The sequence below is a fragment of the Cibotium barometz genome, chromosome 42 (assembly GCF_041138505.1).
Source record: "Cibotium barometz isolate CiBa-2024 chromosome 42, ASM4113850v1, whole genome shotgun sequence".
Classification (NCBI taxonomy): domain Eukaryota; kingdom Viridiplantae; phylum Streptophyta; class Polypodiopsida; order Cyatheales; family Cibotiaceae; genus Cibotium; species Cibotium barometz.
Genome location: NC_141087.1, coordinates 46429569 through 46573747, shown reverse-complemented (window position 1 = coordinate 46573747; position 144179 = coordinate 46429569). Strand labels below are relative to the sequence as shown.

General features: G+C 42.1%; 1 protein-coding gene across 4 annotated transcripts; it reads right to left on the bottom strand.

Moving 5' to 3' along the window:
* Positions 1 to 48586: 48586 nt before the first annotated feature.
* LOC147614546 (extra-large guanine nucleotide-binding protein 3-like) lies at positions 48587 to 111192 on the bottom strand. Of its 4 annotated transcripts, none has more exons than XM_086781093.1 (8): positions 109760 to 111192; positions 109413 to 109550; positions 109181 to 109285; positions 75978 to 76163; positions 69628 to 69913; positions 64355 to 64605; positions 49381 to 49553; positions 48587 to 49229 (listed from the first exon to the last, which is right to left on the bottom strand). In XM_086781093.1, exons 1-8 carry the CDS (start codon positions 110978 to 110980, stop codon positions 48656 to 48658), a joined length of 2934 nt encoding a protein of 977 aa, XP_086637219.1. In that variant the 5' UTR covers positions 110981 to 111192; the 3' UTR covers positions 48587 to 48655. The 4 variants fall into 4 exon arrangements, with proteins under 4 accessions (XP_086637219.1, XP_086637220.1, XP_086637222.1 ...); XM_086781094.1 differs by having other exon boundaries at positions 109181 to 109278; positions 109502 to 109550; positions 109760 to 111170; XM_086781096.1 differs by lacking the exon at positions 75978 to 76163 and having other exon boundaries at positions 109760 to 111170.
* Between the last annotated feature and the right edge of the window lie 32987 nt (positions 111193 to 144179).

Genomic DNA, 144179 nt, shown 5'->3' with positions numbered 1-144179 from the left:
TAAAAATTAAGAGATATTTAGAGAAAATGATGCAATTTGACACCTCAGTGTGGGGATCTCCCCTCATGAAGGAGGCACCTATTTCACATGTGTGGAGGAGTTTTAAACTAAAAAATAAATAAGATATTTTCATCTCTCCTCTCTCCTATTTCAACTAGATCCAAAAAGTAAGCTAAACTGATCTGGAAAACACTAGAATTAGTTTGCTTGGTTAGAGGCTCACTTTTTCCTATAAATAGAAGCCTCCCCTTTTTGTAAAAGCTTAATGGTGTTTATGCACTGTTACTCTGCTCCCGTCTTGAGCCATTTACAGTGAATTTTTTTAATAATTCAATTATTTTTGGCCTAATCCTCTCCAAAGTGAATTGCTCGCCACTCTTGCTTCAAACAAGAGTAGAACCCTCAATCCCTCAAGCCAAAGGAAAGCTTACAACTCCATGTAAGCTAAATTTTCTTACTTTTTAATTTTAAATCTATGGTTCTCTTGATTTTCTTGTTTTACAATTGCTTGAATTATATTCAAATGCTATGCCTTTGAGGAAAAGGCCACCCCCTTCTCTTCTTTACAATTCAGCCTTTCTTAATCCTAGAAAGATTAGTTAAATGATTAATTAAACTTTTCTTATTGTTTACTCTCTTGAATTCTAAAAATTGAGTAGATTAGAGTCCTATACATCTAGATTGGGTTAATTTAAGTTGAAATTAGAATGATAAAAATGAGAAATGGTCAGCCATACAAAGGAGGTTATGGCGAAATTTTCTAAAATTTTATGGAAAAGAAAGTTTGTTTTTATGTTATTCCAAAAGAGTAATTCCCACCGTTTGTGCATTCTAAAAGAAATATTCTAATTACTCCATATACGTATTCACTTATGAATATGCATGGATATCACTGATATTAATTATTAAAATTGATTTCTATGTATAGAAAGATGCATAAGTGTTATTTTCATTAAATTTGATTTCTATGCATAGAAAGATGCATAATGGAAATTTTTTTATTATAAAAGTGTTATTTTCATTCAAATTGATTTTATGCATAAAAAGATACATAAAGGATTTATTTCTATTTCAAAAGTGTTATTCTCATTAAAATTGATTTTATGCATAGAAAGATGCATAAAGGATTTACTTTTATTTCAAGAGTGTTATTCTCATTAAAATTGATTTTATGCATAGAAAGATGCATAAAGGATTTACTTTTATTTCAAGAGTGTTATTCTCATTAAAATTGATTTTTTGCATAGAAAGATGCATAAAGGATTTACTTTTATTTCAAGAGTGTTATTCTCATTAAAATTGATTTTTATGCGCATAGAAAGATGCATAAAGGAATTATTTTTATTTCAAAAGTGTTATTCTCATTAAAGTTGATTTTTATGCATAAATAGATGCATAAAAGGATTTTTATAAAAGTGTTATTCCCACTGAAGTTGATTTTTATGCATAAATAATCTTTATATCAAAATTAGAATTCTCTGAATAGATGTAATGAGAATCAGATAGGTGTGAATGAATGAATGGATGGATGTGATGTGAATAGAGGTGATGAGATGTGATGTGAATAGAGGTGATGAGATGTGATGAGAATCAAATAGGTGTGAATGAATGGATGGATGGATGTGATGTGAATAGAGGTGATGAGATGTGAGGTGAATAGAGGTGATGAGATGTGAGGTGAATAGATGTGATGTGAATCAGATAGATGTGAATGAATGTGATGAGATGTGATGTGAATCAGATAGATATGAATGAATGGATGAGATGTAATGTCATGTGAATCAGGATGTAAATGAATGATATGGGATATGAGTGGATGATATGTGATGAAAATGGATGAGAATGTATAAGTGAAGAATGGATGTGAATGTATATGTGAAGAATGGATGCGAATGTGGATGTGAAAGAATGGATGTGAATGTATATGTGAAAGAATGGATGTGGTTATGTATGTGTAAAGAATGGATGTGGATGTATGTGAAAGAATGGTTGTGGATATGTATGTGAAAGAATGTATGTGGATATATGTGAAAGAATGGATGTGGATACGTATGTGAAAGAATGGATGTGGATGTGTATGTGAAAGATTGTGATGTGATGTAAACAGATATAATGTGACATGAATATATGTGGATGTGAAGTGATAGATATGAATGTATGAATAGATGTGGGTAGTCGTACATGTGAACGATTGGATGGATGTGTATGAATGAGATATGATGTGGATAGATGTGATGTGATGTTATGTATGTGATGGGATGGTGATGTTATGTATGTGATGGGATGGTGATGAGAATCAATGCGATGGATATAAGTGAATGTGATGTGAATTGGGATGTGAATGGATGAGTGAATGTATGTGATGGGATGGTGATGAGAATCAATGTGATGTATATAAGTGAATGTGATGTGAATTGGGATATGAATGGATGAGATGTGAAGTGAAATGGATGTGATGTGAATCAGGATAGATGTGAATGGATGTGATGTGATGAAATGTGGATCGAGGTAGTTATAAGTGAATGTGATGTGAAGTGAAATGGATGTGATGTGAATCCAGATAGATGTGAATGAATGTGATGTGAGGTGAAATGGATGTGATGTGATGTGATGTGATGTGGATCGGGGTAGTTATGAATGGATGAGATGTGAATGAATGTGATATGATGAGATGTGGAGATAGGTAGATACAAGTGGATGAGATTTGATGAGGATAAATGAGGAAAGATGTGATGAGATGAAAATGATGTGATTAGATGAGATGAAAATAATGTGATTAGATGAGAATGGGAATACATATGAAATGGATGTGATTTAAATAATGTGGATTGATGTGGAACAAAGTGGAAAGACGAGAGTTCGTTATAGAAACTATATTTATGACATGTTTTTAAATGACTATTTTATGTCAAGAATGCTGGGGAAGCATTTTGACCGTCTTGTGAATGAGGTCGTGAGGACCTAATCAGATAAAGTTACAACAGCTGACGGAGAGTCAATGGAGGATGTCTCGCGTAGCAAGGTCGGCCGAGGTCTTGACCAGCCTCGGTGACCTGCAAAGGATTCTAGAGGGTGCTGACCATACGGTGAGCTTCCAGTACGGTGGATGAGGGACCAAGGAAGCGGCCTATGAGTGAAGCGCTAGGTGACCTGCAAAGGATTCTAGAGGGTGCTGACCATACGGTGCTCGTGCTGCTCTGGGTCGTCGATACCCACACGTGCATCGAGAAAGATATTGGAGCAACGAGTAAGAGTTGTTTTCTGAATTCGGGCATGGATCTGGTTGATTGACCTTGCTGGTCCTCAACGGATCAGTCCATGGCTCTTTTATATGGATCTGTTGGTTGATCTTGCCGATCTTCAACGGAGATTCCATTTTGATTTTTATAAGCAAAAATATTGCTGGTTACTATGAGCTAGGAACTATTGAAAAGGCCCCTGAGTGGACAAATGGTGAGCGTTCTAGTTTCCAATGATGCCATAGATACACCGATGAAGGAAAAATTAGAAATTAGGATTCAACCGGATATTTTGGGAGATTATCATCAGTGATACTATGGTTTCATTAAATGATTATTTTAAAGACAATTGATTCTGTGAAAAAGGCAATTTCATATTGGGTGTGTAAGTGGTGTGACTAGTTTTAAGTTTGCATGAATATCTGACTAGGGGACCTGGGAACTCTTTTCCCTGGTACCCGGGACAAAACCTAACCAAATTCTTAAATGGATCCCATCACTAAAGTGGTTGGGCGGTTGGCTAACCCATGGGATTGGATGGGGTTAGGCTGGACTGATGGATCCCTAAATTGAGACTCAATTCTGTTTTGGTACGATAGATGAAGTAAATCCCGGATAATTGATCTATGGAAAAGAATCAATGGCTATGCCTCTCAATGAGGAAAAAAGCGTTGGTCTCTATGATCCAAGTGCAATCTTTTCCTTGATCTGGCTATGGGACTTACGGGTTCGGTCAGATCAGTTCAGTTAGTTAAGGCTTTTGACTACGTTAGAGTAAAATTATCCTGGAGGAATCGCCCGTGCTTTTCTGGTCAAGGGAAGTTTTTTAGGTTCGATTTTGAAAGAACCGATGGATTAGTCTCTTGTTCGGATATCCGTTTGGGCGAAGCCCTGAGTGAGGGACCCTGCCCCATGCAAGAAGTGCTACTTTCGCTGCTAGCACCCCCTGAATTCGTTGTGCGGTGGGGACAGAGATCTTTCACTCATGAAGGGTCTGCCCAAGATAATGTCATATGAATCTGGCTGGCATAGAAAGTCCATTACAATAAATGTATGAAACGAAAAGACCTTAAGCCAAACGTTTTTCAATAGCCCCATAGGTCTTGAAGATGTTCCATCCACCATCTTGACGATTAGATCCGCCCTTTCTAATTCCAATTTTCCCTAATTTTCCCAACATCTCTTGGTGAGATGATGCTCACACTCGCACCTCCATCCAAGATAGCAAGTTCTTGGTACTCGTTATGGTGGATTGGGATTGTGGAATTCGTGTCATCACTCTCATAATATCGGCCCAATTGGTTGACAGGTATTTTGATGAATCTCGGTGCTCCCCCTTCCTCAGGCACTAGGTTCTTTTCTGCTAGAGGTGATTGGTTTTCTTATGTATTGGACATTGGTTTCATTCTTCCTTCAACCCAGTCCTTGACATTTGCCCACAATGCCGGCATGTTGCGTAGCAATGGTCCAAGCGGCATTTTGACAGTTGTGGATAGTATTGCAACGAGATTGCCTATGTCTCTAGGTTCTCTAGCAAGTGAGGGCTTCTTCCACATGTTTTCAACCCTAGGGAATGAATGGATTGACAAATCTTGATCTGCCTCCTCAAACATTCTTGCCATGAGGTCACTATGAGTCCCTTCCTCGGACTCTTCTAGAATTCGAGTAGGCACATCCAACTTCCTTTCTTTTAACCACTCATTTGGTGGATACACTATATCGTTACCCTCAATTTGGCTTCATAGCTGCGTTGACATTCCTCAACAAGGCCCTTAGCTTCCTCAAGATTCCTTATTTCTTCTTGAGCATTTGGATATTCTCCAACACCTTTAGTAGGGGTTGGTGGTCTCTCTTTTGGCTGTTCATCTGGTTTTGGCACTTGGCCGTCTCCTTACTTTGATTGGGTGGATCCGGTGTCAATGGTATCTTCCTCGGGGATCCATCTTGAATTATGACCATGGTATCACCCTTGCCCACCTTTTTCACTCTTCTCCTTCTTCCTGTCTTAGAGGTTGTAACACCTCCTGGTATTTTCCCTTTGTCTACTTGTTTCGCTTGTGTGCGTGTTAGGACATTCAATGGCATGATGTTTCTAGGTTGCACATTTATAGTCCTGATGGTGGCATTACAAATAGAAGCAGAGACATTGAAGCGATATGGGAAGTCATTGATCAAATGATCAACACCACACTTAACACAAGAAAGTGTTGGCATGTAGTTGTGGTTTGCGGTACGATCGGCTGGGTTTGGCCAGCATTGGCCACGTTCTTTAGAGGACACTCCGCTACTCGATGAGGTCCATTACAATGAAAACACTGTATGGATCCCCTTCTCATAGTTGAGTTTATGTATTTTCCCTTCCACTCTATCGTGGTTTGAAACACTGGTACTCGCATTGGCCACATTCTTTAGAGGACACTCCGTTGAGGTCCATTACAATGAAAACACTGTATGGGTCCCCTTCTCATAGTTGAGTTTATGTATTTTCCCTTCCACTCTATCGTGGTTTGAAACACTGGTACTCGCGTGCTGTTTCGTAAGACATAGTACTCCGGTGTGATCTTTGTGGGTTCCTTGTAGTAGTCATTATTGACTTCTACCTCAAGCATGACTTCTTCTTCCAAGGGCTCTTCAATCAACACCTAGTTTATCTTGGCCTGTGGAGGTTGCGGTGGTAGGATAGGCGGCAAAAATGGTGACATGTCCTACCTTGGTAAGTAGGGCATATTTTCCTGCCCTGCAGAGCCACATTCATTTGCATCGGTGGTGCTGGTAAGGCTAGAGGCACTCTGGGTGTGCTGAAAATTGTGCTAGAGGTTAGATCCTTGCATATCTACACATGGTAGTATCGTGGTTCCCTAATCTCTGATAGTGAGCACAATAAAGTAATTGCCTTGGTCTTAGGTGAGGGCACTTAATGCTTGTGTGATTTTGTCTACATATAGAGCACCAAATCAACTCTCTCCAGGGTATAGATGGGCATAGCCTGATGTTTCTCTTCCATCCCTGACCTTTAACTTCTCCAAGATGGAATTACTAAGTTCCTGGACTGCCATGTGGCCAACTTGCTTGTTTTTGGATCCCGCGTCCTGATGACTAGATACTCATGATGCTGCTACTATCGAAGCTGCCTTGGTGTCTTCTGGTTGCGGTAACTCAAGCATGCTATCCTCATATTCAATCCCCAACTTACAACACATATCTAGAGTCGTTGGTCGACGAGCTAACACCAGATAATCATGCATCTTATGATTTCAAACTTCTCTCTGGGTGGAAGCAAGGCAATAACTGATCCATCAGTTAGCCTTTCCCTCACTTTCCATCTCGAGTTCAAGTGTTTGAGCTGAGAAACGTAATCTTGCATGGACTCATTGTCTTTTTGCTTGATGCTGTGGAGATTTGCCACATGACTCCACCTATCACCACTTCAAGCAAAGCTTGGTATGAACACATTCTTAAACCGAGTGAAATTGACTTTATCCTCAGGCTTTAGGGTTAGATACCATTGGTGGGCTTTCCCTTCTAGGGTCAAAGAAAAAGCATGTATCATGGTTACATCACTCACCGGCCCACATGTTTCATAGGTTGACTCAAAGATCTCTATGTGTTGGATCGGGTCCCCATCACCTAAGAATTTTGCACTGGCTTTGAAATGATGTGTGGCTTCATCTGAGATGGTGGTATGGATTCAAGGGCAGTGCCTAGTTACCTAATCATGCCTCTGCCCATTTCTATAGCCATATTCAACAAATCCGCCCTTGTGACTGCATTTAGATCTATGTTAGGGTCCACAATTGGTCTTAGAGGAGCTACCCCCCTACCTAGACCATGCCCTCTTCCTACATTGGTTCTTCTATTCAATTCGGGTCTATGGCTGGGTCTGAGTAAATCCTCATTGCCTTGCTCACCATGGCTGCCTCATTCCACCTTTGTTGGATTAAAAGTTCCATGCTCTGCAAGAATGTGGGATCATTGATTATTTCTTGTATATCCTCACTTGTGTAGAGCCGATCCTCTCCTCCAGTAGATACCCTAGGTATATTGTCTACCTCTTCTTATGTTTCAAGGTTTTCATCAGCCTTTGGTTCCTCATTGATGGGTTCTAAGACTGGTATCCTCCCTCCTTCTGTCATCCCCATCCACATGTGGTTAGTGGCATCTTTAGATGTTTCTATATCCTTACCACGTGGTTGAAATAGATTCAAATTCTCCATTTCCCTTTGTTCTGCCCTCATTCTTGCCTTTTTAAGCTTAGTAGCTGCAATTGTCACTCTGCTTTAGCCATCTTCAAGATCATTTCCACTTCCTCAGATGTGGGGAAGAAGATTTGACTTGTCTTGGTAGCACTTTCCTTGTCTCTCCTAAACCTAGGAGTCATTCCACTAAACCTCACTGTGTTAGCATTCTTGGGGCCAGAAGGTTGGGTTGGTAAATCCGGTCTTAGACCGTGTCCTGTGCTTGTTGACGGGCCCGTGCCCTTAGATTGCACTTCATCTTTCATGCCGTACTAGAGACCAAAAATCCCCTAGCCATATCAAAGATTCTACTAGATCTCGCAGGAGAAGAAGGTTTTTCTTCCTCTCCAAGGCCAGAGAATCTTAGCCCTTCTTCCATGGATTCTTCACTACTTGTTTCTATGGTGGTCAAATTTCTCCAAGAAGCTACAACACTCAATTGAGTGCTCGCTGAGCGACTTGAACCAACACTTCTTTAGTAGGAAGAACTCAAGTGATTTGATACACTATCGTCAGGGAGTAAGGTCGTCTCCAATGAGTTTCCCTGACCTCAAGTGCATGAGAATGTGTTTTGACAAGCTAAATCACTACTCTAATCCCTACGATTGGTTTTCTGTTAGGTTGACTCTTATTTTCGTGAAATAATAGATCTTCGTGATATAACAGACTATAGCTTACGTCGTAAAGTAGCAGATTGCAGTTCATGTAGTGAAATGTGTTTCACGCTATGGACAACTTATGTTTCACGCTTCGAAATTTCAACTTAGAACTATTGTAATTCGAGTTGGGGCGACTCCTATAGTGTACTTATGAGCTTATCTCACCACCACTGGTCTGATAATTCTTACTCCGTGAACAAGACTTTTCTTGTCGTGAAGTAGCAGGTCTCCATGAAGTAGCAGCGTGTAGTTTACATCATGAACTTGAATGTGTTTCACATCGTGAACTATTTTGTTGCACTTTTACGAGATTAGATTTTTGTCAGGAGGATAAGGCACCCTTACTTTAGTAATGCAATCTTGAAATTTTTGACGATTGCGGAGAATGTTTCACGTCATGAAGTAGCAGGCTACGTTCATTTAGGAGAAAAGGGAACTCGTTTTGGGGCCTTTAGCCAAAGCCAAAAATAACTCCGTACCAATCACAAGAAGGCCAACGTAACGTTGGGTAAATTTTCAAAATAGAAAAAAAATCCACAAAAGAGAAAAAAGAAATAATATTGTATTCAAATCTGATTGTAGATAATAAATGTAACAATCTTTTTTGGATTTTTTTGAGATCTCGACTGGAATATTTTATTCTAAAACTGACAATCTCCTCTTTCAAAAAAGATCAAGGACTCAAGTATGCTTTCCCTCCTAAAGTGTGCTTTTCCTCCTAAACTAGTTTTCCCACTTTCATTTCAAATATTTGCATTTTCTCGATTCACTTTCAATTCTCTTTCAGTTCTCTTTCACGAATCATCCATGGTGGTGGTGACAGGCAATCAAGTGTGCATCAATGCAAAACGATGTGTAGTTGCTAATGCAGAAGACCTTGACATAGAGGTGAGGGATATTTCTCATCGTCCTTCAGAGCCTGCATATCACCTATAGAGCTTGCGAATAGGGTGAATGCAGATGGTTATTGGCAAAAGATGGTTTCCTTGAAAGGTAGCTGGGTGCTGATGCAGCCAACAAGGAGGAAAAAACCACAGTGAAATAATACATTTTTAGCCTCTTGGGAAGGGCAGAGTGAAAGATTTTCGAACAATAGATGGGAAGAAATGTGTAAAGGAAATCTTGATCCAGCATGTATATATGCACAAAAAACTTGTGCTACGGGATTATCCAGACTATCTTCCACAGCATAGGCCCAACTATAAGTTTCTCTTTTCATCTTTGAAATCTTTAGTTTGGAACATTTGTGTTTACTATCTAAACTAAAATGTGTTTTTTGTTTTCATATCTATATCCATCATCATATGAAGAATGGCAGCCTCTGGAGTGCATTTTGGGCTTTTTAGACGTGTTGCATGGAGCAATCGGAGAACTACAGTATCAAGGCCCAGGATGTGCAACTGCATTAGCTCAGACATGTATATTCTTTTACGACCATTTTATGAGTTGATGGACAAAGGACATACTCATGGTGTGTTGAAAAAGCAAGATCTTCCTGTTAGAAGTAATCTCTTATCTATTTTTATACACCAGGGCCTCTGTTGTAGGTGTGCCCGCCTTGTATAGGTGTTTTATCATTTTTCCTCACTCCCCGTATTTTTTCCCCATTTTTCCATGGTGTGGATGGATGCCAAATGATTGGCAGGAGCCCATGGTGGCTGGCCGACTGCCTATTCTACAGTCATGGAGGTGCTAATGTTGGCCGACCTGTTTTACACAATTGTGGAGATATTCTATGCTGGCCGACCTGTTTTACTCAGTCATGGAGACATCTGCTTCTGCTGGTCGACTGCTTTATGCAATTGTGGAGAGCCTCATGCGTTGGCCGACTGCATCCATGGGGCATATAAATAGGCCCCATGCTCCTCACCATTTTATCATTCAGTTTTGTGCGGGATCTTGTGTATAGAGAAGAGTTTACACGCCTATTTCTCTGTGTCTCTTGTGTTGTCTATTTTCTGCACTCTACTTGCCCTTGTGGACCCAAGTTTGGTCATCATTTCCGCTTCATATTTTGACATGGTATCAGAGCCCTAGGCTCATGATAGATCTTGGGAGTTTTCTGAGCAAGAGGGGGATAGTTAGGTTGGACTGTTTTGGACTGTTCGGGAAGAGAAGTTGCAAGAGGAAGGCGGCGGGCTAAGGTGCTGGACAGCCACTTGCAGGTTTTAGAGTTTTTTTTCCCACCTACCCACTTTTTTCAGTTTCATCCCCGCGATGGCAGATTTACTAGAGATGGCTGAGAAGCACGTGAAGATCCCAACTCACCCCATGTTCCGAGTGGACCGTCAGTTGGACGAGAATAATTACGGCATCTGGAAGGTTATGATGGAGTCTAGGCTAGAGTCATATGACCTTGCTGATTTCATCATCATCGGGGTTCCACGGCCGAAAGTAGAGGAAGGGGAGTTATTGTCGATGAAGAAGGACTGAGAGGCACAGGAACACATGTGGGATCATGTCAACGGTAGGGTCCGGTCATTTATTTTCCTCAACTGCATACCACAAGTGATCAATCATGTAAAGCACATGACGCTGGCCAGAGGCATGTGGGAGCACTTGGCTTCTCTTTGTATAACAGGGTATCACCCATGAAGAGGATCTCCTTGGAAGTGCAGATGCGGGTTGTGAACCCTGCAAAGTCCTCGACGATGCGGGAACACATTAACAAGCTGCAGGCCCTTCAGCATGAAGTCCTCCAGGCTGGGAAGGAGATATCATCTGAAGACATGACCATCACTTTGCTGTCCCACTTACCTACTCAGTATTCTGCTTTCTACTCCTCATTGATTACGAGTGGCAGGCTCAGCACCATTACCTGGGAGGAGCTTGTGCCAATGGTCTTGGACCAGGAGGAACGTTTCACGAACCCTCCTCACAGCAGTGGTTCGGAGGCCTTAACTGGCCAACGGTTGAAAGGCCGGAATAACAACAAGGGCAAAGGGAAGGCTTCACCGAAGAAGTCTTCTGAGAAGAAGACGAGAGAAGCTGAAGGCCGAAAGATCCTGCAATGATTGTGGTGACGAGAAAGGCCACTATGGGAGGAAGTGTCCTAAGCGGACAGGGAAGAGTGCTAATTCCTCAGTTGCAAAGACTCCTGCATTTGTGCACTTAGAGATGATGGACTCCGACGCTTCATCGTCTTCGAGTGAGGAGGCAGTTGGCTTCACCGCGAAGGATACCCGGGAATGGATTCTTGACAGTGGTGCTTCCAGGCATATGACTCCGTCCCGTGACTTCTTTTTGGATCTGAAACAGCAGTCAGTTTGTATCTTTATTGGCGCAACTCCACTATTCCAATACATAGTGAGGGCCGAATGGAGATTATTCCCGACGACAAGGGAGGCAAGCATGCTTCCCGTGTTCTTTATGTCCCTGGTCTGGGTTTTCATCTTCTGTCAGTGCATGAAGTATGCAAGACTGGCTTTCGAGTGGAATTTGAGGAGCATTCAGTTGCTCTATGGGACCGTGATATTGGCTAGGTTGTTTGGGAAGGCGGTGTGGAGAATGGTATCTACAAACTCTCTGCACTCTCCTCTTTAACAGGTTCTCAGGTCAGAGATTTGTGGCACTTTCGTTTTGGCCACTTAAATGTGGATGCATTGAGGCGAGCTTTCCGAGACCAAATGGTGGTTGGCTTGCCAGATGTTGGTAGTAGGCAAGGGCGTTGCAGTTCTTGCATACGTGGTAAGCAGAACAGGGAATCCTTTCCGGAAGCAGGCTTCCAGGTGGGCTTCGAAACCATTGGAGTTGATTCACACTGACTTGTGTGGACCTCAGCAGAAACCATCTTTGGGAGGATCCCTCTACTTTATGCTGCTGATGATTGTACCAGATTCACGTGGGTCTACTTTCTTTCCCAGAAGGACCAAGATTTTGCGCGGTTCAAAGATTGGCACGTGATGGTGGAGAAAGAGTCTGGATTTCAGGTAAAGACTCTCAGGGCTGACAAAGGAGGTGAATTCTCCTCGACTGTATTTCTCAGATTTTGTGCAGAGATCATGGCATCAAAAGGGAACTGGCCAATACAGGATCGCCTTCGGAGAATGGAGTTGTCGAATGCAAGAACAGGACTGTGGTGGAGATGGCGAGGACCATGCTGGAGCATCGTGATCTTCCTCATCCACTTTGGGGAGAGGCTGTGGCAACGGCTGTCCATACCCTTAACCGATCTCGGACGACTTCAGTACCTCATATGACTCCATTTGAGGCATATTTTGGCAGGAAACCTAATGTCTCGCACTTCCGTGTTTTTGGGAGTGATACGTATGTACATATTCCAAAGAAGCAGAGGGGGAAGCTTGACTCCAAGTCCCACAAGCTTGTATTTGTGGGGTATAATTCTCTTTCCAAGGGATACAGATTGTATGATCCAGATAGGAATGAGATTGTTGTCAGTCGGGATGTGGTCTTTAACGAGCATGTTCCAGTTTCCATGTCGAGGAGCCGCCACTTCTTGGAGATCTAGAGGAGTCTGATGATTATTCCCATACCATTATTCCAGTTGATCAACCTCAGTCAATATAGGAGGTTGATCCTGCAGCTAGAGTAGAGCCCCCGCAACCACAGGAGGCTCCACGATGTGTTCGAGTACCTAGGTGGTTGTTAGACACCCTTCGGGAGTCAGGTGTCACGGATCTACCCTCCGAGTGGACCACAAAGGACGGCCCTCGAAGATCACATAGAGTCCGAGATAAAAGCAATACAGCGGAGCTTCTTCAGGTAAACTATGCTCTGATGTCTCGTATTATGCAAGACAAGGAGCCCACTTCTGTCAAGGAAGCCCTCTCACAGGATACTTGGAGGAAAGCCATGTAGGTGGAACTTGATGCCATCAAGAAGGACAACACATGGGAGTTGGTACGGAGGCCGTCGAAACGGTCAGTCATTGGTGTCAAATGGGTCTTTAAGACCAAATATGTGTCTGATAGGTCGATGGACAAATACAAAGCTAGGCTTGTGTGGCTAAAGGTTATGCTCACCAGCCAGGCATCGACTACGAGGATACCTTTGCACCAATGGCATGGATGTCCAAGATTTGGACCGTTCTTGCCCCCCTTGCTTCTTCTCATAGGTGGCCCGTGTATCAAATGGATGTAAAATCTGCGTTCCTTAATCAGTGACCTGCAGGAGGAGGTGTATGTTGAGCAGCCTCCAGGCTTTATTGTTCCAGGATCAGAAGGGATGGTTTACAAATTACGTAAGGCCTTGTATGGTCTTAAGCAGGCTCCTAGGGCTTGGAATCAGAAGATTGATTCCTTCTTTGTTTGGACTGGATTTCAGAGATCGGTTGCAGATCCTAACTTGTATCTCTTTTGGGAACGCGGCATGGTCACGATTATCATCCTTTATGTGGATGATCTCATTCTCATCGGCGGTCATGTAGAGCACATTGGTGTGACGAAGGCTGCCTTGTCAAAGGAGTTTGAGATGACCGACTTAGGCTTACTCCACTTCTTTTTGGGATTGGAGATCTGGCAGAACCAGAGGGGGTTTTTCGTCTCTCAGTAGCGGTATGTTCATGAGTTGCTTGAAGCCTTTGGGATGGAGAACTGTAAGCCTATTACCTCGCCGATGGACCCAAATACAAAGTTAACCATTATTGATCCTTGTGAGCTAGTTGATGCCTCGCAGTACCAGAAGTTGGTTGGTTCATTGATCTGGAACACCAGATTGGACTTGAGCTTCTCCGTGGGGTTGTTGAGCTCTTTTATGCAGACACCATTGAAGTCTCATTGGGATGTAGGATTGCGGATCTTGTGGTATCTACAGAAAGAGTACGAAGGATCAAGGACTCTTTTACACAGGAGGGGATGTACTCAGACTCCAAGGTTGGAGTGACTCTGATTGGGGAGGAGATCCAGACACGAGGAGATCTACTTCAGGATACAGTTTTACCCTTGGCTCAGGAGAGCAGTTTCTTGGAGCAGCAAGAGGCAGCCAACTATTGCCCTCTCTTCGACAGAGGCAGAGTATCGGGCTGCTTGAAAGCCTGTGTGGCTGCGGAGGCTGCTAGGCGAGATTGGGTTTCCACACAGAAGGAGCCCACAGTCATCCAGTGCGATAACCAGAGTTGTATAGCTATTGCTCGAAACCCGATCTTCCATGCCCAGACCAAGCACATAGAGATACAGTATCACTTTGTACGTGAGATCTTGGCTGGTGACATCTTGCTACTTTATTGTTCGACGGAGGACAATGCAGCGGACCTCTTCACGAAATCTCTACCTCAGGCTACGCTCAGGCGGCACTCCAGCTCCCCTGGGTTGATTTCATAGCCAGGAGCTGAGAGGGGGTGTTAGAAATCATCTCCTATCTATTTTTATACATCAAGGCCGCCCTGTATAGGTGTTTTATCATTTTTCCTCACTCCTCGTATTTTTTTCCCATTTTTCCATGGTGTGGATGGATGCCAGATGATTGTTGGCAGGAGCCCATGGTGGCTGGCCGACTGCCTGTTCTGCAGTCATGGAGGTGCTGATGTTGGCCGACGTATTTTACACAATCGTGGAGATATTCTATGCTAGCCGACCTGTTTTACTCAGTCGTGGAGACATCTGCTGCTAGCCGATTGCTTTATGCAGTCGTGGAGAGCCTCATGCACTGGCCGACTGCATCCATGGGGCATATAAATAGGCCCCATGCTCCTCACCATTGTATCATTCAATTTTTTAAGATCCCTGTCCCCACCGCGCGACGGATTCAGGTTGCTAGTAGCGAAAGTAGCACATCTTGTGCGGGGCAGGGTCCCACACTTGTTGGGGCCTCGCCCATGGATATCCGGATAGGTGACAAATTCCTCGGTTCTTCCAAAATCGAACTCGGAAAAACTTCCCTTGCTCGGAAATCACAGGCGATTCCTCCAGGATAAAATTTTTCACTAACGTAGTCAAGGTCATTAACTGACCAAACTGATCCGATCGAACCTAAAGTCACTTGGTCAGATCAAGGAAGAAATTTGCACTTGGATCATAGAGATCAACGCTTTTTTCCTCATTGAGAGGCACAGCCGTTGATTCTTTTCCATAGAATAATTTTTGACCGAGATTTACTTTATCTAACGTACCATAACAGAATTGAGTCTCAGATTTAGGGATCCATCAGTGCAGCCTAACCCCATCCAGTCCCATGGGTTAGCCAACCGCCCAACCACTGTAGTGATGGGATCCAATTTAGAATTTGGTTAGGTTTTGTCCCGAGTACCAGGGAAAAGAGTTCACAGGCCCCTTAGCCATTCATGCAAATTTAACATTAGTCATGCCACTTACACACCCAATATGAAATTGCCTTTTTCACAGATTCAGCCATCTTTAAAACAATCATTTAATGAAACCATAGTATCATTTAGTGAAATTGCCTTTTTCATAGATTCAGCCATCTTTAAAACAATCATTTAATGAAACCATAGTATCATTTAATGAAATTGCCTTTTTCACAGATTCAGCCATCTTTAAAACAATCATTTAATGAAACCATAGTATCACTGATCACACTCCTCCAAAATATCCAGTTGAATCTTAATTTCCAATCATACCTTCATTCGAGTATCTATGACATCATTGGCAACCAGAACGCTCACCACCTGCCCACTCAGGGGCCTTTTCAATAGTTCCTAGCTCATAGTACCCGTCAATATAATCACTTATAAAAATCAAGATAGAATCTCCGTTGAAGATCAGCAAGATCAACCACAACAGATCCATATAAAAGAGCCATGGACTCATCCGTTGAGGACCAGTGAGGTCAATCAACTAGATCCATGCCCGGTTTCAGAAAGTAACTCTTACTCCTTGTTTCAATATCTTCCACGACGCACGTGTGGGTATCTTCGGTGACCCAGAGCCCGAGCACCGTATGGTCAGGACCCTCTAGGATCCTTTGCAAGTCACCTAGCGCTTCACTCATTGGCTGCTTCCTTGGTCCCTCATCCACCATACCAGAAGCTCACCATTTAAATCGAACCAAGGCTGGTCAAGTCCTCGGTCGATCATGCTATGCGAGACGTCCTCCGTTGACTCTCCGTCATCTGTTGCAACTTTATCAGTTAGGTCTCCACGAACTTAATCACAAGACGGTCAAAATGCTTTCCCAGCATTCTTGACATAAAACAGTCATTTGCAAACAGGTCACAAATACAGTTTCTATAATGAACTCTCGTCTTTCCACATTATCCCTCATCAGTCCACATTACTTATTCCACATTCCATTCATATGTTTACTCATTCTCATCCAATCACATCATTTTCCATCTCATCACATCAGATTCATTCACATCACATATCATTTATTCACATTCCAATTCACATGTCATCACATCTCATCCATTCACTCATATCGATGTCACATCATTTCACATACACATTCGCATTCATTATTCCACATACTCATCCACATTCGTACATCCACATCCATACATCCACTTCCACATCCGCATTCATACATACACATCCAATTCATACATCCACATCCACATCCACATCCATACGTCCACATTCCCATTTACATTCATACATCCACATCCACATTTACATTCATACATCCATTTTCACATCCACATCCACATCCATACATCCATCTACATCAATCCACATCACTCACACATCGAACCACATCATCCATTCATCCATCTACATCAATCCACATCATTCACACATCAAACCACATCATCCATATATCAATCTACATTAATCTACATCATTCACACATCAAACCTCATCATCCACACCTTTTTAATAAAATATTTTTAGTATGCATTTTTCTATACCTAGGATAAAAAATAACACCTTAAAAATGCATATACGATGGGAATTACTCTTTTTGAATAAAAAAAGTAAAACTTATTTTACACAATTTTAGAAAGTTTTGCCATAACCTCCTTTGTATGGCTGATCATTTTTCAAATTTTAACTTAGAATTTCACCAAGAATATTAAAATCATTCTTATGTAAACATTTTCTACTCATTTAATAGAAACATTATGAAAAGCTTGATTTTATCCATTAATCATTCATCTAGGATAAAGAATGTTGGATTTACTAAAGAAGAGAGGGAAATGCCTTTTTTCAATGAGACAACATCATATTCATTTTAGAGAAGACAAAAATCATAAAAACCATAAAATGAACAGAAAAAAGAGAGAATTTCTAACTTACGAAGGTATTTGGGAGCTTTCCTTTGGCTTGATGGTTTGAGGGATCTACTCTTGTTTGAAACAAGAGTGGCCACCAATCTTTAGAAGAGGGAAGGTCAAAAACTAATGAATTATGAGTAAATTCATAGTTTTTGAACCATCTGATGTGAGTATTTACTCATTTTTGGGAGGATTTTCTTTATTTCTTCCATTTATCTCCTCCACACATTTGGATGAATCTGATTAGCCCCTCAAAACCTTAATTTAAAATTTTCAAAAAATCTGGACCTCCACGATAAGGCCTTTTGAATAGATTATAATTTATTTCGAGTGCACCTTTTGAAAATCTTTTTGAACTTCTATTTCGGGAAAACTTATTTAAATATGAAGAGATATTTCTCCATCCAAAAATATCCAAAATCTGAATAACCTCTCTCTATAATATTTTCTCTCTCTAGGCCAAAATAGGTAAAAACAAGATCTTTTATATTTCTAAAGAGGGATTTGACTACAGGGGAAGATACTGGACATCCCGAGAGGCTAGGGAGAAATCTTACATTCTACCCCACTTAAAAAATGCGAGATGTCCTCATCTCGCAGGTGGAGTATGATCTCTTTCATCTTCTTGTTCTTCATCAATCACTTCCAGCGTTACTGCCTTGGAAGTGGACGGCCGATTTGGGAACAACTCTCTTTGACTTCCCCTATTCTAAGGTGGAGGTCTTGCATTAGTCATGCCACTTACACCCAATATGAAATTGCCTTTTTCACAGATTCAGCCATCTTTAAAACAATCATTTAATGAAACCATAGTATCACTGATCACAATCCTCCAAAATATCCGATTGAATCTTAATTTCCAATCATACCTTCATCAGAGTATCTATGGCATCATTGGCAACCAAAACGCTCACCACCTGTCCACTCAGGGGCCTTTTCAATAGTTCCTAGCTCATAGTATCCGATAATATAATCACTTATAAAAATCAAGATGGAATCTCCGTTGAAGATCAGCAAGATCAACCAACAGATCCATATAAAAGAGCCATGGACTCATCCGTTGAGGACCAGCAAGGTCAATCAACTAGATCCATGCCCGGTTTCAGAAAACAACTCTTACTCCTTGTTTCAATATCTTCCACGATGCACATGTGGGTATCTTTGGCGTCCCAAAGCCCGAACACCGTATGGTCAGCACCCTCTAGGATCCTTCGCAAGTCACCTAGTGCTTCACTCATAGGCCGCTTCCTTGGTCCCTCATCCACCGTACCGGAAGCTCACCATTTAAATCGAACCGAGGTTGGTCAAGACCTCGGCCGATCATGCTACGCGAGATGTCCTCCGTTGACTCTTCATTAGCTGTTGCAACTTTATCAGTTTGGTCTCCACGACCTTAATCACAAGACGGTCAAAATGCTTCCCCAGCATTCTTGACATAAAACATTCATTTGCCAAACAGGTCACAAATACAGTTTCTATAATGAACTCTCGTCTTTCCACATTATCCCTCATCAGTCCACATTACTTATTCCACATTCCATTCATATGTGTACTCATTCTCATCCAATCACATCATTTTCCATCTCATCACATCAGATTCATTCACATCACATATCATTTATTCACATCCCAATAATTAACATGTCATCACATCTCATCCATTCACTCATATCGACGTCACATCATTTCACATACACATTCGCATTCATTATTCCACATTCGTACATCCACATCCATACATCCACTTTCACATCTGCATTCACACATACACATCCACATCCACATCCATACGTCCACATCTCCATTCACATTCATACATCTACATCCACATTCACATTCATACATCCACATCCACATCTACATTCATACATCCATTTTCACATCCACATCCAAATCCATATATCTATTTACATCAACCCACATCATTCACACATCAAATCACATCATCCATACATCAATCTACATTAATCTACATCATTCACACATCAAACCACATCATCCATTCATCCATCTACATCAATTCACATCATTCACACATCAAATCACATCATCCATACATCAATCTACATTAATCTACATCATTCACACATCAAACCTCATCATCCATTCATCCATCTACATCAATCCACATCATTCACACATCAAACCACATCATCCATATATCCATCCACAATAATCTACATCATTCACACATCAAACCACATCATCCATTCATCCATCTACATCAATCCACATCATTCACACATCAAACATATATCCATCCACAATAATCTACATCATTCACACATCAAACCACATCATCCATTCACATCCGATTCACATGCCGTCATTTATTCACATCCCTTATCATACATTCATATATCACGATTCACATGCCATCTCATTCCTTCACATCCTATACCATTCATTAACATCCTAATTCACATGACATCACATCCATTCATCCATTTTCATTTATCTGATTCATATCACTTCCATCCATCCATTTTCATTTATCTGATTTATATCACATCCATTCATCCATTTTCATTTATCTGATTCATATCACTTCCATCCATTTACATCTATCTGATTCCTATCACATCTCATCATATCGATTTATAGAATGTAAGAGAATTCTAATTTTTTGATATAAAGATTCTTTACGCATCTAATTAGGCATAAAGACAACTTTAGTAGAAATAACACTTTTATAAAAATCCTTTTTTGTATCTATTTAGGCATAAACTCAATTTTAAGGAAAATAACACTTTCGAATTAAAAATAAACCTTTTATGCATTTTACTATGCATAAATCCCATTTTAATGAGAATAACACTTTCAAAATAAAAATAAATCTTTTATGCATAATTTTAATTTCAATGAAAATAATACTTTTGAAATAAAAATAAATCTTTTATGCATCTTTCTATGTATAAAATCAAAATTGATAAGAATAACTCTTTTAGATTAAAAGTAAAATTCTTTATGCATCTATCTATGCATAAAATCAAAATTGATGAAAATAACTCTTTTGAATTAAAAATAGATTTCTTTATGCATCTTTCTATGCATAAAATCAAAATTGATGAGAATAACACTTTTGGATTAAAAATAAATTCTTTATGCATCTTTCCATGCATAAATTCAATTTAGTAGGAATTACACTTTTAGAATAAAAGAATTTCTCTTATGCATTCCCATGCATAAAAACTAAATCCAATGAAAAATAACTCTTTTAAAATAAAAACTTTCATTTATGCATCTATTTATTTATAAATTCAATTCTGATGAAAGTCACACTTTTATAATAAAATAATTTCTTTTATGCATCTACTTTATGCATAAAATTCATTTATGATGAAAGTCACACTTTTAATATATAAAAAAATCTTTTATGCATATGTTTATGCATACAAATCATTCATGATGAAAATCACTCTTTTAATATAAAAGAATTTCTTTTATGCATTTAACATATGCAATGCTCTTTCATATGTGCAATACAAGAATCAAACACTCGTACATGGTGCTCATTAAAAAAAAAATATGCTAGAGTATGCTTACCTCAAATGCACCTGACCCCACCAAATGTGCTTTTCTGATTACACACTGAACTGTTTTGAGCTAGAGTCTATAATTGATGGATCAAGTGCTCTATTCATTAGGGTGATAGTCACTTGCTCTATCTTCTTTTCCTTGATAATTTCGCATTCATCCAGCTTTATAACAAATTTAAGAAGTCCTTGACTCTCTTTAAGTGCCATACCATAATATTTAACCATTCTCTTCTGTATTTCTTTAAAGATCAACAAAAATATTATTCAAAGGATTGTAGATATTGCTTCCTTTTCCACTTTCATACAACCCTTCAATATGGAAACACTATCCAATATAATCGTCTACCTTGCTGATTGAGAAATCCTCTTAGTTTCCACACTTCTATAGGATTCGCTAAGAGCACACGTTTTATCCTCTAGTCTTTCAAAGTTGATGATACAGCTTTAAAAATAGAACTATACGCTTTTCTGCTCACTCCACTATCATCAAGTGCTCCTTGAATTACATTCAGATCCACTTTATTGTTATCCATAAACTGTTGAACAACACTGCGTTTGACAATTTTAAATTTCTTCTCTTCCAACATACTTTTGGCAATTGTACTTGATAGTAATCCCTTCATTTGTTTTGTTAGAATGGCATTAGGATCAATGTTTTCCTTTCGAGGCTCTAAAATTTTCAGCTAATAAGCACAATCATAAGATAATTTCTATGCTCAATTGCTATTATCATCTAATGCATGGAATCACTATAGTAAATAACATTATAAATAGTAAAAGCATATGAGAACAAACCTTGCTTCTTGAACTCTTCGCTTGCACCCTCCACTTCTTCTTGCCTTCAATTCTACAAGGTTGCAAAATTTTCTGTTTTTGAGTCTATCACCTAATGGAGTGGCTTTTGTTCTAGCTCGTCATAACTTCTCCTTCATCGTTGCGTGTTCCTCAATTTCTTTCTCTAATTTCTCTTTCAATCTAGAGATCCCTGCTATCTGATGCATTTTAATCTCCATCTCTTGTACGTACAAACACTTGTACATTGAGCCATGATGTATCCATGCAAACCATTATTTCCATCACCCACACAAACTTCAGCAGCGTTGTTGGATTAGAGAATGGTGGAGTAGAGTTTTTTCGGATAAATGCCTCCATCGCACCACAAATCGATATTCTGAAATTCTTCCTTTCTCATGTTCTCTCTCATCATGGCACCTACATGCTGATCCCTTCGTCGTTTTTGCACAAGCGTATATTGTTGTTCCAAATCAATATGCAGATGGTAGACTCGCTTCTTGCTAGATTGTTCTTCGATTGGCAGGATCAAAATCTGCTATTTTTCTAGCAATGTTGTAAGATTGCTTCTCATTCTCATCACTTTTTTATAAAACAAAGTATTGAGGATGGTAGTAAGCATTTAAAAATTCAAAAAGATAAGGATTTATTGAGATTAGTTATGGACTTCTGACAAAGGAGCTAAAGGCGGTGTCAAGAAGATTGTGAAATCTAGAGTGAAAAGAAGATCCTATATAAAGATTTAATGCAAGATCTTGTGAGGATGTTTTGAATGTGAAAGAATATCTTTATTCCTCTCTAAACTGACAATTCAACAGTTGTACTTATTTTATCATCTTTATGTATTTTGTGAAAAAAGAGAAAGAGAGGAAATTGTGAATTTCTTCCAGGGCCCCAAAATGAGTTCCCTTTTCTCCTAATGTCACGTCGTGAACTACTTTTTACACATTCACGTGTTAATAGCCGCGTCAACAAAATGTTTAGAGTGCGATTTCCCTATTCAAAAGATCCAAAAAGGTTGTGCCAAGCAATTGGAATGCAATGCAAGTCACCAACACAACCAATGGCTTTCGAAAAAAACAGAACAAAGCGTGTCATCACCAACTGCTAGTAGCTAGTGACACGCTACGCTTTAGAAATTAGTGACAAACACAACAAAATTGAAAGTAAAACCAAGTGTAGCTTTCCTCTATAGGTACTACCAAGTACTCACCCACACTTCCAATTACACGATTTTTCACAACTCCTCTAACTTCTTCTCTATCACACAAACCTCATCTACACAGTTTTTTTCACAATGCACCTTCAAAATGCAAAGGCAATAGTGCATATTGCATAATGGGAGCTAGAGCTCTAAGAGGATGGAAGAAACAATGGTGTTTCCCTGGCAAAACGGTGCCAACAATGTTATTGGTTACTGCACCTCCCAAGAGAGAACTCTACCCATTCACAATCAGAAGAAGCAATAGACGATAACTATCGTTGGTACCAATGCTTTGAGCTCACGTCCCTCGAGGCACTCCAAGCTTGCTTTTGGAAGCTCCACTCCTTCAATCTACACCTCCACGCTGTCACCGTGGAGTTGCTCACACCACAATGCAAGGTAATCTTCTTCTCACTCTCCCACACGCATGCATAAGTGAGGCACATGCACTAGAGTGCACTCTCTCTCTCTCTCATAAGATAAAGCAAGAGCTCTCATAGCAAAAAGGGGGATTGTGTGTTTCCATTATGAGAAATTTCTTTATATACAATTGGCCCTTATTCATACTTGGGCACCCAAAACTTACTAAGGCCTTGGGTGGCCAGTATCTCATAATGTACAATCTTTATAGTGCCTTTACATAACACTTATTAATGTTCTCAAATGGAGGAGCATCTTTGTTAATCCAAAATGGTATTAAGCATGCATGTTTGAACTGTCACATGAAGATAATGGGGTCACTCTATGAGAGGTGCTCCGAATGGAGTGGAAGACCAAAGTGCATGAAATTATTTAGCAGTTGCAATGTCATTGAGCAATCCACAGTGTTATTATCCACACACCAAAATCTCATATAATTGCTCTAACATCACGTGAGAGATAAGAAGAGGTCACGGACATCACTCGACTAGCTACTCTAAATCACTAAACCTCTCTGCATCATACTGAAGCTGGTGATGCCATAAAGCATGCTTTACACATGCATCAGGACAATTATGCTCCCCCTTCCCATGGCTAGTTTAAAAAAACTCCAAATAACCTATGTTGCTAGTCTCCAAGTGCCATTTGAAAAGAGTGTGCAAATCACACGAGCTAGTAGACCTCCCATTGTTCCTACTAACGGATCAGAACATGTCATAGTAGAGCAAAAACTCCACATGGTATTGATAACAAAATGTGTCGCGTTGATGGGAGTAACGCACAAACCATGGCTTAGGTTGCTTTAAAGATTTTTGGCTAATTCTAAGGTAAGGGTATGCCTCCACAAACTATGTAACTCAATTTGACTCACCTCAAGAAAGCAAGCCCGATGTTTGATGAACACATCAATTGGGACTCTTTTTTGCAATGCTTTCTTGAACACTTATTAGGCTCTACAATGGTTCTCCCAAAATTGCTCTAGTAGTGCCTTGTTGCTATCGTTGATCCGTATCTAAACGTTATCTCCTCTAGGAACCACCTCTAAGAGTGCATGATATTATGCAAAGAATGCGACATGTAACTCTAATCTTGCCTGTAACCATGTGGGGTCTACATATGGCCACTACAATAGCACGACGATCGACCCATGCATCTAAAGTATTCCTCTTCTTGATCATGCATATAGGCTAAAAAACACTATTAAGGACCTCGATACCTACTCTCCTCTCTCGATGTTTGTACTAATCTCAATAAGAACCCTACACTTATGTAGGTCAATATGGTCAATAAGAAATGTGAAAACAATAGATTGAGACAAGGATGTGAGATCTTGAAAAAAATTACAAATAATCTTGGACACATGACAACGGCTAGCTTGCCTATGGTACTTCTTGCATCCACACTCTCACTAGAAGGAGGAGGAGGAGGAGGAGAAGGAGGAGGAGGAGGAGAAGGAGGCACACATATCTCATCCAAACCATAGTAGGAAGAGATGAAGAAGGCTCAGGTGAAGGAGGTGGGGTGGTGTTGCCTATGTGTTGTCCATTGGCATGGACTCCACTTTGTTTTTTGCTTGCAAGCTATATGCTTTCTCTTAGCTTCTTAAGCCTCATGGACGAGGGATTTCCTATTCTTATCAAATTTATTTCTTCTACGACTTTGTGAGCCTATTCTTTAAAATGCTATGAAGACTACTGATTAAATGAAATGAGCATAAAAGTGTATATATTTTGAGAAAGAACACTCTTATATCTTGCATTGTATTGGATATTCTAATTTATAAGATAAGATTTTGCTTACTCAATTGGATGATTATAGATTGATAAATAAGATTTTTTTTAAAAAATACATGTTATCTTTCGTTAGATTTTTAAAATAGAGAAGAAATTTAAAATATAAGATATTTAAAAAATTATATATTTAAAAAAATATTTTAATAAAATTAATAATACTTTTAATAATTATAATATATTATTTAATTTACATATTTAATTTATTAAAAAACTAAAAATATTATTTTAAAAATAGTTATAAGATAAAATATATACCTTTAAATTATATATATATATTACATTAAGTAACAAATAGTTATTTTTTTATAATGTTATTTGTTAAAAAATATAAAATTTTATATAGATATAATAACATATTATTTAACTTTTGTATATTTTATTTTAAAAAATTCTCATATTATAAGAGTATTTTTATACATATGCATGGATTATCCATAAATATATTTTATATGTATGTGCAACTATGGATGCATCCATACATGGGGTAATGGTGACATGATAACTGAGTTGATACAACATGATGGTGGATTGATCATATTGCATACACATGTGTGTCATGTAGCACCAACTTGAAGATGATATGGTGTGTTACATGGTGGATGTTTTGATGACATGGATTAATGATGTGGTAATTAGAGTGAGGTGACTAATGTTGAAATCCCATCTTTTCCCACACCCTTGGGTAGAGACGAATATAATAAAGAGATCTATCAAAGAAGGGGAAGGGAAAGAGGGAGAGGAAATATACATTTCAGTGAACCAGCCTATGCACCAGTTTTGGTCTTAACTATAAATACCCCGGGTGATTTGTTAAGAATGGAAACTAAAATAGGTAGGGATCATGTAATCCCTTAAAGCCATATCACAAGCTAAACTAATGCAAAGTTTCTACGGAAATGGGGATCCCATCCAACATTTAGTAATCTTTGAGTCCATTTGTGAAACATGTCAACAAATCGATGAGCTCACCAAAATCCATTCTTTTTCCTTATGTTAGGTGGGAAGACACATCAATGGTATAGGATGCTTAAGCTAGAGGATAAAGTCAATTTCACTTAGCTTAAGAATGTCTTTGTGCAGCCAAGCTTTGCTTAAAGCGGTGACAAATGGAGCCCAGTTGCATAGCTCTATAACATCAAGCAACAAGAGCATGAGTCGATGAGGTATTATGTCTCTCATCTCTTAAACACTTGAACTCTCCATGCAAGCCGTGGTAGAGGATCACCTGATGAACAGATATCGTCGTGCTTTCGTAAGTGTGCTTTATTAAGGGGGTACGAGAACTTAGAATACATGACTATCTACTCTTGTTAAAACTTGCCACATTGGATGTGTGCTACAAATTGGCCATAGAATTTGAGGATAACATGTTAGAATTACCTCAGCTTGAGAAAAATAGGATTCCATCTTTGGCTTCACCGTCCGGAGTGTCTAGTCGTCTCATGACTCGGACACTAGGGACATGCATGTAAAAAATATGATGGTTGATGAACTAACACTGGCAACTTTTGAAAAGGTCAAGCTAAAAGAGATAAGGATACACATAGGGACCGACATGCTCTTACCACCTGTCCTACCACCACGACCACCTCCACCAACTCCAAAGATTACCTTGATCAATCAAGTTTTGGTTGAAGAACCGCTGGAAGAAAGTATATCCGTGTGTGTCTTAACTTAATCACTACTATTATGAGGCGCTACAAGATATTGTGCCCAATTTCTACATTATGCAAGGAGCAATGCCAATTCTCGTGTTTCAAAGCTCTTTCCAATGGAAGGGGAGAGACATGAACGTAACACCTCGGAGGCCTCCAATACAATGTTTTCATTGTCAAGAACTTCATAGGGTACATAAATTGGATGCTCCTACTCAATAAAGCAAGCTCCACAACAAGCAATAATAACTCTAGTGTTTATGTGTACGAAGTGTGGAGTGGACCACCTAATCAAGGCCTGTCCATACAAAGGAAGTAGGGAAGCAACAACTTCCACCAATCTTTTAATAAGCCTCTTCTTGATTAACGTACAATCAAGAAATATTGTAGCACCATTAAATGTGCTAACACATGCCCAAACCCACTAGATGAATGGATGTTCACGAGTTATTGATTTATATCTCTAAAAAAGGTAGGAGGAGACGACCAAAAAGAGTAGAAAAGGGTTGGTTAATGGTCCTAATCCAAGATGGTATTGATGAAGGGACAATAGAAACAAGGTCAATAGCATCATGTTAAGAGAGCATCCCTATACAAACAATAGTCCCTCAGCAAAATGACCCTCGAGAAAGGCTAACAACCCCAAAGGACATGGGAGAATATCCTAATGCAAAAAAAGGAATTACAATGCTCAAAAAACAACCAAGGGGTTGATTAGAGAAGCCCAAGGAAAAAATGAGCGAAAGCTAAAAAGAAATAAAACCCTTAAGAAGTATATCCCAGAGAAGATTTGAGATGGGAAAGAGAATTGGACATTCCAGAAACAATTCTAGAACAAGGGAATGGGCAAGAGCTTAGCTCCATGAAATGAGTCGAAGAATGACCTCTTAAATGGAATGTTTGAAATGATAGAAGAAATGTATATTTCTAGATCCAAAAATGGAATCAAACGTTTGGTAAGGGATATCAAGGTAGCATACAGACCACGGGATGTAGCTAGCCTAACTGCATTCTTGTCATCAAAGATTAAAAAATGTCAATTGGATCCTTGCTTTGTAGCAATGCTACCATCTAGAGAGATGTAAAAGAATGGGTTGAAGGAACTTTAGAACCACCAGGACATGAACCAATACCCAAAACCTCACAGCATTTGATGGAAGACCAATTGGAGCATCACTACAAAAAGGATAACATGATGAATACATCCATTCCTATGTACTACAACAGGTACCAGTAGGTAGCTGCAATCCTAGATGGTGGAGCAAGAGTAAGTATTATTACCAAGAAATGTGAAAAAAATGGAGAAAAATAGCTCTAGAATGAACTGTTCTTATTAAAAAAAGGCCGATGAAACATCTGTTAAGACCCATGGGAGTTTTGCAACAAACCAAATTAAAAACCTTTTCGTTTTGCTATCATCACACATTTGTAGCGATAAACTTCTTACGCCAACCAGATTCCTACGATGTCATACTTGGCATACCTTTTATGAGGGAGGCCAAATTGGTGCATGATTGGTCTTTGGATCAAATCTATTTACGCAAAGATATCCAAGTTCTAAAAGTGGATTTATAATCTTGGAGGATAACCTCTTTACTCAATCACCATTGATCACACTACATCAGTGCAAGTGTACAAAGCAAAACAATTTGGAGGACTTAATGTATACATTGCTCCCACCTCTAGATTTTAGCAAAAATTGGATGCATGTATTGTCAACAACCGACGTTATATTCTCTAGTCAAGGGAATCAAGTATCTGGATTTGGACGCAACGATGCACAGACCTTTGACTTCTGTCATGATGAAAGTTGGGACTAATGTTGCTGAAATGAGAGAAACCAAGTTGACTACCTAACAACAAGGCATCGCCAAGAGGGAAGCACACGTAAGAAGATGGTTAAGGTGAAAGCACTACCATGCTAGACATAATAACATGTCACGGAGCTAGTGGACATATATGCAATGGCTAAGATATATCCAAGATATAGAAGTGCAACAAGAATTGTTTTAAAACTGGGCCGAAGGGCTTAAAAAAATTACTATCTTTGGTAAGACATGTGAGGAACCCCTGACCCTAGAAAAGATTTAAAATAAGTTGAACTATGACTTTCTAAATTAGAAAGGTATAAGAGAAACAAAGCCTTTGTAGAGGTAGAGCGAGAAGTCAAGAGGATATTAGCCCAAAAGGAGGTCGAGGATGATGTACTAAACTTACGCCTTGCCCTTGATAGGTATAAAACATATATAGGTATTTGGAGCTCAACTCACTAGGGAGAGAGTAGAAGGAAACTCATATGACAGACCCCATTGAAGTCAAAGAGGTGGACTTAGTTGAACCTAGTGGGGGGAGGAGGAGCCCAAACTAGTGTTCATTGCTAAGGATCTAACTCTTGAAGAAGAAAGGGAATTGGTTGAATTATTAAAAGAATTCAAGCATTGCTTTGCCTAGGACTACATAGATATGAAGTGGTACCGCTAGAAGCTGCTAAAAGAATTCAAGGATTGCTTTCCCTAGAAGTATACAGATATAAAGGGAGTACCGCTAGAAGTAGTACATCACACTACGCTTATCATTGAGGGATCAAGACAAGCTAGGCAAAGGCCTTATCAGATGAACCCCAAGTATTTTGCTATTATGCAAGAACTTATTGTTGCAGGATCCATCTACTATGAAATCAGGCACACTAACTAGGTATCACCCATTGTCATTGTGTCAAAGAAAAATGGAAAGCTATGAGTGTGTGAAGACTTGAAAAACATCAATGTGGCCATGCGAGAAGATCACTACCCATTGTTACTGAACATGTGTTAGAAAGAGCAATTGGGTGAAGAAGCTTATAGCTACTTATATGGCTTCTCTAGCTATAATCAAGTGTTTATTGCACTTGAGGATCAATACAAGACTGTATTTACGACAATGGGAGGTACATTTACTTATTGAGTTATGCCCTTTGGACTAACCAATGCCCCTACAATGTTGTAAAGTGGCTAATGTGTATAGCTTTCAAAGATTATCTACAAAAGTCGTTGGAAGTTTTCATTGACAATTTGTGTGCTCACTCCAAGTGGAAAGACCACCTAGCCTTCTTAAGAAAGTTATTCATAAGGTGTCAATTGTATTGAATATCCTTGAACCCATTGAAATGCTAATTTTGGGTCAAGCATGGTGTTATACTAGGACACATTTGGTCGAAAAATAATATCTCCACGGATGAAAGAAAAGTTAGGTTGATTTTGGAACTACCTCCACTCATAAATTTTAAGGGAGTACAAAGGTTTATGGGTGTGAGATCCCACTGCCCCCTCCGCACACCGGATTCCCGGTAATCGGCAGAGCGGAAGCAGCTCCCTCATGCACGGAGCAAGGTTTCCCACTCGGGGCCTCACCCTCGAATGTCTGGGCGCACGAGACTAAGCTGGTGATCATTCCGAAAACCGAAACCGAAAAAATTTTCCATGCTCGAAAAACGGGAACCATTCCACCATTTTTATTTTCTTAACGAATTTTTCTAACAAAGTCAAGATATTGAACTAACCTTCATCTGAATAAACCAGATAGAAGAAAAATTATTACAGACTTAACTTGAAGGGATCAACGCTTTTTTCCTAATTGAATCAGGCACAGTCATTGATCTATTCATTAGAGAGTCTTCAGGCTTTTATTTAACTACTCGAGTTCTAAACGTATTCCCATTAATCAATTTTATTATTAAAACTCTGTTGATTCCAACCTAACCCCATCCAGCCCATGGGCTAGCCAACCACTATAATTGGTAGAACCAGACAAGTACTCACCCACCCATAATTGAATGCCTTTCTTAACTTTTACTTTAGAATACAGATATGCATATACTCCTCTTTAAACTTCAACTTATAAACAATCCATTGACAAACAATTATTAGTTACAAATGTCATAACTCAAAATTTTCATTCAATCCTTGTTTCTCCACAAAAAAAGCAGTATCACTCTGAACTCTCCCCCCGTTGAGACCAACTGGTCAGCAACGAGATCCAGTAACAGATTACAATAAACATTAATCTATCATATAATATATATCTTCCACGACATATGCATGGGTGTCCTAAGCAGCACGAGCCCATGCATCGCCTGGTCAGAACCCTCCAGGATCCTCCTTAGGTATCCTAGCACTTTACTCAGGGACCGCTTCGTCGGCCCTCGCCCATCGTACCAAAAACATACCATTTTTTACCATAACAAGATTGGTCAAGACCTGGATAGGTTTTTGCCATGTGAGCCGTCCTTTGAACACTCCCCGCGAGCTCTGTTGCAACCGAACTTCCCTTAGAAAAATACATATACCAAATGCTCCCTCCAGCATTCTGGCGTAAGACAGTCCTTTAAGAAAACAGGGTTTATATGCAAGTTTTTATTTTTTATTTTCTTTTGAATATAATGAGTATATCTTAAATCCATATCCCAATACTTCTAGATCGCAGGTCTGAATTCCAATAGAATTTCATGAATTCTGTAACCCTAATCCTCAGATCCGAATCAAAGGGTCTTAACTTAATTTCAGATTCGGTGTGGGTGATTTGAGTGAATTTTCTTGAACTGGTGTCACATCGTCTTTTCTTGAAAAAACTGACGAAGGAGTTATGTCTTGGTCATAGTCTGATTCAAGGGTTGAGTCTGGAAAGGTTCACCCTGAACTATCTTTCTCAAAGGGTAATATTTCAATTACTACTTTACTGAATTTTATTAATTGAGTATTTGCTTAACTGAATTCAAAACTAATCACGAATTCCTATGAGGAATAAATTAATCATCTATCTAAAATTTCGACTTCGATAGTTTTTCTGAGTTTACTCATTACCATCCTAGAGAATATGAAACAGTAGAATTTTCTCTTACAGAGTATTTACTTATTCATTTACTAATATTCATGGGATTTAAACATAAGATTAAAGAGAACTCTTATTTTGATATAAAAATTTTGTATGCATCTATTTATGCATAAAATCCAACTTCTATGAAAATAACACTTTTATATAAAAGAAAATCTTTTTATGCATCTATTTATGCATAAAAATCAATTTTGATGAAAGTAATACTTTTATAATAAAAAAAATTCTTTTATGCATCTATTTATGTATAAAAATTAATTTTAATGAAAGTAACAATTTTATAATAATAAAAAATTCTTCTATGCATCTATTTATGCATAAAAATCAATTTTGATGAAAGTAACACTTTTATAATGATAATAAAAATTCTTCTATGCATCTATTTATGCATAAAAATCAATTTTGATGAAAGTAACACTTTTATAATTAAAAAAAATTCTTTTATGCATCTATTTATGCATAAAAATATATTTTGATGAAAGTAACACTTTTATAATAAAAAATTCTTTTATGCATATATTTATACATAAAAATTAACTTTGATGAAAGTAACACTTTTATAATAATAAGAAAAATTTATGTATCTATTTATGCATAAAAATCAATTTTGATGAAATTTCTTTTATACATCTATTTATGCATAAAATTTAATTTTGATGAAAGTAACACTTTTATAATAAAAAAAATTTCTTTTATGCATCTATTTATGCATAAAAATTAATTTTTATGAAAGTAACACTTTTAGAAAAAAAAAATCTCCAATATACATCTTTCTATGCATAGAAATCAATTCTAATAGAAATAACACTTTTATAATAAAAATATTTCTAATATGCATTTTTCTATGCCTAGAATGAAAATAACACTTTTAGAATACACAAACGATGGGGATTACTCTTTTTGAATAATAAAAGAAAACTTATTTCACAAAATTTAAGAAAATTTTACTATAATCTCCTTTGTATGGCTGACCATTTTTTATTTTTTTCATTCTGAAGTTACTTAGAAATTATCCCAAATGGTTTAAAGCATTCTAAACTAATCAAATTTCACTTTTTAAAGAAACAATATAAAAAGTTTAATTCTAAGAATTTGATTACATATCTAAGATAAAGAAAGGGTGAATTCAAGAATAAAAAGAGGGAGAAAACCTTTCCAACAAGGCATAACATCATTTTTTATTTTAAAGAAAATAAAAATTATTAAATTATTAAATAAAATAAAAAAAGTAAGATTTCTAGCTTATATGAATTTTTGTGAGCTTTCCTTTGGCTTCATGGTTTGAGGGAACTCTTGTTTGCAACAAGAGTGGCTACCAATTCTTTTGAAGAGGAAATGGTCAAAAACTAATGAATTATCAATAAATTCACTGTTTTTGGCTCTGGGGAGGAGGAGAGTAACAGTGCATAAAACACTATTAAGCTTTTACAAAGGGAGAGGCTTCTATTTATAGAAAAAAGTGAGCTTCTAACCAAGCAAACTGATTCTAAAATTTTCCAGATCAGTTTGGTCAAATTTTTTGACCATTTTTGGGTCAGTTTAGTTCACTTTTTGGATCCAGTTTTGAATTAGGAGAGAGGAGAGATGAAATATCTAATTTTATTGATTTAAAATTCAAAAGCCATGATGGAAAAAAGATACCTACTTCATGAGAGAGAATCCCCACTCTGAGGTGTCTTTTTTTTAGTATTTCCTTTGGTCCTTAGTCCACTCTTCATCCTATGTGAGTATTTACTCAATTTTGGGAGGATTTTCTTTATTTCTTCAATTTACCTCCTCCCTACATTTGGATTAATCTTATTGGTCCATAGGAACCTTAATTTAAAATTTTCAAAAAATTTGGACCCTTAGAATAAGGCCTTTTGAACAGATTATAATTTATTTCTAATGCACCTTCTGAAATCCTTTTTGAACTTCTGTTTCGAGGAAATTTATTTTAATAAGATGAGATATTTTTCCAAACTGAATCACCTCTCTCTAGAAGATTTTCTCTCTAGATCAAAACAGGAAGAAACAAGATCTTTTATATTTCTGAAGAGGGATTTGATTACAAGGGAAGATATTAGACTTCTTGAGTGGCTGGGGAGGAATCTTACATTCTCTCCTACTTGAAAAACGCGAGATGTCCTCATCTCGCAAAGTGGGGGTAATCCTGCACAACAATTCGGCTTCTTTCTCCCAGGTGGCATCTTCAAAAGGATAGAACTTCCATTTAACCAATAATTCTCTCAGAATTCTATTCCTTAGAACCTTCTCTCGAACATCAAGGATTTCTTCAGGTTGGAGTTCCATCTGTCCTTGGGTTCAAGAAGTTAAGATTTCATCATCAACAAGCACATGATTTGGGCTTGGTACATACTTTTTAAGTAAGTTGACATGAAATACATTATGTACTTTGAGATGAGGAGGCAGAAGAAGTTCGTAGGCTAAGTCACCTACTTTCTTTGTAATCAGATATATGGCCCACAATATCTAGGACATAACTTCTTGTACTTCCCAAGAGATAGAGAACTTCTTTTGGGACGTACTCGAATGAAGACCATATCTGCTTCTTCGAATTTTTTGTCTGTCCTCTTCTTATCTGCATACAGTTTCTGTCTATCTTTCAATTTTCTGACTGTCCTCTTCTTATCTGCATCATACAGTTTCTGTCTATCTTGGGTAGCTTTTATATCTTTGCGAATTGACTACATCTGCTGCTCCATGTCGTCAAGCATCTGTCTGGACATCTCGACCCTATTCAATGGGTCGGTCCAAGTTAATGGAGTTAAGCAATCTTGTCCATACAGAGCTTTGAAAGGACTCATCCCAATACTTTGGTGATAAGAAGCATTGTAGGCAAACTCGACTAGGTGCAGATAACTTAGCCACTTCTTGGGTTCCCTGCCACAGCATGACCGAAGTATATCTTCGATTACTTGGTTTACCCTTTCTGTTTGACTGTCGGTCTCGGGGTGGTAAGCTGTGCTGAGATCCAAGAAATTTCCTACTGCTTCGAAAAATGCAGTCTAGAATCTTGACGTGAATTTGGGATCTCGATCACTTACTATTCTTCTAGGTAGGCCATGCAATCTGAAGATTTCCTTGAGGAACACTCTGGCCACATCCACCACTACAATGTAGGTTTCTTTTACTAGAATCGGATGGGCAACGACTGAAGGTAATCCAGTAATAAAATCCATACTGATACATTCCCACTTCATCTAGGGGATGAAATGGATGTAACTTCCCAGGCATTTTTACTCTTTCGGCTTTGACTTTTTGACATGTAAAACATTGACGTACATGATTAAGTACATTCTTTTTTAGTCCAGGCCAAAAGAAGCTTTTCTTCACAGACATGTAGGTTTTGATGAAACCTGGATGTCCTGCAATAAGGCTGTCATGGGCTTCATTCAGAATTTAACCCTTGGTTCCCTCATCATTGTTGGGAATGCATAGCCTGCGATTATAATACATAATTCCATCATCCAGGCTGTACCCTTGAACTCAGTTCAACTCCCTTGGAGTTTTGCTTTCCTGCATAAGTAGGGTAGCAATAGGGCCAAAGAATCTATCCTGCATGATCTTCTCTCTTGCTTCAATAATCAAAGGATTTGACACTACAGTAATTGCAAGCAAGGAGGCTTTTCTGCTGAGGACATCTGCTACCACATTTTCTTTGCCTGGGCGGTACTTGATTTCAAAATCAAATTCCTGCAGGGTCTGCATCCACCTTCTTTGGCGCATGTTGAGATCCTTCTGAGTGAAGATCCACTTTAAGCTCTGATGATCTGTCATCAAAGTGAATCTTTGATCCAATAGGTAATGTCTCCACAACTTCAAGGCATATACTACTGAAAGTAGTTCCATGTCGTTGTCAACCTCTCATGCGTTCTGAGTTTTCGGGATTCATAGGCCACTGCATGACCTTCCTGCATGAGTGCACCTCCCACGGCAAAACCACTGGCATCAGTTACTACCTCAAAGGGTAGAGAGAAATCTGGCAACTTCAGATCGAGATTGGCTACCAAGGCGGTCTTCAGCTTATCAAAAGCACTCTGGCACCTGGCAGACCATTCAAACGGGGTATTCTTCTTGAGAAGATTAGTCAGGAGGGAAGCTATGAGAGCATACTTTGGTATAAAAATTCTATACCAGCCAGTCAATCCCAAGAATCCCCTGACTTTTTTCACTGTTTTTGGTTCAGGCCAATCTATGACTGCTTGGACTTTTGCGGAATCTAAAGAAATTCCATCTTTGGATACCAAAAAGCCCAAGTATTCAACATGGTCACAGCAGAGAAAGTGCATTTGCTCTTTTTTGCAAAGAGTTGGTGTTTCCTTAGAATCTCAAGAACTTTTCTGACATGAGCTTCATGGTCAGCTGCATTCTTTGAGTAAATCAAAATATCATCAAAGAAAACAAGACAAAATCATCCAAGTATTCTCTGAGAATGTCCTGCATTAGGTGATTGAATGTAGCTGGGACATTTGTCAATGCAAACGGAATGACAGTGAATTCATAATGCCCATACCAAGTATTGATGGCTGTCTTCGGGATATCTTTCTCATTAATCTTGATCTGATAATATCCTGATTTGAGATCTATCTTTGTGAAGATCTGGGCTCCACTTAGCCTGTCCAGAAGCTCATCAATTCTGGGGATAGGATACTTATTCTTAACTGTCAGCTGATTGAGACCTCTATAGTCCACACAGAGTCTTAGCGTTCCATCTTTCTTTTTCTGAAAGAGAACTGGCACACCCCAAGGTAAAACACTGGGTCTTACAAACCCTTGTTCTAATACCTGTCTAAGCTGTTCCTTGAGTTTGATGGCTTCAGGAACTGGCATTTTGTACATACACAGAGCTACTAGCTGAGCTCCGGGGTCAATTCTATCTCATGATCTACTTCCCGAATCGGAGGCATCTCAGTTAATTCTGTTGGGAATAAATCATCATAATCACTTAACCATTCAGGTTCTTTAGCTTTTAACTTTGAGTCTACTGGATTCATTTTGACAACATAAATGAGCTGCTTCTTTCTAAGTCCTTTTAGTAACTTAGAAGCTTTTACTAATTGCAGACTTGGGGATCCTGAAATTCTAGTTCCTTAAACCTCGCTTCCGTGAAGGTCACGGAAGGAAATGGTTCCATTATGACAGTGAATGTCAGCTTGATTTTTGTGGAGCCAATCCATTCCAAGGATCCCGTCGAAAACTCCCAAAGGTAGGACTCTGAACTGACAGTCAGTTAAATTCCCATCTAGATTGAACTGAATACGATCTGTCTCAAGGTGAGTGAAAAGAATCTTCCCACTGGCCAATTCAACTTGCATAGGTTTCCCTGATTTCTGTTCTAAGACTAGCTTACGCAAGCATCCTGGGAAAATGAAAGAATGAGTACTGCCTGAATCAATCAAAAGCTTAAAAGGCTTACCCTGATACTCAGATGGAGTATGGATGACTGAGAAATTGACGATTTGGCTCTTGGTTTTCAATTATAGCATAAATCTGTCCTCTTTTTTCTTCCACTACCTCAGCTATTGTGACTGCTCTGGCTGCTGTAGTCTGAGACGGAACTCTTTCTCTTTGGTTGCCCCAGTTCTAGGAAGGAGTTCGGAGGCTACTCCTGGACAGAGGCAGATGACTGAGCTGGAGTTCTCTTGGGATTTCCCTGATTTGGGCGAGACGGACCCTGATTTGATTGATACGAAGGGATTGGTCTGTGCACTTTGGGTCCTTGACTTCCCTCTCCCCTTGACATGGCAGCAGTCGAGCAGTCTTTCAGCTGGTGACCAAAACCTTGGCATCCAAAACACCAGTTCTCACTTCTAAGCTCGTCCCTCTTAATCCTTGAAAGAGGTGGGGCTCCTAAGAAAGTGTTCTGGGTGGGGGAAGGATCTTCCTTCACTTCTGAATCTTCCCGCATCTTCCTTGCTGCCTCTTTGGGGGTGAAAAGTTTGAAGTACTTCCCGGGGTTTTGAATCTTTTAAAAATTGGAGGGTGCAGGCTTCGGCGAGACCTTAACTACAAAGGCTTTGGCAAAGTCCTTTGCCATTCTTACTGCTTCGGTCCATTGAGACAAGTTTGGCATTCCTTACTAAGGTGTCCAATGGCTCGTTCATTCCTCGAATGAACCTGGCCATCAGCTGCTCTTCATCCAATTGTGGAGAATATTTGAAGAGAAGGACAAAAGCTTTATAGTACTCTTCAATTGTCCAGCTATCCTGCTTAAGTTCCAAGAACTCATTCATTTTAGTTTCAAGGAAGCCCGGGGGACAAAACCTCTTTCTGAGGTAAGCTTTAACATCGGTCTAGGTCTGGGTATTCTAGTCGAGACGGTTAGTCTTGCAATGATTCCTCTAAGCGACCCTGGCCGTTTCCATAATATTTAACTTGGCAAGAGCCATCTTGCTTCTCTCATTGTAGCCAGTTACATCAAAGTATTCTTCCATAGCCTCAATCCACTTTTTCACTACTTCACCTAACTATCCTCCTTCACCCTTGAAGGGACCAAGTTGGGATCTATGCAGTGCTTTTCGAACATCCGGATCTAACTCTTCGTCATCGGTTAGAGGATCTAGTTGCCTTTTGCACGGGTCGCGCGGCTCATGACTCTGACAAAACGAGTTTTTTGCCAGCTTAACTTTGATAATAGATTTATGATTATTTAATTTTTGAGATTTATCTTTAAACAAATAATTATTTCATCATACTTCTTGAACAAGATTAACCATATTCACAATCATGAAAGCAATTTGGATTATTTTTTTATTTTTTTGTAAAACCTCATTTATTATCAAAAGTTTGAGATATATACATAGAGCATCACGGCCCCGAAGTTAGTACCTCAATCGCGTACGCATAAAGAAGCGAAACTGCGAAGGAGACATGCCATAGTACACACGATTCATTACAGAAAGAGGTGCTGTAATTCTACTTCTAGGAATAAAGTGGCTAAGAAGCCTAAAAACTCAGCATAAAATTCTGAAGTTCCTGGGTGAATGATTAAAGAGTTTTACATGCTGAACAAACCCTAGCCTTATCAAAATCATGGCTAAAGAAATATTTTGCCTTAGCCTTTGACGCTGATTGATACTAATATTAATACATCGTCCTCCAAAGAACCACATATACTGACGTCGCTCTACAGGATCAAGAAAGTAAAGACTCTCAACCCATGTGTATGTCGTGGAAGATATATATTATATGATGGACCAATGTTTATTGTAATCTATTACTGGATCTCGTTGTTGACCAGTTGGTCTCAACGGAGAGTCGAGAGTGATATTGTTTTTTTTGTGAGAAACAAGGATTGAATGAAAATTTTAAGTTATGACATCTATAACCAATAATTGTTTGTCAATGGATTATTTTATAAGTTAAAGTCTAAAGAGGAGTGTGTGCATATCTGTATTCTAAAGCAAAAGTTAAGAAAGGCATTCAATTATGAATGGATGAGTACTTGTCTGATTCTACCAATTCTAGTGGTTGGCGGGATGGGATTAGGCTAGAATCAGTAGAGTTTTAATAATAAAATTGATTAATAAGAATACGTTTAAAACTCGAGTAGTTAAATAAAAGCCTGAAGACTTCTCTAATGAATAGATCAACGTTTGTGCCTGATTCAATTAGGAAAAAAGCGTTGATCCCTTCAAGTTAAGTCTGTAATAGTTTCTCTTCTATCTAGTTTATTCAGATGAAGGTTAGTCCAGTATCTTGACTTCGTTAGAAAAATTTGTTAAGAAAATAAAAATGATGGAATCGTCTCCGTTTTTCGGACATGGAAAATTTTTTCGATTTCGGTTTTCGGAATGACCACCAGCTTAGTCTCATGTCCAGACATTCGAGGGCGAGGCCTCGAGTGGGAAACCCTGTCCCGCGCATGAGAGAGCTGCTTCCGCTTCCAGCTACCGAGAATCCGGAGTGCGGAGGGGACAGTGAGATCTCATAGTTGGTATTAGAGCTCTGTTGTAAATTTACGTAACAGCAACAGAAATTGCTTAAAATTTTAAAGTAAATCTGAAAAATAATGTTTTCGCTTATTAATATTATGTTAAATGAACTTCAAAAATTAAAAACTCATAAATTAAATTAAAAATTTATAGATAGATATCCCGAATCTATATGACATTCCTGAACTCTCCCAGAGTCGGAGAATAATAAAAGATAAAACTTATTTCACAAAATTTAAGAAAATTTTGCTATAACCTCTTTCGTATGGCTGACCATTTTTCAATTTTTTTTTATTCTCAAGTTACTTAGAAATTATCCCAAATAGTTTAAAGCATTCTAAACTAATCAAATTCCACTTTTTAAAGAGAAACAATATGAAAAGTTTAATTCTAAGAATTTGATTACATATCTAAGATAAAGAAAGGCTGAATTCAAGAATGAAGAGAAGGGGAAAGCCTTTCCAACAAGACATACATTTTTTATTTTAAAGAAAACAAAAATTAAAAAACCATTAAATGGAATAAAGAAAAAGTAAGATTTCTAGCTTACATGAATTTTTGTAAGCTTTCCTTTGGCTTGATGGTTTGAGAAATCTACTCTTGTTTGCAACAAGAGTGGCCACCAATTCTTTTGAAGAGAAAATGGTCAAAAACTAATGAATTATCAATAAATTCACTGTTTTTGGCTCTGGGGAGGAGTAGAGTAACAGTGTATAAAACACTATTAAGCTTCTAGAAAGAGGGAGGCTTCTATTTATAGGAAAAAGTGAGCTTCTAACTGATTCTAGAATTTTTCAAATCACTTTGGTCAATTTTTGACCATTTTTTGGTTAGTTTAGTTCACTTTTTGGATCCAGTTTTGAATTAGGAGAGAGGAGAGATGAAATATCTAATTTTATTGATTTAAAATTCAAAATTAATGATGGAAAAAAGACGTCTACTTCATGAGGAGGAATCTCCACTCTTAGGTGTCAAAAATTTATTTTTTTAGTATTTCGTTTGGTCCTTAGCCACTCTTCATCTTATGTGAGTATTTACTCAATTTTGGGAGGATTTTCTTTATTTCTTCAATTTACCTCCTCCCTATATTTGGATTAATCTTATTGGTCCATAGGAACCTTAATTTAAAATTTTCAAAAAATCTGGACTCTTAGGATAAGGCCTTTTGAACAGATTATAATTTATTTCTAATGTACCTTTTGAAATTCTTTTTGAACTTCTGTTTCGGGGGAATTTATTTTAATAAGATGAGATATTTTTCCATCCAAAAATATTTAAAAACTGAATCACCTCTCTCTAGAAGATTTTCTCTCTCTAGGCCAAAACAGGTAGAAACAAGATCTTTGATATTTCTGAAGAGGGATTTGATTACAAGGGAAGATACTGGACTTCTTGAGAGACTGGGGAGGAATCTTACAATGGGAAACACCACGGGTACTACAAAAGGTTCATAGTACTCTATGCATAGATTGCATGGCCTAGTATCTTAAAGCTTTATCATAAAACCTATAAGTATTTGGAACATATTTTGATATGTATGGTATATGATTTCTCACTTGAACATATTGAATATCCTACTATGATAACTCATGAAGAGCAATAAAATCTTAACACCTTCATAAATACCACTAAACCACCCTCCACCTCCAATCCCTCCAACCCCTGATGATGATAAGGAGGAGGAGAATGTTTATCCCTATACATACCTACTTAATAGGCCTCTCACCTTTAAGCTTCTCCCATCTCATGAGCAAGTCCTCGAGTCCACTAACAATAAGGAATCTACTAGCTTAGACTCTTCTTCTCTATATTATGATTTTCCCATAGACACACTAGTCCTTGAGGAACCATTGGCCTCGAAGCCAACCACATCAAGCTACACAGAGGTAAACCCACAACCCGTATAAATGCTTTCTGATTATTCTAATGAAGGTGTCTTGGTGCAGTTGTTTGTCACAGATTATGAAGACCTAATCAGAGTAAGCACGGACACATCTAAGAATATGGTACATGAAGAAATCCTTCTAGGGCTCAATAGCAGGAAGGAATGCTTTAACCACCACCTTGCAAAGCAGAGCTTTGTGTTAACTGAAAAAAGGTATACTCTTCATGCGATTAGATGCATCAATCCACTCCCACTCTCAAGGGTCCCAATGTAAGTCTTTTATTGGAAATCCACCATAAAGCCAAAGGCACCACGAGTCACTGATTGTCACTGGGGAAGGGTCAGTATACCACGCTTCCCAGAGCCGCCTACTATTCTCATTGGATGGATCACAGAACCAGGTGTGACCTCCTGTATATCACATTTATCCAACTGCCATCCAGAATGTATAGAATAGAAAAGAGGAACCCCATCCTATGGAAGTCATCCTCTAACCAACAGTTCCTGCCATGAAAGCAAAAGATAAATCTTTCCCAGGATGCCCTTTCAAGAGGGTGAATGTTGCCTTATGTCCCCTCTTCTTATCCATGGGTTGCTCAACCATGTTGAAGTCACCGCCAATGATTTGCCTGAGGGAGCGAGTCCTTGATGGCATTCCTAAAAGGAATTCTTTCTCCTCTGCAAGTAGGGGCATACACATTCAGCACACCAATTTTCAATCCATCCTGCATAAGCATAATCCATTGCGTTATGGCAGGGATAATAACTCCATGACCAATCTGTCACTAAAATACATACTCCACCTTTAGTTCCATCTGTAGCAGACCAAAATGTGTGCCCAGATAAAATCTTGCCAGATCCGGCAGCGGCGAGGGAAGACACCACCAAGGCAAGGTTGCCCTTTTAAGGGACGCGAAGTTCTTAGGTGTGACAGCAATCAAGGAGCATAAAACATCCTCAACGTGGATATAATCACCAAGATGCTGCAAGGCATGTACATATGACTCATCTGCCTGCACACTCTACTGTACTGTACATCACCATGCAATACACCCTCATGCAGTAAATCCCATGTAATACATCCTGCTGCCAAGGAGATGCGTCAACATCTGCAGCTATCTCACTATGATCTGATCTCTGATCATCAGGTGGATCAGGAGTGGGTGCAACGCGTCTATAAACCCAAACAAGCCAAGGTTTGGGGGCAGCGGGAAGTGGAGGGGCCACAGGTTGTGTCACCTAGGGGGCGCGTTTGCATCGTCTCCTCCAGCTCTTGGACAATCTCTTGCAATATGACCCTACTACCGACATACACGACATTGGTCCAATCTACCCGTAATCTCCATCCGCTGTCTGAAAAGGAGACCATTAGGTCCCGGCTGCATCTGCAATAGAGGGGTCACTGATGGGTACCATGACCCATCGTACCCCATCAATGTTGACAGTGACTGCTGCAGCAGCTGTGGAGGGCATTTCTGGAAGAGTAGGGACTCCTAGAACCTGCCCAAAGGCCCAAAGGCTGACCCAATGGAGGCCAGTGCCTTCCAATATATCCGTTGAAGCCCGGGGGATCTGAGGAAGATAGGGAACATGTTGCGGTCTTCTGCCACAAGTCGAAATTCCATCGATGCTGAATGCAAAAGAGTTTCCTCGGGCCAAGAGAAAACGGACTGCTGCAAAGTGCCCGAGAGGTAGCACATTCCGAATTGAAATCGGCTTGGAAAAGACCTCTTCCAAGAAGACGGGCGTCAATGAAACGTGATGCCAAATCCAAACCCAAGGCTCGGGAGGGGTGAGACCCATAGATTCTGCCAATCAGGATGGTCTTAATTTCTTCGTCCAGGTCAGCATGAAGAGAAGGGTGAGGAGCTCATCTTGAGAGAAAGTAATGGTTCTCCCGGCTGCTGTGTGTGGGGAATGATTGGACATTATGGCAATCTAAAAATATGGACGGCCGACTTGAACTCTGATAGACTTCTTCCGTATTGTGGTATGCAGGAAGAAAAGGTGGGGTCACAGACTAGAAGGGACAGCAGGCAGGCAAGAGAAAGGAGGGAGGCGAACTGGAGAGGAGGCGAGCAGGAGGAGGTGGCGCAGCAAGAGGAGGAAGCGGGAAAGAGGGAGGGCACAGCAGGAGACAGCGGTTAGGAGGACTGCGCAACAGGAGAGCGGGCTGGAGGAGGGAGGCACACAGAAGCAGCTTAAGGGGAGCTCTCTCCGCAACAACCTGCAGTTAGACGTGATTTTCGTCATGCATTTGTTCTTGAGGAGCCCCTCCCTCTTTGAATTCTAGTTTGTTCTTTCATACTTAATCAAGGAGGAAGAGGTTTTATTCAAGACCACTGAGAAAGCTCTAGAAAATCTGAGTCCACTTCAGGCCATTCGTTTGCAGGTCACAACAGCAACTTCTCTCATACATAGGTGCAGCACACAACACCCATAAGCTCTATGTGAATTCGAAAAGCCTGGGCACACGAGACTGCTTCGATTTCGCTCCTCATACTGTGAAAAGAGACCAAGCTCCATCACTGCCTCAAGATTCGCAATATTTTTTTATAAGACTTTTACAAAAAAGAAAAAAAAAGGCTTTTATTGAGTAAGATAGAATCATACAAAGGGAAGACCTCAGACCAAAAGGTAGAGAGATCTCAGCCAATTTGGGGCATTATGCCGCCATAAGAGTCCCGTAGAGGTTGTGGAAAAGAATATGCCACGGTCTCATTGTCTCATAAAACAGTTGCGCTTTGATTGCGCAGCTCTAGAAGATCCTTGTATACGGGCCCAAGTAGCCATCAGATTGTGAACAACGTCACTCCATATGCTGCAGATACATTGGGTATCGTAAATCTGAGTTCCCTCAATGGCCTCCGAACATTTGGCCTTCCAAATATGCCATGCCTGTGATACTAGCAATAATCTCGAAGATAGTGTCAATATGCTACTTGCGACAACGGCTTTCTAGGTCTTTGGATGAGGCTGACCACCAACCTATTATGTGGAACGATTTCATTAGGGGTGAGACCGGTCAGCCACTTGGTGCACCTCGTTACATGCAATGTCAGGATGGGAGAGGTGCATATATAGTTCTTGCTTGGAAGACCTTTTAGAGTCTTTCGGTGTATCGGAGAGCTACATCAATTCAGCATCTTAGGGGCTCTCGCATACATATTGATTAGATTGATGCAGCTATATTGCATGAATGGATTGTGGCTCGCTGGGATCTTTCATCATGGAGATTATTAACCAAGATGGTTGGGAGTCTTTTCTAGGATAGGCGTACCCTTGCAGGTCATTGCTCTCCCAGGCCAAGAGGCTACAGATTGCATCATCTATTCTATCATGGATGTAGCATGGAGGGGATCATCCCAGGCACTAGGCTTAGTCTAGTGAGGATTCTTGGCCGTTCAGGGAAGCACTGGTTCATTGATCCTTCTCCTCAGATAGTGACTCATGGCTCTTGGTGTTTGTGGCTGCATGGTGGCAGTCCTATCAGATATCTTCAGTGGGATCCAGGTGAGGAGGAGTGGATTGATGCCTCCGATCCATTGAAAAGCCTTCCTTTTTTCAGTTTCACGGTCCGGAATGCCAGGCTTCTCATCACTCGACAAATGCATAGGATCCTAAGAGTTATGACATCACTCCAATGATACAATGCAGATATTGGTATAGGCTTTGGCATTCATGCAGAAGGAGCCAAATCTCTCATTTCTTTTGGTTATTTTTACATGGTGGTCTCCCCACCAATCACTAGAAATCGGTTTTCAGTGTAGCACCTACCTGCCCCAGATGTGTGGCAAATTCTCAGACTATACAACATTGTTTATGGAGATGCAACACTGCACAACCTATTTGGGGTTCTATAGCCCAACTTATGGCAAATTGAGTGGCTGTGCCATGTATGTTACTTTTTTTTTTCGACTGACCTAAGGCCCAAGATCCTCCTATAGGTACTGATTTCATGAACTCCTCATAGTTATACAGGCCTTGAAACATTGGAAACATTTTCTTTATGGCCGTGACTTTGAGGTTCGCATTGACCATCAGGCATTACGCTAGATTCAGACAATGCCAAGTGCACAGTGGAGTGACCAACAACACCGCTGGAGCCGAATATTCCAGCCATTTGGTGGTATGATTAAGTACCTTCCAGTAAAGGCCAATCCAGTGGGGCTGATGCTTTGAGTAGGAAGGGACAAGCCAGTTTGATTCAGACCACTAGACTCGACCTTGTTGGTACGGGACTAGACGACATGAAGCACACATACGCGGATTCGGAGAAATTCTGTACACAATAGGAACAAGCATTGGATGCCACAGGACCATGCCACTTTTCGATACGCGATGGTTGGCTTTTGTCGTTCACGGCAGCTCTTCTCCATGACGCCCATGACGCCATTACTGGTGGTCATAGGGACATGAATTCGACTTTGGAGAAATTGGAACGGCAATATTATTGGCCAAAGATGAGGCGAGATGTGTTTTCATATGTACAACACTGTGATATTTGTCAAACGGTGAAAGCTCCTCGTGGGATGAAGATAGGGTTGTTACAGCCCTTGCCAATTCCTGAGGAACCTTTCCAAGATATTTCGATGAACTGTCACGAATCTGCCTCCCAGTCCGGGTAAGCGTAATACTCAGTGCTTAACTATAGTTGATAGATTTAGCAAATCTATTATGCTTATTCCATGCAGAGCCAATGTGACCGCCGAGGATGTTGCCCAGTTGTTCATTCGGCATTGGTACCCGATTGGGGGGATTCCTAGGACCATAGCGTCACACCGAGATGCCAAGTTTACCAGTCATTTTTGGAGGACATTGTTTGATAACTTTGGTACTAAATTGAATTTTTCCAGTGCATTTCACCCACAAACAGATAGCCAGACAGAAATCTACAACCAGCTGGCCTTCGATGTGCTGAAGTATTATGTCCACGATCACCAAGGTAAGTGGGAATCATATTTGCTTTTAGTTTAAGCTGTTTTGAATGATTCCTTTTCTTCAGCTATTGGCAGGACTCCATATGAGGTAGCATTTGGAAGACCATTCCAGTCGCTATTGACCAGGACCTCGTCTTCAGTACTTGAAGCAAATAGATTGATGGAGTCTTGCCAGGATATTTTGGAGTCAATTCGACAGGCCAATAAAGACCGAAGGGATATGAAGTTTTCGGAAGGGGATTGGGTGTATCTTCGGATTGTGAAGCAAAGGTTGAAACAGGTGGGCAAGCGATACCCAAAGTTGTCATTCAAGAGCTTCGGACCTTTTCCCATCCAAAGAAAGATTAACGAGGTTTCAATGAAGTTGAAGCTACCTCCGAGTTGGACTATGCACGATGTGTTCCACGTCAGTTGGTTAAAGCCATCTGCAGATCCAATCCCTTCACAAGAGAAAGACGAGGCGGAACCAGATATCATTGATGAAACTGAAGTTATGGTTCCCGAACAAATCCTTTTGCACTGCTTCACGCATGGCTCAAGCCGAAGGCAAAGACAGTTCCTCACAAAGTTTCAGGACCGAGGGACCCACGAAGCGGTATGGCTTGACAACGAGTTTTTCGACGACTATCTGGTGTTATTGACAAATTATTTGGAGGCTATGCAACTTCCGTCAAGTTAAGAAAAAGGGGATGTCACGTGCATCCCGCACTTGGATGCCACGTAGACATATCTGTACAGAAGGTGCAGGACCTGGGGTGGAAAACTCGTCCCATGTAAGCCCAGTCCAGGACAAGTCAGCCAAGGTTACACTCCAGTCGTCCAAGGTCAGGTGTGCATTGTCCTGCAAATGAAACAGTGCCAGTCCGCGCTGTGAGTAATGATGTTAGTGGTTCTGTGTCTGGTATGACACCGGATGCCAAACCACTGTGTAGACAGTTAGGGTTTGCATTTAGGAATGGGGCCAGCCCATAGGGCTGCCCCAAGAACAGATATGTGGGCATGGGGGAGGTGTAGAACCACCCCCATAGGGGCCAGGAGGGCCTTGGCTGTGCCCACCAGCCATGGGATGGGCTGGAAGGGCTGTAGGCCAACCCTACAGCCCCTGGACAGGCAGCCGACAAGGCATCCAGCCCTTAGAGGGCTGTCGGCCAGGTGTGGGGCAGCCCACACAGGCTGCCCAGCAACCAGAGACAGAAGCGCATGGTGGCCAGCCCCCTGTTTGTGTGACACGCAGGTTTTCCAGCATTAAATGCTGATTATTCAGGTCGTGAGGCTTTTTTAAATCAGCTGCCTGGTTTTATTACAGCCGACCAGCACCCTGGAGGGGTATAAATACCCATAGCATATTTTCAGTCCATTCATCCCAGATTTCACCAAGTGCTGAAGCAAATCAAAGGGCCAGAACAGCCAAGGATAAGCAAACGCAAAGGGGTAAAGGATTGAAGGTCAAGAGTAGACGATTTTCCCTCAGCCAAGAAGGTTCAAGTTCAGTCTTTTATTTCAGTTTTGCATCATTCTAATAAAAGCAAATACACCATTCGTGGTGGGGGCCCTACAGAGGGTAGTCGGGACCCAATACTGTGTCCTCTTCTCCCTCTCTCTCTCTCTATTTTTCTGCACATCTACATTCAGTTTTGTGCGTTATTTTCGTCGCGACAAGTGTGCTGATTTCTGAGCATTTAAGTTACCGATCTCCCCCGAAGCTTCCGCATGTTACACCTCATTGGCGCTTGGGGGCAGTCGCTTGGCTTTCCGGTCTGGTATGCAGCTTTTCTACGAGGGTAGTGATACAGACACTGGTTTTTTCATTCGCAGAGGTATTGCCCAGCATGGTTTGTTGCAGGGTGTCCCTCACTCACATTATACACCCCCCCGACAGAGGATTGACACCAGTTGGGAGATTGTTGCTAGTATTACAGCATGGCACATCTAGAGAGCTAGATGCACGGAGGCTATTGAGGGTTACCAGATTTTTGAGTCTCAGTGCATTAGCACTATATGGGGTGATATCATCCATACTCTCATGGCTACTTGGCCTCATATTGAGGGGTCCTCTCGTTCCACGCAGGAAAAGTGTGTTGTATTTATGCGGGAGTGGGACCATGGCATTTTCTTTTCCTCTAGTCCCACTGGTCTTTCATGGCACCATGATTGATCCTCAATGGTTGAGATCACCTTTATTGGGGTAATTCTATTCTATTCCGGCTTATAGCCGTGATTGTTGTATGCCTTTTTCATACTTAATAGAAGTCTCTTTCCTGAAAAAAGAAAAATGGTGCGATACGCTTGTAAGAGAAAAAGGAAAAAATTATCTCGAAAGCCCATGAATGATGACAATACACATTAGTCAATCACACATTATTCACATGAATAAAGGTCTGCACTGTAAGATGTTTCTTCTGAATGCTGCCGGCAAATGATGGATTTGCCATCTTCCCATTTAAGTATCTCATGGATGTGCTGAAAGGCTGCACAAACAATAGCTCGATCTCGGGCTTTCAACGGAAATGTATAAAGTTTACGTCTTGCCGTACTGAGGCTTTCAAACAGCTTCTTGAACTTGTGGGCTACATATGTATAAGCCTGTTGGGCCAGCCTCTGGGCAGAGTAATGTGATGCTCTAACAGGGTCGAAATCCGAGAACCATTCACAAGCAGTAAGGGGAACTGTTTCAATCTTACCTTCCAAAAGGTCATACTTGTTTAGTAGCAACAAGAAAGGAGTGTCCTCAAACCAAGGTTGTTTTAGTATGCTCTTGAACAACTCCCGGCTAAGCAACATCTTATTTGTGAGCTGCCCATTACCATCAATCCACATTTGATCATACTCATTGATAGCTACACAGAACACCACAATCTGCACACCCTCAAACATTTTCAACCATTTTGTCCCTTTATCTAGTCCATTTGTAGTTATCCTGATAAGCTGGTACCTGTAAACATACCATATGAAAATAGTCAGTACATTGACATTATCGCTGAACAACTGCTAAGACAACAACAATTTAACAATGTACATGAGGAGAGTTGTATAATGGTATACAAGTTGCTGATGTTATTGCTGCACGGACAAGAATCGTTTACCTTATTGCAGCTGAAGCTAAGTCATTATGCTCATTGTCGTCTGGCTCTAAGCCAAGATTTTTGTTATCAAAAGAAAAATCAAACTCAGAAAGCCCAAATCCTTGAGTCAATCCTTCTGCATATATAATGTCTTTCTCATTCGGCTCGTATTCACTCGTGCAGACCTCAATAACCTGTCAAAATACCATTCAAAGTGCTCATAGCCATTCTTGAGAGAGGATTCACTTATTCCAGTCAGAGGACAGTCTTAAGGAAGAAAAAAAAACCTTCCACTAAGGACTTAAAACACTTAAAATGAGTCAAGAAATCTGCAGAAAAGACACCTCAGGCGCTCCAACACCTTGATCTTTATCTCTTTTGCTTCTGTGCTTTGATGCTTCAAGCATCCAAGCGGACCAAATCAACGTGTGTGCTTGGAGGGCTGGTTTTGAGGAAGCGATTGGTTGGTTGTGGTTGCCAGAACAGCTTAGAAAGCTGGCATGGTGCTTGTAGAGGCTTTCTGGATTTGGGTTAGGATGTATGGCAGGAAATTCGTAATGTTCTTGATACTGGGGTCCAGACCTTTATTGAAGAGAAGAAACATGGGTTAGGAAGAACATTCAAGCTTCTTCATTAAAACCCCCCTAGGGAAAACCTCGCTCAGGAAACTCTTGTTTCAAGTTGTATGGTTTGGGGAGTAGAGTAAGAATAGTAAAGAGAGAAGATAGGGTGTAGAGAGAAGGGAGAAAACATGAGGTTTGGAAGAACCTTCAAGCTCCACCACACAATCTTTGGTGGATCAGCAACTAACTAGGCCTCCAATGGATTGTCACCCATAAAAAGGGACTCTTTCCCCTTTAGCAAGGAGCAGAGACTTCAGTTTCAGTACAACCAACCACAGATCTTGCAGCTGTGACAACCTTGCACAGCTTTCATGCTTCGGATCCAGCCTTCATCAAAATCCACCAAAGAATGCCGAGAGCCAATGTGTGTTTTGGTTTGGGGGGAAGGGGGGGTCGATTTGTTGATCCCACTCCTATGTACATGACATGATAATTATTAAATGATTCAGGTCATTAAAATCATCACATTAGTTGTGCTGCTGCAACTACCTGACAATCTTTATGTGGTTGAGATGTTCATATGATACTATCTTTTCTCATAAATGGAGTGGAAGTATGATCTAATATGGATTGTTCCATATAGCTCACCTGGCTTGTCTTGAGGAGAAGAGTGTGAGGCGACCATCACCCTCGGGACCCTCCCTTGCAGCAGCAGGTTCCCCAAAACAAGCCCCTCTCCTCCGGCCAGCATCCTGTCCTGCCTTCCCCTCCTCATCCTGTTCTTGCAAAGCAAGAGGTTCAACGCCCCCCCACCTCGACTCCATGAGCGCTCACCCACTCGCGATCGCTCCGAAGCTTCTTGGACCCGATGGAGAGGTAGATGACCCAGCCTCAGGCACTCGCTGCCTCTGTTGGTTTGGCATCTGTGGAGCAGATGGAGGTTTCAACAAGGGAGCCCCTCACTAGTAAAGAGGCTCAACCCTAACACCAGGTTGGGAGACGGGTGTCGCCACTAAGAGTAGGCTCCTAGCATAGCTTCCTACTTCCATCCGAGAGTGACCAACCATGGAAAACGCGCACATCTTGTGTTTCTTTTACTGCTGTTGCAATGTTTTTTATTCCACCTTCTAGGCAAGAAGGATCTCTTTTTTGGCGAAAAAAAAGTGACATCCATGTAACATGGATGTCACCATCATTAGAATCTACCTTTTAGTGGAGAAGGCATAACTTGAGCATATCAATTCTAAATTTGTCGGAGGTGGTATATTGGGCTTTTCAATGGTATGTCACATGTGGAGGTTTTGACGTAAGATACATAAGATTCATCACGATTCCTTTTATTTTAGGAAAGCGATGACACGACTCTTCTTAGAGGGCCCTTTTTTGAGTCTCGAAAATCTAACCAAATGTTTATTGGATCTTCAAGAAATAGCATAGATGTTTCGGTGAATAATTCCCATTCACTTTCAGATTTATTCATTTGATCTTTAGTTATCAGATTATATTCTCCTAAAGCACTATCAAGCCTACATTTATGCATGGAGGGTTGATCAGGGGGTTGAAGGTCATTTCCAGGATCCACAACACTAATTGTGTACAAAGATGTATATTGTTTATTCCTTCCCATTGTTTGTGTCGACATTTGTGTCTCATTTACATGGACACTATCGGTTTCTTTTTTTTTAGCTTATCGTTGCAACAAGCTAATGACATTGTTCCGCCTCCGTACAACACATTGAGTTCTCTCCAGTCACCTTGTCTCAAAGGTTGAGTTCCATTTGGTAAATCTGGCTCATTGAGGAGTGATCCTTTCTGTATTACTTGGGCTGCTATTGGTTGGTTGACTTAGTCTGGGGGCCCACAAATTCTTTTTAATGGTGAGGAAGCAGATCCTACTATACTTGTCCTTAGGGACATAGCTTAGACATGCTTGCTTCAGGATTTTATCTTATATTCAATAACCCTCAAAATGAGAGGCTCTCATTAAAGTACATCTAAAAACAGTGGAAAAACACTTCATAGTTCTGCTGTGGAGCTCAAAACTATCATGCAAAGATTGACATAATGATTGACAAAAGTTTCTGTACTTGTCGATCCAAGGTTGTTCACATAATTACAATCCAGCCATATTGTCCATATAGCCCAATATCTTGCCCAGCCAAAGAAAAGAGCTTATTCCTGTAATTTGGAAGGATATCTTCCAAACATCCAAAACATTTTCCCAAAAGTCACCCCAAGGAATCTTATTCGCATATGCGAAGATAGACGATTCAAAAAATCCCTTGTGTAAATGCAAGCCCATAGCAAATGTTAAGTACTCTCCATTTGATGATGGCACCACAAACAATTTGGATCCACAATTTTCTGCTTGCCAAATACTCTCCTACCAGGACCGTTCATGTGAGGCATCTCCATAGAAAAACCTTCTATTTTAAAGGCAATTTTGTTTGCCATATCTTTCCCAAAATACGTTTCCACCAGCCTAAGGATTTATTCATATGCCACACCAGATTTGCATGTCCCTTTATCCATGACTGTGGAAGTAGTAATCTATATGCCCTTGCCGTTGTCAATCCATAAAGAAGTAACTGTGTAATATTAACTGGTCGGCTGTTGTTTAGTAGCCAATCATCTTGTCTTTGCCCAACCAATATATAGGACATATTCCCATGTCCTGCTAGCTGAGCAACAACGAGTATACAGGGCGGTAATGGGCTCCCATGCCACCATCGTCGTGTTTGTGGAAATGACAATGGTCTGCCTTCAGTCGATATGACATCTCCCACCATGCAAATTCATGCTAAAAAATAAGCTTTTCTTGGCTCAGCCACAGCCAATGGTGTATCAAATGCTCTGCTCCAATGCACATTTTCAGCTACCAGTGTGTCTCCAAGAGGCATTGGACTATGTGTCCACTGTAAATGTATGAGCACAAACTTCCACACTTGTAGCAATTTGGAAGAGTAGGGTCAGCCTAGGATTTTTCCTTGTATGACCTACCAAGATATCCCAATAGAAAAGATTCAAATGCCCAAATGAATCAACCTTGTAACATGCACACATTGCAGCCAGCATCCATGCCATGGTTGTCCTTGTTTCCACGAAAGTTATTATCATGGTACTTTTCCAAGCCAGTACATGGTAATGCATATTCAAGATATTCAGCCCACCATGCATTTTAGGGCTGCAAACATGCTCCATCCATTTTCAATAGCCTTAAAGCCTTCTTATCAAAGCTAGTTTTCCATAACAATTCCATTGCTGATGACATGAATGTGTCAATCGATTTTTTGTCCCAAAACAACAATAGCAAGGAGAACTATTTGTAAGCCATTATGATGGATTGTACTATTCGCAGCCTAACATGCAAAGGCCATGTAGACAAGTGCCAATAACCAATCTTTTGTTTGAGATTTGTGAGCACCCATGCAACTACTTCTTTGAAAGATATCTTCCAACCCAAAGGGTATTCGAAATGCCTAGTGATTTGGCCAAGGGGTAGTGTATCTCCTGGCCAGAGTATACTATTCCAATCCGCATGTCTTAGTGGTGGCAATTTCGACTTTCTAAAGTTGTCCCAAACAATTGTAAAACATCCATAATCACTGTCAAGTATCTGCCGGGAGAAAAAGAGTCATCAACATATGCCTGTGCAACCATTGGTGACCCGTCTAGCTGTACCAGTCCATTTAATTTTACTTCCCGAGTAAGAATATCCATATACATTAGCAGAGGATGAATGGCAATTAAAACATACATTGCACTTAGTAGGCAGCCCTACCTAACCGATTTTCCCAAAGTCCAGGGTGATGATAATCCTTTCCCAATGTCTAGGGTGATGATAATCCTTTCCAATGATATATCTAGTTGTATTGCCTGCATACAACCAGTACATGACTTCTATCATTTTCGGACCAAACCCGAGACGTTTCATGGTGGTAGCAATAAAGTCCCAATGCACTGTATCAAAAGCTTTGGCAATGTCTAGCTGTTGTAACAATACCTTCTACTCCATTCCCCCATAAGCATTACATATGTTGTCTGTTATTTGTCATTAGGAATAAGCCCACATTGGGCAAGATGCAACCCTTTGTTAAGCACATTGGCTATTCTATTGGAGATCATCTTTGTCACCAATTTGTATAGCACTGGCATTAACGTCATAGGTCTCCAATCAACCAAATTTAGGCATACATTCTTTTTCAGAGCCGATTTCACAAGGCCCTCTCGCCAAGAAGTAACATTTATCATTGCCAATAAAATGTCTTCCAATTCCTCTCGAAAATGTTGAAAAAAATTCAACAATCAATCCATCCCATTCTGGTGACTTCCACTTACCCAGTCTAGCAAGAGCACTTAGCAATTCCATGTTCGTGAAAGGGAATTCCAACTGTGAAGCTTCTTGTTGATTAAGAATTGGTGTCACATTTATAAGCATCGTGGCTTTCGCTTTCAACTCTTCTCGTACGAGGAGTGCCTCGGTGTAGCAAAGACTGATTGGAAATGTGCCACATATTTCCTTTCAAGATCAATTACATCATTGGTTGAAAAAATGCTTTGCTGAGCAGCATTTATCTAGTAAAGGCTCGTATTTGCCATTTTTTCAATTTCCTCTAATTGTTGCAATCTATCATATATCATGCATTTAAAATCTTTTCTTCCTCCTCCTAATTCAATTGCCTTGTTTGTGCAACCTCATGCAATGCCTGCACATCTACTTTGCAATGGTTTATTTCCTTAATTTCCGCCCCATATACCACCTACCATATTCTATAATGATAGATTGCATCCTTCTCGCAAAGTTTCTCCATGCCGAGTCCAATCATAACAAGCATCTTCTCTAAGTAATGCAATGATTTTGTACACCTTTTCTCGATAAGTATCATGTGATAGGTAGGAGCTATTGACTATACACAATTACTTACATGGTAGTCTTGCATTGTCCATAGTAATTTCAAAATGCATCCCCACCCATCACGGATAATGATCCGATAATTGTGATGTATAATCCACCCAGTCCTTTGTAGGGCTCCGATCCACATTGTATATATTTAACATATAGCATCTGTCAAGCCTCACTTGATACTCTGATCTAGCATTATGCTAAAATGTGAATTCTCTTTCATCAGGACAATTCACATTCCACATACCCATTGCTACAGTGTCTCTAATAAATGTCTGCCAGGCCACTTTTTCTTCTACAATCATGAATGAATTCCTAGATGTGTTATCTTGCACTGATGGAGAGTTATTGAAGTCCCCTAACAAAAATGTATTTGTCAATCACGGATAGACAGCCAGCCTTCTCTAGAGTTGAGCCCTTATATAGTTGACAACACCACAACACCAGCAAAACGCAAATCCAGAGTACCAATCTACTTAGCTGATATCCTCTGACCTTCAGCTGACACGGTCGGACATCTTAAAACCCCTCAAACTGACCTCAACTGACACCCAGCTGATCAATTTCTGACTTTAACCTGAGTCGGATAGCTACTGCTCACCCCTGTCAGAAATATATTCCCCAAGCTCCAAAAAAGTCCTACAGTATCAACAAACTTTAAATTTCTTGCTTCAAAACGTCACTCATCCTATCAGCTCTCCCTTGTTGACTTCCTACTGACTACCAACCTGAAATAGGTAACCCAGCTGATTTAGCTGATTCATACCTGACTCACCACTCTCCAATCCCATTGTCCCTTGACACCACTACACTCTCAGAAACCTCAGAAAAAAAACCACAACGAACCCAAGACTGACAGCAGAGCTGATTGCCTGTTGACCCTAAGACACCTTCAGCCCACAACTAAATCCGACTGACTGCGGCTGATTGACTGAAATTCTGACAGTCAGACCAAACCCTAAACCACTTCCCTTCAATCCTAAAGGATTATACTTACCCTTCAATACCCTCAACTGATCCATTCTTATACCAGTTGGCCCTAACTGACACTGTCATACCCTGCTAACTCAGAATTCAACTGTCTGACACAATTTTGATTCAACAGACTTCACCTCTTCACTCGCAATTGATTCTTTTCAACAAGTTCCATCAAAACAACACAGATAATACCAAAGCATAGAAATTCATCAATCTAGCACACAGTCAAGCCTTTTGTGTATAAAAATTTGAGCCAATCTCAACAACCTTGAGATGTGGGGTTCCAACAAAGAGAGAAAGCACCAGAAACCAGAGGGATTCTCCACAAATATATCCCAACAACAATGGTTCAACACCACAAAACCAAAAAATAACCACCACTTATAACAAGTCCCAATCCTCAAAACAGAGGGGAATGATTGAGCAAAACTATGGAGTGTTCCAAGTTCTTACAAAGTTGCATCCCAGAGATCCTAGGGCATCAACCTTCTACAAGATCCTTTGCTTCCCCTTGCACCCTCTACTCTAGCCAAATCCAAGCTTCCTCACACAATTCCCACCTCTTCTTCACAAAACAATCTCGTCCTCTCAACGTCCTTCAACCCAAACAGACAAAACAACAAAAAAACTATCCAACAAGCTTCCACACAGCTTCTACACAATCCCAGCAATCCTCTCCTAGCTCCTTCATCACCCTCTCTCTTCTGGCTCCCGGCTCTCCTTGTCGACCACTCTCCTTCCCCCACTCATGCAAGAGCTCCTTCTTCACTTAACTAGAACTGACAACAACCAGTTCTATTTAGAAGGTGGCCATGCAAGAACCACTGATTTCCTAAGGTTCTATTTAGAAGGTGGCCATGCAACAACCACTTATTTCCTAAGGTTCTACTCATACCTGTGGGCTTATTCTCTTTTCCGAGGTTTTTGGAGGCACACGTTTTGAGCACTAGGGTCTAGACACAAAAAAAAACGTATCATTATTTGCCCAACCCCCCTTGGTTAGAGCATTCATGCTGAACCATATGCTGCTAGCTCACCAAAATGGTCCTCAAAGAAAAGTAGATCCAGGTCCCAAGAAGTTTCTTCAGAATCAGTTGGAACATTTGCATCAGTATGCAAGCTAATATCCATCAATATTGAATCCTTCTGAATAGTCATGATTCTGCACCAATATGGCTTGATCCTGTAGCCATTTACTCTCTTGGAATGCCACTGATCATCCAAATTAGCCAACTGATATGTACCATTTTCATATACATGCACTACCTTGAAAGGCCCCTCCCATTTAATCTGAAACTTAGTCTAGAAGGTATTATCCAGCTTGTTGTTGTACCTGTGAACTAGATCTCCCTCCTTAGAACCTTTGTCTGTAATGTTCAACCCTCTGGTTGCTTAGCTGAATATAATGGTCGAAGGCTTCCTCTCTAGCCAACTGCAATTCTTGAAGATCCAACAACCTCTTTGCATACTCATCCTGGCCACTTTCCACATGCTTCAAAAGAAACTGCAAACTAGGTGTCTCAACCTCAATAGGTATCATGGCTTCTTTCCCACACACAAGATGATAAGGTTTATTTTGAGGCTGATCTGATTGCTGTCCTATAAGCCCACAAAGCTGAAGATACATGCAGATCCCACTGCTTGGGATGTTCCTCTAAACATTTGGTCAACATAGTACACAGCTCTCCATTAAACCTCTCCACTAGCCCATTGCACTGAGGATAATATGGGGTAGAATGCCTGTGTGTAATATGTAACTTCTGCATCAGCTCCTATATTATCTCTCCCCTGAATCCAGGTCCCTGATCAATCAGTAGCTCCAAAGGCATGCCAAACCTAGCACATATGTCCTCAAACACAAACTTGGCTACTTCTTTAGTAGTTATGTTTCTCAATGTCTTCCCCCTAGCAGTAGTGGCCAGAGGAACAGTGGCATCCAGTCCCCACTTCTCAAAAGCTCCATAAGACAATGGTCTTCCTCAACTCATACTGCAAAACTCTTCTGCCTTGCTTCTGACAAGGCTCACAACTCCTACACCAGTGATATACATTCCTTCTCAAACTAGGCCAAGCATATCCAGCTACTAAAATTTTTCTAAGTGTTAACTCTAGGGCGAAATGTCCCCCGCAAACACCTTCATGACAGGAGGCTAAAATGGCAAAAATTTCCTCCCTGTTAGGAACTCTCCTCAAAATCAAGTCTTTTATATACAGTTGATCATTCATAATAATGTACTGCAAAGCCTACCTTATGAATTCATACTTCTGCCTCTTGGATATACCTAAAGGGGCATGGCCTATATGTAAAAAATATTATATCTCTTGCAAGCTTTCACTGCCAACATAGCTGGGATAAGCAACAGTAATGGCATGTACATCCAAGTCCTTGCCCAACTCCCCTTTTGCCAACGCATCTTCAGCCTGATTCAACCCTCTCTTAACATGCTGAATTTGCACCTCTTGGAACCTGTGCAGCATCCTCTTTATCTGTAAAGTCCATTCCTTCAATTTTGGATTTTTGGCCTTCCAAACAGCTTGAAGTTGCCTAATAACCAGTAGACTCTCCCCTTTGATAATGAGCCTACTAATCCTCCTCTTTATGCATTGTTGAAGTCCATATTCCAAGGTTGCGTACTCAGCTTTATTGCTGGTCTGTACCTGCAGCTTGATTCCCTCTTTCAATACCTCTTTGCCTTCTGGATCCAACAAAACAATGCCTCCACCTGCCATTCCTGAGCTCCTCTTGAAAGCCCCATCAAAGAACAAAGTATAAGCATTTGCCAACCCTACTTCTGGGTCTTTCCATCTGGTCACTTTCTTCTCTGCTATTGTTTCCTCCTTCAGTACCACAGGGTTCTGCCTATATGTCAAGATGTCAGCCAATGTAGCTCTGGTGTTGTCCTCCACCATACAGGTAAACTGAACTTCCTGCAACTCTTCCAACCATTTGGATAACCTCTTGGAAGGGATATCAGATTGGATAAGATGAGAAAGAAGGGAATAATGAGTCAGAATGGTGAATGGCTTAGGGAGAAAATAGGTCCAGAATCATCTAAGGGCAAAAATAATAGCTACCATGACTTGCTCTGCCTCTGTATATTGAGTTTTAGTTCTGCTAGCAAAGTACATAGGTCTCATATATGAATGCTCTTTCCCTTGTTGCAATAACATTGCACTGATAGCATCCTCACCCACACTTGGGTTGTGTGGTCAAGAGTAGAGTAGCTCCTCCGAAAGCCAGCCTATCCTGAGGCTGTGCATCCTTGGCTCTCAACAAATGAACTGAGATCCGCCTCTAGAACTGATCCATAGAGTTTGGCCAATGTGTGGCCAATCATGATCGTTCTGAATTATTAGGATCAAGTGGATCTCCGGCTTTGAGAATGGGGGTGATGGTGTTGGTGGACCAAGAGGGTGGAAATCCTTCACAAAGGGCTCTATTGAACATGTAGGCTAGTAGGAGCGCCAGGGTATCATCGGCATGCGAGATGTACTCAGCTCATGATCTTGGGCTCACCCATTGCATAGTCTACGAATGGCCTTGAGGACCATGCCCTTTGTGAAGGTGGCGGTGGTGGGGCAGGGGTTTGCTGGTGGGGGTAGGGGTAGGGGTGGCTGATGGGGGATATGATAGAGGGAGCATGCATAGGAGTGCCATGTGTCTGGGCAGGTGATAGGTGTGGGAGGGCGATGTTCTCGGAGTTTCCTCCATGCCTCTTTGCAGTTCGGCCCTAAGAAAAGTCGGTATAACTCATCCTCTTTCCGAGCATAGAACTCCCATTTCTTGCATCAGTGAGCCGTTGAGAAATCCGTTGCGCTTGGCGCTTTGTGATTTGCCCAATCCGTACCTCATGCTTAAGATGGGAGCGTGTGGCCCGACATTCGTCATCATACCAACAGTTCTGGGGCATGGAACCACAAGGTGGCTTGGCAGTAGACAGGCGCGTGCAGATGAAAGAAGCCGTGGCGGATGTGTGGAGTATGGTGGTGAGTTGTGTTGTGAGGGTGGATAGGGGGACATTAGGTTCCACATCCGGGAGTTGGCGGTAGATGTGGTTGGAGTAAACAAGGTAAAGCTCGTGATCAAAGAGGACCTGAGTGTAATGTGAGATGGGGGGAGGTGGTGGAGGGACGGGTGGTGTGCAGGTAAGAGTGAAAGAGAGGTAGGCATGGTCAGCTTCAAAAGGGGGTGGCGGAATGGAGAAGTCGGGGATAAGGTGTGCCAAAGCCGGAGATCCCATAAGGTAGTCCACAATGCTAGTACCTCCTGAGCACGAGGGAAGGAGGTGAGGGCGTCGGAGGAGGGCCATCGGGACATCCCGTTATAGATAACGAGACCATGTGCAGCTCCCAGCTCTAAGAAATATCTCTCGGACAATGTGACCTCCTCACGGTCCTGTGATGATCGTTGCAGCCCTCTGTCAGTGACGTCCAGCTCCTGTAGTCTGATAGGGTCGTCTAGATCGAGTAGTGGGACCTGCAGTCTTCCCGTCCTGGCGTTGAAATCCCCCAGTAGGAGTACTTCCCCCAATTGTGAGAACTCCATGATATCCTCATAATATGGTAAGTACGGTGACTGGCCATGCTGTGCGGCGTAAGGGGAGTGGCGTGGTGCAAAATAACACACAGCAATGTGGATGACTCTGTCACTGCTAAGCTGTAGCTCACCCAAAGATATCGTGCATCCTCGTCCTTCCGGACGATGCTGAGAATCTGTCAGAGATGGGATCTAAAAAGGACAGCTCCCCCCCCAGAGCCACGTACTCCTCCTGATGTGCGGGTCTCACCTCGAAAAGCTGACTCCCACTCATACCCAACTACGTATGGTAAGCCCCCCATTGCAGTTCCATACTACCTACCCCAAGTGTTTGGTCTCATAGACCCTGCGTACCTATTTGGTACGGCGCTCAGTGATAATGACTCTACCATCTCTATAGATAGCCCACTTGCCTGCTCTGCGGGCCTCATGAACAGTCACTATCGCCTCACGTCGGTGTGCCACCTGTACTGGAGTGAGATCATCTCCCATGTACACCTGTGTGCCCTTGAGGGCAGCCCACCTGTCTAAGAAGGCATGTCTGCTGGTGGCATCAGGGAATCTAATGATGAGGGGTCGCTCTCATGTCATTTCCTTTCCTACCCTCCATGTGTCTGCAAAGGGGGGGGGCAATCCCATCCACTCCTAGCATCTGGCAAAGTGTCATGGCATCCTCCTTTGGGGAAGCCCCCGCCTGTAGCCCCCGTACTCGCACACGGAGGGCCCTATCCTCCCGAGGTTTCTCCTCCTCGAGAGTCTCATGTATGATGCTCTACGGGGGTTTGTGCTTCTTCACCACCTCCACCCAATCTTTCTTCGTGGTCTGCAGTTCTTCCCGCAGCTTATCACTCGCAGCTTTCAACTGCTCCAAGTCAGTCCTTAAACCCTCCTGAATATTCAGTTCCCCTTCCTCCACTGTGTGGTCCTTGACCGTAGCCTTTAGGGCTTCCATTTCTGCCCGGAGTTCCCCTATCATTGGGGCAGCTTCTGGCATTCCTGTTTGTTGCAGCTGGGTCTCTTTCAACATCTGAATCACCTCTTCTTGGTGGTTCACTTGGGCTGTCAGTTCTTCAATCCTGTTGTTCTTTCCTTGTATCTCCTTGCCGAGGCCTTCCAACTGTTTTTCATGTTGGTTCAGAACCCTGTCCAGCACCTTCTTTTGTTCACCCACTAATTTCTTGGTGTTGTCCTCCATTGTCTTGATGTATGCCTCCAGCTCCTGTAGGTTCATTGTGTTATTTCCCCTAGTTGCTGCCTTGGGGACCTGAGCAAGGGCGGGTGGGAAAAAGGGAGGCGGACACGCAGTGTGCAGGGAAGCACGGCTGCGTGCGCCTGGAAGGCGGACACGCAGTGTACGGGTGGGAAAAGGGAAGGCCTGGCAAGCAGCGGAGGCAAAGGGGAAGCGCACCTGTGTGCGCCTGTGTACAGCACGGAAGCAGGGGCGCAGGGCGGACACGCAGTATTTCTGGCAGCGCAAGTATAGCGCGAGCAGGTCAACACAGCAACGCAGTACAACAGGGGTGTGCAGTGTAAGCAGGGCAGCTTGGGCGGGGTGGGTACGAAGGGCAGCGCAAACAGCACGAGAGCAACAATGCGCAGTGCGAGCAGCGAAGGGGGGAGAGAGAGAGAGAGAGAGAGAGAGAGAGAGAGAGAAATGAAATGAAATGTTATATTAACGTCTTCAAAAGGCCAAAGTGACCTATGAGACCAAAGTTACAACCATGTGACATCGGATACACTATCTGGAAAAGAAAAGAAAGAACTGAAGGTAAGTATCTAGCCCTACAATACATCAGTAGGGGAGCATCCGGAAGTAGCAACTAGGGAGAAATGAAATGAAATGAAATGATATATTAACGTCTTCAGAAGGCCAAAATGACCTATGAGACCAAAAAGGTTACAACAATTGGTGGATCTGATACAATGTCTGTGTAAGAAAAGCAAAAAACAACTAAACAACTAACTGAAACTGAAACAACTACGAGGAAAAGTACGGTACTAGGAGCTCCTAATGGATAACATCTGGGAGGAAAACTCCAGCAACAAAGGTAAGCATCATACACATCACTATCCAAAGATGTCTCTCATCAGTCGATAGCAGATATCCTCAATGTCCTCCATGGTGAGTACTCTAACTGGACGTCTCCCATGCTGTGCTAGTATGGTCCTGATCCTCTGTTGTAGTCTCCGCCGATGCCAAGATGGGCCTCTCATCTTGGGGCGCCTGGACCACCCCAGCTCTATAGCCCGATCAATCAGTGTACCTCTAGTGCGGCTATACTCTGGGGCTAGCTACAATGCCTGCTGGCCTGACTGCTCAATCTCTGGTCGAAAGAAGTCTGTAATCTGCCTCTGTAGGTGTCTCTCCCTCTCTAATCCCCTCCCTCTCAAGAGACCCTCTCTATGTCTACGCAACTCCAGCAAGTACAATCCGAGGCATCTCTGGTCCTGGTATCTCATGACTCTAGAAAGTGGTCCGAAACCCTCTCTAAACAGGCAGTGAAAACGGCCTCGTATCTCATAATATACTGGACAGTGACATATGACCGATCTCCCATGCTGTAACCGGCGGATAGCTCTCTCTAGCATCGAGGTGGTAAAGAAAGTAGAGGTGGTAGGGCGGGATTCCTGTGGCTGTGGTATGGGTGGCTGCTGAGGGATATGGTAGAGGCTCTTTGCATATGTGTGCCATGTGTGTGGATCCTCAATCGGGGTAAAAGAGCGAGGCTCTCTCATCCTGCGCCATGCAGTGGCTGCATCTCTGCTCATGAGTAGGTGGTATATATCCCAGTACTGTGCCTCCTCATATGCACGCCTCTTACGGCGTGTGAGGATCCTCATCTGTCGGCTCGCCTGTCTCTGTGTAATGGTCCCGAGTGCTCTCTGGGCACGGAGGTGTCTATATAGCTCTCTGCACTCATCATCATACCACCGATTTTGGGGCATGCTCCCAGATCTATCTGTGTGTGCAATGTGTGTATGATCGGGGAAGCTGCGGGTGGCGGCCGTATGTAGTAGAGATGACACCTGGGTGGTGAGTGTGTCTAGAGGTGACAGGGGATCCATCTGGAATAGCTCGTCATATACATGATGCTCATGTATGTCTGCCTAGTCATGGGTGAAGTAGAAAGTTGTATGTGATGCCTGTGTGGGCTATGTGGGTGCTGGTGTGGAGCTCGCCAGTGACAGTAAGAGGTACGTGTGATCCGCACCAATAGGACAGGGGGGGATGGTGAAAGATGTCACTGCCTGTGTGGTCTCCATGGACCCCATGATGTAGTCCACTGTGCTACCCCCCCTGATCGTGGAAAGCATGTCAGTGCTCCTGAATCCTGCCACTATCTCATCCCGTTATAAATAATGAGAGGGTGTCACGCTCCCAGCTCAAGTAAGTGATGACCATATCTGGTGTTATCCGGCCCCATGTCCTCTGACACCCTGCAAGCTCCCATGTCCTCCACCTCTAGTGTGTGCATCACCTCGGGATGCTCGAAATCATAAATGTTGCATTGTCGGCTCTGTGTCCGTGCATTGAAGTCCCCCATAAGGAGGACTTCCCCCAGGTTGGAGTAGTGTATGATCTCATCTGAAAGGGTTGCATATGGTGACTCTCCCAATGGCCCTGTGTCCTCCTCCTCACCTCTACTCTCATCCTCTGCTGTCATGGCATATCTTGATCCTCTAGGAGAGAAGTAGCATAGAGCAATGTATAACACCCTGTCTGCTGAGAGCTGCAGTCTAATCCACATGTATCTGGCCTCCTGGTCACGAAAATCTAGAACTTTAAAATCTGATCTAGGTACATGAGCAAGAAAGAGAGATTAACATCTACAAAAGACCTCAGGGTCTATGAGACAGTGTGTTACAATAAATCCATGAAGTAACTATATTATGGGATGAGAGAGAGAGAGAGAGAGAGAGAGAGAGTCTATTAAAGACCCAATGGGCCTATGAGATCAAAGTGATACAATAATGTCCATGAGAGAGACAGAGAGAGAGAGAGAGAGGACGTACCCTATCTAAGAAGAATTCGGCAACATCAGGCAGCATATGCAGCTCTGCCTTTCGGAAGAAGGTTGCTTGAATTGCAGAGTCAGTCCACATGTTTGCAACAACAGGGGCATACTCCCATGTGGCAGTTGGAAAAAAGGCATCCAAATTCCCAGTTACCATGATCTGTAAAAGCCAATCTGCATCATCTCTTAGCCTTGAATCCATTGAATATGTGTTTTCCTCCAGAGATGACTCTGTGCCTTCAAAATCTCCTGCAAGACAACTAAGGATGGCTGTAATTCTAGCTACAGAGTTAAAGATGTAACAAATTGACCAAGGGCTTCAATTAGGGTTAAAATAAGGTCTAGAATATTTCAAGTAGTTTCCTAGCCAAAAATGCAAAAATGCCGTTTCTTTCCAGTTGCCATTTTGGTTTCATTTTGAAATCCTAATCTCATCACATGTGAGGCATGTGATAAGTGAAATACCACATAGCTTGGCATCTCAATAAACTCCTCCTTAATCAACATGAGAAGCAAGGAGTATGGTGTGCCATTTGCCAAACACGAGGTCATACTCCACAAGAGTGTTCCAAAAGAAGATATTGCACCTTCTGTGCCAAAAGTGGCCATGAAGACAAGGACTGCTACTATCTCGAAGGTGTCCGCCAACTTCACCAACAACAAAAGCAACGTGCGCCAGCCCAAGCAACTGTTCACCACACTACAACTTATGCTCCTTCAACGTTTACCACCAATCTACCACTCCTTCAACACAAAACTCACTCCTTCCTACTCGCACCACCCACACCACCACCATCATACCTTCCACTTCTCATCCCTGTTCCACCTACTCTCCCCACTGCTTTAGCTGTCGCCCCTGCACCAGCTGCTCCTACATTGCCACCTCGTCCACCAGCTACCCGTAACCGTCCAATCCTCTGTTACAGGTGTGGCCATTACCAAAGTCGTTCCCTTCCAAAAGGAACACCTCCTTGCCGGCACTGTCCAGAAGCCAAGGATCACCAAACCCGTGACTGCCCCAAGCAAAGGGCATCCACCTCCACCGACTTCACGTTTCCTACCCCACCTGCTGCCCATCTAATCGCAGTAGAGAATGAAGCATCAAACACCCTGACCATACCCTCTTCTTCCTCGGGTATAACCCCTTCACCACTCTCCTCAACACAACCTGAGCACCTCAACCCACTGCAGCTGTCACCCATGCCCAATTCAAGGCCATGGGGGGAATAGAGCCATTAGTTGAAGAGCAAGGGGAAAGCTATTCATCCATTCCTCACAACTTGGTGGATCACACATTTCTAGAAGCCTTCAAAGAGCTACTAGATGCTTTCCCGATGGTGGATACACCTATGCCAATTGTCCCACTTCTGCCCCCGGCACAAAATCATCAACTTTCTCAATGGGGACTCTTCTTCAAGAAACTCAAGCTGGGGTGTCAATCTACCAATTGCTGGGAATCAACCACATGGCTAGGCAACAACTGGGTTTACTTCTCAACTAAATGGAGAGAGATGCCTCAACAAAATCTCATAGTGGTGGGCAAAGGCAAGACAAAGGTAAGCAGATTGCAAGGTGCATGGGAGTTCGTTCATCCAGTGCCTCCCTCACAGATTACCGAAGTCATCGGTTCACTGTGCAGTGTGCAAATTAATGGCACCTCTTTGCCTAGCACAATAGTAGATGGTGGATCAGGTGTCAACTTGATGCCTGAATCTACACTCCGTGCAGTGGGACTTCAGATCACTCGTCCAGCCAACTTATGTGTCCGCATGGTGGACCAGCATGAAGTGACACCCCTTGGGTTGGTGGAAGGGGTCACCGTACAAATTCAGGATACCACCTTTTTACTTGATTTCGTGGTTATCAGGCTTCCAACAGTCAAATGTTCTTACTTCTTACCCATTGGCATACTTTGGTTAAGAGGTACAGGTGTGCTGCATGGTTGGGGGAGAGATAAGTTATACCTTCCTCAGAAGCAGGGCTCCAAGGAATTCCAGTTGGAGGAGGGACTAGAGCAAGGCGTGCAAGGGGCTACAGTGACATCCACATTGTCCATACCAACACTAACTAGATCTGAAGAAGGCATAGTTCCTTACAGAGAGGATTCACAACTATTGGATTGGTTGGACGCTGCCCAGGAGCTCACATGCTACATGGTGGAAATTTTCGAGCTTAATCCTATTGTAGATGTTTTTATGTTTCACATTTCTGGCTGTACACCTCATGATGGTGGAGATTGGATGCTGAGTTCACGTTTCATCTTCACCGAGGCAAAGTATAGGCCACCTTCTTCTCCACTTATAGCCTTTTTTCATCTACATTGTGACCCATGGTTGTTGGTGCTTATGGTTGTATGGTGGATGTCCTGTTAGATATCTTCATTGGGATCCTGGTGAGTGGAAATGCTTATGGTTGTATGGTGGATGTCCTGTTAGATATCTTCATTGGGATCCTGGTGAGTGGAAATGGATTGATGCAGCCAATTTTATGAAAAGTAAGCCTTTTTTCATCTACATTGTCCGTAATGCTAGGCTCCTTCTACTTGGGCAGATTCAAAGGACTCCTACTCTCAGGCCACACTGGGAATGCTATAACATCACCCCATTGATTTGAAAGAGATTTGGCACAGACTTTGGCACTCATAAAGGAGGAGCCAGATCTCCCACTACTTTTGGTTATTCTTACATGGTGACCTTCCCACTAATCAATGGAGGGCTATTTTTGGAGTAGACCCCACCTGCCCCAGATGCCAAGTAGCTTCTGAGATAGTGCAACATTGTATATGGGGCTGTAGAGAAACTCAGAGGATTTGGGACTCTATAGCTCAGCTTATGTGCAGATTGAGGAAAGATTCATCTACATTGTCCGTAATGCTAGGCTCCTTCTACTTGGGCAGATTCAAAGGACTCCTACTCTCAGGCCACACTGGGAATGCTATAACATCACCCCATTGATTTGAAAGAGATTTGGCACAGACTTTGGCACTCATAAAGGAGGAGCCAGATCTCCCACTACTTTTGGTTATTCTTACATGGTGACCTTCCCACTAATCAATGGAGGGCTATTTTTGGAGTAGACCCCGCCTGCCCCAGATGCCAAGTAGCTTCTGAGATAGTGCAACATTGTATATGGGGCTGTAGAGAAACTCAGAGGATTTGGGACTCTATAGCTCAGCTTATGTGCAGATTGAGGAAAGAGACCATTTATGTTACTTGGGGCGCTATTGCTTGGCTCACTCAGTCTAGTCCACAAATGTTTTTTGAGGGCAAGGATCTGGACACCGCCATAATGATATGCAGAGATGTGGCTCAATGGTACATGCTATAGGATGTTCCTCATTTCCAATATAGACCACCTATGCAGAGGATTGATACTACTTGGGCGCTCATTGTCAGTATCACTGGTTGGCAGATTTGGAAGGCCAGATGCACAGAGGCTATTGAGGGCACTCAGATACACGACACTCACTGCATTTGTACTATTTAAGGAGATATTATTCACACTCTTATGGCCACATGAGCTCGTATACAGAGACCTTCTAGATCTTCGCATGCAAAGCGCACTGTTTTCATGAGGGAGTGTGATCAAGGGATCTTTTTCTCAACGACCCCCGCAGGACTCTCTTGGCACCTTTGTTGCCCCATATTAGTTGAGATCACCCTACATTTTGGGATGAGGTTTTGTTTTGTTCCGGCTTCCAGCCATGATTTAATAAGGTTTATTCATACGTAATAGAAGTCTCCTTTTTGCAAAAAATATTTAAAAAAAATCATTTATATTTATTGTTCACTATTGGTGGAGGCTAAGCCACAGAAACGTCCTTTCTTTAAGCCAACATTGATATGTTTCTGAAAACTGTGCATCGAGGAGATCAATGATGGCTTAACTCAGGAAAGGGGATGCCTCTGAGTCAAAATGGGTAATGAAATCCCCAAGGTATGATTTGGCTGCGCATCCTGAATGACCCTTTACCTGCCTTATATAGGAGTTTTAATAGCAAGTCCTATTCAGGTCGGCCAGCCCTTTTCGAGCCCTAAAAAGTCATCAAAATGTCATACAATGTGTTCATATTGTGCCCAATACTTGTCCCAACCATTGGTGCCTATCTTGGTCACATATGTCAAAACTTCTCCAAACTGCCCATGCATCCTCTAACTTTGCCTCTAAGGTGGCTGCAAGGAATAATTATATCTACATGGCACTGATTAAGGTGTGCATGTGACATCTATTCATCGAGGGATTGTAGTGAACCAGTGGGAATGGGTCTTTGGAGTAAGCCCCTTACAATGCTCTCATATTCAGAGTCCATCTAGCATTGTTTATGGGACTGCAGACAGGCCATGATTGTTTGGGCTTATATTTCTTTCTTGCTTAGTATATTGTCCCTCTTAATTGGTTGTATCACTTGGGGATCTGTTGCATGGCTTAGTTTGGACGGTAAGTTTTCTATGAGAGCTTTGACTCTTCTCTAGCTATCAAGGTTCATGGTCATTCTATTGAATTTTTCCATATGGATGTAGTTCTAGTCTTTGTTTTCAGGACATGTCATGTTCTTATTTTTTCAGGACATGACATGTTCTTATGGATACTCGTTGGGAGAAAGTGGCCAGCATCAAAACTTGGCACATCTAGAGAGCCAGATGCACAAAGGCCATGGGCACAACTCAGATCCTACCTTATCAGGATGCGACCATTTGGTCCAGGATATATGCCAAGACGAAGAGCTTCCTTAGTTAATGGAAAACTGTCCATTCTTTTCTGAGCCTATTACCTTAATGTTTCCAGTCACCCATGTGGTTTATTCATGCTATGTTGTTGTATTGATTCATGAGACTTGGCTCTTGTATTGTTTCTATCATACTTAATAGAAGTCCCTTTCATGAAAACAATTTTTTTTTAAAAACTTTTCTCTAGGCTCTTGGGAAAATCACTTGGATATGTTGGGCCTCCAGTTGTCCTTGCAGCTGTTAGGAAAACCTTCTGCAGATCGTTCCCTTCCTCTTATGGGTGCTTGGCACACATGGGGTTTTGACTCTTCAGAACCTGCCCTATCAACTATCTTCACTCACCTTTAGGAAACCCCTCGTATATGAAACATAAAAAAGGGGGTGTCCCCCATACAATGCAAAAAGAAGAGGGTATCACTGTGTCTACACATTTTAGGCATAAATAGAGCCCTACTATGAGTATAAAGGCTGTTTATCCACTTCATAAAAATAGCAGAGTCTGAATGCATGCATCATATTACAACTGAAGATAAAAATAAGTTACCCTCGTTGAATAACCCATCTGATGTAGCTGTGAGAGATCCTTCCTTTTGTGCTCTGGTTGGCATACTTTTACGTGCTTTTTGTGTCCCTTCTTCCAATTCAGCAGATAGTTTGCATTTTTGAGCTAGTGTATCTCGATACAGCCGTCCTGCCAGCTTCTCTTCTTCAAAATGCTCCCGTCCTTCTAGGAGAATGCCTATATATTTGTAAATATTTTTTTGTATCATCAATTTCATATCTTCAAGCTCTTTTTTCGTGAAACCATCCTCTTTAAAAAGATATTTGGCCTGCTCACATGGTGCCACAAACAATATGAATTCAATGCAATCATGTCACCCTAGATAAAAACTTTGTAAGCTCTAAATAACAGAATGAAACCATGATAAAAAAACTTAGGTAAAGTAGAGTACTCTTGAGAACAAGAACATAAAACCACAATTGAAGATTGATATAATCCACCCTAATCCTAGCATAGCATAAAGATAAGGTGGATTCCCCTATTGTAGTCATTCATTCAGGCTACCTATCATGGTTGTCATACTATGCTGCAACCGTGTGGAATAAGTCTAGGTAGAAAATTTGAAGCAACTAATTTTCAACTATTCACTGATGCAAGTAAACAATAACTGCTCTGTTGAGATATTGAGATCAACTAGTGTGGATATGTATGACACACAAGGATGATAAATCCGCACTTACGCCACTGGCATGTGTTGGTGAGATTATGTGATATGCCGCCAATGGTTTATAGACTGTGCGACAATCACTTTGGTTCACTAGATATATGGCATAGTTATAGTGCAAACTCATCTAGTCGGGTTCACACTATGGACCGACTTTGTATGTTTTAGTAGTAGTACCTGACCTACCAAGGAAAAATCCCAGGCTGCCCCTACTCTTCCAGATTGCTCTAAGACTAGAAATATGTGCTCATACATTTGCATTGGGCACATAGGCCAATCCCTCCTGGAAGCACACTGGTAGATGAAAATGTGCATTGGAGTAGGGCATTTGATATGCCATTGGCTGTGGCTGAGCCAAGAAAAGCTTATTTTTTTAGTACGAAAAGAAATTTGCAAGGTGGGAGATGTCATATCAATTGAAGGTAAACCATTGTCGTTTCCACAAGCACAAAGACAATGGCAGTTGGGACGGCTGATTAAGTGCAGTAGAGAGAGCTAGATCTGCACCACCCTCCCGCGCAGGCTGTTCACAAACCTGCGCCATCCCCCCGTCCCTTTCGCGCTGCCCCCGCCTCTCCCCTCTTTGCCCTTCCACCTGCTTGTGCCCTCATCCCCCCTCCCCTTTTCTGCGTGTTGCCCCCCATGGGTTTTTTTCCTTCTTTTCCGCTCCCTGCCCCTTGTCCTCTTGGCTTTCCACCAGCCCCCCTCCCTCCCCTTCTCCTGCGCTCTGCCCCCTTGGCGTTTTTTATTTTTTCTCTGCTTCTGCACCTTTCAGGCTCCAGCCTTTCTTCCCCCCCACCGCCTCCATGTTTTTTTGTTCTCCGCCAATTTTCCGCTTCCTCCTTTGCCTTCGTTTCATCTCAACCCCTCCTTCAAGTCTCGTTGCAGCCCTTCGCTTCGCCTTCTCCTAGCCTTTGCTTGCCTTCCCATTCGGTGCTTCTCCTCCACAAGTTTTTGCTCACAGGCAATCTTCATTTCGGCAAGTTTCGGCAACTTCTAGTCTTCGAACCCCCAAGAGGCCACCATCCCTTGCCTACCCTTTTCAAAAGCAGACCTCCAGCTCCTTGCCTCGACAATCGCATCCTTGGAGGCCTCCACTTTGGTGAGCAAGATTGTTGGTAGCCGCCCGACACGCGGACAGCTCAAGGATCTCTTAGAGGCTAGCCTCCTCAACGTGCCTGGAAAGATTATTCATATTCATCCTTTGGGGTATGGCTACTACCAAGTGAAGTTTGACTCGCCAGCCGCTTAAGATAAAGTCAGGCCATAGTTGTTTCTCGTACGCGTACGAACCTGTTCGTACGTACGAGTCGTACGGTACGATACCGTACGAATTTGTACGAATTCGTACGGTACGAGTTAGTCCCCCCCCCCCCCAAATTTTTTTTCCTTGAAAAAAAAATTCCAAATGCTAAAAAAAAATAGAAACCCTGCTTTACGAAGATCCCAAATGCTCGCAATACTTCGCAACTTTCGTATCCACTCAGTATTCCATATGGGGTTGTGGAGAGACCTAAAAAATCTGGCGAGGTAGACTGGTAGTGTACACTTGATTGGTAGGATGAGAGAATCTTGCTACATCACTTGGGGATCCCTGGTATAGGTAGGCTAGACAATTAGATTCTCAAGTTATGCACGAGGGAGAACATTTGGACATGGCCATTTTGATCTAGAGAGGAGTCCCTAAACTTATCACCCTAGATGCACTCCTCGTATTTGTGCAAGGACGGTCCCTTAGTCATAAACGCTACACTGGGAGACCTTTGGTATTGCATTACCCATCCAGGTTCTTTTTTGGAGACAATCGGGAGATCCAACCGGGAGAGACACATATCCATGTACTGGTTTCTCAAGCACTGTAGACTCCTCCCCTCCCAACCTTCCCTCACATTCAAGCTTGAAGCTCCATAGCTTGTAAGTGTAAAAAATAAAAACCGTATTTTATCGTACCGTATCCCAAAATTTCATATCGTACCGAATATTCCCGTACGGTATCGTATTTTCGTACCGTGACAACTATGAGTCAGGCAACTGAGCCCCATCACACTACGTACTGCCCAAACCTTGTTTGCAGGGTGGCAACACGGCTTCGACCCGGCATCCAACCCATTGGCTGACGTTTCAAGCTTTCCCGTCACAATCTGCTTCCCAGGCCTTAGAAAGGAATACCTTCCTCTTCTCCCAGTGATAGGCCACCTGCTATCAGAAAAGTGATGGAATCCCCTGTTGGAAATAAGTGCTCACTAGGAGTACTTTTAGTCTTGGTCATCTCAGTGTATGCCACGTGGCACTCAGGGATTTATCCCATATGCACTCATGCTCAGCTCTTGTACTTTCCCCTATATATTCAAGGGGTCACATCAATGGAATTATCTCAGTTTGCTTCATCCCTCTTGCACTTTTCCCATGTTCTAGTTTTGTGTGATACCATGCTAGATTTCTAACATGGTATCAGAGCCATGTAGATTCCTCTTCTCCTCAGCCCTTTAGTCTAGATCTAGCCATAGATTTTCTCTAGGTCTAGCTTCCTTTTTAGCTTTGCCCCATCGGGGGTCTTAGATCCAGCTCTAGCTACTCTCCTCTCCTATTCTTTGAGGTGTTGCTGATCTGCCACAAGCTGCCCTCAACATGATCTGCTGCAGCAGCCCGCTATGGTGTCGCCCTTCTCTATACTGCTGCAACAGGCCGCTCTCCTGTTCTACAACGAGTCTTCTGCTGCTGCTGAATCTGCTCGACATCTCCATCTCCTATTCGACACGACTCTACTGCCCTGATGTCGCCCATATTTTCTGCAGTCGACAGTCCCTGATCCCGCCATGGAGCTACTTCTCTGCTTCGAAATAATTCTGGTGCTGCCTTGCCCCATTATTTTTCAGCCCCTGCTGCAAGCTCCTTCGCAGCTCCAAGCCCCAGCTTCCCTGCCTGTGTGGCCGCGTCGACTTCGCCAAGCTCAATCAGAGGGCTCTCCTCTTCGTCTCTCTTCTGTGCCGAGTGCCACCGCTTCTGTTCAGCAAGCAGGCCGACCTGCTCTCTTTCCCTAGGGTCGTCTCCATTTTCTTCATTATGCTACAGCAGCAGGCCGCTTCTGTCGACACCTTTCTTGCTGCTGGTGCTGCAACTCTCAAGGCTGCGCACCTCTTGTTTTCAGTATGGGCAGCCCCCATTCTCTGTTCAAGACATATTCTCTACTGGCTGCTCCACTCCTATATCAAAACAAGGTATGAGTTGGTGCTCCTTTGCTTCTGACAGGCCCGTATGCCTCTCTCTCTGCAGCAACATTTCCTCTAAGAAATCTCTGTTTGCAGCTGCCTTTCTCTCGGGTTACCCCCTGGATAGCATGTCTGTGACATGGGCTTGAAAGGTGGAAGACCTGAGGTAAAAACTAAAATGGATTATCCTTTGTATGCTGCAATATTTTCAATTGTATTTTACTCTTAAAAATTAATTTTCAGAACTGAATTTTATCTTGTAAGAGAACAGACACTGCCCATCAAAATAGGGGTAAGACCTTCTCATTTCTGATGCTGTCTCTCATTTATTTATCTTTGGCATCTCTTCTTGGGTACTCTGCCCTTGCTCTCTGCATAAAAAGACCTTTTTTTTATCTCTCCTACTTTGGTCACCACATGATGTAGACCAAAGAGGACCCTGTTCTGGACTTACCTTCCCATCTCTCTCATATTTGTCTATGCTTTCATGCTATCTACCACCATTGATCACCAATGATGTAGATCATGGGGTAATGTCATGTCTACATGGACTTATCTTTGTCCCTATCCAAGAGGCACCCCTGCATTACTCACTCTAGCAGGAGGATTGACCTTGAGGAGGGATTATCTATCAAGGTCCATCTCTCTGTCTATCTACAGTCAGTCAGTCTCTCTGTCTATGTGTCTATCTTGTGTGATCTTACAGTCATATATCTCTGACACTCTGTCTATCAGTCTATATGCCTATCTTTTGTGGATTAGTTACCCACATGTCCTTGGCATTTTGTCTATGTCCCCATTTATCTTCTATTTGTCAGTCTCTCTCATGTCTATCTAAAAGTCTCCCTCTCTGTGGGACCACTCTACTGGCTGATTGTCTCTCTCTCTCTCTCTCTCTATGATCCACTCTTGTCCCTACCCTTGTGGACCCATATGAGGATATCACTTGAGGAGAGGTGTCTCAGGATCTTTTGTCTCTCATGTCTTGTCTCTCAGTCTATCAGTCTTTATGTCTGTCTTCTAGTCTTGTCCATCTTGTCTTCTAGCTTGTCTCTCAATCCTTGTCTAGTCTCTCTGTCTTGGTCTTATCTTTTGTCATGTCATAGTCTTGTCTTTTTTCTCCTAGTGTCCACTTAAGGAGGGTGTTGGAAATAAGTGCTCACTAGGAGTACTTTTAGTCTTGGTCATCTCAGTGTATGCCACGTGGCACTCAGGGATTTATCCCATATGCACTCATGCTCAGCTCTTGTACTTTCCCCTATATATTCAAGGGGTCACATCAATGGAATTATCTCAGTTTGCTTCATCCCTCTTGCACTTTTCCCATGCTCTAGTTTTGTGTGATACCATGCTAGATTTCTAACATCCCCCCCCCCCCCCCCCCCCCCCCCCCCCCCCCCACCGCCACTTGAGTTCTTGCTCGGGTGGCCAAGATTCCATCCCTTCACATCTACATAGCCTCTCAAGAGACAGTGCTGCGCTCATATCTCTTCCTTGCCTCCGGGGAGCCCCATTCTACAGAGAGTAGAGTATTCTAGCCGCCCAAGCTAATGCTTCATATTCAAGCAGATGGGGCATCTCGCTAGAGCTTGTCCTCATCAGCAGTCCAAGAGACCACCCCCAGAGGTCCCCCCTCACGGTCCTAGCTCAAATCCTCTTTAGGGGGCTAGGAGGAAAGCTGGCCCTCAGGCAGAAGAGCACCAAGATATGGCCACGGCCAACGCTGATGCTAGCTGAGCGGCACCACCGAGCACGTGAGGCTGGCAGAGCACAGGAGGATACGGTTTCATTAGAGAACCGTTTTCAGCATTTAATGCAGCAACCATCGACCGTGATGCCCCCGCCCTGCGAATTTCATCAATCTGAGAAGCAGTTTGAAGGTAAAAATGAGGGATGATCAAACCAGCTAAAATATGGGACAAAAGTAGATCTAGTTATTGCACATGCTTCAATCCACAAAAAAGTGTAAAGCAATATGGTGTTGCCGCTCTATTTCCAGTAACATTAGATACTACAAGAATTTCATGAACGGCTATATTGCCATATTCCCCCATTTTGTAATGAGACTGGCACACCATGCAACATGTGTTTCACTTATGGAATGACAAGTAAGAGCAGCTATTTACTTTCTCTGTCTCACTAAGCAGTTCTTTATATACTACAATTTTGTATGGCAAGTGTCTAATGCAATAAATTAGTAATGCTTGTTTCATCACAATTTTGTATGGCAAGACTTGTATCAACAGACTTTCAAAATTGAACTTTTGCATGCAATTTGAATTGAAATACTTTGTTAACATCGGTTGCAGCAAACATGTAGGCATATGTTCTCAAGAAAAATGTCACTCATGGTTAGAATGCATAAACTCTCCACGTGATCTGCAATGAGCAATGCATTTGTATACAATACACATCAAGGAAAGAGTAAGAAGATAAGAATAGATCCAACTCTTAGTTACCTGCTTAAATATGGTGCTTGTACCTGACCCTTCATAACCAAGCAGTAAAATTTTGTAGTTATTTCTCCTTTGCAAATGGTCACAAACTGCTTTGACAGAGGAGTGATCAGTACGGTGCCCACTTATTCGCTTGTAAGGCATTGGCATTGGCATTCGAAAAAAGGGATAGAGAAACCGTGATGGTGCCTAACAATGGCAATGCGTCAGGCTCTAGTAGATAACTGTATAACATAACTTTTATAAATAAATCACACCCAAAATATGAAGATTCTTTGATAATTTTTCAACTGAAAACGTAATGATAGCAAAAGGAAGGTGCACAAAAAGTAATGATAGCCTGCTGTAATTTCTTCCACTACAATCCCCTATCTAGGACATATGCCAGCTTCCACATTTCCTCTTCATAGTTTGGGACCCATTTTCACATGGTATTAGAGCGTAGCCTTAGGTGCATGAAACTCTCAGCCTGGAGATTTTCTCTGTAGTAGCACTCCTTATCTCTACTTTCATACTTTGCAATCTTGCCTATGACAGTAGCTAGTCATTTTGCATGGGAGACTGACAATTTCTTGGCCCATTTCTCAGCGTCCTTATTTTTTTCCCCCAAAAGAAGATTCTTCGCAATAGTCATAAAAGAGAAACTCCCACAGAAAACACAAACTACAAAACTAGCACCGCAGGGGGAGCCTGCTGTGTACAGCCTCCAAAGAGGTAAAAAGAAAAAACAAGAGGGGGCGCCCCCACCAGCTGGCCACTCACGGAGGGGGGACTCCCCCACTGGCTGGCCACTCTCAGAGGGAGACTACATCAGGGGAGGGGGAGAAAAAAAGCCAAACAGGGGCCTGTAATACCAGGAGGTCCATCGCCCTCTCTATACTTAGGAAGAGGCCAAGACTCTGCCCGGCGCCGCTACATATGCTATTAGTCCCCTATAAGGCATGTACACTCTCACCAATCTAAATGCTAGGGCTCCTCATTTGTGACCTTGTGGGTGCAAAATTGTGGAAGTACAATGAGAAGTGAGGCACAAGACTCTAGAGCCACTAAGGGTGCCCACACTAGACTGTCCCTGGCTGGACCATCCCAGCCGGAGCCTCATCCAGCAATGGATCTCTTGAAGTGCACCACCAACGGATACAAGAGAGGTGTACGCACTGGCATTGAAGGCATCACATTGTCATCCCGATGGACATCTGCCAAAGATAGGAGATGCTACCAACTCCACCGCTTCAAAGGAACCATTAAAATGATTCCTCAGCTCATTCTTGGGATTATCCTTTTCCATTTAGTCTTGTTCATTGATTCTTCTCATTCATTGAGTCATGTAATCACTGTGTTATTCCATTGTGAGTAGCATTTTTGTGATGCTTGCCTGAGGATCAGAGCCCCAGAAAAAGTCCATAGTAGGTGTGAATTTGAGGAGAAATAGCTATAGGTAGTCCTTGAATCTTTGTAATATGAGGTTTGATGGAAGATGAAAGGACGTATGTGGAAAGTGATGAGAATGAGTTATGATTGATGATGCACATGGTAATGATACATGATCATATGCATCTAGTACCCCCATGGTAAACTTGTCCACTTGGCAGCAAAGGTATATTGGGGGTGTGAGTCTAAGAGGGGATGGCTTTAGATGATCATAGGATGCTCATGATGTGAGGATGTTGGGAGATGTGTGAATCTATGTGAGATGGTGTTAGAGATGTCCTATGGTTGATCATACACATAGTGATGATGCATTGCCATGTGCATCCAGTATCCATGCATAGGGTACTTGTCCAGTTGGCATTAGGGAGAGGTGTCATCAATTAGAGAGAGCCCAAGAGGAGTATGAGTAGAAAGTGGTAGTTTGTTTAGTTAGTTCCTAACTGGGAGTGCATGCAGGAGAGGAGGAAAACCGACGGGCGAAATGGGGAAATGGGGGATGATCATCAAGCTGGAACAGAGGTGAATTGGACAGTAGATACCTGTGTCAGAATATGTGAGAGAAGCTACAGGAGGAACGAGTGAATGGGATGACCAGGGAGCTGGATACATGGTTCAATTGGAAGAACAGGTGACTGAGTCAGAGAATGTGTGAGAAGGTGAAGGACTTGATCATCTTGGACCTTGGGATCAAAGGCCACAGCAAAGTGGACTGAGCAGGTAAGGAGCCAATCGGGGTTGGGCACACCTTAGGACCTTTGACAGTGGCTCTGTTGGAACTTGGCTTTCTCCTCAACTTCCATGGTGATTGAAGTTTGTCTCAGCTAAGAATTTGTGGCTTCTTGCTGGGAGTTCATCATTGGATGCTTCTACCTTTATGATTTCAGAGAATTGTTCAAAATTAGGTGTGTGTCAATTGTCATTGCTTTCATCTTTTTCATGAAGGTCAATATAAAAAAACTGTTTCTAAAGCTGTCAATAACAGAGTATCATTTGGGTGTCTAAAGCATGTTGTATCTGAGGGCTCAATGTTTGCGCAGATGGCGATTTATTGTACAGAAGTAGTACCTTTTAGGATTTATTTGTCTCATGCCATGACCCCTTTGTGAGCCCAGTCCAAGACATGTAAGGCACGAGCTATGTAGGTCAGTCTCCCAACCTTAGAGTGTCAGGTCAGTCCTCTTAACCCACTGTGGAGAATTCAGCAAGTGTTCATCATTCAGATGCATATAGATGTCAGCCATAGCAGTAGATGCATTATACGCATTTAGTTGCATAGCATGTAGATGGGGCCAGCCCTAAGGCCCAGCCCCAAGGCAGCCCCCAAAGTGTGGGCTAGCCTTGAAAGGGGTAGACAACCCCTAGCCTTGCATATAGGCTCAGCCGACCAGCCTTTGGCAGGCTGTGGAGCAGTCGGCCAGACCCCTTGAGGTCTTGGGCCCCAATCGGCCAGGATTGGCAGCCACCCAACCACTCTACAGGCAGCCGACTAAACATTTAATGTTAGTCGTGAGCAATTGGCAGCCGACTAGTGTTTCATGCTAGTGATGAAACATTTGATGCAGCCAACTGACATTTAATGTCAGTCGTGGACATTTTCTACCAGCCGACTGGGCACCCTGATGCTATCATCAAAAGTCAAGCATGTGTGCCTAGGCTCTTGCCTGTGCATACTTACAGCCCTACTTGTGCTCTCAGCCCAAGGCAAAGAAGCTCACTCTCTTCAAGAGTATTCAGCACACCTTCCCTCAGTCTCGAGCCAGTGTATTTCTCTCAAAGATAGCTTCAAAGTAGCCTAAATCTTATGCACAGTTATGCCCAACGTTCGGTCGCTTGTCCTTGCGTTTGGCGGTCAGTCAATCAGTTTGTCCGCTCAGTCTTGTGGACACAGTTCAGCTTGTATACTCCAAAAGAAAAAATAAAGAAAATACTCCTGCTTGCAAGGGGGGGGGAGGGGGCCTTCAATGGGTAATTCGGGACCCCATCTAGAGTCCTCTCTACTATATCTCTGTATGTTGTTTTAAAGGATTGCTAAAGACTCACTAAACTCAAGTTTAAAGAAAGGCTTTGTTGTTTCACACGGTCCTAGCTCGGCGCATGCTACATTGGTATCAAAGCTTGGGATGTGATTCAACCATGCAACCTAGGGTGAGGGCATCCAGTGGATGGTAAAGCTGAGATCGGGAAAAACCACTCACCCATCCACAATGGCATCAAGCTCCAAAGACATCACTAAAGAAGAAGAACCACTCAAAGAAACGCTTCCGCATAAAGAAGACGAAGACAACCAAAGCTAAAAGAGCAGATACAGCAACTCTAGATTCAACTCGAAAGAGTGCAAATGGAAAAAAAACTGACAGAATTACAGGCAACCTTGGCCCAACAGGAGACACCTAAAGAACAAAGTTCCTCAATGGAACAATGGTGTCAATGGATGACTGAAAAGGAAGAGCGAGCCTGTGAAGCAAGACTGGCCGAACAATTGGCAGAGAACAATGGTGTCGATGGATCTGAAAAGGAAGAGCGAGACCGTGAAGCACTGAAAAGGAAGAGCGAGACCGTGAAGCAAGACTGGCCGAACAACTGGCAGAGAACAATGGTGTCAATGGATGACTGAAAAGGAAGAGCGAGACCGTGAAGCAAGACTGGCTGAACAACTGAAAGAGAAAGCCAAACCATTCGAAGAAACGCTTCCGCAAAAGAAGACGAAGACAAAAATTGGCAGAATTACAGGCAACCTTGACGGTTGACCCAACAAGAGACACCTAAAGAACAAAGTTCCTCAATGGAACAATGGTGTCGATGGATGACTGAAAAGAGAGCGAGACCGTGAAGCAATACTGGCCGAACAACTGGCAGAGAACAATGGTGTCGATGGATGATTGAAAAGGAAGAGCGGGTCCGTGAAGCAAGACTGGCCGAACAACTGGTAAAGAAAGTCAAACAAAAGGCCAAACAAGAGCGATTGCAGGCGGAGCTCGAAGCGAAGGCAAACCACGAGCGATTACATGCGGAGCTCGAAGCGAAGGCAAACCACGAGCGACAAGCCCGAGAAGACTCGAGGAACCAGTTCCAACAGACACTTCGGACTCTAGTAACTTCTTTCCACCCTTCTCAATCCTCCACAACCCCAGGCATAGCCTCGACAACATTTATCCGTGCCTCACCGAACTTCACCAAGTACGACGGCAAGTTCGACCATTTGGTTGTGACTCAGATAAAGTCCATCTAGCGGCTCCACACCTCACGGCTGATGCAGTTACTTGGTGGCAACATTGGTCCCATTTGCACACAGATTGATTGCTACACGGGCTTACCGGACTATGATTGGGTGTTCTGGCTCACTCTAACCCTCCTTGAAACACATCCAAAAAGAGATTACCTGGTGAACCGCAAATATCATAAGGATGGCCGAGCTCGTAACCCTTGAGGTCTCCAAGCTCTACAACTCCTTGAGAAGCAATTCCACCGCGTCTCCCTTTAGGGTTGATGTGGAAGGTTTGGGACCCTCCTTGACTTTGGTTGGCGCTGAGGCTACAAGTTTGAGACTCATGAGCATTGTTGATGATGATGAGGTTAGAGTCTCTTGTGGAGTGGTTGTCGATGACGAGGCCTTTGAGTATGTGGTTGTCTTTTTTAGTGAGGTTTGTCGATGAAGATGCATAGGCTTCGGGGTCTTTCCTTTGATTTCCTTGTTAGAGATAGATGATTGGGCTCTGGGAACTTCTTCAAGAATAAATGTTGATTGTGAGGTCTTGGCATCGAACTTTGTAGATGAGGATGGGATTGAAGGAGTAGATGCTTTATCGGAGTTGGTCGTTGACGCAGATGGTAGGTCATTGTGTAGAGGGGCTTTTGTGGAAGAGGCTTGTATCCTTTTGCGTTCAGCATCATAGATATCCATTTAAGTTGGATCCTTTTCCTTGCAATATGGTATTGTCAACTTATTGTCGTTGACCATCATGATGACTCTATCGCTAGCAAAGCACAGTGGTGCTTAGGTAGCAACAATCCATTTATGCCCCAAGATCAAATCTGCTTCCAACACATACTCAACCACAAAAAACTTCCAAGTGAGGGGGTTAGTTTCAATATACATTGTATATTCAAAGTACCCCAAACATGGCATGTTCAATTCTTGTGTAAAGGTAATCCTTTCAGAATGTGCCGTGAGTGTTGGTTGATCTAACAAATCCCATAGCTCGAGGGTCATGAGATTGTGTTCTCGTGTTGGATAAAGCTGTGCTTGAGTTGTAGTGATTTTATTTGAAATTTCCAATCCCACCAAAATCCTAGGGATCTTCTCAGTAAGATATGTTGGAAGTTCCAGCTCTTGCAAGGTCTCTTCCTCCCATAATAGCAGTTGTACATTGCCTGTAAGAGTGTTCAATGCGACTATTTGCATGGATTCATCTAGTGAATACAACGATTCACTTATCCAAGTTCCGCCAAGGACGACATCATACTCAAGGGAATCTAGGGTAACATGGAATGTAAATTCCATATCGCCATCGATTATTTGAGTAGTGTAGCTAAAGTAACCTGGAACTTCAATGTTTTATCCATTGGCTCCTCTTACAAGACTATTGCTTGTAGCAATGAGTTTAGGTTGTCCCAATGACACCCAAGTGTCTATTGTCACGATGTTATGACTAGCTCGAGGGATAATCAATGCACGTTTGCACTTAACAGCATTGCCTATAGGGAAATCCAATCATACCATGATAGAATCTTCCAAAGGAACCATGGGTGTTTCGGTTATTGTTTCGGCTTCAGATCCCGTTTCTATTTCATACTCCCATTCACTTTCATCCTCATTTTGGCTTTCAAGTTTTTCAAGAGTACCCAATGCGTACACTGGCACACTTGGCCCTCGGACAATTCTTAATGAGGGCTGTTTGGAAACTTGTGAATCCTCACAGTCCTGTTTTATGGAGTTCGTTATGTCCTTGTATAACTCAGGTTGAGCCATTAAAGGTGCAAGTGCGAATGTGATTCTGGCTTTATCATGAGAGAAGAGCAATCCTCCGAATGAAGTTTTGAGAGACTGTTTTAATCTTATAAGAGAATTATCAAATTCCTCACGTGCTTTCTATCACATGCACTCTGCACTCAGTGCATGGTGACAAACTGGCTCATCATCAGTAGTGCAACATTTGTACATTATTAGAACCCAGTAGGATGATATTTGTCGTACGCCGTGATCCCATTGTACATCCTCAATCCAGGATAAGTCAGGCACGAGCTAGTCAGTCAAGTCCCTTAACTCACTTGGAGAGAATCATTCATGCATGTAGAGTCAGTAGAAGCCTTAGGGTTTGCATTAGAAAGCATGCATTCATATGCTTGTACATCATTTAGAACATCCCAGAAGCCTTAGGGAATTTACTAGGATTTATCTGGTATTTTTTCCATATTTTATGGTATTTATTTAGCATTTAATGTCATTTATAAATATAAACTTTATTAAATAAATGACCTACCAACTTGACCAACCCCTAGTTAGTATAAATAGGCTTGCATAGGGCTTAGACATTCATTCAATCTTCAGAAGCTAGGCGCCTCCATCCTCAGCCTTAGGAGCATCCACGCCTTCAGCCCTAGACTGATCCAGCCCTATTGGAGCTTTTGCGTTTGCTTCTCCAGCCAAGTGGTCTTGCGTTTTGCTTCCAATCAGCATCTACAGTTTAACGCAGCAGTCCAACAGCATCAGCAGTCCAACACAGCAGTCCAAGCACACTACAGTCCTTGCAGAGCTAGGCGCAGCCATTCAGGACATAGGCGCCTGCATTCGGCACCTTTTCAGGCCCCAGTTCAGCAGGCATCTCTGCGTTTTCTGCATATAACATAGCCAGCAGGTGTTCAGTTCAGTCCAGCCCTGCGTTTGCAGTTCTACAGCAGTTTACCTTGCGTTTTCAGTCCTACAGCAATCCTACAGCAGTCTACATCCTTCTATGCATCATCCATACATGCAACAATCATCTAGTGAGGGTAACATATCATTCATAAGCATTTTTAGCATATTTACATAGCTTAGAACAGTCCACTGCAGTCCTTTCTCAACCTCAGGTGTACAGCCCTTCCTCATGCCCTTTGGGAAGAGTGCATAGGCTCGAGATCAGTTCATTGAGGTGTTTCTACAACCGTGTACAGTTCAGCCAGGCTTCTGATCCTCCGAGATCTTGCGTTTGGCTTATCTACAGTCCACAGTCATTCTCTCTAAATTAATAAAGCAAATACTATCTCGTTATCGGGATAGGGGGCCCTTCAGTGGGTAATTCGGGACCCAATCTAGTGTACAGTTCTCATATATCTCTCTCTCATCTCTTTAAAGTTTGAAGTATTAAAGTGGATTGCTAAACTCACGAAACTCAAGATACAGAAGACGGTGTGAGCACTTGTGTGACAGGATCTTCCAATACAAAGACTTCCGCTGCATATCACATTGGTATCAGATTCAGATTGTGCACGCACACAGTATCCTAGCGTGGGGGCATCCTTGGATGGTTAGATTGCGTTCCGGCACGACCACCGACTTTAGCATCATGTCTACAGAAGAGAGTACTCATCAACCGGAAGACGTATTCCCCAAAGGAGACCATGTTCTTCGCCTACAGCAGACACCATAGCTCTTCTGAGAGCTCAGAACCAGCTACTCATGGAGCGTCTCCAACTCTTGGAGGCAGCAGCAGCACGTCCTTCTCCGCCTCCAGCAGCACCTGACTACATCTCCCTCTTCTTTCAGATGGAACAACGAAGGAGAGAAGATGAGGCCCGAAGGAAAGAAGAAAAAGCAGAAAGACGAGACTGTGAGGAAGCCCAACGCAAGATCGACGAAGACCGGCGTCAGGCTGAACTCGCCGCTCGCGAACACCAACGTGAGCTTGATCGAGAACGTATGTTACTCGAGCACCAACGGGAAAAGGAGGCCATACACTTGAGGTATCAGCAGCTCTCCTCAGTCTCCCCAATCATAGGTGTCACCAATCCGCAGCCCGCAGCAGCATCAACCACCGTCATTCGCAGTCAACCAAACTTCAGTAAGTATGATGCTAAGTGTGATCATTCATCAGTTAATCAATTTATTCATCAGTTTAATGCTCATTTTCCATTAGCTATGATCACAGACCCACAAGATAAAGTCCACTTAGCGGCTCCCCATCTCACTGGTGAGGCAGTCACTTGGTGGCAGCATTGGTCTAGTATTCATACAGACCAGGCCACTGGTGTCACAGTCTTTGACTGGGACATCTTTGTCCATGACCTGAAGACCAGATTTCTCCCGCCCTAATACATGACCGGTCTAAAAGATGAGTTCTATGGACTCAGAAAGGACAGATCCCCAGTGCTTCAGTTTTTCAGAAAGGTTATTACTTAAGCACAACAATTAGGGCTATCTGCGCAGGCCAAGATGGAGCAATTCATTCGTAGATTGGATCCTAACAGTTGGTTCACAGTTCGTAACTTTGAACTTAGTACATATGACCAGGCTCTGACTCTCGCTCAGAATGAAGAAATGAAGATGAACGGAGGCAAGCCCAAGCAGTCATCTCAATCCAGTACCAAACCCCAACAGGGTAAGAGTAATTCGTCTTCTAAAGACACTAAGACAGACAACAGTCCTAGCTCTAGTTCAGGGGGTAAGGAATCCAAGCCTAAGAAGACCCCTGAGGAAAAGGCTCAAGCAGGCATCACTGGAGGCTATCTTCCTCCAGAGGAGCAAAGACAGTATCAGTCAGAAAATCGATGTTTTTTCTGTCATACCATTGGGCATGGTAAGAAGGATTGTCCAAAACGGCAAGCAGAGCAAGCCTCCAAAGACCCGCCTGATACCACCAATGCAGTTCAGATCTTACATTCTATGCATCCCATGCCATCCGTGGTACTTGATGCTAAGCAGTAGGGTGAGGCAACAACCACACAGAAAATCCTGATCCAAGCTTATGGCTCTACCAAGGCCGACAGTTCATAATCCTTTTTGACATGGGCAGTTCTGAGGATGCCATCTCTCCCCAGTTGGCTACCAACATGAGTTGTACCTTAGTGTCCTATCATTTGGAGGTAGACGAGTTTACACATGGTCTCCGCACCCACATATCTCAACAAGCACAAGCAGTTTTCTTTTCAAGTTCAAAAGGCCTCATTCCAGCAAGATTTCATTGTCTCTCCTCTTTTGGGATGTGACATGATCTTAGGAATCCAGTGGTTTCGTTAGTATGAACCTATTCCCAATTGGGGGCAGAACACCTTTATTATCTCTAAAGGTTTTCCTGAGCCTGTCGTGATTCGGGGGGATAGGAGCATTCTTGGCGTTCCTATGATCTCTCATCTCCAGGCCCAACGAGCTATGTGCAAGGGAGCAGCAGGAGCATTGATTTATGCTCAAACATCTTCTATCTCATCGATAACCGCTGTATCATCATCTTCAATCCCTCAGTTGTTGGCAGATCTCCTTTCTCATTTAGACATTTTTAAGGATGATCTCCTACCTAGTATCCCACAGTTATAGCAGAACCTCCTCGCAAGTTTCCCTCTTGTCTTTCCAAGACCTTCAAAGGCAAAGCTAGAACAGTAGGTAGTTCTCAAACATTTGAAACCTGTTCCTTATGGACACATTTTCACAGTCACCACAGACCACCAAGCACTTAAGTGGCTCCCGATGATGCCAAGTGCCCAGTGGAGTGCTCAGCACACTAGACAAGGTCACCTCTTCCAACAAGTTGGAGGAATGATCAAGTACATCCCTGGTCAGCATAACCCAGTAGCAGATGTTCTTAGTAGAAAGACCAACATCCTAACCAGTCAGGAGTCTACCATTCTCAACATCTCTGGAAAAGACTTGGCAAGCATAGAAGATCGGCATGTCAATTCCGCAGAGTTTGGTACTCAACCCAGTTTGGCCCTCAATTTTGGGCCTGGCCATTATTCAGTTCACAACAGGCCAATAAGTTTAGACGAGATATCCACTTCAAGAAAGGGGATAGGGTCTATCAGTGCATCATGAAACATAGATTGAAACAAGTTGCAAACATTGTCCCAAGCTTTCATTCCGTAGTTTTGGCCCTTTTCCAATAGTCAAAAAGTTAAGTGATGTCTCCATGAAGTTAAAGTTGCCTACCAGTTGGACAGTGCATGATGTTTTCCATGTTTCTTGGCTAAAACCATATGTTGGTCCAGAAGTGTTTGATGTTTCAGATGAACAACGGCCAGATGTGGTAGACGAAGCAGAAGTTATTGAGCCCGAGCAGATCCTTCTTCATCGTTGGAAGCATGGTTCCGGTCAACGGATACGTCCGTTCTATACGAAATTCCGAGATCGAGGTACCCACGAAGCAGTATGGCTAAACGAGTAGTTCTTCCAGGAGTACCCCCAGTTGTTGGCGGACTACTTGGAAGCCATGAACCTACCGCCAAGCTAAGCAGCACGTTAACATTGGGACACTTTTGTGTCAGATTTGAAGACCGGGTTTCTACCTCCATAGTATATGATAAATCTTGAAGATGAGTTCTACAAACTCACCCAGAAGGTTCCCTTGTGCTCACCTACTCCAACAAGGTGATCACATCAACTCAATAGTTGGGGAAAACCGAGGAGGAGAAACTGAAGCAGTTCATTTAGGGATTGGATCCAAACATTCGGTTCCCCGTTCGAAATTTTGAACCTCAGACATATAACAGGGCTTTGATTCTTGCTCAGAGTCATGAGATGATGCTCAATGGAGACAAGCCCAAGACCGCTCCAATCACCCCCAAACCTCAGCAGCAGCAAGCGTAGACCAACCAGCAGAACCAGGCATCTCACCAGTAGTCAGGTAACGAGACTCCCAACAACAACAAGAATCAAAAGAAGAAGGGCCAGAATAGCTCTCGGAAGGAGCGACAAGATGGACCTAAGAAGACCCCTGAAGAAAAGTTCAAGGAGGGCCTTACTGGAGGATTCCTACGGTCAGATGAGAAGGAACGGTACTTCAAAGAGAACTATTTTTTTTTTCCCACCACACGGGACATGCCAAGAAGGATTGCACCAAATGGCAGGCAGAAAAGAGCAAACAACCAGCCTCTACAGTGGCTACCGCCACAGCTATACCATCCCCCTCCACGCCCACCCTTAACCACCAATGTTGTTTAGCTTTTGCTCGCTTTGAATGTGGTACCCACAGTGGTATTCGATGACAAGTAGGAGGGCAACACTGAGGAGCGTCAGAAAGGTCTTATCAGAGCTTATGGCACACTGAAGGGGCAACAAGTTGTTGTCCTCTTCAACATGGGCAGTTCAGAAGATGCCATCTCTCCGCGGTTGGTGACCAAGATGAAATGAGCCCTCGTGTCGTATCATTTGGACGTGGACGGGTTCATTCCCGGCCTACGTACTCATATTTCTCAGAAAGCTCAACAGTTTGCCTTCATAGTTCCAAAGGCCCAATTTCAGAGGGACTTCATTGTCTTGCCCCTTCTTGGGTGTGACATGATCCTTGGAATTCAGTGGTTCCACCAGTATGCACCCATTCCTGATTGGAGGCAGGACACCTTCACAATCGTCGAAGGTTTACCTGAGCCTACTATCATTCGCGAGAGGATCGGAGCATTCAAGGTATTCCACTTATTTTCCACCTTCAAGCGAGTAGAGCTATCAGAAAGGGAGCTGAGTATGCGATGATCTATGTCTGCCTACAGCAGATAGCGACATCCACCGCAACTTCATTACAACCCTAGATAACTGGCCTCCTCCAGCAATTTCAGGACATCATGTTGAGGGATGATCTTCCACCAAGACCCCCACCCTCTCATCCTAAGGACCATCGTATCGAATTGGTACTTGGAGCTAAGCCACCAGTAAGTTTCCATATCATCTTTCCAAGGCATTGGAAGTTGAGTTGGAGACGCAACTAGCACTATTGATGAGGTTTGGTTTCATCATGCGTTCTTCCTCTCCATTTGTTGCACCAATTCTGTTTGTGCAGAAAAAAGATAAGACCACACGTCTCTGTGGATTACCAAGCCTTGAACACGTTGACAATCAAGAATAAGTTCCCCATGCCAAGGATAGAGTACATCCTTGAAAGGCTGAACGATGCTCAATACTTCACGAAGATCGACCTCAAAAGTGGCTATCATCAAGTCAGGATTTTCGAGGCCAATATCCCAAAGACTGCCTTTCGAACAAAACAAGGGCATTATGAGTTTGTGGTCATGCCTTTTGGTTTGACCAATGCACCGGCGACATTCAACAAGATGATGTCACCAGTCTTTGCCGTACTCATCGGTATGTCTTTTAATTTTTTTGGATGACATTCTTATTTTTTCTTTCACTACAGAGCAACACGTGAAAGATGTGCAGAAGGTCTTGCAGCTTTTGCAAGACAACGAACTCTACATTAATGCAAGAAAGAGCATATTTGGAGTTCAAGAAGTCCGATACATGGGCAGTTCCAATGGCATTCGCCTTGATCCTCAAAAGATAAATGCAATCCTCGATTGGACGTCAGCCCAAGAGATACGTTCCTTTGTGGGCTTGTGTCAAGCATATAGTTCGCATATGGATCGGTTTTCTAACCTTGCAGCACCCTTGACAGATTTGCTCAAGGGAGTGAAGACTAAAAGACAGAAAGTTTCAGTCACAGGTAAGGCTTTAGAGGCTTTCTTTGCTTTGCAAAAGGCAGCTTCCGAAGCACTAGTTCTTAAACTCGCATCATGGGATGACCCTTTGGAGGTAATCACCGATGCCAGTAATAAAATTATTTTGTATATGACAAAGAGTTGCTAGGGGTTATCACAACCTTGAAGCAATGGAAACCTTTTCTTTATGGAAGGGAATTTACTGTGAAGACAGACCACCAGGCCTTGAAGTGGTTACAAACTATGCCAAGTGCCTAGTGGAGCGATAAACAGCACCAGTGGAGTCAGTTGTTCCAACAATTTGGAGGAATGATTGAGTATGTCCTGGGTAAGAACAACCCCATTGTAAATGCTCTGAGTCGCAAAGGTAGTATTCAGACAGTACAAGAGTCCACTATGTTGGAGATACAAGGAAAAGATTTAGACAGTATGAAAACACAGTATATAGATTGTCCAAAATTTGGAACTCCTTACAGTATGGCCCTTTATTCTGAACCGGGTCATTATACCATTCAGGACGGTTGGCTCTTTTACAAGGGTCGACTATGCGTTCTCAAGGAGAAAAGACCAACATTCCTCCATGATGCCCATGATTCACTTGTTGGTGGTCATCGTAGGATCAACAGTACCTTAGAGAAGCTAGGAAGATCGTTTTATTGGCCGAAGATGCGCAGGGATGTGTACAACTATATTTCTCAGTGTTCCATATGTCAAAAAGTGACAGTACGTCATACGAAGCAGGCAAGGTTGCTTCAACCATTGCCCGTTCCTGAGGGTCCGTTTCACGACATTTCGATGGATTTCGTTGGACCCCTTCCCGCATCTACTAGATCTCGAAATACTCAATGTATGACGATAGTTGACAGATTCAGTAAATTTTTATATGCTTATACCATGCAAACATACGGCCACAATAGAAGATATAGCTGGTCTCTTTCTCCGACATTGTTATCCAGTTTGTGGTTTGCCATGGACCTTTACTTCTGATCAGGACCTAAAGTTTACATCTCACTTCTTGCGAGCTCTATTCGACAACTTTGGTACCAAATTGCAATTGTCCAATGCATTCCATCCCCAAACCGATGGCCAAACCGAGATTTACAATCAGTTGGCTTTTGATGTGCTTAAAGCGTACTACCATGATCAACAGTCGAAGTGGGAGCTTCATCTCCTGTTGGTGCAGGCCATTCTCAATGACCACTCATCCAATGTTGGCAGAACTTCGTACGAGGCAGCCTTTGGTCGAAGATTTTCATCCCTTCTCACGAGGATGATCTCTCCTTCCTTGGAAGCCAACAAGACGACGGAAACTTTTTTAGCCATCATTGAGTCCGTCAAAGAGCGTCTTACCAAATTTCAGGAGGCTTACACCAGACATGCAAATAAGTCACGCAGACACGTCAATTTCAAAGAAGATGAATGGGTATATTTAAGGATCATGAAGCAAAGACTCAAGCAAGCGGGCAAGCGTTGTCCATAGTTGTTATGCAAAAGTTTTGGTCCTTTTCCCATCATAAAGAAGATAAGCGACATTGCCATGCAACTCGGATTGCTAGACAATTGGACAATGCACGTCTTCCACATCTCTTGGTTAAAGCCTTGTATTGGATCTTCATTACAAAATGTTCAAGAAGAGCAGCAGCCAGAAATGGTTGATGAAGCAGATGTGATAGAGCCTAAGCAAATCCTTCTACATCGCTGGAAGCATGGTTCTGGACGACGTCTTCGCCAATTTTAAGCAAAGTTCAAAGATCGAGGGACCCATGAAGCCGTTTGGCTAGATGAAGAATTCTTCCTCGAGTATCCGTAATTATTGGCACACTACCTCGAAGCTATGAACCTTTTGCCAAGCTAAGCAAGAGGGAATGTCACGTGCACCCATGCATTGTGGTACACAGCAACAAATTGGCTCATCAACAATGCAAGAATCATGTATAGAAGTAGTACCTTGTACGATTTATTTGTCATATGTCGTGACCCCTTTGTGAGCCCAATCCGGGACATATCAAGCATGAGCTACATAGGTTAGTCTCCCACATGGTTGCATGGAAACGCATTTCGTACTAGTTCAAAACGTTTCATGTTGTATGAAACGCGTTTTTTACCTGCCGAATATAATAATACCCTACAACCTATCGCCATCGTTTCATACCTTTTTTACCATGCATATTTTCCAATGGCGACGGCCGCTTGGACGTTGCTCGCCGTTTTGTGTACCAGCTCACCAATAAATTAGTGCCCGTATCAACCCTTGTGGTCCTCAGTGTACTTGGGGCCTTGTGGAGGTCTTTTCAAGGGGTAATGTTTTGTTTTGCTTTATGTATGTTTTCTCTGCACAACTCACAAAGAAGCACGTTTTGTTCTCTTCCATCGATATTTACTGCATATCTTCCTCCCCTTGCTCTATTGAGGCCTAAGGCTACTTGCCTTGGGCAATATAGGATGAATTTGGAGCGTTTTTACAATTGCCAAGATGACAGTTAAATTCATAAAATGAGATTACTTTATGTTATGTGTTGCACTCGCAGGGTCAACAATCTACATTTATCCCCGCCTTGTAAAATTCCTCGAAGAGGTGATTGTCTTTGGAACAATGTCATCTTCGAGTCTAGATATGGTGGCTCGGGCTCCGAAAAGTGGAAATGCAACTTTTGTGCAAATAAGCACCATGGCAGTGTCACCAGGTTGAAGGCACATTTGTCACAAACCAAGGGCTTTGGCATTGGGCCATGTAAGCATGTGCCACAAGAAATCTATGATAGCCTAAAGGCTTGGAAGGCCATGCAGCTAGGTATCCCCCTCGAGGATATCCCCAATCTGGAAGAGCCTGAAGCACATCAAAGTGTCTCCAAGAGGACTCGCACTATCGGAGAAGAAGATACCAGTGGTGATGTTGCAGGTGGTTCTAGCTCGGCCCCTTGAGCCAAAAGAACCAGTCTTCTAGTGTTCAAGAAAGGACATGTATAGACAGGGATGCAAAAGGTTGCCTTGAAAGAGGCAACAAGGGGGTTTTGTAAAATGTAGAAACGGATTGCATTGAAATCCCAAGATTGCAATTCAGGGCCTTGTGAGAGGAACTGCAATACATGGGCTCTTTTTCACACGAAAAAGAGAAACAGACTCTCCACAACACAATTGGAGAGACTTGTCTTTTGCCATTGCAATCTCCGATTGTTAGAGCAAAAGGGTCATCCCATTGAGCCTCGCCAAGTGAATCCAGATAAGATTGATATCAGGAGATTCCCGACATTCCTCAGAAGGAGAGAGATCCTAATTAGGAGTGCATGCAGGAGAGAATGAAAAACAACAGGGAAATTGGGGAATTGGGGGATAATCATCAAGCTGGAACCGAGGTGAATTGGACAGTAGATACCTCTGTCAGAAGATGTGAGAGAAGCTACAGGACGAAGGAGTGAATGGGATGACCAGGGAGTTGGATACAGGGTTCAATTGGCAGAACAAGTGACTGAGTCAGAGAATGTGTGAGAAGGTGAAGGACTTGATCATCTTGGACCTTGGGAGCAAAGGCCATAGCAGAGTGGACTGAGCAGGCAAGGAGCCAATTGAGGTTGGGCACACATTAGGACCTTTGACAGTGGCTCTGTTGGAACTTGGCTTTCTCCTCAGGTTCCATGGTGATTGAAGTTTCTCTCAGCTAAGAATTTGTGGCTTCTTACTGGGAGTTCATCATTGGATGTTTCTACCTTTATGCTTTCGTAGACTTGTTCAGAATTAGGTGTGTGTCAATTGCTCATTGCTTTCATCTTGTTCATGAAGGTTCAATCAAAGAAAAACTGTTTCTAAATCTGTCAATAACAGAGTGTCATTTGGGAGTCTAAAGCATGTTGTATCTGAGGGATCAATGTTTGAGCAGATGGGGATTTATTGTGAGCTCAGAATATTGAGCTTGTGTGTATATTGATCATGAGGAGTGAGTACTTGATTATACAAGTTCAATTTCATGAAGTGTGTGGGTTTAATTGAAATTCAGAGATTAAAAATGAGGGCTAATCATGGAATGGGTCCCTGATTTGTATGAATCGCTTGAAGGAGATCATCTGTGAAAACAGGGGATTTTTAGCTTAGGTGTTCCATGTTTGAGTCTGACAGAGCCAGATAGAAGATACAAGAGCTTACTGGAAGGTCTGCATCTTGGATCAAAGTAGCCTAAGGAACACAAAGGGTAGGTTTCTCTGGATTATTAGAAAGGGATCCAATTTAGGACAGATTTGATGCTGTGATGACAGTGAAACAGGACAGATATGGACTTGAACTGTGGGATGATATGAGATCAGAACCTGTCCAGCTGTGAACTGTTAGTCTTGTTCTTTTGGCACTTGAGGGGAGAGAGGAACTACAAATTTTGGGAGACCATTGAAGAGCAATTGGCTGGATCAACCATCTCAGAAGAATAATAGTTTGGACTTGAATAGAGGAGTGGTATAGGATCAAAGGTGATCAGAGAATGGACTATTCATATGGTGTTCTTCTGAGGATTGAAGAGGGTGAGTCTATGGGTTAAGTGGATCAGTGAGGGATAATTGCCTGAATCAAACACCTCTGAAGGATAACCCTAGACGATTGGGATCTGTTTTGATCAACGAGAGCTCAGGGGAGATCATTTGGATTGTTAGGTGCCTTGGAGCTGATGATTTGGGAGCCCCCACTTCTGGTATCTGTATAGCTTTACCTTGTGTGGTGTCTGGTGGTGTTATAGAGGACATCACCAAGAACCCTCACACCGTCCTATGTGTCGTCCGACTTACTGTGATGCACGGTCCTCACTTGAAATGGTGCTGGTTCCAACTTTGCATTTTTCAACTTCAAAAATTCAGTTTCTGACAAAATATTCACTCCAGAACCGCCATCTAGCAAAACATCAAAAAACATTCTATCATCAAACTCTAGCTGAACAGTTGGAACAGTAAAATCCACATCATCAAGACTGATCAAGGGCATGTAACAGCTTTTCGGAAGTAATGCAAGTAATGTCTATAGTATTCTTGTCATCGTGCTATGCTTACATTCTAGTGTGATTTAGTATGTCTTAAGTGTACATTGCATCGTCAGTGTTGAGAACCACCACCTTAGTGTGCTGGGCAACCAACCCTACTACACGTACAATAAAATTTGGCACACCCGGTGGGACACTCAAAACCAAGACCACCCAGCAAAAGATTCGGGAGAGTCAACTGGCACCAACCACCTTGTTGGAATTTCAGGAGCTAGCCTCCCAACTAGAAAATGCACACCTCATGTTTGAGCGTGATGTGGGCTCTACACCTCCAACGACAACACCACTGGATGACCCAGTGTCTTAGTTGAAGCGGGAGTTGGAGGCATTCAAAGTGAGCCAGAAATCTCAAAATGAGGAAAGCGCTCTGCTCCAGCTCAAGGAAATCGAAGAACTCAAGAACGAACAAGAAGCCAAGAAGGGGTTGTGGTGTGCCATATGCAAGGTTGCATCCGTACGTACATACCTTATGATAAGGTTTGTTTAAGTGTACGGTATGGTAGTTATTGATTTTTCACTACCCGTATAGGCGCCTGCCTGTAGCCGCTTATTTATCCACCCGTAGGCGATGCCACTGAGGAAGCACCAAGGGGGTTTTGAACCCAAGACCTCTTGGTTCTAGGCAAACACCTTCACCACTCGAGCTATCACATCATTGGCAAGTATGTGGCAGTTTTTAAAAACATTTTGGGCCTAAAAAAACTCTAGACTGGCTACTGTCGCCAATTTTAGCCAACTTATGCAAAGTGCAAACGTAGCCATTCCTCTCAATGCTCATTGATACAGACATTGCAATGAGAAATGATGATGATGCAGTGCCAGCCCCGCCGGTCACCGCCATTGTAGAGCGAGAGCTGAGAGTATGATAGCGAAGGAAACATGTTGACGGATGGAGATCTTGAATCTTCATCATCTGATGGTGATAAAGAGGATCGATCATTGAGCACTTTGCAATGTGCAGTGATAGTGACACTAGTGACTAGAACTATTATTTTTTGGCTTCTCTAGATAGTCAACTGTCTTTCAACTTTTAAATTTTGATTGATTGCTATAGTTCGTAACCCGTGGCATTTGAGTCATGGGTACTGAACGTTTGAGTGATTCCATTTCATGAAACCTATTTTTACTTTTGTTTACTAATAGCTCTCATTTTGGTAATTGTGTTTTTGTTCAGAAATGAATTGTTTTTCAAATTTAAAGTTTGCAATTTTTCATTCATTTTTCTGTATATATATACACTATATAGTATATTTTTTATGTTTTTATATACCCCAGGAATGCCCAAAGAGGAGGTACTGCTCCTTTTGTGAAAAGGGCGGACATGAAGATAAAGGCTATTATTATTTGAAGGGATTCCATCAACTTCACCAGCAACAAGCCCCACACCCCACCTCAACAACTCCCTACCATTATACCGCTCTCTTACCGCCTCGCCAACCTTCCATGCTGCCATAATCCCCCTTTGCCAATGTACTCCTCAGGTGACCTACCTTCCACGACTCATTCCCAACCCCCCTTGCACACCAGCCACTATACCGCTACTTCTCTTACCGCCCCGCCAACCTTCCATGCTGCCATAATCCCCCTTTGCCAATGTATTCCTCAGGTGACCTACCTTCCACGACTCATTCCCAACCCCCCCCCCCCTTGCACACTAGCCACTATGACAATAGCCCCCATGAAACGTCCGACTCACCCTCCCCCCATCCTCTATTACAGATGTGAGGAGTCCCCACTACCAAAGCTGGTGCCCCCTTCTCGAAAGGCACACCTATTACGCTTACCCAGACTTAGAGACAGATTTCTCACAAAATCCATAGATACATCTTGGAAAGGTCTTTCAAGAATGGGTAAAGGCTATAACAACCCTATCTTCTTCCCACAAGGAGCTTTCACTTTCTGATATGAGTGAACAGATCGCGGTTCATGGGGAGGGAGATTATCCTGAAGAAAAATCTTCTAGAACTTGTCATGGAGAGCTTGGTACTTTTCGGAAGCATTGGCCACCGTCTGGGCCATCTGGATATAAATCATTGCACACTGTGCGCCTTTCCGTATTTCTCTTTTAGACTGCAAGTGGCTTATGAGAGGAAAGTTTGGGATCCCTGGCTCACACTTAATGGTTACTAGGGCTTTGGACACATTTTGGGTAGTCCGAAAAGTATGCCTGTCCCAACCAATGTCTCGGTGGAACTTGTAAAACCATTGAATTCCTAGAATTATGTCTCCTCCTACAAGAGGGGCGACCATAAAGCCTCACACAAACTCGATGCCCTAAATCACTAGCTTAGCACCTTGAGCTCGTTGTCATGCCTGTGCTCATCATCAAACTTGATGCTCGTCATCATGCCTGTGCTAAATCCCTCTACCTTCTTGTCTACTGAAGTCAACAAGAACTGGGCTAGCCGAGTAACCTATTCCATGACCACATCCTCTGTGCTGCAGTTGTCAAACAAGACGACGACTCTTTGGCCGCCTATGTAAGCAAACGTCTTGTTCAGTTCATTGCACTCATACTGCTGGTCTTGAGTGCATTTCTGCTTATCTTCAAGCTCCCGATTAATGATTGCACCAATCAAAGAATCAAGGTCTGAAGAACTAGAGGAGCCTATGTGGGAGCGGGGCTCACCACAGAAGCCGTGGAGACTAGGGTGGTCTGCGAAGAGGTAGTCTTCTTTGGACAATCCTTAGAAGTGTCCTTTTGTAAGACAAAAGAAGCACCTTCCTTGTATTGAGCCATTTCTTGTGGAGTCAGTTTCCATCTCAACATTTTGCGCAAGCGAGAGTGCATCTTCGAAGGTGGCTAGCCGAAACATACGCACCTCCCACTGGATTTGCGTGTCAAGGCCATAAAGAAACTACCCTTTCTTGTCCTTTTCGAAAATGCCTAATTGCAAACATAAGTTTGAAATTTTGTTGACAAACTGTTGGACTGGTTGCACGTTTTGACACGCCCCCTTGAACTCGTCTTCAAGTCCCTCAAGGTAATGGGGCGGTAGAAACCACTGCTTAAGATCTAAGATGAACTCGTCCTAGACATAAGCTGCCATACCTAATCTGGTGTGGGCTTAAGCCCACTAAGTCCACCATGGGATGGTCTCACCTTCTAAATACCAACTAGCCAAGATCACTATGTCAATATCATTTTTTCTTACAACAGCAAAATAAGCTTCAAATTGATGCAACCAGGAATGAAGGGTTGTGGAGTCAAGTTTACCATTATACTTACTGAAGTTCATCCTCTCGAGAGGATGACTCGAGGAAGAAGTTGGTGTCGCTCTTGCGTCTAAAGCCGCAAGAAATCTTTCGTGCTCCACCTATCACCTGGCAGCTTCTTGTGTGGCAGCACAAGATGCTGCCGCACAGTCTTCCATCGATCGAATCTCTAATGCTCGCATCTGCAACTCGAGTATCGAACTCGGCTGTGGTAGTAACCCTCTAGAAGGGTTATCCAGAAGAGAATCTGCTATAGAGTTTTGGAAAAGTGGAGAGAGAGGAGGAGATGGAGAAAAAGGGGTTGGAATATGGATTCTCTTCTCTAGGGCCAAGATCTATGCCTTCTGCTCTACCAACTTGGTATTCTAGTTTGCAATTGCTCGCATCATCGTCTAGAACATCTCGTGCACACGCATGTTTGTCGTCCTCGACTGACTCCCTGGTGCTTCTTATTCCGAAGTTCTTTGTTCTCTCTCTTCGTCGAAGCTCGCCACCGTAATGGGATTATGCACTTCTTTTCCAGAACGCAACAAAACCATCCACTATGCATGTGGGAGACTTTCCGGAGGCTAAAAACCAACTATCATTCTAGGGACAGGAGTCACACCGAAAGGGGTGGTCCTCTGGAGTCTAGAAACCAACCACACAAGCAGGAAAAAAAAATATTTATTTTTTTCTGGTCTTTCTAGCTGAATCTTCACACTTGAAGTAGGCTCTAATACCAATGTAACATGCAGAAGCTTGATGGGTAGAAACGGTAACTTCAATCATAGTTGTCAGGTACGATACCGTACAAGAAAATACGGTACGATATTTAAAAAAAATCTTATTGTACGATAAAATACGGTGTTTTAAAAAAATACTTATTTTGAGATATGGAGTATTTTAAAAAGGAGGGAAGCATCATAGTACAGAGGAAGCTCAAACAACCATAGACAAGCAAAAACAAGGCCGTTACTCCCCAAAAAAAAATGTTTTGAAAAAACTTTTCTTTTTGAAAATTTGAAAAAATAAATTCCTAGAAAAGTCCGTACGATATGATGTCATACACCGTACAGAAACAACTATGACTTCAATGGATAGAATTCAGCAATCTTTCACGATAACGCACAAGATAGAGAGACAAGTGCAGAAATAGAAAGAAAGAGAGAGAGAGAGAGAGAGAGAGAGAGGGGGGGGGGGGAGCCGGACACAATATTGGGTCCCGAATACCCTCAGTAGGGCCCCCACCACGAATGGTGTGTTTACTTTATTAGAATCATGCAAATCTGTAAAAATATTCTGGTTCTTGACCTTTCACCTTCACCTTCCCTTGGCTGTCCTGGCCCTTGGAATTCAGCAACCCCTTGTGAATGCTAAGATGCTCAAATGAAATCTTGCCTATGCTATTTTAGGCCCTAATGATGCTGGTCAGTTTGCTCTAGAAGAAATCGACCTGCTGCTTTATTCTACACGACCTGAATTCATCCCCTTTTTGGTAGCGCCTTTCACACCATGTCCTGGCCGCCCCTGCTGGGCTGGTCGCCTACTGTCCAGGTTGTGCCTGGCCTGCCCAGGCCGCCTGGCTGGACTGGCCTCCATGGCTGGTCGGCTAGCTGGCCAAGCCCACATGGGCTGGCCAACAGCCAATCAGAGCCTTTCCTTGGGCTGACCGACTAAGTCTTAGCCACTCCTTAGCTGGTGGCCACTGGCGATGGGCCTCTTCGGCCCTAGGGTGGCCCACTCAAGAGATACAAATCCCTTCCTGGGGTAGCCCAAAGGGCTGACACTTGGTATTTGGCTACAAGCCGAACACCCGGAACACCTGACATCATTCCAGAGGGAGACTCACAATATGGACTGGCACTGCTTCATGTGCAGGACAATGCACATCTGACAAAGACCATGTACGAGACTTGTACACTTGACCTTGGAGGCTTAGAGTGGAACCCTGGCTGACTCTTCCCAGACTAGGGCTCACACGGGACCAATTTCCACTCTAGGTCCTACACGTGCAGTAGCGATATGTCCACGTGGCATCCAAGTGTGTGATGCACGTGACACGTGCAGTGGGTCTCCAAGTAACGAGGCCAACCAACTTCTGTGTCCGGACCCACCTATCAGTCCAATCGACCTCTCCATATCTCCTTAGCATGGTCGCCATGGTTTCCCTTTGAGCGATGGGGCATTGATTTCGTGGGCCCCATAGATCCAATGGCCCACCCCAACCAGTGTGCAAGCACATCCTGGTCATCACCACTACTTACACTACCAAGTGGGCTGAAGCCCAAGCCATCAAGGATTGCACGGCTAACACCGTGGCCCGGTTCTTATATGAGAGTATCTTCCTCCGCTTTGGCTTGTCAAAGTCACACAACAGTAGCACGCACACCACCCTAGGGCACTGAGCAACGTCGGTGGTTGGGCTCCCATCTCCACGCAGTTGCTCCCCCCCAAAAACCCGGCCGGAGGAGATATCTATGTTGGAACCAAGTGCTCACTAGGAGAACTTTTACTAAATGCTCACTAGGAGTACTTTTAGTCTTGGTCATCTCAGTGTATGCCATGTGGCACTCAGGGATTAATCCCATATGCACTCATGCTCAGCTCTTGTACTTTCCCCCTATATATTCAAGGGGTCACATCAATGGAATCATCTCAGTTTGCTTCATCCCTCTTGCACTCTTCCCCATGTTTTAGTTCAGTGTGATACCATGCTAGATTTCTAACATGGTATCAGAGCCATGTAGATTCCTCTTCTCCTCAGCCCTTTAGTCTAGATCTAGCCATAGATTTTCTCTAGGTCTAGCTTCCTTTTTAGCTTTGCCCCATCGGGGGTCCTAGATCCAGCTCTAGCTACTCTCCTCTCCTGTTCTTTGAGGTGCTGCTGATCTGCCACAAGCTGCCCTCGACATGATCTGCTGCAGCAGCCCGCTCCTTCTTTTCTCTATACTGCTGAAACAGGCCGCTCTCCTGTTCTACAACGAGTCTTCTGCTGCTGAATCTGCTCGACATCTCCAGCTCCTATTCGACACGACTCTACTGCCCTGATGTCGCCCATATTTTCTGCAGTCGACAGTCCCTGATCCCGCCATGGAGCTACTTCTTTGCTTCAAAATAATTCTGGTGCTGTCTTGCCTCAACGTGATGCTCATATGCCCCGTTATTTTTCTGCCTTGCTTCTGTTCAGCAAGCAGGCCGACCTGCTCTCTTTCCCTGGGGTCATCTCCATTTTCCTCATTATGCTACAGCAGCAGGCGCTTCTGAGTTCTTAATTTGCCCCCCTAATGTCGACACCTTTCTTGCTGCTGGTGCTGCAACAACAACTTGCTTTTATTCTCTCAAGGCTGCGCACCTCTTGTTTTCAGTATGGGCAGCCCCCATTCTCTGTTCAAGACATATTCTCTACTGGCTGCTCCACTCCTATATCAAAACGAGGTATTAGTTGCTGCTCTTTTGCTTCTGACAGGCCCGTATGCCTCTCTCTCTATCTGCAGCAACATTTCCTCTAAGAAATCTCTGTTTGCAGCTGCCTTTCTCTCGGGTTACCCCCTGGATAGCGTGTCTGTGACATGGGCTTGAAAGGGTGGAAGACCTGAGGTAAAAACTAAAATGGACTATCCTTTGTATGCTGCAATATTCTCAGTTCTATTTTATTCTTAAAAATTAATTTTCAGAACTGAATTTTATCTTGTAAGAGAACAGACACTGCCCATCAAAATAGGGGTAAGACCTTCTCATTTCTGATGCTGTCTCTCATTTATTTATCTTTGGCATCTCTTCTTGGGTACTCTGCCCTAGCTCTCTGCATAAAAAGACCTTTTTTTCTCTCTCCTACTTTGGTCACCACATGATGTAGGCCAAAGAGGACCCTGTTCTGGACTTACCTTCCCTATCTGTCTGATCTTATAGGCTTCTCCATCTGTTCTGGGAGATGTCCTTATGAGGGATTCAATCTGAGGGGAGAAGTCACATCTTTCTGTCTGTCTGGACCTCTCTTTTATTTTACACCTACCCTGTGGCAACCCCTGACATGGCATGAGAAACTGGGCCATGAGCACCAGATTTATCCTTGACCAGCAAGAGGGATAGCCCTTGAGGAGGGATTATCTATCAAGGTCTATCTCTCTGTCTATCTACAATCAGTCAGTCTCTCTGTCTATGTGTCTATCTTGTGTGATCTTACAGTCACATGTCTCGGACACTCTGTCTATCAGTCTATATGCCTATCTTTTGTGGATTAGTTACCCACATGTCTTTGGCATTTTGTCTATGTCTCCATCTATCATCTAGTTGTCAGACTCTCTAATGTCTATCTCACAATGTCTATCTGACAGTCTCTTTGTCTGTGGGACCACTCTACTGGCTGATTGTCTATGTCTAAGTCTATGATCCATTTCTGTCCCTACCCTTGTGGACCCATATGAGGATATCACTTGAGGAGGGGTGTCTTAGGATTTTGTCTTATGTTTCTGTCTTTCAGTCTTAGTCATTTTATCTTGACTTGTCTGTCTGTCTAGTCATCAGTCATCATCAGTCTCTTCATCTTTCCTTATTATCTATCTTTGTCATCTGTCATCTTGTCAATCATGTCCTCCTAGTATCACTTAAGGAGGGTGTTGGAACTAAGTGCTCACTAGGAGAACTTTTACTAAATGCTCACTAGGAGTACTTTTAGTCTTGGTCATCTCAGTGTATGCCATGTGGCACTCAGGGATTTATCCCATATGCACTCATGCTCAGCTCTTGTACTTTCCCCCTATATATTCAAGGGGTCACATCAATGGAATCATCTCAGTTTGCTTCATCCCTCTTGCACTCTTCCCCATGTTTTAGTTCAGTGTGATACCATGCTAGATTTCTAGCAATCTATGACAAGGTGCCACCACACCCCATATATGGCTCTTCAACTTCCCATGCTCTTGCATATGGATAATCCACCACAACTTCTAGTCATGCGATAACCCGAGAGTAGCTACCTCCAACACCCTCCTTCAATTCGAGCACCTCGATCAAACAGAGGTTAGGACCGCCCAGGACCACAAGCCAAGCTCTGATACCATGTCAAAGTCACACAGCAGTAGCACGCACACCACCCTAGGGCACTAAGCAACGTCAGTGGCTAGCAGTTGCTCCCCCCCAAAAACCCGGCGAGAGGAGATATCTATGACAAGGTGCCACCACACCCTATATATGGCTCTTCAACTTCCCATGCTCTTGCATATGGGAGAATCCATCACAACTTCTAGTCATGTGATAACCCAAGAGTAGCTACGAGAATTGCCACCTCCAACATGGCTGCCCCTTGGATCATTAGTGATAGGGGCTCCCACTTCGTCAATGAAGTCATCACCACCTCAATCAGAGGTACAAGATCTTCCATCGGAAGCCCTGTGCGTATTACCTTCCGGCAAATGGACAAGCTGGAAGTGCCAACAATGTGCTTTGCCACTTACTCCAAAAGATGTGCCATCAGCACCCACGTCACTGGTCCGAAGCACTCCTAGGCACATTGTGGGCTTACCGCACCGCCTTCAAAGCCACAACAAGAGTCAAGACACAGACCATTTCAATTGGTTCACAACTTGGAAGTAGCCTTGCCCTTCAAATTTAACAATGGGTCTCACCAGGTAGGGTCCGGCCACCAACGATGATGTTTCACACCATGCCACTACGCTCGAGCTAACCATTTTAGATGAAACCCGGACATTGGCCCACCCTAGGCTGTGAAGGTAGAACAAAACAGACGGAAGGCGTGGCATGATCGCCATCTCCGGAAGCCCCAGTTCCGGGAGGGTCAGCTAGTCCTCATGTACCAAGCCCACTATCTGAAACGAACAAAGAAGTTGGTTCCACCTTGGGAATGGCCATTTTTGGTCCACCAGATCCTTCCTCAAGGGATTGTGCAGCTCCGCACATTGGATGACCACCTTCTTCCATTGATTAATGGCTCAAGGATTAAGGTGTATCACCCTAGCACCTCTCCTTAACTCTCTCCAAACGAGATTTTTAGGGGAAAAAAGTGCCTCTAGTCATTCCGGCACCTCCCCACATTCCATACCGTCCCCTGTAGCCTGTCAAATTGCCCGACAGTTGACAAGTGCCGGCCGTCAAGCTGATAAGTGCCGGCCGTCCAACTGACAAGTGCTAGCCATCCAGCTGACAAGTGCGAGCCGTCCAGCTATCATGACAAGTGACAAGTGACACTCTAAGCTGGTGATTCATTGACGGAAGTACCTACCCACAACCAACCTCTTCGTCAGCTACGCACGCTCCATGGCATTTAGGAAGTCCATCTCTTACCTTGGAGGACTGTCACTTGCACACCATCAACAAGCGGGTGGCGTGTTCCTAATATTGGCAATCAGTGGTAGGTTGCACTGGCACATCTCTAATATTGGTAGGTTGCAAGAGTGTCTAAAAAGCTTGTTGGCCTTCCAATCCTGTAATATGCCTGAATGATGCAACCATGTGCAACCAATGAGAAGTGGGTAGGCACCCTTCCTCTCCGGCAAGTGGATGACCACAAAGTCAAGGAGGAATTGTACCCCATCCATCAACATTGGAACTCATTCCACTATACCAAGAGGAGTGACGTCCCGACGGTCGGCCATTCTTACAGAGAAGTTGATGGGGCGGGTCATTTGGAGACCAAGGGCTTGCAGAGTAAACTCAGGCATGAGGTTGACCCCGAAGCCACCATCCACGATGGTACCACTAAGAGGCGTGCCATTGATGTGTACGGTCATGCGGACACTCCTAAAGTCAGCAAGAGGAGCCTTGGAGGGTTCCACCCCTATGCACATGGAAGTGTGTTGCCATCTATCTGTCCGCCACTTAAAGGGGTCAGAGGTGTCGTCTGCTCTTCCACGTGGGCCAGGAGCGTGGAGAGCTGTTGGTGGACCGCAGGACTCCATTGGAGCAGATCATACAGGGAGACTTCTTGTTTGAATTGGCGCAAGAAAGAGGGTTGTGGTGGAGCAGGTTGGGAAGACATTGGGGTACTGGTGTCCAACATGGGAGCTGCTTGGATCATGTCTTTGTAAGCTTGAAGGAAGGCATGATCCACAAGGGTGTGGGAAACAGGAGGTTGGTCCTCTCCTGGTTCTTCGCTAGGAGTGACCCCCATGGAGGGCATGGGTAAGCACTGCAGCACTGGTGGGGGATTGGACAGGAAGTGGGGGGAAACTTCATTTGAGGAGCGTCTGCACAGAGACCAGGTGAGTGGTTGGAAGGGTTGGAAAGGCAAAGTCGATTGAGGGAGAGGCTGAGGTGCTGGCTTGCATGGTTGGGCACAGTCCCGTGTATAATGGTTCTTGCTGCTGGGGCAATGATGACACAGGGGAGACCCTTCAGGTAGAGAACACTTGCTTTGGAAATCCCCGTACTCCCCACACCTGTAGCACATGACTGGACACGTTCGAGGCGAAGCAGGTGGACGGGGATGACGGGCACCTACCGGAGTGGTGGTTGAGTGGGCATGGGGTTGCAGCTAGGGTAGCAGGGGGAGTGGTGATGAGGGGTGGAAGAGTAGAGGCAGGTGGTGGAGGGGTTGAGTGAGGGGGATGTCGCCACAGGCTGGTACATAGGTGAGGCATAATGAGCATATGGTGCTGCCAAGTGATTTGCTGGAAGGAGCGGGAGGAAACTGCTGCTGTTGGTGGACAAGCAGTCCTTGTGTTCATGGCCCCCTTTGTTTACAGAAGCTGCAGTATTTCCTTCTTGGGCATTCCTGTGGGGTTTGGCCAGCTACCTGACAGATGGCGCCTTCTTGACCTCTCGTTGGGCCTTCAGTTCTTCAATCTCCCTTTTGAGCTGTGCGAGGCTGCTTTCTTCCTTCTGAGTTTTCTGCAACTTGAGGGTCTCCAGCTCCATCCTTAGCTTGGACACCGGGTCATCCGTCACCCCACCACTGTGGTTCCAGTGCTAGTATCACCTTCAAAAAGAAGGCGTGCAATCTCCAATTGCCTGTGGCAAATTCTTGAAATTCCTCCAAGGTGGTGGTAGGTTTCAAGCCTTCTCGAATCTTTTGCTGAGTGGAGTGCGGGAGTGCCTAGGTGACCGACCGGCGCACCATGAACTCTTCAAGTGTGCCAGTAGTCGGGCAGCCAACACTGTCGTACAGGTCATTAGCTCAGCGACAGTCTCTCCTGGAAGCAACTGAAGAGTGTGAAGTTCTTGGAGCACCTTCTCTTGGTAGTTGCTTGGTCTGAATGTCCTGCAAAAGGTGTCCCGGGAGCCGTCCAGTTAGCAAAATGGTTGGCAGTGAATTGGCTGAACCATCAGTCAGCTGAGCTTTCTAGGGTCTATGGAAAGAGCGCCAAATAGGCATCTTCTCAATCCAAACCTCGACTTCTGCATATTGCCAAAACAAGAAGCGCCTCACACATGATCATTGGCTGAGCCTTTGAAGCTTGGCAATTTCACATTGACCCATCCAAGCACAGTAGCCAAGGGTTCAGTAACAAAGTTAAAGTGTGGTCTCTTTCTACTGTAGCAACAAACCGACAATGGACTCCTTAATGGACTAGCTGATCCAACACATGAACGTGTGTTGAGCATGCATGCTGGACTGGACTATTGGGCATGCACGCTGGACTTGTTGTGTGTTGGGAGTGCGCAAAACCCTAACAATTAAGAGTTCCACCAAATCCTAAGCATCACAATCAAACTTACAAGAAACTCCTGTTATCACAAGAGCTCCCCAGTAGGATCGCCAAATTTTTAGCGTACCTGTAGCAGGCTGGCCTGCCCGTACACTGGGTGTGACGTATGTGTCATGGGTTCACTCTTTAAGGCAGTATGCCACAGGAGTTGCCACTCAGCCAGGGAGACCAGGCTACTCTGCCTTCTCCACTGCACACACACACTCTGTTGGAACAATATGCTAGCATGCTGCCCGATACATAGATTGCACCGTGATGCCACTTAATCCTTAACACTTCATGACATAACAAACAAGCAGATAACCAGAGGCACATGACACAACAATGAGCGAACACGACAACACTATATTCTGAAAAAGAGAGCATTCCACTAACAAGATGATCTCCTTCACTAACAAGATGATCTCTTTTGGTGCTCCCAAAGTCACCTATATACAAATGATGCAAGCAGGCAGTAGGTGCACCGCTGCCACGAATGAAGGTCAGAAAGTGTGGCCGTAAATGGGGTGAGAAAGACGCGCACTTGGCACTATAGACCACATGTGATTGTTTCTCCCTCCCCCCATTGTATGAGATAGGCTTCTCCTCCTAGAGTGGCCAGCCGGAGAAGAACTCCCCCACTTTTATGTATCTTGACTCTCACTCCCCATGTGGAGACGAGTTTGTACTTAACCATTACAGCTGTTTTTCTTGGTAACTAATAGAAGGATCTTTTTCCCATAAAAAAACAAGGGATGCGCACGGTAGAGGCGGCATGATGGAGGCAGACACTGCAAAAGTGAAGTGGACGTCCACCAAGAAGTAGACATCTGTGCCTAAGTAGACGTCCGCCAGAAGTGGATGCCTGCCAAGTGGGTGGATGTCCACCAAGTGGATGTCCGCCGGGCAGGAAGGCCAGATACAAGCAGGTAGCAAAGCCATCAATGGCTCTTGAATAGGCTTCCCAAAAGCTTTGATACCTCAATCATTGCTCAATCTCACACTACTCTCATCTTTGAAGAGGTATGCAGCTTAGTGCTTCACGGCTGGACATGTCAAAAGCAGTACAAGGAAGGAGATGAGAATGTATTTCTGGCAAAGAAAAAGGGTGGAAGGCTACTGGTGACTAGACAAAGGGGCAAGGTCAAGGGAAGCATTCCCTTGACCTTGCACCTTTGTTTAGTCACCTCTCTTTACACTCCGTCTCAAAATGGGGTGGTAGAAAGAAAGAGCAGGTCTATTTTTGGAAATGGCTAAGACCATGCGTCACCACAGGAATATGCCTTACACATTTTGGTTGCAAGAAGTTGCAATCCTGAACCAATCTCTAAACAAAATTTGTAGACACCAAAACTCTAGGGGTGGCCTTCACAAGTATCAAGCCCTCAGTTTCCCAGTTCAAGTCTTTGGTTCTGATGCATATGTTCGTTCATAAACCAAATGAAAAGAGGACAAAGCTAGAGCCAAAATCCAAGAAAAATATTTTCATTGGATAGGGCTTGCAGAAAATGGGATACACGCTCTATGAACCAAAAACAAAGAAGATTACAGTCAGATGTCATGTAGTCTTCCACGAGACACTAGTTTCTATTTCAGAGACAATGGATATATCAGCCTTGTCGCACCCCAATATATTCAGCAAGAGAAGGAGAAAGTTCCAATGATGACGAGACAGATGCCCCAATGGTGAAACAGAATTCAGAAGAACCTCACAAACCCATACCTAGGTGGTTTTACCAAACATTAAGAGACTTGGGAGTGATGGATATTCCTAAGGGAAGCAGAGATGATTGAGATAATCGAGGCACATTAGGAAGACGACAGCAGGACAAAAACTCATGAGAGTCAGTTGGTCACTTACACCTTTAGGACACAAATCAGGGAGAGGATGGCAGGACAAACAGACTCATGAGAGTCAGTTAGTCACTTACACCTTTAGGACACAAATCAGGGAGAGGATGGCAGGACAAACAGACTAATGAGAGTCAGTCACTTACACCTTTAGGACACAAATCAAAGAGGGGATGGCGGGACAAACAGACTACACCTTTAGGACACAAATTATGTAAGCCTCCGAGCCCAAATCAGTTAAGTCCTAAGAAACCAAGAGTGGTTTGCAACCATTTAGAGTTATCTTGGTGCCATTGAGAGGAATCACACTTGGGTGCTGGTTAAAAAGCCAATTAAGAGATGGATTGACATGATCAAGGCACACGAGGGAGAGGAAATGCAGGACAACAGACTTGTGAGTCAGTTGGTCACTTACACCTTAATAACACAAATTATGCAGGCCTCCGAGCCAAGATCAGTTCAGGAAGCCCTAAGAAAGCAAGACTGGTTTGCAGCCAGCAGAGTGAGCTCAACGCCATAGAGAGGAATCACACTATCATACTTGGGAGCTGGTTGAAAAGCCAGCAAAGGGGAAGATAGTTAGATTCAAGTGCGCGTTTAAGAGGAAGCTTCACTCAAATGGAACATTGGATGGACACAAAGCCCAACTTGTTGCCAAGGGATATGCCCTCAGAGAAAGAATTGACTTTGATGTAACCTTTGCTCCTGCAACACACATGAACACCGTCACAATGGTGATTAAGCAGCTCATGGTGGAAAGCTTACATTCCAGATGAATGTCAAGTCAACAATTCTAAATGGAGATCTCCAGGAAGAGGTCTATGTGGAGCAACCACGAAGCATCCAGATTCCAGAATAAGAGAACTAAGTCTACCGACTCATGAAGGCTTTGTATGGGCTGAACAGGCCCTATGTACCTAGTATCGTCGCATTGCTTTATTCTTCTCCAGTATAGGATTAAGCAGGACCCCTTCGCATGCTAATATCTCTCTCTTTTCAGAGGAGGATGAAACCACTTTGATTATTATGTATCTTATCATTACACATCATCATGAAAAGAAGATCCAATTCATGAAGGAGAGCCTAAAACATAAGTTTGAGATGATAAATCTTAGACTTGATTACTTCTTTGGGATGGAGAATTGGCAGAATCCAAACTTTATTCTTACTTTATATAGGAGGTTGGTTGGAACTTTGATACATTTACTTAGTGATGAACACCAGACCAGATATCAGATATGCAGGAGATGCTTGAGGAAAGGTTTTTGGATTGTTTCTCACGCAATATAGAACCACAAAACATTTCTTGAGGTTTTAGACCACCCTCAAAACATGTTGGTTTTCTTCGTCTCATTTTCATTATGTTAGTTGAGGCATGCATAGAAATACACCTTATAATTTGTATACATGTATGCATATATGGGAATTGACATGGAGCTCCATGAGTAAAAGATCACCTTTCTCCAGATGTTTCCTTTCAGGTTCTTTTGCCCCTGCTCCTGATAGGTTCCATCAGGATAAACCCACAGCTGAGTGCCAGGAGGACATTGCACACCTGCAAACTGCACTACCAGATTCAATTCAAAGAGGTATACTATCTAAAGGATAGCATGAAGTTGTGTGGTTGAATCTTAACACCTAACTACATGGGTAGTTCAAACGAGAAAGGCCTCCTTCAGTGTAGGTAACCTTGAGCATCTTAAGCTCTGTCCCAGTAATCTCCCGTTCATTCATGTAAACACCAGTATTCCCATGACTAGCACTGTCAAGAAGCATACCGCCTATGTTCAGCTCAGCCGTTATGAACTCAGCTGGCCTTTTTCCCTCCTGCAAGCCATCCCATGCATGCTGAAACATTGACCTCCTGCAAGGGTCTACTTCAAAAACATAGATGCAGGCACAAATACACATGCGCACGCGCACGCACGCACACACAGTGCTGAAACAGTGAATCTTCAAGTGCATGTTTTGAAAACGTACATACATACACACATGCATGCCAAATCAAGTAGCATATGAAAGGTATATATGCACACCTTCCCCCACAATCCAGACTGTTTATCATACCAGTAGCTACCGGGCTTCAACTTGAGTGGAGGATTACTGCAACTAAGGAGACTTGCCAGTTCCTCACCCTTTAGCTGTTGTCCATTTACAATCACATGCTCTGGCTGAAGCTGATTTGCTGGGCACTCTCTTTCAGTTTTCATTAACTGTTGCACCTCTAAAGTAGAGAGCATACGCTTTATCAACCTTGAGGGCTTTCCTAGACAAGGCCTCTTTGACTCGTCGATGGGTCGCCCTATGCAGCCCAAGCATTTACGTCCTTCGGGCATGGATCCCATTCCAAGAAGCACACAGCCATGACAGAACCTGGCAAGGCAGACCAAGCAAGACTCCTTGTCTTGAAACCTAAAGCTTCTTGAGCAGCAACTACAATGAGCCCTCCCTGTGGACTTACGAAGCAAATTATGAAGAGAGCTCAGAACAGGCTTCTGTAGCACTCTATTCGATGAGACATTTGGAGTGTGATTGAGGGGCTCGCCAGCGTTTTCTTTCGTTTCCTTGGTTTTGCATGGAGGATTGTGAACGCCCTCCTGATACACCAAGGTATCAATATCGGGTATGGGCAAAAAAAAGCTCTCTGGTGCTGCTGAAGTTATTGAGAAACAGGATGTGTTCAAGATAGGTGGTTCCGATAACTGGCCAGTATTCAGAAGTTTTCCTCTGAAATCCACATCTGCACCTGCAGAGGCTGTTGGGGTATCCACAGGTTCTATCTCTGTAACTGAAAAAAATGCTTGAAAATGTGTGGAGCCAATGTGTGTCTCTTCACAGTATGGATGGGCTTTAATGGAGTGTAAGTCAGATACTACAGAAGATGCATGGGCACCCATGGAGTCCATGTTCATGCATGAAGAGGATGCATGGGCATCCATGGAGTCGATGCCTGCAGTGGACGCATGGGCATCTAGAGAGAAAGATTGAGGAAATGAACCATGGCATTCTATCAGACCTAGGACAGGGGAAAGGACTGAATTATGCAGATTGGATGAGAAGTCCAAGTGTGCAGTGGATTTGAGGGCAAACTGAGGCAGAGGAGGCCTCTTGCGTTGGAGGGGAGGTAGTGCGTGTGAGCTAGATGGGTAGCTGATGGCCTGGGCCTTGGGGACCTGAAATGGGGGTGGGGGGCCTGTGTACTCGAGGGCAAAAGAGTAGTCGAGATACTCATCATCCTCTTCATAATTCACAGCCATGTTACAGAAGCTTCAAGCTAACTCAGACCTGCTCTTGAACAACAAACTGATCAATTAAAACGATTTTATGAGCTCGCCTCTCCACAGGCTGATGATGACGATGCTGCTGCTGATGACCCACCATCAAGCTTTGAAAACTCGACCGCCTGACCAACGGCAACGAACAGGGACGCATCAACGCGGCAATGACTCGTATCACATTGAAATTGAATATATCCTCGTTTCTCTTGACTGCCAAACTTTTTTTTTTTAAGAAATTGAATATATTCAAATAATAATAAAAAATCGTATAAATTTTGTATTGATATATCCCTTATACATATTTATTGCCCAAGTCAATGCTTGATATATTGCCCAAAAACTATTTTGGGTCAATGCTTGGACTAGGTCAAATTGTGTTCTTTGGAAGTCTTCCATTCTTTTTACGTTTTGGCTCTCCTACCTCTACCATTGGTTGAATTGGGTCTTGTTTTTTTTTGTGGGATAACATAATATATGCATACATCTATCTATCTATCTATTAACAGAAGGTTCCATGTGGGTGAGAAGCTAACACCGTGGTAGGAAGAGAAGCCAGAATTTTGAAATTTCCAAAGGAGAAGCTAACACACTTGGGAAAAGATTGGGGATATATATGCCATTCCAAACAATGCCGCAGCATCGCGCGGGTCCCGTACTAGTACAAGATAAAGCAAGGGTGCCTACCCCTTTACGTGGAGAAAGGAGAGGGAGAATTTTTGAAAGGGAGAAAGGAGAAGAGAAGACATTTTTGGGGGGTTTCTTTCCCACATGCCTAGTTGCATTGGGGCTCACAATTAATTGTCACCGTCAAGTCATTTGCTCATTGAATGAGTTTCTTATATATATATATATATAATACATTAGAAAGCAAATTGCTCAGTGCCCACCCCTCCACATACACACACACCTATATATATATTTTTTAATATTATATTATGTGCATGTGTAAAAGAGAGAATATACATACCTAGACATACTTAGATAAATACATACTTAGATACATACATACACACACACACATATAAATATTATGTAAGCATGTATATATAAATAGATCTATACACACAGGCACACAAATACACACATACACACACTCACATGCATGGACACATGTGTACACATGGGCTTAGCACACTTACACGCACACACACACAAGCTTGCATATACACATATATGCGTGTACATGCACACAAGCACATACATACACTCACACACACAAGTACATGCATGCACACATGTATACATAGACGTAAACGCATACACATTTGCATGTGGTATATGCACACACTCACACACACACATGCACGGCACATACACACACATAAACACAAAGATGTACACACAGACATATTCACATGCTCACACACAGATACATGCACACACTTGCACATGGATACACACAAACACAAATGTACACACCACATACACACAATAGCACATACGCACAATCAAGACACTTGCACAATGCATGCGAGCATGAAGTCGACATTACACAATCTCTCTCTCTCTCTCTCACACACACACGTGCCTATGTGCACACAAAATCATACACATATTTGTGCAAGTGTGTGTGTGAGCATGTATGTGTGTGGGGTGGGGGGGGGAGAGAGAGAGAGAGAGAGAGAGAGAGAGATTTTCTATGCATGTGAGGGGGTGTGAGAAGAGAGAGTGCATGTGCATGTGTATGCATGAGAGAGAGGGGTGTGTGTGTGTGAGTGAGAGAGAGGGGGGGGTATATTGCACGTGTATGTACATACATGTGAGAAGAGAGAGGATGTTTGTGTGTGCATGCATGGGAAATTGTGTGTCTCTATGAGAGAGAGAAAAAAAAACACACATATGCATACATGCACACACATGAAGACACACACACACACACACTCAAGCTTGCACACATATACATGCAAATGCATGCACATAAGCACATACATAGTCACACATACATACACTCACGTACACAAGTATGTTGAGATATCGAGCTCGTCTAGTGAGGCGGTGGACACTGATGACCCGCCTGGGGGATAGGCCCCACACTTACACCACTGGCATGGTTGGTGAGATCGTGGGTGATATGCGGCCAGTGGGATGACAGGCTGTGTGACAGCCATTCTAGAGACTGGCATAGTTATAGCGCCAGCTCATTTTAGTTGGGTTCACACTATAGCGAACCCTCGTATGTATTGGTTGAGTACCTTTCATATTATGAGTACTCTTATCTTGTAGATGGTGTGTTGAATGTTGAGTGAAGAAGAAGAAGATTTCAGCCTCTCACCTTGTGTGTTCTCTATTAGGGTTTTGTGAGTGTGTGTGTGTGTGCTTGCAAGAGCTCAAGCTCTCTTCCCCCCTGCATCTTTTCATGGTATCAGAGCCTGGTTCATGCTAAGGGCTAAGCTACAAGCAAGAGAACCACAGGAAGCGGTACGAGGGTAAGAGCTTCAACTACTCTTCCCTATTTGTGTTGGTGACTACACCCTTGTCGGGAGCTCTACGGGAGGCACCGGCAAACGATCTCTGATTGAGGAGCTTTCTTCGCGGGAGTGAAGCTATAGGGCAACTATACTGTCCTATCGGACAGAATATTTTAAGAGCCGAAAACGCGTATCGGGCGCGTCTGGACCTCTATTTTTCAGAAAGCAGGCGATTTCGAGCACTGCGGGTAAGTCATTGATTCTTTGCAGAATTGTGTTTTAAGAAATGCAGGAATACAGATTGGCTGTGCAGACACTGTGTGTACTGCAAGGAGGTTAACAGTTGCCATTGGTTTTATGTATACACATTGAGGTCACTGGTTGTGACATTTGAGTCAGCTTCAGTACCGCTGCAGAAAATACAGCAGTTTGTGGAGGAAAAACCAGAGTGTAGTTTCTGGTAAAATTGTGTGTTTGACAAGATATCAAATGATGGGATAACCCAGATTGTGGCAGAGAAGCTTGATAAGAATAACTTCCATGCTTGGAGGTTCAGGCTGACGAATTTCCTGATAGGAAAAGGCTATTGGGACTACATAGAAGGAGAGCATGAAGAGGCACCAGAGATACCGGACATAAATCCGACTGCTCTGCAGATGTGAAAGAGTTTAAGGACTGGAATCAAGGAGCCAGGAAAGTAATGTATTGGCTTTCCATTAGTATACAGGACACCATGATTGGGCACATTCAGGATGCCAAGTCCCCCAAGGAGGCGTGGGACACCTTGGTTAAACTCTATGAAACAAATACCAAGGCACGTAAGATACAGTTGAAGAATGAACTTCATACTGTGGAGAAAAAGAGCATGTCTGTGAATGACTATAATTTGAAGATAAAGGGTATTGTGGAATCCCTTGCATCTATTGGTGTTTCAGTAGATGATGATGATAAGGTGGAAGTCTGTCTACATGGTCTCGGGCCACAATACAAGGCGTTCAAGACGACTATTCAGACTCGGGAAAACATTCCCAACTTTACAGATTTGGTGTCTATGCTGATTATAGAAGAGAAGAGCTTGGGTAAGACCAACAGTCTTCACAAACCAAAAACAGTTCCGACCAACAGGCCTTCTACACAGGTTCTGGAAGAGGACGGGGTAGAGGAGGCCGTGGACGCAGTCAAGGAGGTGGCCGAGCAGGTAATCAGAATTATGGCCAGCAGCAGCAACAACAACAGTCCCAGAATTCACAACAACAACAACAACATGCAGGTGGAAGAGGCAAATTCAGAGGCAGGGGGAGTCAAAGAGGCCGTGGAAATTGGCAAAGGCAGTATAATGATGCACGTGAATGCTATTATTGTGGTAAGCCTGGACATGTGCAGGCAGAATGTTATAAGAAGCAGGCTGACATGCAAAATGGGAAAGTGCAGCAAAACAACTATGCATCCTCAACAAGAAGAAATAATGAGGACAATGAAAGGTTGTTTGTTATGCAGCATGTCGTGAATGCCATGTCTGAAAATGTTGAAGCAGCACAAAAAGATGATGTATGGTATGTGGATTCAGGTGCTTCGAACCACATGACAAGTCATGGGGAGTGGTTCAAGGAGATGAAAAACCCGGAAAGACCAGGTTTTGTGGAAACAGGGGATGACACTGCTCATCCGATTGCCCATGTTGGAGATGTGCCATTGTCTATGCAGGATGGCAAAGTGAAGTACCTTGCAGATGTACTTCACGTTCTGAACATAACAAAGAATCTGGTTTCAGTTGGCCAGATGATTGAGCAGGGTTTGCAGGTTCGGTTTAACCCTAATGGTTGTTATGTTGAAGACTTTAAAGACAAATGCAGGTTGGTTGCAAAAGGCAACAGAATGGGTAGAATGTTTACGTTGAATGTAAACATTCCTGAAGTGAGTGCTGCGATGTTTGCAAATGGTTTAGGAATTGTTGCAGACACAGACATTTGGCATAAAAGGATTGGACATGTGAATGTGCAGAGATTGAAGTCTATGCAGACTAAAGGAATTGTGACAGGGCTGCCAAAATTTAAAGTGGAAGGTATGCAGAAAATATGTGAAGCATGCCAATTTGGGAAGCAAACGAAGCATGTGTTTTCACGTAACAGATACGTGAGCAAAAATGCACTAGATGTTGTGCATTCAGATGTATGGGGTCCTACGAAGACCATGTCTATGGGAGGCTGCAGGTATTATGTGACTTTCATTGATGATCACACAAGGAAAGTGTGGGTATATTTCATGAAGGAGAAGAGTGAGGTGTTCACTCACTTTCAAAATTTCAGAGTTTTGGTTGAAAAGCAAACAGGGAAATATGTAAAGTGCCTAAGGTCAGATGGAGGGGGAGAGTACTTCTCCAATGAGTTCTCTGAATTTTTGAAGAAGAATGGTATTCGCGGAGACAATTTACATGCAGATACACTCCGCAGCAAAATGGAGTTGCTGAGCGAAAAAACAGGCACATTGCTGAGATTGCGAGAGCACTGATGGAAGAGAAAAATATGCCGCATAGCTATTGGGCTGAGGCTGTTTCTACAGCAGTTTACATCATGAACATGACTCCAATTGCAGCCATACATGATGTAACTCCAGAGGAGAGGTTTACTGGCAGAAAACCTGATTTGTCTCATCTGAAAGTTTTTGGATGCATTGCATATGTGCATGTGCCAGATGAGCTGAGAACTAAGCTGGATCCGAAAGCTGAAAAATGTGTGTTTATTAGATATTCCCTTGAGCAAAAGGGATACAGGTGTTATAACCCTACTACACGTGAGTTGAGGGTAAGCAGGGATGTTGTCTTCGATGAGATGAGCAGTTGGTATGCTGCTGAAAAAGAAGCTGTTTTGGGGCTGATGTGAGTGGAAGTGTGGTTGCACAGAATACAGGTCAGCAATCACAGTCTTTGAGTGGACCAGGAGAGTCCTCATCTAGTGGGTCTGTTGATAGACCATGGAGTGGCAGGTTGCGTCATAATACCAGTCCTGCAAATGTGATTAGTACATCACGTAAAGGTAAAGAAAAAGTGGTTGAGCCCCTTGGTATGCCTGACATTTCTGCAGGGCATTCTCATGTTGATGGAGAGTCTAGTGGCTCTGAGATGAGCCTTGATGAGGAGCTTGGGATCCCAGCTATGAGAACACTTGGTGTAAAGAAGGCTATGGAAGCCATGAATGAGAAGCTGCGAAGATCTGGCAGAGTGAAAAACCATGTGCAGAGGTTTACATATGATGGTTATGTGGCACATCACTATGCATATATGGCAAAAGTTGTGCAGGTTGTTGAGCCCACATGCATTGATGAGGCTGTTGGAAATGTGTGTTGGGAGAAAGCTATGGATGAGGAGATGGATGCACTATATGGAAATGAGACTTGGGATTTAGTGCAATTGCCTGAAGGCAAGAAAGCCATTGGATGCAAGTGGGTGTACAAAGTAAAACATAACAGTGATGGAAGCATAAACAGGTACAAGGCTAGATTGGTAGCCAAAGGATATGCGCAGACATATGGCATTGATTATGAGGAAACGTTCAGCCCAGTTGCCAAGATGGCAACAGTGAGAGTTGTGATAGCAGTGGCTGCGTCAAAGCAATGGTCTTTACATCAGATGGATGTAAAGAATGCATTCTTGCATGGAGATTTGCAAGAAGAGGTGTATATGTTACAGCCACCTGGTTATGAGGATGTGAGTCACCCCGAGCATGTTTGCAGGTTGAAGAAAGCCTTGTATGGCTTAAAACAAGCACCAAGAGCATGGTCTGACAAGATTTCTGAATATCTTGTCACTATTGGCTTTCATGTAGCCAATGCAGATTTCTCGCTGTATGTGAGACATGGTGATAGAGGGGTTGTGCTTGTTGTCATCTATGTAGATGACTTGATCATTACGGGGGACCATGATGCAGAGATCTTTGATGTAAAGATCTTGCTTAGACAGAAGTTTGAAATGAAGGATCTGGGGGAGCTCAGATATTTCTTGGGCATTGAGGTGATTAGGTCACCACATGGTATTGGATTACTGCAGAGACAGTATGGCTTGGACATGTTGTCCAAGTATGGTATGACAGGCTGTAAGCTTATCTCAGTGCCATTGGATCAGAATGGCAAGTTGAGTGCAGATTCAAGAGAGATTTTGGAGGATCCTACTATGTATAGGCGCATAGTAAGCAGCTTGATATACATGACGATCACCAAACCAGATTTGAGCTATGCTGTTGGGTTGGTGAGTCAGTTTATGCAGGTTCCACGGAAACCGCATTTGGATGCATTGAGACGCATACTGAGGTATGTGAGGTCTACTTTGCATTGTGGACTATTCTATGAGACTGGGACAGAGATATGTGTACATGGGTACACAGATGCTGATTGGGCTGGTAGTATCTCAGATAGAAGATCTACCAGTGGCTTCACGTTTTCTTTGGGGAGTGCTGCTATGACTTGGAGCAACAAGCAGCATGTGAGGTAGCTTGGTTGAGAAAGCTACTTGCCGATTTGGGTCTATCAGTGGATAGACAAGTTGTCATTTTTTGTGACAACATTAGCAGTATACAGTTGGCTAGGAACCCAGTTTTTCATGCTCGCATGAAGCATATAGAGGTCCACTACCATTTCGTCAGAGAGAAGGTCTTGGCAGGAGATCTTGACCTTGTTTATGTCAGTATACAGAGGATCAGGTAGCTGACATCTTCACCAAAGCATTGGGTACAGAGAAGCTCCGCAGATTCAGGGCTTCGCTTGGTGTACATGAGATGGAGTTGAGCTCGAGGGGGAGTGTTGAGATATCGAGCTCGTCTAGTGAGGCGGTGGACACTGATGACCCGTGTGGGGGATACATTAGGAAAAAAGGGAGCTCATTTTGGGGCCTTTTACGGTTTGGAAAAATAAGCTCTCAACCAATCAACAGAGGGCCAACGTAACGTTGGAAATTCACAAAAATAAGAGAAAATAGATAAAAGAAACAATACTTTATGTAGGTACAAGCGTGCTACATTAATGTGGAGATTGGTTTTTTATTCTCACAAGATCTTTGGACATGAAGATAGAATCTAGTCTGACATTTTCTCTGACAAGGGACTTCCCGCTTCCACCTTCCTTTGAACTTTGAAATGTTGTGCTGCCTTTCCTTCGAAAGGTCTACCATTCTACACCACTGCCTCATTGTGCAGCAGCCTCTTCTTTTCCAAAACTGCTCCCTTGATCCTGTTTGGCTTAGAGTAAGATGTTTCTTGTCAACTGTCTGTCTGCCCACTTTCTCTTTCTTGAAACTTCACTTTGTTATCTTGTTTACATTACTTTGCTGTTGTTATAGATTCACAAGGTCTCCATGGTGAATAAAAACTATGGCCGTTCTTGTGGAAGACGCTCTGTGGATGATAATGCTATGAAGGCATAATTATACCACACATCATTACCCCGTCGACCTGCTTCTTCTATTTCTTCGGTAGAGAATTCAAGTACAGTCAAAACGGAAGGAACTTGGAAAAGGTTAGTGTTTCGAAAGGAGCATGGGTGCTCATGCAACCTAGCAAAAGAAAGAGACCCCAGACAAAAACATTTTCTTGGCGTCATGGAAGGGAAGAGTACGAGATTTTAAAATCACCAGAGGGAAGATATCGGTGAAAGAAGTTTTGATTAAGCATGTGTACATGCATAAAGAACTTGTCTTGTGAGACTATCCAAATGATCTTCCGCAACACAGGCCTAATTGTATATTTTTCTATTGTGGTTTTGTTCTTTATGAGGTGTATGGATTTTTAAGATGAAGCTTTCTTTCTTTGCTTATTGACATTCTTGTGCTATTTTATTTCAGATTTATACCCTTCATCGTATGAGACATGGCAAAACATCGATTGTATTCTGGGATTTATAGATATTTTGCATGGATCAATAGGAGAACAACAATACCAAGGTCAATGTGCAACAGAGCTAGCTCAATCGGGTATATTTTTTACTGATCATTTTATCAGTTGGCTGGACAATGCTAACACACATGGTGTGTTAAGAAAACAAGATCATCTGACTTATCCTAGTCTCATTAAGCACTGCTATTAGTTTACTTTACCCTATTGATTCATATTGCTTTTTTGCAGGTGCTCAAAAGAAGAGAGAGTTCAATAAAATGCAAAGACATTGAAAATTTGAAAATTGAGATAACACAGACTCCATAAACAAAGGTATTATATTCAATAAAGTAAAATTTTGTACAGAAGTGTTTAATTATATATGTAGAACATATTCTTGACAACCATTTTCTATTTATCTACAGCCTGATCCAGAGGTTGCTCTACATGGTCCAAGCTCTCCGTATCATCTTTTTTTGGAGAATCTGTTTTCTGCTACTCCATCCTGTCCTGTACAATCTCTTGGTGCTGCTCCATTGTGAATCTTTTTGCTGTGCTGCTCCATCTTCTCCTCAATAACATCAGCAGAGCAGCAGGTCCTTGTTCCTGTGGCTTCTCCTCATCAGCACTAGGTCCTTGTTCCTGTGGCACCACATCAGCATCATCTGTGTCATCAAGGTGTATGACACCTTCTCGGACTTTAGAGCTCTCACCCAACTCGACAGTAGCTGGTACAATAGGTTTGGGAGAGGCATACTTCAAAAACTTCCAAATTGTATCAGCTCTGAAACTATATACATAGTTCGAGCTGAAGCTATCTTCTCTCATCTACAATGGCATATGATGATTTAGAACACTTTGTACCAATATCAATTATTTTGAAGCTAAATGAAAATTATTTTTTCTTACAAGGTCTGGCTGTCCTATCTCAAAATAGCTTGAAAGTATATATTTGGCACTGATCAGCACTCTCTAGCAGCCCCGCAGCTACTCGAATCATCTTGTTGTGGTGTCTGTACAGTTGGAAAGATATGTTAGAAACTGTTAACATCTGAACAAAACAAAATTATTCAATAGGTTCAAAGGCATAGCATGAAATAGACATCAGTAGGGGAAACGACTTTCTACCTCTAAATTTATTGACTCTATTGAATCCAAAAGATTGACATTAGGAGGACAGTGATCCAATGCATCTAGAAACCTTCTAATACAACTGCAATACATATAATTCAGTTAGTGTGCATTAAAACAAAATAATAAAGTTTAAAGTTAAAAATAGCACACACACCACTTACAATTTCAGCTCTCTGTGTGTGTTTTTAAGAGAGTTGAATATAAAGAATTGCTTCTGCTGGATATCAATAGAAGCAAAGCTCCAGTGGTCACTGTGTAAGGAAAAAAGCATTAAGAAATCAAAGGCTACAAGATTTCTCAATCTTAAAGAAGAATCCCAAAAGAAGCAGTCACCCACATACCTGTTATGGTATGGAAGTAAGCAAAACATCGATAACATCAAAATTGTAGTGTCTGAAACAATTGAAAATATCCATGGGAGTTTCCTTTGCATCTCTTAACCTGGAGGAAATGGCAGGATCAATAATATGAACTGTATGTTGTACAGCGTGGTTAAGCCAGCTTCTCATCATGCTGCATTGGACCAAACAATAATTAGGGTAGGGTGTAAAGGAGGTACAAGAAGGATTGTTTTGCAAACAAATGTAAAATAAAAGACACTTACTAGAGCATTGCAAGAATGATAGTATCTGAGCAATACTCATTCTTTATGAGCCAATGCTACCAAGCATGGTTTTGTCAAGTCAAAATTATTCACTGAAGTTTCATCCTCAATATGGACAACTATGTTAGGGCCCAGCTCCTGCAACCTTCTCTGTATCTGTAGCTCCCTCTGTACAGTCTCCACATCTATAACAGATTTGGATTCTTTTATTTGTTGCTTCAGTGACTTCTCATAAGTAGCTTTCCCTCTCTGGTGTTCTTTGAGTGGGTTACTTCAACAACCTTAACCTCATCTACCTTCAACTTTCTTGTAGGTGGAATTCATAATATGTCTCTCATCTTGATGTCCTGCCATACATTGCATCTTCAAAATATTTCTCCAAGTAATCCTCTGCCATTTCCTGTAAGGAAAGAATGGTAGTCCTGTTCCACCTGAAACCAAGGTGCCAACTATCACATATGTCTTTCACTAGTCTCTAAAAAGGTGCCTTGGGGATTGCAAAGCCTATAGCTTTCTATTGCTTCCTGATCTCCTTTAGCACACCTGCACCATGTTTCAATCTCTTGGCCTTTTGCTGGAGCAGGCTCATTGGCTTCCCCTTCCTGCCATGTGCAACTCTTCCCTTTGGAGGCACACTAAATTCCTTGATACCTGCCCCAGCTGCTGCTGCCCTGGCCCCTTGCCAGCACTCCTTGCAGTTGACTTGGTTCTAGCCATCACTCTGACAAGCTGCACACAAAGCAATGGAAACAGACTACAGCCATGGAGAACATGGAATGATACAAAAAGGCAATGACAGGGGTGGATGAAGCAACATTTATAAATTTGCAACAAAACGCGATTTCGACAGTTTGAAATTCCTAATAGCTCACTCTCGCATTTTCTTGCAAATACTTGAAGTAACATGTTGGTACATTCCTACAGTGATTTCTCTGTCTTTACAACTAAATACAATACATTAGAAAAAAAGGGAGCTCATTTTGGGGCATTTTAGAAGAGAGAGAAAATAGGCTCTCAACCAATCAGGAGTGGGCCAACGTTACGTTGAAAATTCAACAAAAGAAGATAAAAATAAGAAAAATAAATAGTACTGTATGTTCATAGAAGCGTGTCACATTAATAAGGTGATCCAATTTGAATCTTTAAAATTTTTATTTTTTGTACAAAATTTGGTGATTCTGACATTGCAAACGCGTCCGGAACGGCCCAAAACCCCAAAAACGGCACTTGAAACGCTGGAATCGGACATCCGGAGGCCCGGAAACGGCCAAAAAAGGCCCAAAAATGAGATTTGCAACAAAACGCGATTTCAGCTGTTTGAAATTTCTAAACCCTTCTCCTCGCGTTTTGCTGCAAATTTATGAGACAGCCTGCTAGAACATGCCTTCAGTCATTTCAACCAACCCAATTCAAAAGTCTTTCTGCTTGTGGTATTTATTCTAATATCTAAGCTACATCACATCCCAAAAGTATGTGTTATACTATTAAACAAGAAGATAAGGATATAGAGAGTCTTACTGACCTGGAAGCTATCTGTGGGTGTGCTGTGCTGTTGATGAGTACCCTGTGCTAGGGATGAACCTGTGCTGCTGGTCAGGATGCTGATGGTGCAGAGTAGGGAGGTAGGGAGGCAAGAGAGCTGAGGGGAGGGCCAAGACAGGAGAGATTAAACAGGAGGGAAAAGATTAGTGCAAAATACAAAAAAGGCAGCTACTAAATGATGGAGCCGTTTTTTCACACGTGTGGACGGGACCCAGATCTCTTGGAGTTTGAAACTTGGCACTGTGAATGGGACACTTTTTGCCTTGGAACTTGTGCCAATCATGATTTCATAATCAGTTCCATAACCACTCTTCCCTCCCCGTCTTTCATCCTTGCCAGCACCCTCCCATCATCCTTTTCCTTCCCTCTCTGATCCCTTCCTACTCAACACACTCCATCCAGACTGCAACCTGCCTGAAGACTACTACCGCTGCCAGATCTCCAGGTTACCTAGGCTGTAGCTCAAGTTTGGGAGAGAGCAGAAGATTCACCAGTGCAACTCCAACAGCATGGAAAAGGAAGAGAAAGGTCAGAGTTCTATATCCTTTTCAATGTTTTTTGATCCATTGAATTCTTGATGTCCAGATATCTGGGCAATTCCCATCCACCACATCCCATATCCCAAATTTCCACATCCTAGTTTTATATTTGCAACAAAACGCGATTTCGGCTGTTTGAAATTCCTAAAGCTTTCTCCTCGCGTTTTCCTGCAAATTCATGAGGCAGCCTGCTGGAACATGCCTTTAGTCATTAAAATCAACCCAATTCAAAAGTCTTCCTACTTGTGGTATTTATCCTAATATCTAAGCTACATCACATCCCAAAAGTATGTGTGTTATACTATTAAACAAGAAGATAAGGATATAGAGAGTCTTACTGACCTGGAAGTTATCTATTTGATTGGAGATGGATATCAATAGAACCTAGAAGTTTGCAACAAAATGCGAGGAGAGTGCTTAACATTTTCCAAATAGCCCTATATCGCGTTTTCCTGCAAATTCCTATATTTCTTTTGGTTTTCATTTCTTCCTCATTGTTTTGCTTTCTTTGGCCCTGGGGAATTCTTCCTAGTATCATCTACTGTGTCCAGGAATCTTTGAGGTGATCCTAGCATTTGATTGGAGATGGATAGCAATAGAAATGGAAAATTTGCACAACAAAATGAGAGGAGAGTACTTGACATTTTCCAAATGGCCCTACATCGCGTTTTCTTGCAAATTCCTGTGTCCCTTTTGGTTTTCACTTCTTCCTCATTGTTTTGCTTTCTTTGGCCCTGGGGATTTCTTCCTTGATGATGAGAAAAGTTTTTGCTTTGGAACAGTTGATTCTTAGGCCCCTCCTTTCAAGAGAAAGTTGAACTTTTCTGCTGCTATACTTAGACCACAACAATTACCAGGTGAGTCATGTGTGCTCATGAAGGGAGTTGTTTGGTGATATCCTATACATTCCCTGATTGCATATGTCAGCATATAGAATTCATGATATATAAATTTTGGTTCAGGCAAAAGGAAGAGACTGGAGCAGAAAACTGAGTCTTCCCTCTCAAAACAAAAGGAATCAGAAGAGCACAAATCTCCAGATTTGCTCCTATTTGACTTTCTTCACAAATGCAAGGCTCAGAGGAACTTCCACATATACCACAGTATTTTCAAACAGGGAGTTCACTATGAGCTCTGTACTGGAGCATCACAGAAATTTTCTTTCAGATCATTGGGATACCTTCAAACAACTGACAGAGGCAGGAAGAATTGTGGAAGGTGAAAAGGTTTTTGTTCATATAAATCATATTGTCTCCATTGACAGGCTGAGGTACCATGTGAATAGAAGATTTGACAACCTGCCTGAGAAATATAAATTCAATTGTAGCTTGCACACCAGAAAGTGTAGAGTGCTTGAGGAGACCATGGCATTCCTTATGTACATTGTCTTTAGTCAGTACTCTCTAGAAGAGCAAGGGCAGGAGGCTGAAGAACAAGACACATTTGAAAGCAGAGGAAAAAGAGGATGTTCCTGTGGCAACAAAAATGGCAGAGCAAGAATTAGATATCACTCTCCAGGAAAAAGAGTCCAATCAAGATCAAAAAGAGAGTTCCGATTGGTAGGCCTTGGGAGTAATAGGATTTAGTCATCAAATATAGCACAAACATTATGTTGAAGTTGAACTGATTTGTACAAAGTCTTTGATCCTCTCCCTTTTGCATTTGTCCCATCACCGTACGACACTTCAATACTCTTCCCACACTCAGTAGCTTCTAAAAGTGTTTGACACTCACAGTACACACTCAGTACACACTTAGTAGCTTCTAAAAGCGTTTGACACTCACACCTTATTGGTAAGGATCAATAGTGTGTCTAGCATAATTAAGTAGTATTGATTGAATTTTTTGTGTGTAGCTCATGGATGTATTGATGCTTGTTTAATATAGATCACATGTTTCACAAAAGAAATACTTTTGATGGAGTCTCAAAACATATAGGCATAAAACCAAGAGTCACTTGTTCCACAAAATAAAAATCTATTGATTGAGTTTGAAAACATATGGACATAACACCAATAAGTTACAAACTGCTATTCATGTTTACTTGTCCATTTATGGTTTCTAAATATCTTCGAATCCCTCCATTGTCTATGTCTCTCTGCTGCCATTGAATTGTCCAAAGTTTGTCTTCGTCTTTGCTTTTGGGCTAGAATAAAAGCAAGCTTGACTTTGGAGCTAGCAACTTTTCTTTTAGCATGCAGCCTCTATAGTATGCCTCGGTAAAACCATTGGAAGACTTCCTTCAGACTATTTGCCTTTTGACTCCCTCCGTAGTGTTGTGTGTGTCTGAAAAATGCATTACGTGCCATGTAGTGAGACTTCTCCATGCCTTGGGTAGACCAAATTGCTGGGCATCCATACTTTTTGACAAAATAGGAAAGGTGGTTGTAGATGATATGCTGTTTTCACAGAGACATAAGAATGCATAGTAAGTTATAAAAAAAAGAGGATCACACTTAAGTAAAAGAAAAAGACAGAACTTTACCATGTAGTGAGTTATATTGCAGGCTGTCCATGCGTCTTTCATTGACTTCCCAAAATGTTTAATTGCCTCTTCAAAGTTCTTGTAATCACTTTTTGTCCATGTTACATTGTCACAGAACATGAAGAGTTGATCAAGAGACCTCCACACCTCTGCCTTCACATTTCGTGCTTCTCCATATGCCTCATGATCTTTCACGGCATTATGGACTTGCTTCCACAATCCATAATTAATCCTTGAAACTGTTCTACCTTGCCTTACTTGCTTACTACTGTGTTTGGGTTGAGACAAGAGTCTTCTTGCCTTAACACCACCAATAGAGGGCTTGATTGGTACCTCCTTGCCATTGGTAGACTTTTTAAAATCCTTTGTGATATGAACATCACCTCCATGCAGACCTATATCAGATAACACTTTTTCCAATGCTTGAAGAGCATCCTTTCTATTTTTTTGGGACGAAGTTTCCAAGCAAATCCAATATACAAAAATACCAATTTCTCAATAATTCGACATAGACCATGCAATGAGCATATGTGAACATTACATAGTGGAATGTCAAGAATGGCCTTGAAGTCAGGGTCAACTTTATCTCTATTAGGTGCTCTCTTCCACCATTTGGAATCCATTACTTGAGCTGATTCTTTGCAGTAAAGACAAGGAGACTTTGAGTTACCTCCTTTACTAACGTTATACATGCACTTAAGTGTTTTAAGATCCCCCGCCATGTGCCACTCTACTTGAAAATCACCTTTTCCTGCAACATGGAGATTCTCTCCTCGCACTTGTCTTTTATTTATTCTTGGTATTTCCGTGTGGTGAAACACCCAATCTAGTGTTTCATGGTCTTCTATCTTTACCTGTGATTATAGAAAACAAAAGTTTTACTATAAAAGATTTGAAAACAATGACTAAAATCAAGTACAAAACAAAAAAATGATCATACCTGGAAGCCTAACCACCATATGTGTTTCTCCGACTGTACACTAAAATACTTCGAACTCGCTGCAGTCAATGATGTATCAAGTGCTCCATTCATCAATGTAATAGTAATCCTTTCCATTTTCTTTTCCTTTACAACCTCACACTCATCCAGTTTGATAACAAATTTCAAAATGCCTTTGCACTCCTCAAATGTTATTCCATAAAACTCGACCATTCTTCTTTGAAGTTGTTGTAGATCTACAAATATATTGTTCCAAGGGTATACACAGTGGTTCCTTTACCACCATGAAATATTTCTTCAATATGCTTGTCAATCTCATAGTCTTTTTGTAACATGAATCGTGGAAGTGTGGCAGTATCCATGTAAATATTTTGAAAAAGTGCAATCATCAAGTTCAGTGATGGATTCTTTATGAGAGGCCTGCACACGTCGTCAAAAGAGATGCGGAATCTTCGGGAAACAAAAAAAAAACTAAGGAGATATTTAATGCAAAATCGTGTTGGTTAGACAAAAGATTATCTTATTCCTTTCTGAACTGACAGTTCTGTAGTCCTTACTGACAGTTCTGAGCCACGTTTCCGTATTTTACTATTTTTGAGGTCTTTTAGGAGAGAAATAAATCAAAAAATAGTGAATTTCTTACAGGGCCCCAAAATGAGCTCCCTTTTTCCCTAATGGGCCCCACACTTACACCACTGGCATGGTTGGTGAGATCGTGGGTGATATGCGGCTAGTGGGATGATAGGCTGTGTGACAGCCATTCTAGAGACTGGCATAGTTATAGCGCCAGCTCATTTTAGTTGGGTTCACACTATAGAGAACCCTCGTATGTATTGGTTGAGTACCTTTCATATTATGAGTACTCTTATCTTGTAGATGGTGTGTTGAGTGTTGAGTGAAGAAGAAGAAGATTTCAACCTCTCACCTTGTGTGTTCTCTATTAGGGTTTTGTGAGTGTGTGTGTGTGCTTGCAAGAGCTCAAGCTCTCTTCCCCCCTGCATCTTTTCAAAGTACACGTGTGCACACCCACACATGTCTACATAGATGCACACGCATACACATTTGCATGTGTACATGCACACACACATGTATACGTGCACATGCACACATACACAGATACAAAGATGCACATGTGGACACATTCACATGCCCACACACACATACATAAACACAAACATACACACGTACACACTCACACCATACATGCACACACGGACACACATAAACACAAATATACACACGTACACACTCACACCATACACACAAACACGTGCACATACACATACTAGCACATATGCACAATCAAGACTTGTACGATGCATGCAGGCATGAAGTCGACGTTATAGAATCACAGACGTGTGTATGTACACACACAATCACACAGATGAGCGTGCAAGTGAGTGTGTGTGTGTGTGTGAGAGAGAGAGAGAGAGAGAGGGGGGGGGCACACATACACACATGCACACATGCACACATGCATGCATACATATGAATGTACAAGCATACATGCACACATATGAACATACACACACATGTTTGTATATGCATACATGCACATATACACTCATCTACATAAACACACACACACACACACTCACATGCATGGGCACACATAGATATGCAAACTTACACACACACACACACACACACACACACATACACTCAAGCTTGCATATGCACGCATATAAGCACAAAACATATACACACATACACCACTCACATACACAAGTACACATGCACACATATGTATACATAGATGCACACGCATACACATTTACATGTTTACATGCACACACATCTATATCTATACAAGATAAAGCTAGGGTGCCTACCCTAAAAACCTGGCCTATACGTGAAGAAAGGAGAGGGAGAACTTTTGAAAAGGAGAAAGGAGAAGATAAGACACTCTTTGGGGGTTTCTTTCCCACACGCCTAGATACATTAGGGCTCACAATTAATTGTCACCATCAAGTCATTTTCTCATTGAATGAGTTTCTTATGTGTGTGTGTGTGTGTGTGTGTGTGTGTAATACATTAGCAAGCAAATTACGCACCCCTCCACCCTCCCCCCTCCTCCACACACACACACATATCTTCTAATATTATATTATGTGCATGTGTAAGAGAGAGAATATACATGCCTATACATACATAGATAAAATACATGCACACACACACACACACACACACACACACACACACACATATATATATTATGTATGTATCTATAGGTATGTAAGCATGTATATATAAAATAGATCTATATGTATGTCAATGTGTGACACATGTATTCGCATGCACACACAAACACAGACACACGCACATGATGATACGTGCACACATGCATAAACACACACACTCATATACATGGACACACATGCACACATAGAGATATGCACACACACACACACACACACACTCAAGCTTGCGCATATCTATATATTTAAAAGTGAGCACACCTTACTACCCATCTCCACACATTAAATTTTAATCAAAATTAATTAAAATTATGTTTGTGTCTATGTATTTATATTTTTAAATACATGGGTATATGTATGTATAAGTATATGTGTCTAGATATATGTATCTAAAAGATAATATTGTATATACTCAATATTTACATGTGTGTGTGTGTGTGTGTGTGTGCGTGCGAGAGAGAGAGAGAGAGAGAGAGAGAGAGAGAGAGAGAGAGAGAGAGAGAGAGAGAGAGAGAGAGAGAGAGAGCTTCTATGTGTGGGAGAGCGTGAGAAGAGAGAGGGAGTGTGTGTATGCGTGCTTGCGCATGTGTGTGTGTGAGAGAGAGAGAGAGAGAGAGAGAGAGAGAGAGAGGGAGAGGGAGAGGATCACGTGCATGTGAGTGTGTGTGTGTGTGTGTGTGTGTGAGAGAGAGAGAGAGAGGGGGGGGGATTAGACCTAGGAGTGAGAGAGAGTGAGTGAGAGGGGAAGAGAGAGAGAGAGAGAGAGAGAGAGAGAGAGAGAGAGAGATGGTTGTAGAGAGGGAACCGGTTCTTTTCTGGAACCTTAGTTGCTTGTAGCAACACGCCGGTCCAATACTAGTATATATAAAGAGAACTAAATACACATGTCTCCTCAATAGAGACTAAACCATAGATGGATGGTTGTACAATAAGAGTCCTCAATTTGGATCACCTTCAAAGTTTTTTTGTGACAAAAAACAGTAAAATTTTCACTAAAATTGGGTAATCTTTCCCATTTGGTAAACACATTTGACATTGGGCTCTTCTAATGAAACATCACATTGGTTGTCATGCACTTAAACATATGGTCTGATCGAAAATCAAAAGTTTCAAATGCCAAATTTCCTCCATTACAAATACAGTGTATATAGCATGTCCCAAACTTAATAAGTAGACAATATGATCATAAAATTATTAACAACTTTCTTGTTTTAACTCCAATTCCATTTCCGCCTTGCACACAAGGAAGGCATGTAATGGAGATCTTAACTTGTTTTATTGAGTAATATTTTGCATATAATTTCTATTTTAAATTAATTAATATATATTTTAAAAGTATATAAAAAGAGTAGTTTTTTTTACATCACATCTTTATATAAAAAATTATGTATTTTTACTTGATTGAATTATCCAAGGATAGATAATTATGAGGACAATGATGGCAATGTCTAGAAACTTGATGATAGGGAATCACGTAAAATCACACTCATCAACAATAAACAAATGGCGGATGTGGCATCGCTCCTTATGTTTTGTCTCAAATCTTGGGTCTTCAACCATTGTCCTTGCTGTCACCTCCGCATATTGGGGAAGCTGACCGCATTGAAATCAAAACAAAAACAGGTTTCCTACATCACAAACAAGTTTGAAGATTCCAATCCCTATCTCACACAACCACGTCATCAAGTTGCATCAACCACACCTTATTAGAGATACGACCAATTCACTATCACCACATACACAAATTTGGCTTGCAACCTAGCATCATTATAAGGCTATAACAAGACAACTATATTGACCATTAAGTGAGACAACAATCATTGGAATCCATAACTAGAATCGTAACATCCAAAATCATAGGAAACCACAATGTAAGCCTGATGTGATTCACCCCACTGAAACTAAGAAGAAGGTGCAGATGATAACTAGTCACATAAGGATTATCTCCCACACGCGTGTCAATCACATTAGGACACACACGGCTTATCTTCAAACATACGTTGAGAATAGGGGCAGTACCACATCCCAACTTAGGCAAATACCACCATTATGGCATAATAACTCAAGAAAGCAAGCCATAAATGTAATGCTCCTCACCAAGGCTCCATGAATATCCTCCCCAGCAGTCTCCCTACTATGTGAAACCTCAGGCAAATGGTGGTAATCCACTAAATCCAAAGGCCACATATGTAGAGCCTCAAAGAGTGGTGAAGCCTCCAAGCAAAACAAAGGAGGCACCATCCCTCGTCTACAAACCACAAAGAGCATAGTCAAAGCATACTGAAAATCAAGAAAGATGAATGATTAAAAAACCAAAGACAATGCCTCATTTGTGCATTACGCATAGAGTTGTAGGCAAAACTATCAACAATACCTGTGTTCGAAATCCACCACTCTCATGGTGGCCATATGGGGAGTGATGTATGATAGCAATCCGTCACCATACCTCAAGATATGATATATGGTAGTCTCGATCCACCCAACCAATAGTCTCCCCTACAACCCAATACAAAAAAATCATTGCATTAAAACCCTTTTCAAATCGAAAAATTTAAACCAAGTACATAGGTAGAATGTTCATAGAATACCTCCCATGGATGCCATAATTAGCCAACCACCCTAAATCAGAGAGTGTCGATACAGCCAATGAAACTCCATATCACATATGGTCCTCTATGATAGTGTCCCAAGGAGGCATATACATGGCACTCTGTAGAACACCTCCAAAGGGCCAGTCCAAAAATACTGCCCAAGACATGGACCTCCCCTTACTAGAAAACTCTCAACCCTGGGAGGGCAGGCACCTCCGCATGCATATGCTCATGAATATTCGTGTATGTTGGATTTTTTATTCTTGCCAAAGAATCCCTTCCAATAGCGATGTAGTCACCAACTAGAGCTAAACACTTGGGATCATCCCCCAAGAAATCCTCTCCAAGCATATGGTCTGATTGATATACATAAGTGGTCGTTCGCTTTGAAATGACCTTGTCTATATTAACACCACTGGACTCACTGACACCTAAACCCAAAAGAATTATTAACACCACTGGACTCACCAACACCTAAACCCAAAAGAATTATTTCAAATAAGAGGTATATGTAAAATAGATTAGACAAGAGGTGAAAGGCCCTAAATGACACTCGCCATGTTTGGATGTTGTATTTTCAGACGCCCCCAGCATCATCATCCTCATAGACTGTATCACCATGCTTTCACATTCCCTTTCCACCCATGATCGTTGGAAAACTAAGTTAGAGGTATTTGTCGCAAAAGCAATACTCACAAAGTATGCGTAAAAGGCAAGCATGATTTTCTTACCTCCATTCATTGATTCATTAGCCTTCTCCACAACGACCTTGGGTTGCTCTTTCAAAACCTGTGCATGGAGCTCCTTATCCCTCTCCAACACGCGACCCTTCTCTAGGTCTATCCAACATAGACAATTTTTGATCTCCCACTTCAAGATTCCAAGCATGGGTGGAGAGTACATACTAGTGGTCATATTTGCAATCATTAACCTGCTTTGCTCTAACTGGCATAGTGTGCAAAAATGACCCTTATCTCTCAAGCAAAAAAAGTATTTGTATGTATTTACATGCACACAAATCACATTAGGTTTCTTTTACTTGTGGAAATAAACTAAGAACTAGATAAGATTCCATTATACTCCTCATAAAGAAGATATTCACACGAGATGTTACCTATAGACTAATCTCTGGGCTACCATTTGGATCAAATCAAGCTTCTTTCATGTAGTCGCATCACTCTTTTTCTCCTGTCTCTCCCATGAGTGTCCAAAGGAAATAAGTGTTTCCTTTTCTTAATATTCACCTCTTCATATATGGGACCACAACACCACTAGGAGGTTCCTGAAAATCTCTCGATAGATCTTGAGCTGTCTGTCTGTAATATTTTTTCCAGAGACTTATTCTCCAAAGCCAACTACATAATGAAAACAAATATGTACACAACCCACATCTTAAAATGAGAATGCGTGAATAGAAAATGCATGAGTCCAATACAAAAGTGTGTCATGAGCCAAGCCAAAGTGCAATAGAAGGCTACAACTTATTGTATGTATATGTGATCTCCTTGAGCAAGATAGAACATAGATTTAGTGGGCTCGTTTGTCTCCAACAAAGACAAACAAAAGATTTTAGACTTGCTGTGCATAGGGCAAGGAGGTTTAACTTCTCCAATGTTGCATAGCTATTTGCTCCCCATTTCAGAGACCATGCTTTGGAACACCAATCAATCACCATGGTTAGGGTCAATTATTGAAAATATAAAACAAACAAAAAAGATGGCATAGAGATACATGAAAAAAAAAACACTTTCTAAAAAATTATCATATTTTTTAAAAAGATTGCAATCTAACATTTCCAACCACACATTAATCATGCTTTCCTTGGAAACTCTCCAAAAAGGTAGTGACAACTTTTTGATCTCGGCATAATAAAAAAATGTCAATCTTTCCTGCTTGAGCTTCTTGTTTAGAAATTGTGTAATTTGAACCTAAAAGATCGACACAAAGATTTGAGGCATGCAACAAATATCGACACAAAGATTTGAGGCATGCAACAAAGATGAAAAACTTGCAATTGATAAATGATGGCATGATAGCATCAAATCACATTGTACATAAGCTTTCCAAGATATCTGTGAGTAAGAGGGTGCCATGGCTCTGTATCCTTAGTGTATTTCCTTCTAATCTGAGTTATCAATCTCCTAACTCTATCAAGAAAATCCTTTAAGTAGTCCTCATGATATGCAGCACAAATGTTTGCACAATTCACTATCTCATCTCGTAATGTTGTCCTAACCAAAGCATATGTATTCAAACTAGAAACAAAATAAAATTGTCTCATGGAAGACCAAGATCCAAAAATAAAATTTTGTAAGAAGTTTCTTTTGTTATCTTATCCATATGCTAGGAGACACAAGGACATGGCCCATACATATATTCAAAGATAACCATTTTAGATCCATTGAGTGAACTCCAAATATTTGTATAGTTCATAAATAAAGAAAGACAAAGATACACTCACTAGTTCATCCGAAGCTTGATAGAAGTGAAATCTCACTCACTCTTGTTGGATCTATGATGGTACACAAAACATGGTGATGATTTGCTCTTGTATTTGAAAATCTCTCTTTTATTGCAGCCTTCCAAGCCACTATACAATGGTTCCCTTTCCAAACATAAAACATTCTCCTTGTATTTGAAAATATTTCTTTTATTGCAATCTTCCAAGCCAATGTATGGTGGTTCCCTTTCCAAACATAAAACATCCTCCCGTTGAGAAATGTGTTGCCAAAGAGTACAAGGAAGAGGTAGGGAGTGATAATGAGTAGCCAAGAAAGTGTAAAGCCTAGCATGAAGCCACATGAGCAAAGGGATTTATCCCACATTGATGTACAAGCTCAAGGGTGGTGTACCTCCTCATATAAAAAGGGGCCATATAGGGTCACGTATTATTGATTGTGTGGGTATCATCTACACCAACCCCTCCCTTCCTAACTATGGAAGTCTATATGAAAATAATCTCCTTTAATTTTTCTTTTTTCATCTATATCTCTAATTTAATCTTACTCTAATCCTACCTTCATTCCTAAACTTAGTCTAAACCATGCCTCCCTTAGAGGATATTACTAACATGAAAAATCATAAGATAGATCTCCATATTTGTGTAGAAAAGGAATATGTATCAATTAAATATTCCTATGTAAGACAGTTATTGGATAATGCATCCACTTATTTAGTTATTTGAGGCGAAGGAAAGAAACATGTAGACTTATGGGTTAATGCGCTTTATTCACGTGACCCATTTACCTTAAGGTAATCCACTATTAAGTGATTTAACTAGTTTAGTACGTCACATTAGTGATGGGAAAAATGGAATTCTAGGATATTATAAATGTCTACTAATAGCAGTGTATGGTGGGGCTTACATGCAATAAATACACATATCAAATTTGTGTCTTCAATCAAATATTGAATATTAATGAATCAAGTACAAGATGTAGCGAATAATAACAAAGAGAAGGAGATATAAATCAATAAACAAGATCATGAATTCAATAATCTTAGAGACAAATTATGTCATTTGAAAAAAACCCAATCAGTGTAAGGGAACGCCAACAAAGGGAGCTATCAAAAATTGATAGCCTTGTGATAGGTGATGCTACTACCTATAAAAGGTTTTTATGGCATCATTTTTGTCATTTCACTTTCACTCTTCTCACTCTCTTGCCCGTGAATCAAACACAAACTTACCCATTTGCTCCCCTAATCTCGTCAATGCTAGAAATAGTAGTGTGGGAAGCGTTATCGTGACCCTGAGCACATAGGCATCTCGCCGAGGACCGAGAGCGAGCAAGAGCATGAGGAGGAGCTTATACATAATCCTCCACCATAGATGGGACATAATTTTCCACCTCTAGAAGGGAAATGTGGAATGAAGACCCTCACCCCATGATATGGGTCCCCTTCCAACCTTGGAGGAATGCCAAAATGGGAAAATAGGGCATGGGGGCTCTATAGTTGAGGAGAATGTGCCTCCACCTCTCCACTTGTACATCTTCCATCCTTGCCTCAACCTACACCTCCACCTCCACCTCCACCTATGCAACCTCTACCACAACCTTGTCGTGGTCACCCACTGAAGAAGGGACTTGACTAGCAGACACCTCATCCCCCTAGGCCTCAGAACTTAGCAGCACCAAGGAGGAGCAAGTACTCCATGAGATATGCCAATTTTAGAAGATGGTTGATCTCATTATTCTTCCTAAGGCCCATTTCTCTCACAAGCCGTTAGGGAGATCTTACAAAGTTATTCTTAGGAGTTGCATCTTCAAAGGCTCACCTTGGGAGCTCTATAAGAAGCAGGGAGGCATTTTGGGTATCCTTTTCAAGGATGTAAACATTTGTGCTATCCATGCGCCCCAAAATGTGTCCAAAAAAATATTTGGAGGCATGAAAATTTGGTTTATTTTTTTAAAACATTATATTTATTTCATCATTGTAAGAAATAAAAAAATGGGTCGAAGTATTCTTAAGACCTTTTTTCCAAAACACTTCATTGATTTCACCATTGCAATGTCGATCTGGATTAAAAATTACAACTACACTACTCTACTCATTTTTAACCTTTTAGTGCTATCATCACGGCATCGGTTTGGATTGAAAATTACAACTACACTTTACTCAATTTTACCTTTTAATGTTATCTTTTATATTCTTATGTCTTCTCTTATTCAGGGACAAAGTGTCGAACATGATGTCATCAATGGTGTATGTTTCATATCTCTACCCTAGACTTGACAAGGAACTTGAAAGCATATTCCCCTTGCAATGTGGCATAAACCATTGCCTTACTAATGATTTTGTTTTTGCATTTTTGGACATGTTGGAGAGGCACAAGACTTTGGATAGTGCTCTGGGGCTAAGGAGCTGAAATTATGCAATTTGGGTTGAATGCATTGTACACAACCACGATGTCTTTAGTTGGAATATGACCCATGTATCAGGCCAATGCCAAATTGTTCCTAAAGGGGTCCCTTGAGCCACCCTTATGATGTTCCCAAGCATCTAGCTCTATGATATGCTAGACATAAACCATATTTTAGTAATCATCTATACCATTAATGAAAATTCAAAAGTAGGGATTGATAACTTATCAAGTGTAGTTCATCAGATGTTATCACATCTAGTTGCTCAATATTGATGAAGGACTTATGCTCATGTTCTTGAGGGGGTGAGTAGACCAACTTGACCACCATTGGCAAGCTAGCTTACACTTCTTTAAACTCCTCCTCGGGCACATGGGCTTGCTTGGCCTCTTCTACCTCACCTTGGACAAATTGTACACTCTCTAATATCATACCTTCAATTGGTACAAGTTACTCCATCAATTGTTGAGAGCTTATGTTGTCCAAAGGAAAATTGAGGCCAATGGCAAGGAGGGATAATTCACTTTTCTCTCCACGTCTTCTCTCAAGATCTTGTAAGAAAAGAAACTCCTCTCCACCACTATGAAGCGAAGTGTATTGAGTGCCAGCTCGGGAAAAGCTGGTGCTATCCCTATAACCTTGGCCTCATCCTTAGGTTCCTCAAATAATGGCAATTTTTCCCTCAATCAATGATGACCCTTCTTCAACACTTCTTGATCTTATCTGTAAGATTCCTCCCCCACCCCCTTTTTGATGTCTAGTATCTTCCCCTGTAATCAATCCCTCTTCAGAAATATAAAGACCTCGTTTCTAACTATTTTAACCTAGAGAGAGAATATTCAGATTTTGAATATTTTTGGATAGAAAAATATCTCTTATAATTAAGATGAATTCCCCTGAAACAGAAATTCAAAAAGAATTTTTCAATGTGCAATTGGAATTAATTGAAAATGTGTATAAAGGACCTTAGCCTAAGGGTCTAGATTTTAAGAAATTTTTGGATTATGGTCCAATTAAGGTTCCTATGGGCCAATAGCATCAATCCATGTGTAGGGAGGAGATAAATCCAATTTATAAAAGAAGATACCCAAAAATGAGTAAATGCTCACATAAGATGAAGCGTTGAAAATGTACAAGGTTTATTAGTAAAAAACTATGAGCAATATTAAAAATATGAGATATTTTGGGTATCCAAAAATGAGTAAATGCTCACATAAGATGAAGAGTTGAAAATGTACAAGGTTTATTAGTAAGAAACTATGAGCAATATTAAAAATATGAGATATTTTGGGTATCCAAAAATGAGTAAATGCTCACATAAGATGAAGAGTCGAAAATGTACAAGGTTTATTAGTAAAAAACTATGAGCACTATTAAAAATATGAGATATTTTGGGTATAATGATTCCATTTTGACACATATGTAAGGAAGGGGAGTTCTTTAAAGGAGGTGCATATTTCACATAAGATGAAGAGTTGAAAATGTACAAGGTTTATTAGTAAAAAACTATGAGCAATATTAAAAATATGAGATATTTTGGGTATAATGATTCCATTTTGACACATATGTAAGGAAGGGGAGTTCTTTAAAGGAGGTGCATATTTCACATGCTTGAATGAGTTTTAAACTCATAAAAATTGAGACATTTCATCTCTCCTCTCTCCTCATTCAAGTCTAGTTCCAAAAAGTTAGCTTAACTGACCTAAAAATGGTCAAAAAGTGACCAAACTGACTTGGAAAATTCTAGAATCAGTTTGTTTGGTTAGGAGCTCAATTTTTCCTATAAATAGAAGCCTCCCCTTGTTGAAAAAAATATAGTGTTTATGCATCGTTACTCTACTCCACCTAAGCTAAGAACTGTGAATTCATTAATAATTCACTAGTTTTTGGAGCTTCCCTCTTTCTTCAATCCCCATTAGTGGCTCCATCAACATACTTAACCAATTGATTGGTTGGGGGCCTCTACCGTGAACAAAGAATCAAGCAAATTGTAAGGTAATTAGTGAATTTTGATCATTTTCTATAATTTCTCAATGTTTCTCTCTTCTCAACCCCTCTCAAGCTTGAGAAGCTTAATTGGAATGGTTTTTGAATGCTATTCAAGTTAATTGATGAATGTTAGTGAAGAGTTACATAATTTGATGAATGCTATTGAAGTTAATTGATTAATGATAGTTAAGAATTACATAAATTTCCATTTATGCTTAATTCTAATAGTTTTTATGTAATTTCTCTCTCTCACTCAAGAAATGGTCATACTCATGACCCATTCTCAATCCAAATGAAGCTTTTCATAAAGCTTTTCCTTAATCCAAGATTAAGCTATGCTTGAGGCCAAATTAATGGCTTTTTTCTATGATTTTAGTTTATGTATATTGATGATTCAATCCATTATGGATTGATGATCCAATTAGAGACCATTCTAATTATTTCCTTAAAGATAAGCTTTATCCCTTAGAAAAATTGAGATTTATCAGTCATAGCAGCGGAGCTATGGCAAAATTTTTATAAAAATTACGCATAAAATAATTTCATTCAAAGCATAAAAAGAGGACTTTCTACCATATTCTAGGAATTATCATCCTAGATTAATTGAAAGAATTTCATTGTAATCATGGAGAAATTAAATTTTTATATTATGCATAAAGGATAAGTTTTTATATCAAAAGTGTTACTTTTATCATTTTTATTTTCATGAATAGAAGTATGCATAATGGATAAATTTTTATATAAAAGGTGTCACTTTTATCATAATTGGATTTCATGCATAGAGGTATGCATAAAAGTTGATTATTTTATTATAAAAGTGTTACTTTTATCACAATTGAATTTCATGCATAGAAGTGTGCATAAGAGTTGATTATTTTATTATAAAAGTGTTACTTTTATCATATTTGGATTTCATGCATAGAGGTATGCATAAAAGTTGATTATAAAAGTGTTACTTTTATTATATTTGGATTTCATGCATAGAGGTATGCATAAAAGATATTCTTTTATACTAAAAGTGTGATTTTCATCATAAATGGATTTTATGCATAACTTAGATGCATAAGAGAAATTCTTTTATTCTAAAAGTGTAATTCCTACCAAATTGAATTTATGCATAAGAAGATGCATAAAAGATTGATTTTTACTTCGAAAGTATTAATCTCCTTAAATAGAATTTATGCATAAATAAATGTGTAAAGAAATCTTATATCAAATATAAGAATTCTCTTGTATTCTATAAATAGATATGAGATGTGATAGGATGTGATAAGAGGTGTATAAGATGTGACAAGAGGTGATAAGATGCTTATGAAATAAGTTATGAGGTGATAAGATGAATTAAGATTTGATAAGATGTGTATGGGATGAGGTAAGAAGTGTATGTGATAGGATAAGATGTATATGGGTTGTGATAGGGCGAGAATGGATGTGATGTAAAAGATTAGATGTGAAGGAATATGGGGTTATATGAATGGGAATGTGGAAATGGATGTATGTATGTGGATGTGTGGATGTGGAGATGGGAGTGTGGATGTGTGGATGTGGAGATGGGAGTGTGGATGTATGAATGTGGAAAGGGATGTATGCATGAAGATGTATATGCATAGATATGAATGTGGATGTAGATGTGGCTGTATAGATGTGAATGTGGAATGTGGATGTGGATGTATGTATGTATGTGGATGTAGATGTGGTTGTATAGATGTGAATGGGAAGGTGGATGTGGATGTATGTGAATGTGGATGTAGATGTGGATGTATAGATGTGAATGTGGATATAGATGTGGCTGTATAGATGTGAATGTGGAATGTGGATGTGGATGTATGTATGTATGTGGATGTAGATGTGGATGTATAGATGTGAATGGGAATGTGGATGTGGATGTATGTATGTATGTGGATGTGGATGTATGAATGAGGACGTGATAGTGGATGTATACATGTGGATGTGGATGTATGGATGTGGATATGGATGTGTATGTATGAATGTGGATACGGGATGTGGATGTATAAATGAGGATGTGAAAATGGAGGTAAGCATGTAACACCATATTAGATAATTTGGGAAAAATCCCATTCCCATTTGAAAAATGGGAGCATGGTGAACTTGTCCAAAAGTTTGTCAAAACCCCCTCATGTGACATATCATCGGAAAGATCTTGAAGAGTAGAATCTAGATCTATGATCTCCGACAAATTTGGAGTTAGTATGTTTAAGATATGTCCAAAACTACATGGAGTAATTGATTCCCAAAATGTGAGATTTTTCCCAAATTACCTAATATTGACTTATGTAGATGTGGATGTATGGATGTGAATGTGGATGTGGATGTGGATGTATGGATGTGGATATGGATGTGAATATATGATATGTGATGTGAAGGAATCTGAAGTGAAGAGATGGAAAATGATGTGATTGGATGAGTACACATATAAATGGAATGTGGAATAAGTAATGTGGATTAATGAGGGATAATGTGGAAAAATGAGAGTTAATATAGAAATTGTATTTGTAAACTGTTTGTAAATGCTGTTTGTAAATGGCTGTTTTATGTCAAGAATGTTGGGGAAGCATTTTGATCGTCTTGTGATTAAGGTCGTGGAGACCTAACTGATAAAGTTGCAACTGCTGACGGAGAGTCAATGGAGGACGTCTCGCGTAGCAAGGTCGACCGAGGTCTTGACCAGCCTCGGTTCGATTAAAATGGTGAGCTTCCGGTACGGTGGATGAGGGACCAAGGAAGCGGCCTATGAGTGAAGCGCTAGGTCACCTGCGAAGGATCCTAGAGGGTGTTGACCATACGGTGCTCGGGCTCTAGGTCGCCTAGGATACCCACGCGTGCGTCGAGGAAGATATTGGAACAAGGAGTAAGAGTTGTTTTCTGAAACCGGGCATGGATCTGGTTGATTGACCTTGCTGGTCTTCAATGGATTATAAAAGTGTTACTTTTATTATATTTGGATTTCATGCATAGAGGTATGCATAAAAGATATTCTTTTATACTAAAAGTGTGATTTTCATCATAAATGGATTTTATGCATAACTTAGATGCATAAGAGAAATTCTTTTATTCTAAAAGTGTAATTCCTACCAAATTGAATTTATGCATAAGAAGATGCATAAAAGATTGATTTTTACTTCGAAAGTATTAATCTCCTTAAATAGAATTTATGCATAAATAAATGTGTAAAGAAATCTTATATCAAATATAAGAATTCTCTTGTATTCTATAAATAGATATGAGATGTGATAGGATGTGATAAGAGGTGTATAAGATGTGACAAGAGGTGATAAGATGCTTATGAAATAAGTTATGAGGTGATAAGATGAATTAAGATTTGATAAGATGTGTATGGGATGAGGTAAGAAGTGTATGTGATAGGATAAGATGTATATGGATTGTGATAGGGCGAGAATGGATGTGATGTAAAAGATTAGATGTGAAGGCATATGGGGTTATATGAATGGGAATGTGGAAATGGATGTATGTATGTGGATGTGTGGATGTGGAGATGGGAGTGTGGATGTGTGGATGTGGAGATGGGAGTGTGGATGTATGAATGTGGAAAGGGATGTATGCATGAAGATGTATATGCATAGATATGAATGTGGATGTAGATGTGGCTGTATAGATGTGAATGTGGAATGTGGATGTGGATGTATGTATGTATGTGGATGTAGATGTGGATGTATAGATGTGAATGGGAAGGTGGATGTGGATGTATGTGAATGTGGATGTAGATGTGGATGTATAGATGTGAATGTGGATGTAGATGTGGCTGTATAGATGTGAATGTGGAATGTGGATGTGGATGTATGTATGTATGTGGATGTAGATGTGGATGTATAGATGTGAATGGGAATGTGGATGTGGATGTATGTATGTATGTGGATGTGGATGTATGAATGAGGACGTGATAGTGGATGGGGATGTATGGATGTGGATATGGATGTGTATGTATGAATGTGGATACGGGATGTGGATGTATAAATGAGGATGTGAAAATGGAGGTAAGCATGTAGATGTGGATGTATGGATGTGAATGTGGATGTGGATGTATGGATGTGGATATGGATGTGAATATATGATATGTGATGTGAAGGAATCTGAAGTGAAGAGATGGAAAATGATGTGATTGGATGAGTACACATATAAATGGAATGTGGAATAAGTAATGTGGATTAATGAGAAATAATGTGAAAAAATGAGAGTTAATATAGAAATTGTATTTGTAAACTGTTTGTAAATGCTGTTTGTAAATGGCTGTTTTATGTCAAGAATGCTGGGGAAGCATTTTGATCGTCTTGTGATTAAGGTCGTGGAGACCTAACTGATAAAGTTGCAACTGCTGACGGAGAGTCAATGGAGGACGTCTCGCGTAGCAAGGTCGACCGAGGTCTTGACGAGCCTCGGTTCAATTAAAATGGTGAGCTTCCGGTACGGTGGATGAGGGACCAAGGAAGCGGCCTACGAGTGAAGCGCTAGGTCACCTGCGAAGGATCCTAGAGGGTGCTGACCATACGGTGCTCGGGCTCTGGGTCGCCTAGGATACCCACGCGTGCGTCGAGGAAGATATTGGAACAAGGAGTAAGAGTTGTTTTCTGAAACCGGGCATGGATCTGGTTGATTGACCTTGCTGGTCTTCAATGGATGAGTCCATGGCTCTTTTTATGGATCTGTTGGTTGATCTTGCTGATCTTCAACGAGAGTCCATCTTGATTTTTATAAGTGATTATATTGCCGAGTATTATGGGCTAGGAACTATTGAAAAGGCCCCTAAGTGGACAGGTGGTGAGCGTTCTAGTTGCCAATGATGCCATAGATACTCTGATGAAGGAATGATGGGAAATTATGAATCAACCGGATAAATTGGAAGATTGTGATCAGTGGTACTATGGTTTCATTAAAGGATTGTTTTAAAGTTAGCTGATGCTAAGAAAAAGGCAATTTCATATTGGGTGTGTAAGTGGTGTGGCTAGTTTTATGTTTGCATGAATTCCGGCTAGGGGGCCTTGGAACTCTTTTCCTTGGTACCCGGGACAAAACCTAACCAAATTCCAAATTGGATCCCATCACTACAGTGGTTGGGCGCTTGGCTAACCCATGGGATTGGATGGGGTTAGGCTGGACTGATGGATCCATAAATCGAGACTCAACTTTTGTTATTACGATAGATAAAGTAAATTCCGGATAGTAATTGTTCTTTGGATAGGAATCAACGGCTGTGCCTCTTGATGGGGAAAAAAGCCTTGATCCCAATGATCCAAGTGCAAGTTTCTTCCTTGATCCGACCGAGTATCTTTATAGGTGCAGTTGGATCAGCGTGATCAGTAATGATCTTGACTACGTTAGAGTAAAAAGTTATCTTGGTGGAATCGCCCGTGCTTTCCGGGTAAGGGAAGTTTTTCCGGGTTCGGTTTGGAAAAACCGACGGATTAGTCTCTCCGTGGACGAGGCCCCGAGTGTGGGACCCCTGTCCCGCGCGAGAAGTGCTACTTCCGCTGCTAGTACCCCGAATCCGTTGCTCGGTGGGAACAGGGATCTCACAGTTGGTATCAGAGCATTTGGCTAAACTGAGAAACCAAATATGTCAAAAATTTATCAAGAAGCACAAAAAGGTTATAATTGTGTGATATAATTCATACAATTTGATATTCAAACTGTAATTCGTAATTTGGTAATTGGGTCTTCAGATGGAAATACCGTAATTATATAGAATCCCTGACTTGCTTGAGGCCTAGATATGATGGTATTTACCTTATAATTCCAAGGGCCGTGACTACCCGTATATACCGAGAGTATACTGCAGCTCTTTACTGACAGTATATACGAGTAAATCTAAGACTTGAAATTATAAGCGTTAATGCTATCCAGATGATGAATTCGAATGTGGTTGATATGATTTTTAATTCTGTTTGGGAACTGATGAAATTGATTTGGATTCTGATTGAAAAATGATGATTTCTGAAATTTAGTTAAAATGTAATAAGCTGAGCGAAACCACAATGAGGATGAATGGGAC

What these genes read in the sequence shown, in the direction of transcription:
- LOC147614546 (XM_086781093.1), bottom strand. Translation starts at nt 110,980, where the DNA reads ATGGCTGTGAATTATGAAGAGGATGATGAGTATCTCGACTACTCTTTT. An exon ending in CAAGCACCATATTTAAGCAG is followed by an intron (nt 69,914 to 75,977) that starts GTAACTAAGAGT and finishes CCATGTGAGCAG; the next exon opens with GCCAAATATCTTTTTAAAGA. An exon ending in AGATGGGTTATTCAACGAGG is followed by an intron (nt 64,606 to 69,627) that starts GTAACTTATTTT and finishes GTTGTCTTGCAG; the next exon opens with GAGATTTTGAAGGCACAGAG.